This window comes from Aegilops tauschii, chromosome 4 (genome assembly GCF_002575655.3).
Source record: "Aegilops tauschii subsp. strangulata cultivar AL8/78 chromosome 4, Aet v6.0, whole genome shotgun sequence".
NCBI lineage: Eukaryota > Viridiplantae > Streptophyta > Magnoliopsida > Poales > Poaceae > Aegilops > Aegilops tauschii.
Window position 1 is genome coordinate 361360731 of NC_053038.3, and position 144179 is coordinate 361504909.

The 144179-nt window shown below is 45.1% G+C and overlaps 4 protein-coding genes, 1 long non-coding RNA gene and 1 pseudogene across 5 annotated transcripts; 3 read left to right on the forward strand and 3 right to left on the reverse strand.

Annotated features, from left to right (window-relative positions):
* The first annotated feature begins 14526 nt into the window (after nt 1–14526).
* Nucleotides 14527–17317, forward strand: LOC109784481 (uncharacterized). Its single transcript, XR_002237883.3, has 6 exons — nt 14527–14826; nt 14906–15113; nt 15481–15745; nt 15853–16399; nt 16475–16912; nt 16998–17317. It is a non-coding gene; the product is annotated as an uncharacterized lncRNA (long non-coding RNA).
* A 1720-nt stretch (nt 17318–19037) lies between these two features.
* Nucleotides 19038–22314, forward strand: LOC109784480 (guanosine nucleotide diphosphate dissociation inhibitor At5g09550-like). The gene is made up of 13 exons (XM_020343078.3): nt 19038–19327; nt 19505–19567; nt 19698–19781; nt 19868–19975; nt 20065–20237; nt 20357–20468; nt 20775–20855; nt 20934–20996; nt 21096–21197; nt 21289–21413; nt 21579–21789; nt 21863–21937; nt 22069–22314. The coding sequence occupies exons 1-13, from the start codon at nt 19241–19243 to the stop codon at nt 22126–22128; spliced, it is 1344 nt and encodes a 447-aa protein (XP_020198667.1). The 5' UTR covers nt 19038–19240; the 3' UTR covers nt 22129–22314.
* Nucleotides 22315–55427: 33113 nt separating this feature from the next.
* Nucleotides 55428–55994, reverse strand: LOC141021887 (uncharacterized). The gene has a single exon (XM_073497741.1). The coding sequence runs from the start codon at nt 55992–55994 to the stop codon at nt 55428–55430; it is 567 nt and encodes a 188-aa protein (XP_073353842.1).
* A 14582-nt stretch (nt 55995–70576) lies between these two features.
* Nucleotides 70577–74793, reverse strand: LOC141021888 (uncharacterized). The gene is made up of 9 exons (XM_073497742.1): nt 73708–74793; nt 72381–72403; nt 72023–72296; nt 71775–71909; nt 71610–71668; nt 71437–71508; nt 71185–71352; nt 70714–71050; nt 70577–70612 (listed from the first exon to the last, which is right to left on the reverse strand). Exons 1-9 carry the CDS (start codon nt 74791–74793, stop codon nt 70577–70579), a joined length of 2190 nt encoding a protein of 729 aa, XP_073353843.1.
* An 827-nt stretch (nt 74794–75620) lies between these two features.
* On the forward strand, nt 75621–79942 carry LOC109784482 (beta-glucuronosyltransferase GlcAT14B). Its single transcript, XM_020343079.4, has 4 exons — nt 75621–76486; nt 78528–78603; nt 78680–78795; nt 79394–79942. Exons 1-4 carry the CDS (start codon nt 75967–75969, stop codon nt 79906–79908), a joined length of 1227 nt encoding a protein of 408 aa, XP_020198668.1. The 5' UTR covers nt 75621–75966; the 3' UTR covers nt 79909–79942.
* Nucleotides 79943–84668: 4726 nt separating this feature from the next.
* LOC109784483 (heat shock 70 kDa protein 18-like) lies at nt 84669–88107 on the reverse strand (annotated as a pseudogene).
* Nucleotides 88108–144179: the final 56072 nt, after the last annotated feature.

The window sequence follows — 144179 nt, forward strand, 5'->3', positions numbered from 1 at the left end:
CAGAAGTATATTGGATATACATGTGTACTTTACTAGTACTCCTAGCAGCACCAGGGTATTAGATACCGGTTCGGTTGCTAAGTGTTAGTAACTCGAAATAAAAGCTGCGGAATAAACAGAGACTAGCTAAAGGTGAGATGACGATATGTGTTGGAAGTGTTTCCAAGGTTGTTGTGATCAAGCATCGCATGCTCCCTCTACCATCGAGATTTGGTGTTTGCGTTGAGCATGATTGGATTATGTTTATCGCAATACGGTTATTCATTTAAGGAGAATAATGGTTACTCTGTTTATTTGAATAATACCTTCAATGGTCTTGCACCTAAAATGAATCTCGATCGTAGTGATACACATGTTCATGCCAAAAGATATAAGATAGTAATGATAGTACCACATACTTGTGGCACTGCCACTTGAGTCATATAGTTGAGGTTTGGGCTGCCCAAGACACACGAGAACGTCTCTCTTTCGGCGCAGCCCAACCCCTCTCCCTCCTCCTCCTCTCCCGCGGTGCTTGGCGAAGCCCTGCAGGATTGCCACGCTCCTCCATCACCACCACGCCGTCGTGCTGCTGCTGGATGGAGTCTTCCCCAACCTCTCCCTCTCTCCTTGCTGGATCAAGGCGTGGGAGACGTCACCGGGCTGCACATGTGTTGAACGCGGAGGCACCGTTCTTCGGTGCTTAGATCGGAATCAACCGCGATCTGAATCGCTACGAGTACGACTCCTTCATCCGCGTTCTTGCAACGCTTCCGCATCGCGATCTACAAGGGTATGTAGATGCACTCCCCTTCCCCTCGTTGCTAGAGTACTCCATAGATTGATCTTGGTGATGCGTAGAAAATTTTGAATTTCTGCTACGTTCCCCTACATAATGCTCCTCCCGAAGTCTGTTTTTTGCGTGGTGAATGGCGACTAGTGCACTACCTACATGGGAAAGGAAGCATGCAATATCCCTAGAGACTGACGCTCGATGCCCGGTCTATGGGATCAATAATGAGAACACACTCCACGGTTTGTGTCGCTACCCCCATGCAATTGCTCCATGGGATTTACTTGTTAAAGTTTGGCCTTTGCCACCGGTGTCTTAGGTGAAGACTACGGGTTGTGAATGCTGCTACACCTGACTAGTGATCTGCCACAGAACTTGCAATTGCATCTGCTCATGCTTCTATGGAGAAATTGGTTTTCTTGAAATGAAATAATCTGTCGCAAACTTGCACCTCCCATTAATGTTTCCAATCAATCCTTGTGCAACTATGTGCAGTCGATTCTTGCGATGCAGTATGAGCCATCATTTTATCCCATAAAAGGCAAGGTTGTGGTGTCAGAATGTTCAAAAGAAGAAGATATATGTTGATCTGGGTATCACATCATGGAGGTTACCTAAAACTGGTTGGGCTAAGTTAAATTCCAATGGTTCTTCTGTCTCTGGCAGTGGCTTGGCAGGGAGCGGTATGATCCTTCGTGACCGATTAGGAGACATTAGGGCATCTCCAAAGGAGATCCTCAAAACTCATGTATATGTCCGGACTGTGGTGTTCAAACCACATTTGTCAACTTTTCCCAACAAATGGGGACCCCTATATGTCCATGGACTAGTCCACATGTCCGTTTTCGGTATTTTGGCAACAAGCATTGGGAGGGGCGCAATGCAGGAGTCCGAACACCCACTTGACCAATGAAAAGCAACCAAGTGTTCCTCCTCTCTTTTCTCTCTCATCTCCCTCCTCCCAACGACACATCACACACACATATATACATCCAACCAACCATATGCATGGACCCCTCCCTCCTTCCAACCAGACAAATTGGGATTATTTGTGAATAAGCGTTGATTGGCTCCCTCCCACATCATGTTCGCGGACCACGTCTAGACTGGTCTGCGGACATTTGTGGTTTTCGTTTTGGAATTTGCATTGGATATGCCCTTATCTTCCCTTCTTGGAGATGCCTCCGACATTGTTCTGATCTTTGAAGGTTAAGCTATTAGCAATAAAGGAAGGTTTGTCTTTGGCATTGCAATGGAGCCATCCCAATTCATGTTGAGACAAATTGTCTAGAAGCAGTAAATCTCTTGAAGAAGAATGGTACAGATAGATCTCGCTTTGGCTTTATGGTGCATGTATTAGATTACTGTTACTTAGAAACACTTGTATTGCTCATGTTCGATGGAATCAGAATTTGCTTAGTCACTCTTTAGCTAGTTATGGTATAATTAGTTTTTTAGGTGTAACCAGGGATTTTCAATACTCAAACTGTCCAAGATATAAATAATATCAGGAACTCCCCCTAGCCAGACATGACCACCGACGTCAAGAGATGACGCCGCCTTACCTAATCCATGAGCTTCACTATTAGACTCCCTAGGTTCAAAACGAAAAATTGCATCCTCGAACTCCTTCCTCCTATGGTGAATATCCTTCAAAATTGGCGCGTATATAGTTGTTGCACCTCTGCTAATATTTGCATTGACTTTCGGACAGTTAGAGCTGATAACCAAATGTTGAAAATGCAAATCATGGGCGAGAGCTAATGCCTCATTGCATGCATGGGCCTCCAGACTTGCAGGATGCGCCAACCTATCGAAGATGACGACCGACACTCCAAGAAAACATCCTTCTTTATCTTTGCAAATAGCCGCAGCTGCTCCCTTGCCTCCATGGCGGGAAAGCCCCCCATCCACGTTCATCTTCACCTCTAGACCCTTCGGAGCAAGTCATCTGCATGGTCTTCGACATGGAACTGGAGTCCATGTAGCGCGTGCTAAACAACAACACCTCAAAGTCCTATTAATACCTGGTCATGAAGCTCATTGTCGTCAACATACTCTGGAATACATCGTGTTGGATCGTTCTTCTCCTTGCCCACCACTTGTCCACATCGTAATAAGAACGCATGCCAGATCATGTCGTGTCATTGAGTCAAACAGCCAGGAGAGTCAGAGCCGAGCGTCCTCAGCTTGGTTTGATATTGTATGTTTGAGGATTTCTTCATCTCCCAACGCCCACACACAGCGCGGGCCACGACATGCGACATTCAAAGAGTGAATGGTGCCATGTATCTTCTACAACAGAACATATCAAGCATACTAGTGAGGTGGTCATGTTTCTTTTGTACCTAGTCATGCCCGTCAGTAATGATGTGTGAGCCAGACGCCAGATAAAAACATGAACTTTGGACGACACCTTCACCTTCCACAGATTAGTCCAGTCTCTCTTAGCCGCAATGTGATTTGAGTTACTTGGCCGGTGCTCGAGGCAATCTTCTTGCTGGGCCTTAGTCTCTGAGCTCATCCTGTAAGCTGAGAGAACGGAGAATGTGCCCCTTCTATCATAATGCTAGGGCCGAAAACCGTTTTGAAGTCTCGAGATTAATGTAATTCTCAAAACGATATCAATATCCTGTGCGATGAAGTGCTCCGTAATTACTTGCCTGCTCCATGTTATGGTATAATTAGTGGTACAACTGCGGTGGCTTGCTTCCGCCCTGATCACCGGCGGAGCTACGGCAAGGCCGAGTCGGCCATGGCCTGCCCAACATTTTAGAATTTGTATGTTGTTTTTTTACTCCTGAACCTTCCATAGGCCATTTCCTTCTTTTTAGCCCGTCCAACAATGGGCTTCAAGCTCCACTTCTGGCCCTCATGGTATTGTCGAATTATGTAATTCCGAGGTAGACGTATATACACGATATTCCTCACACCCACTCCAAAATAATAATTTTCACACACAAAAAAGAACTAGAAAAAAGAGAGAAGTGACGCCACAAAAATGTATTGTTCGCGTCTACCTGGACTTTTGATGGTCTCTTAAGGCATGGCCAATACATAGTCCGAGGGTGATGCCTCGCGTGCCATGTAGGATCGGATGTCAGGAAAAATAATAATTACTAGGAAAGCGGGATCCTCTGCAGAAGGCGGGTGCTTGGAGAGAAAGAATGTGGTCCGATGTAAAAAACTGAAAAAGTCGCAGAGAAGAGTAGATATGTACTACAGTCTTTATTTTTTATTGTTTAATGAAGCCCATTAATGATAACTTGCATTGAAGAAAAAAATAAATATAGATGCCTAAAACTATTTTTTCTCACCAGGCATATGTATCCATACACCACTATAGTTCATGCCCTTAAAAACTGGACAGCCAGAGATGTGGAGGTCCGTGGCCACATGCCGCGTTGAAGAAATAGACGCATTGCATCTGACATGTGGACGTCACGATACACCAAGCATGTCCATCGCTCACTCGTATCATTGCCTCCCACAGCATTCGTGAGCTATCCCGACGGATCCACTGGCCCGCGGCGCACGGGCAGTATGTCGATGCAACCGCCCATCGTATGTGGCCGCCGATGAGGGGGAAAATGGCCGTTCACGTCACGCTGCGCCCCGAAGCCGCCTGTCCTCCCGCGGGCGGCGAAGAGTCTGTGGGAAGCTCAAGACGCACAGCCCGTCTCGCGGCCGCGCGTGCCTTTTCGCTTCGCCTCCTCCTCGTCGTTATCTCTCTGCCCACGTCCTACGATTTCCACGTGAATTAGCGGCCGGGCTTGGCTGGCGTGAGTGCGTGGGCGACCTTGGGCTTGCGGAGAGACAAAAACGCAAAAGAAGACGGCTCCGCTCCGGGACGCAACCATGAATCCATGATTGATCTATTTTATATTGGGTGATAAGGTCTCGGCTCTCGGGCCAAATCTGGGAGGGCGACTTGTCTCCGAGTCCACGACGCCGGAGGCCGTATCTGAGAGAGGGCGCAAGTGATCAGTTAACGACCTCGTTAACGCTGTATGCTTCGTCATATATGTGGCCGGGGGCGGAAAAGTTGGCAGCGAAAGTGGATGATTCAGGTTGCTCACGCGGCAGAATATACTATCGGCGGTGCCGCTACGAACTCGCCAGGAGGCGTCGCGTCGCCTTTTTCTCATTCGATAAAAAGAAAATCAGATTCACTGTTAAAGACATAACAACAAATAGGTTAAATTTTTTCTTTCCTCTCTTGCAAGCCGACTAGGGAAAGGCTTCCTCCCCTGATTTCCGCCGGCAAGCCCATGGATTCGCCTCTCCTCCACTCCGGCTGGTAGATAGGTAGGGTTTTAGTTCTTGCAGGGGCGGCGTTTGGACGGATGGCGGCGTTTCTTCTCCGAGTCAGTCTTCCGAGCTCCGATCCTCTTCAAATTTGTCCGCTGCGATGGATTAGACGGAGATCCGGCGTAGATTTCCTCGGGGCGGCGAGGTTAGGTTCCTCGTCATGCGTTCGCAAAGGTGATATTTGGTGTTAAATTCTTCATATCGATTTAAGAATTCAACAACAATGATTGCGGCTCCGGGACGCTGGTCCTTAGGACGCGTGCACAAAGACTTCCCGGCTGTCATCAACAAGATCAGGCCGACTCCGGTATGGTAGCGGCAACAGCGGCATGTCGGCGGCTCTTTCCGACAGCGGCAATGGTCGTTCGGTGGTCCATAGACTTTGATATATTATTTTTTTATGTTTAAGGTGTTTTGTACTTTCGATGAATCTTTATAATAGATCTGATCTTTAAAAAATAAACAGAGAAAAGTACCCTAAAAAAGCAGAGAAAAGACATCTAGATGCAACAGTAAAGAAACGAGAGGCTAAGACGCAATGTTTTGCCGGTCGCGCCGCATACACCGTTGACAGCAAAACAAGAGAAAGCAAAACCGATCGCAATATATGATTCCACACAAGCGTTCGGCGCCTCAGTGGCCGTCGGAACTATTCTTTATCAGACCGTCAGAACCCAACCTCCGTCTATTCCACTTTTTTGCAACTCGACCCCTGCTTTAGAAGGCTTGACCGCAACTCGGCCGCTGTTGCAAACTGACGCCACTTCGGTGACTCCAGTAGAGCACCTCTGTTGTCGGTCCACTCCCGCTGGCTCTCAAGCATGATCGTACCGGTGGTGGTGATTTACACGCCGACGAGGCCGGCTGGTAGGTCGAGGACAAGGATCGGCACGGGGCACAGATAACCCTGGGAGTGTTGCGTCCTCGTGCAGGAAGAAGAGGACACGACGCTCGCCGGTTGATGGGAGAAAGAGGGTGCCACGGACGACGGTGTGGGAGGGGGAGGAGTTCGGCGCGGCCGGTGAGAGGCTTACCACTTTATTGCAAGTCGATCGTGGCGGCTGACCGGATCAGCGAGGTGGCGGAGCGGGCGGAAGCGATGCAGCCGACGCGGCGAAGGGCGGTGTCGTCGTCGGAGAAGACGAACCTGGCGCTGAACGCGGTCACAAGAGGAGTTGTTTGTTTAGGCCTGTTGCAAAATGACCCCTGTTGCGGCCTTGTTAAAATCAGAAATGTTATTTGGCGAAAGTTCGCCATAGGACCAATCCCCGCAAACACAATGCTCGCTCATCACTTGGGCCGAAGAGGGTTTCATGAACACTTGCGCTCAAAACATCCACTATCAGGGATGGAGCCGGGATTCTAACATAGGAGGGGGGGGAGGGGGCAAGGTTTTCCGTGTTGTGATTGACTGGAAAAAAATTGTGCAGAGATGGTTGTGGCTTAGGTTATTGACAGATTTCATCAAGAGAAGAAAACATGTTTTGACTCTGAACTATTAAATTTTTACTAAAAGTTGCCATAAAAGAAATACAAAGGGTAATTCACATGCTAATGAACTAAATCTTTCTGCTGCTGGAAGGGATAAACAATGCAAAATCTTATCTCACGGGTCAGGACTTAGCAATATTTCCTAATAACAATTTTATGTATACAGTTTGTGTTGTTCCAATCCTTTAGTTCCAAAGGTACAGATTAATCTAATCATAAAATATAAGCCAAGAACGAAGAGAAACGAGAGTAACATAGTCTTACTTGCCTCATCGCCGATCATGCTAGCTGTGCGGCCGGCCGGCCTGCCGTGCATCCCCAGAAGCTTTGGATCGCCTTGCCCCCTCCGACCGTCTAGATCTTGATTTAGGAATTGCACAGCGCTGAATACGGAACTGCCCTAGACGGCGGCTATACCTTAGCGATAGCATCGGACGCAAGTAAAAGGAAAGAAAACGAATGCTGCTTGATTTGCCATGTCCATTTTTATTATGGGATAATTAATTTGGTGCCCTTAGTTATGTCCCACTCGGCAGGTTTACCCCTAGTTTCCGAAAACACTTGTTCCTGCCCAAACCACTTTGCTCCACTTATTCTTTTGCCCTTTGACTGTTTGACCATCACTTTGAAAACTTCATAAAAAATTCATACTAACCCAGAAAAATTCAAATAAGATATCAAAATGTTCACAAAAGTATCACCTATATGTGCATGTCATTTGCATTCAAGAAAAAAGTGTCGGCCAGTCCCCATCTCAGTTTTAGCTCATATGATCTTAGCATGAACAGTAAAATCTAAAAAAATCAAAAAATTCTAAATATTTTTGGTGGCAAACTTTGAACAATGTTTTGAGTGCTTGCCAAGTTTCATAAGGGAATGGCATTCGTGGAAGTCGTGGTAAAAAAACGAAATTTTGGAGCATTGATTTTTATTTTTATTTTTGCCACGACTTCCATGAATTTCATTCTCTTATGAAACTTGGCAAGCACTCAAAACATTGGTCAAAGTTTGCCACCAATTTTTTTAGAATTTTGTAGATTTTACTGTTCATGCTAAGATCATATGAGCTAAAACTAAGATGGGACTGGCCAACACTTTTTCCATGAATGCAAATGACATGCACATATAGGTGATGATTTTCTGAACATTTTGATATCTTATTTGAATTTTTCTGAATTAGTATGAATTTTTTATGAAGTTTTCAAAGTGATGGTCAAACGGTCAAAGGGCAAAAGCATAAGAGGAGCAAAGTGGTTTGGGCAGGAACAAGTGTTTTCAGAAACTAGGGGTAAACCTGCCGAGTGTGACCCAACTAGGGGCATAAAATCAATTATCCCTTTTATTATAGGTAGCATGGCAATCTTTTAAATTTAAAACATGATATATTTTTTCCAATACATGGCATTTTTTGTTTCTCACATGGCATTTTTATTACGAAGAACAAGTCAATTAATAATTAATAACATGGTATTTTTATTAATAAGAGGATGATAGTTTTATTAGTAAGAGCATGTCATTTTAATAATTAATAACATGGCATTTTTATTAATAAGACGATGGCAATTTTATTATTAAGAGCATGACATTTTAATAATTAATAACATGATATTTTTACTCATAAGATGATGGCATTTTAATAGTCAATGACATGTCATTCTTATTTTTGAGATGATGGCACTTTTATTATTAATAGCATGGCATTTTAATAGTCAATAACATGAAATTTTTAATTTTAAGAGGATATCATTTTTATTATTAAGAGGATGAAATTTTTATTATTAGTAGAATGGAATTTTTATTTGTTATCGCATGGCAATCTTTTCTTTTTTTTGACCATGGAAACTTCTATGTGTGATATTTTTACGTTTTGGAAACAACAATATAAAATCTAATTTGGGCTTATCCAAATAAAACATTTTCTATCTATGTGGGATGGAATTTTTTAAAGTTTAGCATGGTAATTTTGTTTATTCTATATCACACGCCCTTCTTTTTGTTTTTGAGAATGCTCATTGTTGGGAAACATATGTAGTAGAATCCACGGATTGCAAGCGTGCAGTTCTCATGATTTGGCAGCGCTTCGCTGTCTAGAGCTAATAACCGCCGGGGAATTAGAGGGAGAATATTAAAACCACACCGAGTTCTAATTACGAGCGTTAGATCTAGCTCTATTGGATGAACTAGAACTAGAGGAGGCTCGAAAACTCGTGTCTCTCAAAGGCCACATACTCAAGTATATACAGGTTGGAGGAGAGGAGAGGGGTGCCACATTGGGGGGGAGGTCTACCCCCTTGCGCCGGCCATAGGAGGGGGAGTCCCCCTCCAATTCGGCCTCCCCTTCCTTCTCCAAGAAGAAAAGGGGGTGTGACCTCCTATTGGGCCCATGTGGCCACATATCATTTCCACTACTTGGTCTTTTAAGACCCGTTGATATTTAATTAAATATAAAAGCCTTCTACCTATTATTAGAGCCTTTCATTATTAATTTAACATCTATAAAAACATTTTCAACTTATATATATCATTGATAGGTATTACCCGGTAAACTCCGAAACCCTTCTCGTGACCCCGAAACGCTTCCGGTTCCCCCCAAAATTATTTTGAATATTAATGAAACTATTTCATAAATATTTCCTCATAAATCTTACTCCAATAATACTCAGTAGATCATGATTACCTTAAGGTTGTGACCCTGTAGGTTCGGCAAAACATAGACATGACAAAACCCCTTTCGTTTAATGACCGATAGCGGAACCATGGGCATCCATATCGATCCCTGTGAATGCACGAATGACATTCGAGTGAAGCTTTGGTTATCATGTGCTATTACCTTTGCTTCGCAATACTTTACTAAACCTGAGGTGAGATATATTGGTATCGTTTTGAGTCATTCTCATGCTCACTATATCGGTCTCCTTGTTACCGGTTTTGTTCTTCTTTCTCATTGACATGTTTTGACATCCCCGTGGCCTAGTCACCTACGTCTGGCTAGGCGATGATGGATCTCATCACACCGAGAGGGCCCTAAGAATGTCTCTCCATCGCCGGAGAAGCAAATCCCACTCAGCGATCTAGCCTCTTGTCAAACTTTCCGATGAACCTGTAAGTTGTCGATATAATCACCATGTTAGAGATGACATTTGAGCAACCCCAAAATCCATCGTATGGTAAGAAGAGACTACAATACTCCCATGGTCTAAGGAACTAAATCACATGTCAACTATCTGTGTTATAGCAATTGACTTGTGACAATAATATCTCAAAGTATAACAAACAAGTTTGGGTTGATTCAACATGATCTTTCTTCCAACATCATATTCTCAAAGTTGTTTTAGGACTATCGTTACTCTTAACGGTATCTTAAGATCCGGAAAACATGATCACCAACAACACTTGAGCTAGTCTTAGAGGCTAGACTAGGAATCATATTTTGTCGTTTATCATTCCACACGTGCATATGAGTTTTCCACCGAGTCACACATTCCATGATCATAACAGCTATAACATAGAATATAAACTCTTAATTATAAACATGGAAATATGATAATACCATATTATTGCCTCTAGGGCATTCCAACAGACTCCCGCTTGCACCAGAGTCAATAATCTAGTTACGTAGCTTCTTTAACACCTATGGCTATCCGGTGTTGCTCATGTTTTGCTTGTGGTAGAGGCTTCGCCATCCTATCTGACATTCAAATCTGTGTGAATCTTGAGTACTTCCACAAATCCCTTATCGACATACTACCGGATACTGCGATACTTGCATTCGATATGCCTGGTCTTTATGCGGGATCTTGGTTACTTTGCTTGAGCAACGACATCACTATTATCACAATAGAGTGTCATTGGGTTTATCACACTTGGGACCACACCAACTTCTTCAAGAGACTTCTTGATCCAGACTGCCTCCTTCGAAGCTTCTGAAGCTGTAATATAATATGTTTCGGCGGTAGAATCCGCAACAGTGTTCTGCTTGAAACTCTTCCAAACCACTGTCCCACCATGGAGGGTGAAAACATAGCCCGATTGAGATTTATAGTCATCTATATCAGCCATGAAGCCAACATCAGTGTAACCATTTACAACGAGCTCTTCATCTCCTCCATAGACAAGGAGCATGTCCTTTTTCCTCCTAAGGTGCTTAAGAATATTTTTAATAGCTTCTCAGTGAGCCACTCCAGGTTCACTTTGGTACCTGCTACTAAGACTTAGCGCATAAGAGACAACTTGTCTTGTAAATATCATAGCATACATGATGCACTAAATTTTTTTGCTCTATTTTGTGAGGCTTCACTTGTGTCACCCCGGCGACGTTTTTCGGCCGTCACCCCCACCATCACCGAAGCTTCCAGGGTGTTCTTTATTTCCCCTTTTGCTTTTTATTTTTAATCTACTTTTCTAGTTTTCATTTTATCATCTTTTTTTTTAAAAAATGTGTTTTTTTAATTCCCCAACATATTTTTGAAATTTTTTAATTCATATTTTTTTCTCTAATTTATGAATATATTTAAAATTGGCAAACAATTTTGAAATTCACGGTAGTTTAAAATTTTGCAATCATTTTTCAAATTTATGAACCTTTATCAAAACCGTCGAAAATAGAGAAAATTCTCAAACTCGTGAACATCTTTAAATTTATGAAGATTTTTTAATTTGTGAAGATATTTTTGATCGAAGAATGTTGTTTACAAATTCATATAAATTTTTAAATCCACTATAGATTTTCATATTTGTGAATATTTATAAAATTAATATTTAAGCAACCAAAAGAAATCAAAAGAAAATAATAGGTGTGCCCTCATTTGCTAGTGGCTACTTGCAAAAGAAAATAATAGGTGTGCCCTCATTTGCTAGTGGCTGCTTGCACTCGCTGGGCCAAGCCTATGTAGGGTAGCGTGTGACTGACGCGAGCTTAGAGCTCGGTACGTTACATAACTACTCCACAAGGGATATACAGTATCTCGCTTACTGCTGGATGTATCCTCGTCTTGCCTCTCGCACATGGTGCGCGCACGCCCTAGTGGGCCGGCCATTCTGTGATGGTTTTCATTGGCTTTCTTTCAGTTTTCTTTCTTTTTTTGTATTCTTTGTTTTGTTTTTTCTTTCCTGAATACTTTATTGAATTTACCTAAATTACTCATACAACACTTTCTGTATATAGTTTGGACATTTTTTATATGCACGTTAAATATTCTCCAAATGCACGTTGAATAATTTCCCAAATACATGTTGCACATTTCGTAAAATTGATACAACCGGTTGTAAGTGTACCGATTACAATGACGACACACAAGCTAATGGTCGGGATCAAGTTGTTGCTGCACCATTAGAAATCACAATGGGCGATGCACATGTTTTAACCTGTCTACGGCAGAAATACGAAGACGTCGATGAGCTAGTCGCCGTTACGTCCAGGCATGCAACATCGTGCAATGATCAGAACAAGTTGAGATAAACAACGATTACATTGGTCAATCAGGAAAGTACACACAAGCAAACTAGAGGGGCAAGCCTGGAGCTGACCAGATGCATCATTGGCTTCATGCTAAAACAAACTAGTACTTGCACGTATAGTACAAAGGTTTGTTTTTATCTTTTGGAGAAAAGAGACCAGCCAAGGATTGATGGATATGCATGCAGGTTACGTACGTTGGTCAGAGATAAAACAACAAATATATTTGTTGATTTCTTTGCACGATTCTCCAGAACAAGGGTTCGAATTATTTTCTTATTTCGTCCACGCAAGGAGAAGGGTCTACCCTTTGACAAACCAATCATGAAGATACGTGACTGTTTAAACTTATGTGATATTGGATGGGGTCCACCAACAGAGCAGTTAGATGTCTACGCACAAGTTCAAAAGAGTCCAGATCAATCTTTTGTAAGGATTATATTGCTAGAATATAAAGCATATAATCTTTTAGTATATTTAAATATGACGTCCGATCCAGGTTTCCTTTCTTTGTTTTCCGTGAGTTTTAGTCAGGGAACTTGCTTTCCAAGTCAGGTTAGATGGTCCGGCTGCTATATAAAGCCATAGTGTGTTGCTGTAAAAAGGAGGTTATATTTTATGAATAAACACGATGTGTTTTTAGGGTAAATACCCGTATCGAGTTTTGGGGGAAGTTGTCTAAAAATCCCTAAGTTTTGTGGAAGCTTTAGAAAACCTCTTTGTTGCGATTTCTGCGAGGAAATTGTTTTGTGCGTGAATACCATCGTCGAGATTGGTTTTCTCGTGCTGGACCGTAAGGTTCAATCCCTCTACTTCACGTACATCGCGTGTGCGGGCGAGAGGTTACTACCGCTGAAGGAGGAGTGTCGTGAAAGGTCGGGCCGCAACAACGGATCGGATCTCGCCACGAGGTTCGGTCTTCATCAGGTGGTATTCAGAGCAACAGGTTATTCACGACACTATGGAGAAGATGGCGAGGGCATCGTCATTCAGTAAGTTAAGCTATGGATTTCAGTTGGAGGAGGAAGGCCGCTGGGCCGGGCTTTTTCACACTCGGGTGGTGGTGAGAGAGAGATCATGTGCCATGACGATCGATCACATGAATTTGATCAACGCTGCAAGCATCGAGATGGTGGAGAAGTTGAAGCTATCAATGACACCACATCCACAACCATACTGTTTTCATTGGGGTCATGAAGAGCTCACTGTCACACCCCAAACCAAGGTACCGTTTTTGTTGGGAAATCTTTTTTGCGAGGTTTTGTGCGACGTGATTCCGGTCTCCTTAGTGTCATGCCATCTGTTGTTAGGAGAGCCGTGGTACAAGGAGCACCATGCTACATATGACCATGTTGCAAATATGTATCACGTCAAGCGGGATAAGAAGTTCGACCTTGTGTCCATGGACGAAGATCATTTTATTGCTTGGAGGAAACACCATCTTGAGAAGATAAAAGAGCAGGAAGACAAAAAATAAGGACAAAGATACTGAGATTTCCACATACGTAGTAGTTCAATCAGTGGATGAAAATATTGCAGAAAAGGTGACCCAAAATCGAGGACGGTTTTGTTTCAAAGGGAAGAGGATGATACAACCGGTTGTAAGTGTACCGATTACAATGACGACACACAAGCTAATGGTCGGGATCAAGTTGTTGCTGCACCATTAGAAATCACAGTGGGCGATGCACATGTTTCAACTTGTCTACGGCAGAAATATGAAGACGTCGATGAGCTAGTCGGCGTTACGTCCAGGCATGCAACATCGTGCAATGATCAGAACAAGTTGAGACAAACAACGATTACATTGGTCAATCAGGAAAGTACACACGAGCAAACTAGAGGGGCAAGCCTGGAGCTGACCGTATGCATCATTGGCTTCATGCTAAAACAAACTAGTACTTGCACGTATAGTACAAAGGTTTGTTTTTATCTTTTGAAGGAAAGAGACCAGCCAAGGATTGATAGATATGCATGCAGGTTACGTACGTTGGTTAGAGATAAAACAACAAATATATTTGTTGATTTCTTTGCACGATTCTCCAGAACAAGGGTTCAAATTATTTTCTTATTTCGTCCATGTAAGGAGAAGGGTCTACCCTTTGACAAACCAATCATGAAGATACGTGATTGTTTAAACTTATATGTTATTGGATGGGGTCCACCAACAGAGCAGTTAGATGCCTACGCACAAGTTCAAAAGAGTCCAGGTCAATCTTTTGTAAGGATTATATTGCTAGAATATAAAGCATATAATCTTTTAGTATTATTTAAATATGGCGTCCGATCCAGGTTTTCTTTCTTTGTTTTCCGTGAGTTTTAGTCAGAGAGCTGAAAGGGCGTTCTGGTGCCCGAGCCCAGCTGATCCCGATATCTGTGCCTTCTGTTCCCCGCTCGGGATGGGTGAATAACGAGCTAGCGTGTCAGACGCGAACCGCGGATAATGGGGTGTGAGGCGAAATACGGTACAAAACAGTGCGCGCAAGGTGGGCCCAGAGCGTATGGGCGAGCCGGCGGAGACGCGGCTGTGGCCTGAGCCGTGGGCGTCCGCGGAACACGGCGTTAGTAACCAGGACGTCTCATTTTTTCCTGAGCGAAGGTCCATGGTGGTCCATGACGACCGCCGCTTATTGCGAGCCCCGTGCGTGAGAAATCGTGAATGGAACGGCGATGGTGAGGCGACGCGAGGGTGCGCAGGTGATGTGAGGAAGGGGAGCGGCGACAGGTTGGTCCTCCGCGCATCAACCGACGGGGTGAAGGCCGGCGGGATGGAGATCTTGATGGATCCTGTGGACAAGTGAGTTCCCCTTTCTTGATCCAAGCCTCTACTGGTCATCCAGCCCATCTGCCGTCGATGATTGATGAGTTCGGGACAGGTTTCCGCTGCGAGAGGAGTTCGCCGACAGCCTCGAGCACCCAGATCTGATGGCCCTTGTCGTGCTGCGGCGTGGAGGGCCGGGGCACAAGCGGCCGAGGAGTCGAATGTCGCTTCTGGGTGCGCATAGGCGGTGAGCGTCAACGACGACCGACGCAAGAGGAAAAGGTTCTCCTATAGGAGTACATTCTGCGCAGTCGACTGGGAAGGTAAAATCGGAAGTGCCCGGTTGGACAACATGGTGATTTCCTTGAAATGCAATTTGTAGTTCTGATTTTAGATGGCTTGAACTAGAATGTTACGCATGAAGCTCTCAAGTTTAACGAACAGGTAGGAACTGAATAATTTTGTGAACGAATAACCAATGATTTAGCTGTTTGAGGCATGCACGAGAACCTCAAAAGGAAGCGTGTGCATTTAGGCAAAGTCGGAAAGGATTTTGTGTGGCTCGTAGTAAATGGTCTTAGAGTGAAATGCTTCCGATGTACATAAATATGCAGAAAATGTAAAATAGATAGTGACATGACTATAACGACTGAATGTTACTGAAGTTTTTTGAAACCGGGTTGTTTGCAGGTTGAGGCTCGGTAGCGCCTCACCAGACAGAACCCCATGCGTGTCTAGGATGAGTGCGCTCGAGCAAACAATTAGGAAATTTGCGGAGAAACCATCGAGAAGTCTGATCAAACTTGAGCTGGGACTAAGCTCCGAATCCCTCGGAGAGGCGTACGACTTCTACAACTTGTACTTGTTGGAAGTTGGATTCGGCATAAGATATGGTAAAAGTATGTTGAACGCTGCGAGGATGAAATCAATGCAGGAAATTGTCTGCGGATGCCCGGTGAGAGTCCTGATCCGAACTTCATAAAAATGCCTGCTTCCGTTGGTTTAATATGCTGAAATGTTTGTGGCTGAATGCTTATGTTTTGATTGTCTTTGCATGGGAAGCCTGAAGCAGAGAACAGTTGGACTTGTCAACGTGAGTGCCCGGCACTGATCAGACTCTTGAGGGCTGCAGACAGCCAGACACCACTCAGTGTCTCCTACCATGGGGGGAGAGAGTGCACTGGCAATCGCAGAAGCACATAGATAGAGGTCATCATCTGTAGTTTCTTCGGGTCTATGGAGAAATTACCATTAATGAAGAGGACTTTGGGAAACATATGTGGCAAGATAAGTTGCTAGCAGGCATGCAGATGATGACTTCTGGGAAACGTTGGAGGTTTCCACGGACCCAGATTTCACTTACTGCGTACTTGCTTACAGTCAGATCAAGATCAAGAATTTGATGTGGACTAACGGTAGCAGCAGGATGCCGAACGGATTCTATGATGTGGTCACTTTTGACACCACGTAAGGATGAGTATATGACGTGCCTTTCGGGCTCTTCATGGGTTTTCAGAGTGTGATACTAGCAGTGCTAATGAGAGACGAGCAAGTCGAGAGGTTTGAGTGGGGTTTTGCCGAGTTCCTGGGAATGATGGGGTTTTGACAGGTATTTTAATCAAGAAAACATCAGTTCTCTACATTTTACTGGAGTGAGCTAATGTTCATGTGTTAATCAGTGCAGATCAGAACAGAGCTATGGAGGTGGCTGTAAGTTAAATCTATCCTGAGACTGTGCATCGGTGGTGCAAATGGCACATATTGAAGATATCTAAAGAGTGCTTGGGACCTCTCTACACGAAGAAGAATGAGTTCAGGGCGGAGTTCCACGACGTTGTCAACCACATGCTCACAGTTGTCGAGTTTGAAAATGCCTGGGCTATGTCGCTGAAAATGTACAATCTGAAACAACACCTGTATATGACGCACATTTATGAGATACGAACAAAGTGGGCAAAGCCTTATTTCAAGGGTGTTTTCTGCACAAAAATGGCAATCACATGGTGGACCGAGAGCGCCAATCGTACGCAGAAGACCGATGCATATGTTTGTAAGTCAGTACATTGAGGTTGCAATTCGACCGTGAACGGGATGAGAGCTACGAGAAAAAAGAACAATGATTGTAAGTCTCGGTTTTCGTTTCATTGACGAGCATTTCTAGAGTGATGATTGATTTGAGATTGTTCTAACACTTGCCCCCTTTGCAGAGTGGAGTTGAGGCAGACAAACCTTGCGATCCGAACACATACACGCGACCAGTTGGTGGTGTGCAAAAATAGATGTGTCATTTGAGTTAAGTTGTGTAGCTTATGTTCCGTGGATTTTCTGATGTGTTTCAGTGAGCAATGCTCCATGCTTGTTCCTCCAGTGCATGAACTGTGTACCCCTTGTAAACTTAGAGTAAAATATCTTTGAACTGACCGCATACTTGGCTGACTTATGTAGAACTGATGCCAAGATGCAGATGACATGTTTCTGATGAGCTTGCTGTTGCTACCTCTGTAGAATGATCTGTGGCTTTGTTGCATTGATGTTCTTTCATGTCGTGGTGGTCTTGCATGCAGAGAACGAGACACTATGTCACGACCTGATGTGAAAACATGTCTTTCTCCTGTCGCTTAGCACGGTAATGCAATAGTAGGTGGCCATTATTTTTAAGGGCTAGGCAGCCGTTTGGTTATTCGGCGTAAGCTACGGTCTAGCATGGCCCAGGATTAAAAGCAGGGCCGTTTCCTTGTTCTATGGACCCAAACGGGGCTTTCTCCAACTACCATAATAAATGCGATGGCCTGGTTAGTGTTTCTGTGCAAATACACAGGAGATACGAGAGAGAAATACGGGATAGCGCTGCCATCCCGAGGAGAGTCGATGGTAGGGATAGCGAGAGCATCTGAGCTCGGGCTCAGAATCGAATTTTCCTCGGAGAGCTTGCTTTCCAAGTCAGATTAGATGGTCCGGCTGCTATATAAAGCCATAGTGTGTTGCTGTAAAAAGGAGGTTATATTTTATGAATAAACACGATGTGTTTTTAGGGTAAATACCCGTATCGAGTTTTGGGGGAAGCTGTCTAAAAATCCCTAAGTTTTGGGGAAGCTTTAGAAAACCTCTTTGTTGCGATTTCTGCGAGAAAATTGTTTTGTGCATGAGTACCATCGTCGAGATTGGTTTTCTCGTGCTGGACCATAAGGTTCAATCTCTCTACTTCACGTACATCGCGTGTGCGGGCGAGAGGTTACTACCGCTGAAGGAGGAGTGTCGTGAAAGGTCGGGCCGCAACAACGGATCGGATCTCGCCACGACGTTCAAAAGAGTCCAGGTCAATCTTTTGTAAGGATTATATTGCTAGAATATAAAGCATATAATCTTTTAGTATTATTTAAATATGGCGTCCGATCCAGGTTTCCTTTCTTTGTTTTCGTGAGTTTTAGTCAGGGAGCTTGCTTTCCAAGTCAGGTTAGATGGTCCGGTTGCTATATAAAGCCATAGTGTGTTGCTGTAAAAGGGAGGTTATACTTTATGAATTAACACGATGTGTTTTTAGGGTAAATACGCGTATCGAGTTTTGGGGGAAGCTGTCTAAAAATTCCTAAGTTTTGAGGAAGCTTTAGAAAACCTCTTTGTTGCGATTTCTGCGAGGAAATTGTTTTGTGCGTGAGTACCATCGTCGAGATTGGTTTTCTCGTGTTGGACCGTAAGGTTCAATCCCTCTACTTCACGTACATCGCGTGTGCGGGCGAGAGGTTACTACCGCTGAAGGAGGAGTGTCGTGAAGGGTCGGGCCGCAACAACGGATCGGATCTCGCCACGAGGTTTGGTCTTCATAAAAAATGCACATTAAACATTTTTGTAATAAATAATGATTATTTCTCAAAAATTGCATGAACTTTTAAACGTGAAAACGTGTTTATATATGGTTATAAATATTTTTTAAATGCGAAAAACTTTTTCTTAAATGGGCACAGAGCATTTTTTAATATTGGGCGAACATTTCGTAAGATTTTTTTGTAAAGTATCATTTACCTTTTTTAAGACATGTGAACATTTCTTTTGTGTTGTGAACATTTTTTTAACGTCGCAGAGACATTTTTATACGTTATGAAAGTTTTAGAAATATACGATGAAAAGGGAGCGCTGGGCCCAGGCCTTTGGCGTACAATCCGGTGGCCCATGCCACCTCGCGAGAGAGAACGACGGAGAGCCCGGCGCGCCACGCGTCGAGCTCGCCGGGCGCTGCGACCTGCAACCGCGCGCCTCGACGGCATCTCCGCGGGGAGCCGCGACCGATGGATGCGGTGCCTGTGCGAACGCGCGCGCTTGTCGGGCTCCTGCCATATATACGCACGGCGAGCCGGGAAGGGACAGATAACCTGCGAGAGGTGGAGGAGGCTCACCACCGCGAGAGGAAGATCCGGTACCGGTAGATCGGAGAAGAAGGGTTTGTTCGGGGGCGATGGATGAGGAGTACGACGTGATCGTGCTGGGGACGGGGCTCAAGGAGTGCATCCTCAGTGGCATCCTCTCTGTCGATGGCCTCAAGGTGAGCACTGAGTTCCCTTCTGATTTTGCGTATCACCACATGAAAATGTTGCTGGATACATCATCACCAATTGTTCACGAAGGGCGACATTATCTTGAGCTATCATTTCTCTTTTGACAAAGGTACAATGCATAACTCTGAAGCCATTATCTTTCTTTGTACCTTGTGTACGCACAGGTTCTTCACATGGACAGGAATGACTACTACGGTGGAGAATCTACATCCCTGAATCTGGCCAAGGTGCGCTATTAACGCGACCCCTGCAAACACCATATGTATCACAATGTTCTCCAAAATACAAAAAAAGATCTTAAAATTCTCGTGAATCTTCAGTTATGTTGTCTTACGTTTCGTTCCGTTCGCTTGATAGATCTGGAAGAGATTCAAAGGCAGCGACACCACTCCTGACCATCTGGGTGTCAGCAAGGAGTACAATGTCGACATGGTGCCCAAGGTCTGTAGGCGCCTGCAAACCCAAGTTCCTATGTCTTTCCTGTGCTTCTGCTGTTATGCAGTTCACCGTAAAATGTGAGTTTGCAGTTCATGATGGCCAACGGTGCATTGGTCCGTGTCTTGATCCGCACGAGCGTGACAAAGTATCTGAACTTCAAGGCCGTCGATGGCAGCTTCGTCTACAACAACGGGAAGGTATGGATCTGATATTCGACGCGATACTACTGTTAAACATTTATACACCATGTTCTGATTCACATTTTCTTCTTTGGTAATGCTGATAGATCCACAAAGTCCCTGCGACAGATGTTGAAGCCTTGAAATCTAACCTAATGGGCCTGTTTGAAAAGCGCCGCGCTAGGAAGTTCTTCATTTATGTTCAGGACTACGAAGAGGATGACGCGAAATCACACGAAGGCCTAGATCTGCACAAAGTCACGACGAGGGAACTCATCTCGTAAGTTGCTTTGGCTTGTGTTGTATTCTGGTTGCTGCTCAATAATCAAAAAGTAGAAAACCAAGTTGCATTTCGCGACCATTTCCTAATGCAAAGTCGATAATGTTTGCTTGGATCAGCAAATATGGACTGGAGGATGACACAGTTGACTTTATTGGTCATGCATTGGCACTTCACCGGGATGACAACTATCTCGATGAGCCTGCAATTGACACTGTCAAGAGAATGAAGGTACTATATTCCCACCAACTAAACAAAACAAGTCTGTTGGAGTCAGCACCTTAGCCAACTATTTTTTGTTTAAAAAAAGAGAAGATCCTAAGGCGTATTCTTGGAAGACGGATTACAGAAAGGACATATACTGCACATCTTTTTTCCTTGACATATACTGTAAGAGCACAGTTTTCAGCTAAAGATATACAATGGGTGAAACAAATAACATGAAGCCATGACAGATAGTTTGACAATAAATACATTGGGGTTTGCGGAGGAAAAGACAATTAACATCTGATCGCCACATTGGTCTTCTTTCAATAGCTTTATGCGGAATCATTGGCGCGCTTCCAAGGTGGATCACCTTATATCTACCCCTTGTATGGGCTAGGAGAGCTCCCTCAGGTATATGACCACGCCAATTTACCCTGAATTGATAGACATTTCAGCTTCATTCAACTGAAATTGAGAACATTATACTAGGCCTTTGCTCGTCTGAGCGCTGTTTATGGTGGCACATACATGCTCAACAAACCAGAATGCAAGGTAACTGTTTTATCCATTTTCAGACAGTTCACCACTCAACAGTGCTGCAATGCTACTTTCTAAATCTTCAGTCAAAGTTAAATTTGGAACTGTTTGCAGGTTGAGTTCGATGAGAGTGGTAAAGCATTTGGTGTGACATCCGAAGGGGAGACCGCGAAATGCAAGAAGGTTGTTTGTGATCCCTCATACTTGCCTGACAAGGTATATATACATCTGTGGCTCGCAAACCAGTAAATTTCAGATTCAGGCTTGTGGTATTATATGACCTTGAAATCCTTCAAACAATGTACAGGTGAAGAAGGTTGGAAGGGTGGCGCGTGCCATATGCATAATGAAGCATCCAATTCCTGACACCAAAGATTCTCACTCCGTGCAGATTATCCTCCCAAAGAAACAGCTGAAGCGCAAATCAGACATGTAAGTAATATTAAAACGAAAGCAAACCATCGAACCTTAAAACAATCTTAGTTAGATAAGTAGTACTGTTCTTCAGTTGGTTTTAGCTGTTATGATTGCTTTGAAACATGAGCTGTCTTCTTTAGTTAAAGCACAATAGCAGTACCTGACACAATTAGTTTGCAGGTACGTGTTCTGTTGCTCGTACGCTCACAACGTTGCGCCGAAAGGCAAGTTCGTCGCCTTTGTGTCGACTGAAGCTGAGACCGACAAGCCCGAGATCGAGCTGAAACCCGGGATCGACCTGCTCGGCCCAGTGGAGGAGACATTCTTCGACATGTACGATCGATTCGAGCCTGTTAACGCTGCTGAGGAGGACAACTGCTTCTTGACAACTGTAAGTTGAAGCAACCATAGTTTACTCACTCCACAACATTGCAGGATTGTTCTCAATTCGTTGGTTTTTACAGAGCTACGACGCGACCACGCATTTTGAGACAACGGTGAAGGATGTGCTCGCCTTGTACAGCAAGATCACTGGAAAGGTAATTGTGCCTGCTCTTTTTTTTTTCCTTTCTTTCAAAACGTCAATATTTTCATACACAATAATAGAAGATTAAAAGACGAAAGGAAGATCTGAATGGAAAACTCAACAACTTGCTCTGTTACAATGCAGGAACTTGATCTTTCCGTGGATCTGAATGCTGCCAGTGCCGGTGAAAACGATGCCGCTTGAACATCTGTTGCTAGTAGATAATTTCAGTTTTCGTTCTTTCTTTGTCCATCGATTCGTTCGTAGATGGATCGGTTCCATTCGATCCATTTCTTGCTTTTGGGCTTCCATTTGTCCTTCCTGATACAAAGTACAGTACCATGGATTTATATATATCTATATACGTCGAATAATCTCTGCATTTCTTCACTAACGTGAACCTGTGAGTGAGAATTGCATTGTCCATCTATGCTCATTCTAAACAAATCTCTTGTGTTACTACTGCTGAACATCGCGAAAGGATCCGTAAAAAAAACATCGCGGTGACCCCAGGATAAGGGGAAGAAGGGCACGACTCTCGGGCATATAGTAGTGGGGGTCGAGATTTGGACAGAGAGAGTAGATATTCCATTGTCCATCTACCTATTGTCCTGATGACAGTAGGATAAATTAAGTGCACGATGTTGCCGGCCTTCCACGCCTCCAACTTTTTCAATGAGCAGAACCAAAATTAATTCAGCTTAGCGCAGACGCGACAGAGGAAAACGAAGAACGGATTGGGTTTTCAAATAATTCATGCCTGTGGTTGGTGAGACCCTGATAATAATTCAGCATGTTACCCATAGTGGTTAACTAAAACTTGCCTAATAAACTGCTTTATCCAGGCCAGACAGAAAACGGCGTGGGCTCCATACATTGAAGGAAAAGGATCAAAGGTTCAAAGGCTAACGGCCTTTATCATGGTGCTATTAGCAGCAGTACAGCACCGTCATGGACCAAATCATTTCACTTGCCATCCTCAAGCTGCGCACTGGACTGGACTGGAGTAGCGTCTTGAAATGACACCCATACCGTATCATGGTGGATATCCTTTTTCGTTGGAGCCAATCTATTAGGGCCAGAAAAGTGGCGGCAAAAGAAAATGCTGCCTCTTTCCTAGGTTTGGTGAAAAGTAGTGCTTTAAGAAATGTAAACAGATTTCTCAACATTTTTTTTAAACAGTACTGGTTTTGATTATAGTGAGCAGGCACAAGAAGCAAGGAGTTGAATTGTGTAGGAGTAGTAATGAACTAAGAGCACTGCTATGTAGACGACGAATTTACACAAGACAAGTCACCGACACCATTGGATATCCTTTTTTTTAATATGTGTGGCTTTAAAGTCGTGTATTGTGCGCAAATCGTGCAGGAAAGATCATGTGCACAGCCATTTCATTGAACTAGTAGTAGTATTGTACTACTACTGTCGTTCACGTGTTGTCGTACTTGTGGTTAATCTATTTTTATTGGAGTACTGCTCGTACTTGTGGTGCATGACCTGGCGAGCTGCCGAGCTTTTTTATTTTTACTGGAGTACTGCTCGTACTTGTGGTGCATGACCTGGCGAGCTGCCGAGCTTTTTTTTTAGCATCAGTACAGACACAAGCGCTCATATATACGCGCATACACTCATTCCTATGAACGCACACACGTACACTCTACCCCTATGAGCACCTTCGAGAGACTGAGCCGGCATATCATCTTGAGATTTACGAAGCCATCATAGGCGCCTCGTCGTCGACGGGAACGTCTCCTCCCACTGAAAGCGCATCGCCGGAAATTCTGAAATAAATCCAGAAATAATGCGAGCACCAGGATTTGAACCCTGGTGGGTTGGGGACACCACTGTCCACCTAACCATCTCAACCACAGGTTGATTCGCGAGCGAGCTGCCGAGCTGGAGGGTAGTAGTACAACTTTTTTTGCTTGCACGGGACGTATACTGGCTGGAGTAAGCTCGAAATGAACGCCCTAGCCGGTACCCATGAGGCCATGAAGCAAAGCTGCAGGCACCGTAGTCCGTCCGTAGAAGCGAGAAACTTTTGTTTACAGTTTTCCTTCTTGGCGTGGGGCTGGTAGAAGCGAGAAACCGTCCGTCCGTCCGTCCGGATTTTTAACAACCCTTTCACCATCATCATGCTGGTCAGCGGGTACGCGCCGCTGTGCTTCTGGGGGCCATCGGGTTCGCGGTTGTCGTCCACGATGTTGCCCTCGTCTCGGTGGCAGCACCAAGGTGACATGCAACATATGCACCATCGTCGGTTTTGTAGGCTTCTGTCCGCCGCAACGCATACACAGATCGTATCGGGATCCGGAGAGATGCGTAAACATGTGAAATGGGGCAATCCAGACGGACGGCGATTTCGTCCGCTTTTTGTCCGTTTGAATCGACCGCAACGCCCGGCGTCCGCCCTGTTTTTGATATGGGTCGGCAGCGCGCTCAACACACCGACCCATATGTGCCGGCGTGGCCGGCTGGCCAGTCAATATTACATTGATTTGCATCCAAACATATTGTCAAACATAGTTCACCGAATAAAATAGTATAGTTTTATAAGCCGGATACAAATAAAATGTTTCACATAGTTTTGCAAACAAATAAAAGAAGATATTTGCCAACATGAGCCCACATATGCTCAACCAAATCATTTTGTAGTTGCACGTGAGTTTCCCAATCACGCATGTCTTGATGAAATTGGGTGAACTGTTCAAACGTTGCTGTTGAGTATGTATTTTATATTGCACGTGTATTGGAGTTGTGGCCCACCTCCTAATCTTGTATAGTTGAGGTAGAGGCATTCCCTGTATTATATATACGTGCACCAGCACCCCATCAATACAACGTTCATTGTATTGCAAATCTCTCCTCCCACATGGTATCAGTTTTTTAGGTTACTTTCCTCGCTTCTGCTCCGCCGCCGCCGCGCCTCTCCTCGCGCCGCCGCTCCAAGCCGCCGCCGCCCGCGCCGCCGCCGCTCCAAGCCGCCGCCGTCGCGCCTCCTAGTCGCCGCTGCCGCCGCCCTTCTGCCGCCGCCGCACATCTCTGCCGCTGCCGCAGTACCCTCCAAATCACCAAGACTCTGTGCCCGATCCGTGCCGCTAGCGCCCGATCGATCCCGCTGCTACTTACTAGCTTTATCGATCCGGCCGTGCCTGTACTTGCTAGTTTATCCATCCAGCAGTGTGCTTGTGTGCTTGCTAGCTCTACGTGCTTGTATATTTGTTAGCCGCCGCTGCCTTTCCTTGCCCTAGCGGCCGCCGCACCACCTAGCCGCCGCTGCTATGGCCCCCACTAGCTTCTCCATCTCCGGCGTCTCCAACCCATTCGTCGGCCCTACACCACCGGCGTTGTTCTACCAGCCGCCGCCCTACCTGCAGCAGCAGCCGCAGCGTCCGGCCCCACCCACGCCCTCGCGGTCAGCCGGGCAAAACCCGTGGACGGGAGTGCCATTACCCTCGTGGTCGGCCGCCGCCGCAGTTTTCCACAGCGCCGATCCTGTGGCCATGGACTCACTTGTGTCCACCTACTTCGGCGCCTCCAACCCGGCCTACGGTGCTCCGCTCGCTCAGCCACCTCTCAGTGGCTACGGCGCGCCCGCTCAGGTGCCACCCTATGGAGGCCAGCCGTCGCCGCCGGTTCCTGCACCGTGGGACCCTGCCCTTCCGGCCGCCCTACACTCGGCGCCGTCGCCGAGTAACTACGGAGGTGGAGGCAACTGGTACATGGACTCGGGTGCTACTGCGCACATGACAGCTCATCCCGGTAACCTATCCTTTTTCACTCCAGTTAACACTCCCACTCGTATCACCGTTGGCAACGGTTCTTCTTTACCTATCACACATGTCGGTAGCACTAGTTTTCCTTCTAGTTCCACACCTATCACTATGTCTAACGTCCTTGTTTCACCTGACTTAGTCACTAGTTTAGTCTCCGTTTGTCGTCTTACTCGTGAGAATCCTCTTACTGTTGAATTCGACGGTGTTGGGTTTTCTGTGAAGGACGCCCGTACTCGGATGGTGCTTCACCGATGTGATAGCCCTGATGAGCTTTATCCCGTGCACGCCGGCGCCTCCGCTTCCACACCCGCCGCTCTCGCCGCCGGTGTCGACCTTTGGCATGCTCGCTTGGGCCACCCCAACCCCGCCGTTTTGCGTCAGATTCTTAGGAGTTTTTCTTTCTCATGTAATAAGCTCGACGAGCATACTTGTGAGGCTTGTCATTTGGGCAAACACGTGCGTCTTCCCTTTAGTGCATCTACTTCAATTTCCACTTTTCCATTTCAGTTGCTTCATAGTGATGTTTGGACGTCTCCCGTTGCGAGTAACACGGGCTATCTATACTATTTGGTGATTTTAGATGATTATTCTCATTATGTGTGGACTTTTCCTCTTCGTCGTAAATCCGATGCTTTAGCCACACTCACCGCCTTTTATTCCTATGTCACCACCCAGTTCGGTCGCCCCATACTCGCCCTCCAAACTGATAACGGAAAAGAGTTTGACAACGTCGCTCTTCGCACACTTCTCGCCTCTCACGGCACCATCTTCCGTCTGACTTGCCCCTACACTTCACAGCAGAATGGCCGCGCCGAGCGCATTCTCCGCACTCTTAATGACTGCGTTCGCACGTTACTCTTTCACTCTAACGTGCCCACTCGGTTTTGGCCCGATGCTCTCGCCACCGCCACTATCTTAGTTAACATTCGTCCGCGTCGTCCTCGGTGGAACTACGCACCTCACCACCTTCTCTTCGGTACACCACCATTGTATGATGGTCTTCGCATTTTTGGGTGTCTCTGTTATCCCAGCACCGCGTCCACCACGCCACACAAGCTCGCACCACGTTCCGTCCCATGCATCTTCCTTGGCTACCCTCCTAACACCAAAGGTTAGCGGTGCTATGATCATGTCACTCATCGTGTGTACACCTCGAGGCACGTGTATTTTGTCGACACGGTGTTCCCTTTTTTTCAGGTTCCTCCGGCTTCGGCCCCTTCGGCGCCAGCCCCCGCGTACCCCTCTTGGAGCGATGCGCGGCGGCCCCCGGAGCCCCCCCGGCACGGCGCGTACTGCCACCACCACCCGGTTTTTTGACTCCCTCCCCAGAGGTCGAGTTTGACCGGGCACTTGGATTCCCGTCTCCCTCCTACGAGGTTGAGCCGGTGGGTACTCCGCCCGCCACCCCGGCTGGCGCCGCCACTCCGGCGACGGGCTCGACATCCTCCTCGCCCGTCGCCCCCTCGGTCGCCGGCTCGGCTGGCACCGCTGCAGCCGCGGCCCCTGTCGCCGCCGTGGGCCCCGCTGCCATTGGCGCCCCTGTCGTGGCTGCGGCCCCTGACACCGCCGCGGCCCCCGCCGCCATCGCCGGCCCTGCTACCCCGCCTCTTGGCATGACTACCCGTGCCCGAGCAGGAGTGCTTCAGCCGAGCACGCGCTACTCCTCCGACGAGTATGTGTGCGCCGCCTCGACGTCGACACCATCACCCGTTCCCACATCCGCTCGCGCTGCCCTTCAGGATCCCCATTGGCTAGCTGCGATGCAGGAGGAGTTCGATGCCTTACAACGCAACCGCACATGGCAGCTTGTTCCGCGACCCCCTCGTGCCAATGTCATCACTGGCAAGTGGGTGTTTCGCCACAAGACTCGCCCGGACGGTTCTCTCGAGCGCTACAAGGCTGGGTGGGTGGTTCGTGGATTTCGGCAGCGCGCGGGCGTGGACTTCACCGACACCTTCGCCCCGGTTGTTAAACCGAGCACGATTCGCGCCGTGCTCCAGCTGGCGGTCTCGCGCGCCTGGCCTGTGCACCAGTTGGATGTCTCCAACGCCTTCTTGCACGGTCATCTTGCCGAGCAGGTGTACTGTGAGCAGCCCACTGTCTTCATCGATGCCGAGCACCCAGACTTCGTGTGCTTGCTCTCCCGTTCTCTTTACGGGTTGAAGCAGGCGCCTCGGGCTTGGTACCAGCGTATCGCAGCCTTCCTGCAGTCTCTGGGATTTCGGTCCACTCGCTCTGATGCTTCACTTTTCGTGTATCATCAGGGAGCTGACACTGCATATCTGCTGCTGACATCATCCTCATGGCGTCCGCCCCTGATCTCCTTCAGCGGCTGACTGCTCGTCTTCGTGATGAGTTCGCCCTCAAGGACTTGGGGCCCCTGCACTACTTCCTCGGCATCGAGGTGGTCCGACGGCCTGATGGCTTCTTTCTGCATCAGCAGAAGTACGCCCACGAGCTCCTGGAGCGTGCCGGTATGCTTAACTGTAAGCCGGCGCCCACCCCCGTCGACACGAAGGCGAAGGTCTCTGCTCTGGAGGGGTCTCTCGCGTCCGATGGAGCGTTCTATCGCTCCATCGTCGGTGCTTTACAGTACTTGACGTTGACCCGACCCGACCTGCAGTACGCTGTCCAGCTGGTGTGCCTCCACATGCACGCTCCGCGTGACTCTCACTGGACCTTGGTGAAGCGTATTCTCCATTATATATGCGGCAGCATGTCCTTGGGACTCACCCTGACGGCCTCCGCCTCCACCGACCTTGTGGCCTACTCGGATGCCGACTGGGCTGGCTGCCCTGACACTCGACGCTCTATGTCAGGCTACTGCGTCTACCTTGGGCCCTCGTTGATCTCTTGGTCATCGAAGCGGCAGCCCACGGTCTCCCGCTCCAGCGCCGAGGCAGAGTATCGCGCCGTGGCTAATGCCGTAGCCGAATGCTCTTGGATACGTCAGCTGCTCCAGGAGTTGCTTTGTGATGTTCACAAGGCCACTCTTGTCTACTGCGATAACGTCAGCACGGTCTACCTCTTCGCCAACCCGGTGCACCATAGACGCACGAAGCATATTGAACTCGATATTCACTTTGTGCGCGAGCTTGTTGCCCTTGGTCGTGTTCGGGTTCTTCACGTGCCGACGACGCAACAGTTTGCTGATGTGATGACTAAGGGATTGCCTACTCCCGTCTTTGAGGAGTTTCGGTCCAGTCTCTGTGTCTCTGGCGACGCTTCGACTGCGGGGGGGGGGGGGGGGGGGGTGTGTTGAGTATGTATTTTGTATTGCACGTGTATTGGAGTTGTGGCCCACCTCCTAGTCTTGTATAGTTGAGGTAGAGGCCTTCCCTGTATTATATATACGTGCACCAGCACCCCATCAATACAACGTTCATTGTATTGCAAATCTCTCCTTCCACAGTTGCTGCTATTCCATGCTCAGGCACAACATTCTCACACTAAAACTGAAACCCTTAATCGTACAGACGTTCCGGGCGCTCGTCTTCTACGATCATATTGTGCATGATCACACAAGCAGTCATCACCTCCCACAGTTTCTACGTGCTCCAGGTATTAGCAGGATACCGAACGATGCCCCATCGAGATTGCAAAACACCAAAGGCATGCTCGACATCCTTCCTAGCACTCTCTTGCTCTTGGGCAAATCTTTTCCTCTTCTCTCCGACAGGGTTGGGTATTGTCTTGACAATAGTGGTCCACTGAGAATAGATACCGTCACCCAGGTAGTATCCTTTGTCGCAGTTGTGGCCGTTGACAGTAAGGTTCACCGGTGGGCTGTTGCCTTCGGCAAGCCTAGCAAACACCGGCGAGCGCTGAAGCACGTTGATATCATTGTGTGATCCAGCCATGCCAAAGAAAGAGTGCCAGATCCAGAGATCTTGAGACGCCACGGTCTCTAGTATGACAGTGCAAGCCCTGACATGTCCCTTATACTGCCCTTGCCAAGCAGAAGGACAGTTCTTCCACTCAGTGCATGCAGTCTATGCTGCCAAGCATCCCTGGGAAGCCCCTTCTGGCATTCATCGCCAACAAACGGGTTGTATCTTCAGCTGTCGGCTCTCTCAAGTACTCAGGGCCAAACACAGCAATAACAGCCTTGCAGAACTTATACACGGACTCTAGGCATGTAGACTCACTCATACGGACGTACTCGTCAATGAGATCACCGGGCACTCCGTATGCAAGCATTCGTATGGCGGCAGTGCATTTCTGATAAGAGGAGAAACCGATCTTGCCGACGGCATCCTCTTTGCACTCGAAATAGTCATCATAGCCGACCACCCCCTCTCTAATACGGTTGAAAAGATGCCTACTCATACGAAAACGGCGGCGAAATTTTTGATGTTTGAACAACGGGTTTGTTGTATCAAAGTAGTCCTTCCAAAGAAGGAAATGCCCGCTCTCTCGGTCGCGATTCAATGCCGGAAGGTGGCCCGGAATGGAGCCACGGAACAACGGCCGCTGGCTGTTGAGGTGGTGATGGACCAACACGGCAGCCAATATCTCCTCCTCGTCGTCGGACGACGAATCGTCGGAGTCACAAAGGAAATTGTGGAAAAAGAACTCATCGGCGGAGTCCATTTTTGTACCTTGGCAAACTGTCGAACAGTTTGCGGGCGTCGATGAAGGAGACGGCCGGCGAGGGGAGTCGCGGCGCGCATGGACCAGCTAGCTGCCCTACCGGCGTCCTACGAGTGGGTCGGCGTCCGACGAGCATGTCGGTCGGATCTGACCGGGGCGGCTTCTTGGTCGCGGGCGGCTGTGCGGTGGGGGGAGCGGCGGTGGGAAGTAGCTTTCTCTCCGGCGGCAAGACGACGGTGGCGGGCGACGGGGGAGTGGGCGGTGTTGCTGGGCGGATGTGGAGGCGGCGGCAGCTGGCAGAGTCGCCGGCAAAAATGGGCGGCGGCGTTGGCGACGAAGGAGGCAGGCGGGGGTTTCTGTTGGCTGGGGGATGAGGGGGGACGCCAATGTGCCACCGACCAGCGGGCCGGGGGAAAGGAGAAGGTGAGCGTGCGCGCGTCCGTCATGTGTCCGCGCCGACGCAAATCCGGCTCAAAAAATGGGCCGGGAATGGGTCGCCCGCGGACGAAAAGCGAACACGCGTCCGTTTGGGTCGGCGCGTTGGGCCGCCTTTTGTGTCCGCGCCAACCCAAACGGACGGCGGCGGACGAAATGGGTCGCCCCATTGGAGTTTCTCTAAGTGCGGCCCATCGTTAAGAAATAATAGTACTACTCTAACATTTCTCTTCGTGCAATTCAAACGTGCCCTGACAGCATTTAGACCATGGTACACGACCAGACTCCTGTGTCGTTCTTTTGCCCGCGCGGCGTCGGTGGCAGCAGGGCCCATTCCCCCCTCTCGCGAGGCGCTCGGGTGGCGCAGGGCTGCTCAGCCAAGCGGAGGCGTGAAGAGGCGCCATCGTCCTGACAGTGGCAAGGGGCGCGGGGCGCGCAGGGACGGCGTGGTGAGCGCGGTGACCATCGGCCGCGCGGATCCGGTGCCACGACCAAGGGGGGCGCGAGGCCGCGACAGTGTCATGTGGGCGCGGGCGCGCAGGTCCGGCAGGGGCGGCGCAGGGCCGCCACGGTTATGTGAGGGCGCGGGGCGCGCAGATCTGGCAGGGGCGGTGTGGTGCGCGGTGGCCATCTGCCACGCGGATCTGGGGCCATGACCCGCGCTCGTTGTGGCGCAGATGCGGCATGGCGCGTAGGTTCAGGCGCTCTGGTCGGGGCGCCGGCGTGGCACCGATGCGTCAGGGCCCGCATCTTGGGCCGCCGGCTAGGGGCGGACTCCCTCGGCCTCTCTGCACCAAGGTCCGCGTGGGGTGGCAACTTCCTGCGACGTGGCATCTCACTCATCCTGATGCTGCGATGTGACTGTCAGATTGAAGACTGCACGATTTGGTTGCCAGGATGGTGGTTATGTGGAGTTGCAGCGAGAGAAGGTGGGTTGCCGGATTGACTGTCGACCAGAGGATGTTGAGGGCCGGGTGAAAACTCGTTTTGGCCATGGCCGGAGCCTGTGACAGCGGCGGCGTGGACGTCGTAACCTTCTTGAAGGCGTCGACGGGAGCTCTCTCTTCCTCTGCGAGGGACAGCTCCGGGGGAAACCCCAGACCCAGAGGGTCGGTCGTTGGCGGCGCCTTGATGTTGTTCCCCTCTTGAGGGCATCGACTTTGGAGTTTAATCCGGTTAGAGGGACCAGTGGATGTGTTGGGAGGTTGGGTGGTGGAAGGCGTTGCTATGGCGTTGAGACTTCTGAGGCAATGATGATGGGGCAAGTGAATTTGGAGGCATTTGCAGTGGTTGTGGTAGTCGGCTCTTCTCTGGCGTGTTCGTGTGATTACCTCGGCTTGTTTGTTGTGATGAAGTCGGAGCTGCGGCGGCGGGGCCCTGTGGCAACGATGATAGGCAACAGGTGGTCCGTTCGGTGGTCTTTCACGGCGCCATCCTTGTTTAGTTCCCTTCGGATCTCTCCTTCAGAGTTGGAGATGCGTTGCCCTCGACGTGGGTGGTTGAGTTCTGGCACGGGTCTTCATGTGTTTCTGCACGGCCTCTGCGGTGAGGGTTGGGTCGGCGTCCGTCCATGATACGTCTCCAACGTATCTATAATTTTTATTGTTCTATGCTGTTTTATTATCAATCTAGGATGTTTTATAATCATTTTATAGTCATTTTATATCATTTTTTGGTACTAACCTATTGACATAGTGCCAAGTGCCAGTTGCAGTTTTTTCCATGTTTTTTACATCGCAGGAAATCAATATCAAACGGAGGCCAAATGCCACGAAACTCCACGATGATTTTTTATGGGCTAGAAGGAAGGCGATGAGCCCTGGTTGCACCTGGGGGTGCCCTGAGGGGGGCGCAACCTGATACGTCTCCAACGTATGTATAATTCATGAAGTATTCATGCTATTATATTATCTGTTTTGGATGTTTAATGGGCTTTATTAAACACTTTTATATTATTTTTGGGACTAACCTATTAACCCAGAGCCCAGTGCCAGTTTCTGTTTTTTCCCTTATTTCAGTGTTTCGCAGAAAAGGAATATCAAACGGAGTCCAAACGGAATGAAACCTTCGGGAGCATGATTTTTGGAACGAACATGATCCAGGAGACTTGGAGTTGAAGTCAAGGAAGCTTCGAGGTGGCCACGAGGCAGGGAGGCGCGCCTGCCCCTCCTGTGGGCGCCCCACCCTTGTGGGCCCCTCGTGGCTCCCCTTACCGACTTCTTTCGCCTATATATATCCATATACCCTAAAAACATCGGGGAACAGAATAGATCGGGAGTTCCGCCGCCGCAAGCCTCTGTAGCCACCAAAAACCAATCGGGACCCTGTTCCGGCACCCTGCCAGAGGGGGGATCCCTCACCGGTGGCCATCTTCATCATCCCGGCGCCCTCCATGACGAGGAGGGAGTAGTTCACCCTCGGGGCTGAGGGTATGTACCAGTAGCTATGTGTTTGATCTCTCTCTCTCTCTCTCGTGTTCTTGAGGTGATACGATCTTGATGTATCGCGAGCTTTGCTATTATAGTTGGACCTTATGATGTTTCTCCCCCTCTACTCTCTTGTAATGGATTGAGTTTTCCCTTTGAAGTTATCTTATCAGATTGAGTCTTTAAGGATTTGAGAACACTTAATGTATGTCTTGCATGTGCTTCTCTGTGGTGACAATGGGATATCACGTGATCTACTTGATGTATGTTTTGGTGATCAACTTGCGGGTTCCGTGACCTCGTGAACTTATGCATAGGGGTTGGAACGCGTTTTCGTCTTGACTCTTCGGTAGAAACTTTGGGGCACTCTTTGAAGTTCTTTGTGTTGGTTGAATAGATGAATCTGAGATTGTGTGATGCATATCGTATAATCATACCCACGGATACTTGAGGTGACATTGGAGTATCTAGGTGACATTAGGGTTTTGGTTGATTTGTGTCTTAAGGTGTTATTCTAGTACGAACTCTATGATAGATCGATCCGAAAGAATAACTTTGAGGTGGTTTCGTACCCTACAATAATCTCTTCGTTTGTTCTCCGCTATTAGTGACTTTGGAGTGACTCTTTGTTGCATGTTGAGGGATAGTTATCTGACCCAATTATGTTATTATTGTTGAGAGAACTTGTACTAGTGAAAGTATGAACCCTAGGCCTTGTTTCCTAGCATTGCAATACCGTTTGTGCTCACTTTTATCATTAGTTACCTTGCTGTTTTTATATTTTCAGATTATAAAAACCTATATCTACCATCCATATTGCACTTGTATCACCATCTCTTCGCCGAACTAGTGCACCTATACAATTTACCATTGTATTGGGTGTGTTGGGGACACAAGAGACTCTTTGTTATTTGGTTGCAGGGTTGTTTGAGAGAGACCATCTTCATCCTACGCCTCCCACGGATTGATAAACCTTAGGTCATCCATTTGAGGGAAATTTGCTACTGTCCTACAAACCTCTACACTTGGAGGCTCAACAACGTCTACAAGAAGAAGGTTGTGTAGTAGACATCAATCTCTTTTCTGGCCCCGTTGCCGGGGAGGTGAGTGCTTGAAGGTATATCTTTAGATCGTGCAATCGAATCTTTTAGTTTCTTGTTTTATCACTAGTTTAGTCTGTAAAAGAAAACTACAAAAAAAAATGGAATTAAGGTTACCTCATTTGCTTCATCTTTTTAATGTCTTTCGTGAAAATGATGGGAAGGAAAATTGTGCTCAAGTACTAGAAGAAGAATTGCATAGAATGCTTGGCATAAAATATGTGAATGATGAGCATGATTGCAATATTGTTAGTATGAATTCTTTGAATACCCATGATGCTAATGATATGCAAAGCCACAAGCTTGGGGATGCTATGTTTGATGAAGATGATATGTTTAGTCCCCCAAGTTTTGATGTGCAAATTTATTATGATGAAAGCATCGCACCTATCTATGATGATTATTGTGATGACACGTATGCTATAAAGAATAAAGATAACCATGAAACTTGTCATCATGATTTTAATTTTCAATTGGATTATGCTTCACATGATAGTTATTTTGTTGAGTTTGCTCCCACTACTATTGATGAGAATAAATTTGCTTATGTGGAGAGTAGTAAAATTTCTATGCAAGTAGATCATGAAAAGAATGCTTTATGTGCTGGTTATATGGTTGAATTCATTCATGATGCTACTGAAAATTATTATGAGAGAGGATCATATGCTTCTACATATTGCAATAATATCAAGTTTCCTCTCTATGTGTTGAAAATCTCGAAGATTTGCTTGTTTTACCTTCCTATGCTAGTTGATTATTGTTCCCATAAATTGTTTGCTCACAAAATCCCTATGCATAGGAAGTGGGTTAGACTTAAGTTTGCTAGTCATATTCTTCATGATGCTCTCTTTATGTTTCAATTCCTATCTTTTATGTGAGCATCATTGAAATCATCATGCCTAGCTAGGGGCGTTAAAACTTTAGCGCTTGTTGGGAGGCAACCCAATTTTGTTTTTCTTTCTTTCTTTTTGGTTCTGTTTAGTAATAAATATTTGATCTAGCCTCTGGTTAGATGTGTTTTTATGTTTTAATTAGTGTTTGTGCCAAGTAAAACCTATAGGATCTTCTTGGATGATAGTTATTTGATCTTGCTGAAAAAATCAGAAACTTTCTGCTCACGAATACAATTGTTAAAAATCACCAGAAAGTGATAAAATACTGATTCCAGTTGAAGTAGATCAATAATCAAATTATCTAGGTCATCCTAGTTTGGCAGATTTTTCTGAGTTCCAGAAGTTTGCGTTTGATACATATTACTACAGACTGTTCTGTTTTTGACAGATTCTGTTTTCTATGTGTTGTTTGCTTTTTTTGATGAATCTATGAGTAGTATCGGAGGGTATGAACCATAGAGAAGTTGGAATACAGTATATATTACACCAATATGAATTTAGAATGAGTTCACAACAGTACCTAAGTGGTGATTTATTTTCTTATACTAACGGAGCTTACGAGTTTTCTGTTGAGTTTTGTGTTGTGAAGTTTTCAAGTTTTGGGTAAAGATTCGATGGACTATGGAATAAGGAGTGGTAAGAGCCTAAGCTTGGGTATTCCCAAGGCACCCCAAGGTAATATTCAAGGACAACCAAGAGCCTAAGCTTGGGGATGCCCCGGATGGCATCCCCTCTTTCGTCTTCGTTCATCGGTAACTTTACTTGGAGCTATATTTTTATTCACCACATGATATGTGTTTTGCTTGGAGCGTCATTTTATTTTGTTAGTATTTGCTTGATGTTATTTATAATAATGTTTTGCATCTCTATTTTCAATAAAAATGTCAAGGATAGCCTTTACCATGCTTATTTTGCAAGTATACATGTTGCTGTTTCAAAACAGGAAGTTTATCGCTGTTGCAAAAATTCCCTAAAAAAGCCAGAATATGATAAAATGTTGAAACTTTTTGCATATTGAGCTCTGATAAATTTTCTACAGTGTGGTAGAATTTCATAATGTTTGGAGTTAGGGAAGTACTGATACTCTTGCATTCTTTACAGACTGTACTGTTTTGGCAGATTGTTGTTATGTTTGCATTGTTTGCATATGTTTGCTTGTTTAATGATTCTATTTGAGGATAGGAGTATTGAATATGCAGAGGCATTTAGTATGCAATGTTGAATAATAATTTTAGTGATTTGTTACAGTAGAAAATGATAAGGTTTTTGCATTGGTTTATACTAACTTATCTCACGAGTTCTTGTTGAGTTTGGTGTGAATGAAGCTTTCGAGATTTAGGAAACCATGATATGAGAGGAGTTAAGGAGACACAAGATCTCAAGCTTGGGGATGCCCAAGGCACCCCAAGATAGTATTTCAAGAAGTCTCAAGCATCTAAGGTTGGGGATGCCCTGGTTGGCATCCCACCTTTCTTCTTCGACAACTATCGGTTAGTATCGGTTGATCCTAAGTTTTTGCTTCTTCACGTGATGTTTTCTATTCTTAGAATGTCATTTTATTTTGTTTTGCTTGCTGTTTGAATAAAAAACCAAGATCTGAAATTCTTAAATGAGAGAGAGTCTTCACATAGCTACATAATTATTTAACTATTCATTGATCTTCACTTATATCTTTTTGGAGTAGTTTGTCATTTACTCGTGTGCTTCACTTATATCCTATGAGTAAATAGTTGAATGATTTGAATATCATAAATCTGAAATTATATATTTTTCATATGCTTATCCCATGGGGAGTAATGACTTCACATATAAGAAGTAGAGGTGGTAAATTTATTGAAGGTTAGCAAACATTGTATTTGTCACTTGAACAATTCATGAAAGAATATTGAAGGAAGAGAGATTTCACATATTAATATACTATCTTGGACATCTTCTATGATTGTGAGCCCCATTAATTATTTTCAAACCTGAGCAAATTAGTTGAAGTTGGACAAGGAAGACAACATAATGAGTTATGCTTGGGTATATTTGTATAGAAGTTATATTGTTATGGATCCTCTAACATGTGGTGCTTGCTATTTAGAATCCTTTGCTAGCCAAAATATCTGTACTAAGTGGGAATACTGCTTGTGCATCCAAATTCCTTGAACCAAGTTTCTTCCATGAGTGTCCACCATATCTACCTATATGCGGTATTTACCTGCCGTTCCAAGTAAATTTGCATGTGCCAAACTCTAAACCTTCAAATAATAATTTGTTTCGTATGCCCGAATCGCTCTAGCGACTAGGGGCTGTCAGTATCTTCCATGCTAGGTGGGTTATTCTCACGATGAGTGGACTCCGCTCATCATTCACGAGAATATGGCTGGTAACTGGGATGCCCAGTCCTATGATCAAAATATCAAAAACAAATTTGCAAATAATTTAAACAAACTCCCCTAGGACTGTTGAAAGTTGGACGGCACCCGTTGTTTCGGATAAGCCGTGGAGTGTGAATGTTGGTGGAGGGGGAGTAAAAACTTTACCTTTCTGCGTGGGAACCGCCTATAATGTATCTAGTATGGAAGATATTGGGAACTCTTGGTTGTTATGTTGACAATGAAAGCATACCTCTCAAAATTATTTTCATCTCTGTTTTAGCTTCGAGCTCTGGCACCTCTGCAAATCCCTGCTTCCCTCTGCGAAGGGTCTATCTTTTACTTTTATGCAAGAGTCGGTAGTATTCCTTCTCATTCCAACCTACTCTTTAGTTGGCAAGCATCATGTGATGGAAATATCTAAGAATATATGGCCATTCAAATATATTTGATCATGAATTATTATTGTTGACAATTATCTATATGATAAATAAGTTGGGAGGCGAAACATTAAGCCCCTATCTTTCTCTGTGTTCGATGGATGCTATTTGTTCTAAAAATATGCTTTGAGTGGTAGCAATCATGGAAGAATATATGATAGTTGAGTATGTGGGATTTGCTAAATCAAAGCTCTTACATAGACCCTTCCTGAAAATAAGATGAATTGCAATGGTTTGATGACTGAGAACATAGTTTGTTAGTTTTCAAGAAAGTTTATGATCTATGCTTTAACATGTGAATAGCTTGTTACTTGATCATGAAAAGTTCTATGAGTTGAGATACTGTTATTGTTGGAAATATGCCCTAGAGGCAATAATAAATTGGTTATTATTATATTTCCTTGTTCATGATAATCGTTTATTATCCATGCTAGAATTGTATTGATAGGAAACTCAGATACATGTGTGGATACATAGACAACACCATGTCCCTAGTAAGCCTCTAGTTGACTAGCTCATTGATCAATAGATGGTTACAGTTTCCTGACCATGGACATTGGATGTCGTTGATAACGGGATCACATCATTAGGAGAATGATGTGATGGACAAGACCCAATCCTAAGCCTAGCACAAGATCATGTAGTTCGTTTGCTAAGAGCTTTTCTAATGTCAAGTATCATTTCCTTAGACCATGAGATTGTGCAACTCCCGGATACCGTAGGAATGCTTTGGGTGTACCAAACGTCACCACGTAACTGGGTGGCTATAAAGGTGCACTACAGGTATCTCCGAAAGTGTCTGTTGGGTTGGCACGAATCGAGACTGGGATTTGTCACTCCGTGTAAACGGAGAGGTATCTCTGGGCCCACTCGGTATGACATCATCATAATGTGCACAATGTGACCAAGGAGTTGATCACGGGATGATGTGTTATGGAACGAGTAAAGAGACTTGCCGGTAACGATATTGAACAAGGTATCGGGATACCGACGATCGAATCTCGGGCAAGTAACATACCGGTTGACAAAGGGAATTGAATACGGCATTGATTGAATCCTCGACATCGTGGTTCATCCGATGAGATCATCGAGGAGCATGTGGGAGCCAACATGGGTATCCAGATCCCGCTGTTGGTTATTGACCGGAGAGTCGTCTCGGTCATGTCTGCATGTCTCCCGAACCCGTAGGGTCTACACACTTAAGGTTCAGTGACGCTAGGGTTATAGAGATATTAGTATGCGGTAACCCGAAAGTTGTTCGGAGTCCCGGATGAGATCCCGGACATCACGAGGAGTTCCAGAATGGTCCGGAGGTAAAGATTTATATATGGGAAGTCTTATTTTGGTCGCCGGAAAAGTTTCGCACTTTATCGGTATTGTACCGGGAGTGCCCAAAGGGGTCCGGGGGTCCACCAAGGGGGTCTACCAGCCCCGGGGGGGCACATGGGCTGTAGGGGGTGCGCCTTGGCCTATATGGGCCAAGGGCACCAGCCCCAAGAGGCCCATGCGCCAAGAGATAAGGAAAAAGGGAGAGTCCTAAAGGGGGAAGGCACCTCTGAGGTGCCTTGGGGAGGAAGGACTCCTCCCTAGCCGCACCCTTCCTTGGAGGAAGGGCCAAGGCTGCCCCCCCTCTCCCTTGGCCCTATATATAGTGGGGGGAAGGGAGGGCAGCAATAAACAAGCCCTGGCGCCTCCTTCTCCCTCCCGTGACACCTCTTCCTCCCCGCTTGCGCTTGGCGAAGCTCTGCCGGGATCCCGCTACTTCCACCACCACGCCGTCGTGCTGCTGGATCTCCATCAACCTCTCCTCCCCCTTGCTGGATCAAGAAGGAGGAGACGTCGCTGCTCCGTACGTGTGTTGAACGCGGAGGTGCCGTCCGTTCGGCGCTAGGATCATCGGTGATTTGGATCACGACGAGTACGACTCGATCAACCCCGTTCTCTTGAACGCTTCCGCTCGCGATCTACAAGGGTATGTAGATGCACTCCCCTTCCCCTCGTTGCTAGATTACTCCATAGATTGATCTTGGTGATGCGTAGAAAATTTTGAATTTCTGCTACGTTCCCTAATAGTGGCATCATGAGCTAGGTCTATGCGTAGTTTCTATGCACGAGTAGAACACAAAGTAGTTGTGGGCGTAGATGTTGCCAATTCTTCTTGCCGCTACTAGTCTTATCTTGTTTCGGCGGCATTGTGGGATGAAGCGGCCCGGACCGACCTTACACGTACGCTTACGTGAGACAGGTTCCACCGACTGACATGCACTAGTTGCATAAGGTGGCTAGCGGGTGTCTGTCTCTCCCACTTTAGTCGGAACGGATTCGATGAAAAGGGTCCTTATGAAGGGTAAATAGAAATTGGCATATCACGTTGTGGTTTTACGTAGGTAAGAAACGTTCTTGCTAGAAACCTATACAAGCCACGTAAAAACTTGCAACAACAATTAGAGGACGTCTAACTTGTTTTTGCGGCATGTGCTATGTGATGTGATATGGCCAGAAGATGTGATGAATGATATATGTGATGTATGAGATTGATCATATTCTTGTAATAGCAATCACGACTTGCATGTCGATGAGTATGACAACCGGCAGGAGCCATAGGAGTTGTCTTTGTTTTTTGTATGACCTGCGTGTCATTGAATAACGCCATGTAAATTACTTTACTTTATTGCTAAGCGCGTTAGCCATAGAAGTAGAAGTAATCGTTGGCGTGACAACTTCATGAAGACACAATGATGGAGATCATGATGATGGAGATCATGGTGTCATGCCGGTGACAAAGATGATCATGGTGCCCCGAAGATGGAGATCAAAGGAGCAAAATGATATTGACCATATCATGTCACTATTTGATTGCATGTGATGTTTATCATGTTATGCATCTTATTTGCTTAGAACGACGGTAGTAAGTAAGATGATCCCTCACTAAAATTTCAAGAGACGTGTCCCCCCTAACTGTGCACCGTTGCGAAGGTTCGTTGTTTCGAAGCACCACGTGATGATCGGGTGTGATAGATTCTAACGTTCGAATACAACGGGTGTTGACGAGCCTAGCATGTACAGACATGGCCTCGGAACACATGCGAAACACTTAGGTTGACTTGACGAGCCTAGCATGTACAGACATGGCCTCGGAACACAAGAGACCGAAAGGTCGAACATGAGTCGTATAGTAGATACGATCAACATGGAGATGTTCACCGATGATGACTAGTCCGTCTCACGTGATGATCGGACACGGCCTAGTTTGACTCGGATCATGTATCACTTAGATGACTAGAGAGATGTCTATCTGAGTGCGAGTTCATAATCATATGAACTTCATTATCATGAACATAGTCAAAAAGGTCTTTGCAAATTATGTCATAGCTTACGCTTTAGTTCTACTGGTTAAGATATGTTCCTAGAGAAAATTTAGTTGAAAGTTGATAGTAGCAATTATGCGGGCTGGGTCCGTAAACTGAGTATTGTCCTCATTGCTGCACAGAAGGCTTATGTCCTTAATGCACCGCTCGGTGTGCTGAACCTCAGCGTCGTCTGTAGATGTTACGAAACATCTGACATACATGTTTTGATGACTACATGATAGTTCAGTGCGTAATGCTAACGGTTTAGAATTGTGGCACCAAAGACGTTTTTGAAACGTCGCAGAACATGTGAGATGTTCCAAAGGCTGAAATTGGGATTTCAGACTAATGCCCTCGTCAAGAGGTATGAGACCTCTGACAAGTTTCTTAAGCCTGCAGACTAAGGGAGAAAAGCTCAATCGTTGAGCGTGTGCTCAGATTGTCTAAGTGCCACAATCGCTAGAATCGAGTGGGAGTTAATCTTCCAGATGAGATAGTGATGGTTCTCCATAGTCACTGCCACCAAGCTAGTAGAGCTTCGTGATGAACTATAACATATCAGGGATAGATATGATGATCCTTGAGCTATTCGCGATGTTTGACACCGCGAAAGTAGAAATCAAGAAGGAGCATCAATTGTTGATGGTTAGTAAAACCACTAGTTTCTAGAAGGGCAAGGGAAAAAGGGATACTTCATGAAACAGCAAGTCATTTGCTGCTCTAGTGAAGAATCCCAAGGTTGAACCCAAACCCGAGACTAAGTGCTTCTGTAATGAGGGGAACGGTCACTGAAGCCGAACTACCCTAGATACTTGGTAGATGAGAAGGCAGACAAGGTTGACAGAAGTATATTGGATATACATTATATGAATGTGTGCTTTACTAGTACTCCGAGCAGCACCAGGGTATTAGATACCGGTTCGGTTGCTAAGTGTTAGTAACTCGAAATAAAAGCTGCGGAATAAATGGAGACTGGCTAAAAGTGAGATGACGATATGTGTTGGAAGTGTTTCCAAGGTTGATGTGATCAAGCATCACATGCTCCCTCTACCATCGAGATTTGGTGTTTGCATTGAGCATGATTGGATTATGTTTATCGCAATACGGTTATTCATTTAAGGAGAATAATGGTTACTCTGTTTATTTGAATAATATCTTCAATGGTCTTGCACCTAAAATGAATCTCGATCGTAGTGATACACATGTTCATGCCAAAAGTAATGATAGTACCACATACTTGTGGCACTGCTATTTGAGTCATATTGGGATAAAACGCATGAAGAAGCTCCATGTAGATGGATCTTTGGACTCACTCGTTTTTGAAAAGATTGAGACATGCAAACCATGTCTATTGGTATATATGCATGAAGAAACTCCATGCAGATGGATCGTTTGGACTCACTTGATTTTGAATCACTTGAGACATGCAAATCATACCACATGGGCAAGATGACTGTAAGGCCTCGTTTTCAGTAAGATGGAACAAGAGAGCAACTTATTGGAAGTAATACATTTTGATGTATGCAGTCCAATGAGTGCTGAGGCATGCAGTGGATATCGTTATGTTCTTACTTCACAGATGATTTGAGTAGATGCTGAGTGTATTTACTTGATGAAACACAAGTCTGAATTATTGAAAGGTTCAAGTAATTTCAGAGTGAAGTTGAAGATCGTCGTGACAAGAGGATAAAATGTCTGTGATATGATCATAGAGATGAGTATCTGAGTTACGAGTTTGGCACACAATTAAGACATTGTGGAAAGTGTTTCACAATTAATACCGCCTGGAACACCATAGTGTGATGGTGTGTCCGAACATCATAACTGCACCCTATTGGATATGGTGCATGCCATGATGTCTCTTATCGAATTACCACTATCGTTTATGGGTTAGGCATTAGAGACAACCGCATTCACTTTAAATAGGGCACCACGCAATTCCGTTGAGACGACACCGTTTAGAGAAACCTGGGTTGTCGTTTCTTAAAAGTTTGGGGCTGCAATGCTTATGTGAAAAAGTTTCAGGCTGATAAGCTCGAACCCAAAGCGGATAAATGCATCTTCATAGAAAACCCAAAACAGTTGGGTATACCTCCTATTTCACATCTGGAAGCAAAAGTAATTGCTTCTAGAAACGGGTCCTTTCTCGAGGAAAAGTTTCTCTCGAAAGAATTGAGTGGGAGGATGGTGGAGACTTGATAAGGTTATTGAACCATCACTTCAACTAGTGTGTAGCATGGCACAGGAAGTTGTTCCTGTGGCACCTACACGAATTGAAGTGGAAGCTTATGATGGTGATCATGAAACTTCGGATCAAGTCACTACCAAACCGCGTAGGACGACGAGGATGCGTAATACTTCAGAGTAGTACGTGATCCTGTCTTGGAAGTCATGTTGTTGGACAACGATGAACCTATGAGCTATGGAGAAGCGATGGTGGGCCCATATTCCGACAAATGGTTAGAAACCATGAAATCCGAGATAAATGGATCTTTGAGAAGAAGACGGATGTGGACGGTAATGTTACCGTCTATGAAGCTTGACTTGTGGCAAAGAGTATTTTCACAAGTTCAAGGAGTTGACTACGATGAGATTTTTTCATCCGTAGCGATGCTTAAGTTCGTCGGAATCATGTTAGCATTAGCTGCATTTATGAAATCTGGCAGATGGATGTCAAAACAAGTTTCCTTACCAGCTTTCGTAAGGAAAGGTTGTATGTGATACAATCAGAAAGGGTTTGTCCATCCTAAGGATGCTAAAAGGTATGCTAGCTCCAGCGATCCTTCCATGGATTAGAGCAAGCATCTCGGAGTCAGAATATACGCTTTGATGGAGTGATCAAAGTTTTTGGGTTTATACAAAGTTTGTTAGAAACTTGTATTTACAATAAAGTGAGTGGGAGCGCTACAACATTTCTGATAAGTATATGTGAATGACATATTGTTGATCCGAAATGATGTAAAATTTCTGGAAAGCATAAAGGGTTGTTTGAAAGGAGTTTTTTCAAAGGAAGACCTGGATAAAGCTGCTTACATATTGGGCATCAAGATCTATAGAGATAGATCAAGATGCCTGATGATACTTTCAAAGAACGCACACCTTGACATGATTTTGAAAGAGTTCAGAATAGATCAGCAAAGAAGGAGTTCTTGGCTGTGTTACAAGGTGTGAGTATTGAGTAAGACTCAAGACCTGACCACAGCAGAAGAGAGAGAAAGGACGAAGGTCGTCCCCTATGCTTTAGACGTAGGCTCTACAGTATGCTATGTTGTGTACCGCACATGAAGTGTGCCTTGCCATGAGTTGGTCAAGGGGTGCAATAGTGATCCGGGAATGGATCACATGACAGCGATCGAAATTATCCTTAGTATCCAGTGGACTAAGGATTTTCTCGATTATGGAGGTGAAAAGGAGTTCGTCGTAAAGGGTTACGTCGATGCGAACTTTGACACTAATCCGGATGACTCTGAGTAGTAAACCGGATTCGTATAGTAGAGCAATTATTTGAAATGGCTCCAAATAGCGCGTGGTAGCATCCACAAGATGACATAGATATTCGTAAAGCACACACGGATCTGAAAGGTTCAGACCCGTTGACTTAATAACCTCTCTCACAAGCATAACATGATCAAACCAGAACTCATTGAGTGTTAATCACATAGTGATGTGAACTAGATTGTTGACTCTAGTAAACTCTTTGGATGTTGGTCACATGGTGATGTGACCTATGAGTGTTAATCACATGGTGATGTGGACTAGATTATTGACTCTAGTGCAAGTGGCAGACTGTTGGAAATATGCCCTAGAGGCAATAATAAATTGGTTATTATTATATTTCCTTTTTCATGATAATCGTTTATTATCCATGCTAGAATTGTATTGATAGGAAACTCAGATACATGTGTGGATACATAGACAACACCATGTCCCTAGTAAGCCTCTAGTTGACTAGCTCGTTGATCAATAGATGGTTACAGTTTCCTGACCATGGACATTGGATGTCGTTGATAACGGGATCACATCATTAGGAGAATGATGTGATGGACAAGACCCAATCCTAAGCCTAGCACAAGATCATGTAGTTCGTTTGCTAAGAGCTTTTCTAATGTCAAGTATCATTTCCTTAGACCATGAGATTGTGCAACTCCCGGATACCGTAGGAATGCTTTGGGTGTACCAAACGTCACAACGTAACTGGGTGGCTATAAAGGTGCACTACAGGTATCTCCGAAAGTGTCTGTTGGGTTGGCACGAATCGAGACTGGGATTTGTCACTCCGTGTAAACGGAGAGGTATCTCTGGGCCCACTCGGTATGACATCATCATAATGTGCACAATGTGACCAAGGAGTTGATCACGGGATGATGTGTTACGGAACGAGTAAAGAGACTTGCCGGTAACGAGATTGAACAAGGTATCGGGATACCGACGATCGAATCTCGGGCAAGTAACATACCGGTTGACAAAGGGAATTGAATACGGCATTGATTGAATCCTCGACATCGTGGTTCATCCGATGAGATCATCGAGGAGCATGTGGGAGCCAACATGGGTATCCAGATCCCGCTGTTGGTTATTGACCGGAGAGTCGTCTCGGTCATGTCTGCATGTCTCCCGAACCCGTAGGGTCTACACACTTAAGGTTCGGTGACGCTAGGGTTATAGAGATATTCGTATGCGGTAACCCGAAAGTTGTTCGGAGTCCCGGATGAGATCCCGGACGTCACGAGGAGTTCCGGAATGGTCCGGAGGTAAAGATTTATATATGGGAAGTCTTATTTTGGTCACCGGAAAAGTTTCGCACTTTATCGGTATTGTACCGGGAGTGCCGAAAGGGGTCCGGGGGTCCACCAGCCCCGGGGGGCCACATGGGCTGTAGGGGGTGCGCCTTGGCCTATATGGGCCAAGGGCACCAGCCCCAAGAGGCCCATGCGCCAAGAGATAAGGAAAAAGGGAGAGTCCTAAAGGGGGAAGGCACCTCCGAGGTGCCTTGGGGAGGAAGGACTCCTCCCTGGCCGCACCCTTCCTTGGAGGAAGGGCCAAGGCTGCGCCCCCCCTCTCCCTTGGCCCTATATATAGTGGGGGGAAGGGAGGGCAGCAATAAACAAGCCCTGGCGCCTCCCTCTCCCTCCCGTGACACCTCTTCCTCCCCGCTTGCGCTTGGCGAAGCCCTGTCGGGATCCCGCTATTTCCACCACCATGCCGTCGTGCTGCTGGATCTCCATCAACCTCTCCTCCCCCCTTGCTGGATCAAGAAGGAGGAGACGTCGCTGCTCCGTACGTGTGTTGAATGCGGAGGTGCCGTCCGTTCGGCGCTAGGATCATCGGTGATTTGGATCACGACGAGTACGACTCGATCAACCCCGTTCTCTTGAAGGCTTCCGCTCGCGATCTACAAGGGTATGTAGATGCACTCCCCTTCCCCTCGTTGCTAGATTACTCCATAGATTGATCTTGGTGATGCGTAGAAAATTTTGAATTTCTGCTACGTTCCCCAACAGTTATGACATATAATAATGCTAGAAAAGGTGATTGAAATTATCATTGATCAAACTTGTGCACCTGCTAGCATTCACACTTCATAAATTATTTCTTTTATCATGTACCTACTCGAGGACGAGCAGGAATTAAGCTTGGGGATGCTGATACATCTCCAACGTATCTATAATTCATGAAGTAATCATGCTATTATATTATCTGTTTTGGATGTTTAATGGGCAAACACTTTTATATTATTTTTGGGACTAACCTATTAACCCAGAGCCCAGTGCCAGTTTTTGTTTTTTCCCTTGTTTCAGTGTTTCGCAGAAAAGGAATATCAAACGGAGTCCAAACGGATGAAACCTTCAGGAGCGTGATTTTTGGAACGAACGTGATCCAGGAGACTTGGAGTTGAAGTCAAGGAAGCTTTGAGGTGGCCACGAGGTAGGGAGGCGCGCCTGCCCCCCTGGGCGCGCCCCCACCCTTGTGGGCCCCTCATGGCTCCCCTTACCGACTTCTTTCGCCTATATATATCCATATACCCTAAAAACATCGGGGAACAAAATAGATCGGGAGTTCTGCCGCCACAAGCCTCTGTAGCCACCAAAAACCAATCGGGACCCTGTTCCGGCACCCTGCCGGAGGGGGGTTCCCTCACCGGTGGCCATCTTCATCATCCCGGTGCTCTCCATGACGAGGAGGGAGTAGTTCACCCTCGGGGCTGAGGGTATGTACCAGTAGCTATGTGTTTGATCTCTCTCTCTCTCTCTCGTGTTCTTGAGGTGATACGATCTTGATGTATCGCGATCTTTGCTATTATAGTTGGATCTTATGATGTTTCTCCCCCTCTACTCTCTTGTAATGGATTGAGTTTTCCCTTTGAAGTTATCTTATCGGATTGAGTCTTTAAGGATTTGAGAACACTTAATGTATGTCTTGCATGTGCTTATCTGTGGTGACAATGGGATATCACGTGATCTACTTGATGTATGTTTTGGTGATCAACTTGCGGGTTCCGTGACCTCGTGAACTTATGCATAGGGGTTGGCACGCATTTTCGTCTTGACTCTCCGTTAGAAACTTTGGGGCACTCTTTGAAGTACTTTGTGTTGGTTGAATAGATGAATCCGAGTTTGTGTGATGCATATCATATAATCATACCCACGGATACTTGAGGTGACATTGGAGTTTCTAGGTGAATTAGGGTTTTGGTTGATTTGTGTCTTAAGGTGTTATTCTAGTACTAACTCTATGATAGATCGATCTGAAAGAATAACTTTGAGGTGGTTTCGTACCCTACAATAATCTCTTCGTTTGTTCTCCGCTATTAGTGACTTTGGAGTGACTCTTTGTTGCATGTTGAGGGATAGTTATCTGACCCAATTATGTTATTATTGTTGAGAGAACTTGCACTAGTGAAAGTATGAACCCTAGGCCTTGTTTCCTAGCATTGCAATACCATTTGTGCTCACTTTTATCATTAGTTACCTTGCTGTTTTTATATTTTCAGATTATAAAAACCTATATCTACCATCCATATTGCACTTGTATCACCATCTCTTCGCCGAACTAGTGCACCTATACAATTTACCATTGTATTGGGTGTGCTGGGGACACAAGAGACTCTTTGTTATTTGGTTGCAGGGTTGTTTGAGAGAGACCATCTTCATCCTAAGCCTCCCACGGATTGATAAACCTTAGGTCATCCACTTGAGGGAAATTTGCTACTGTCCTACAAACCTCTACACTTGGAGGCCCAACAACGTCTACAAGAAGAAGGTTGTGTAGTAGACATCACAACCCACCAGGGCGCGCCAGGAGGCCCAGGCGCGCCCTGGTGGGTTGTGCCCACCTCGGGTGCCCCCGGACCGCCTCTTTGCTCTATAAATACCCCAAAAATCCACAAACCCTAGGGGACTCGACGAAATATTAATCCAGCCGCCGCAGAGTCCAGAACCACCAGATCCAATCTGGACACCATCACGGAGGGGTTCACCACTTCCATTGGTGCCTCTCCAATGATGCGTGCGTAGTTCTTTGTAGACCTTCGGGTCCATAGTTAGTAGCTAGATGGCTTTCTCTCTCTTTCTCTCGCTGAATTCTCAATACAATGGTCTCTTGGAGATCCATATGATGTAACTCTTTTTGCGGTGTGTTTGTTGGGATCTGATGAACTTCGAGTTTATGATCAGTTATATCTTTTTATATCCATGAATGTTATTTGAGTTTCTTTGATCTCTTATATGCATGATCTCTTATAGCCTCGTATTTATTCTTTGATATTTGGGTTTTGTTTGGCCAACTTGATCTATTTATCTTGCAATGGGAAGAGGTGCCCGGTAGTGCGTTCGATCTTACGGTGCTTGTTCCCAGTGACAGAAAGGGAACCAACATGTATGTATCGTTGCTACTAATGATAAAAAGACGAGATCTATATCTACCGCCATATAGATAAACGGATCTTGTCTATATCATGTCATCATTCTTATTGCATTACTCCGTTTTTCCATGAACTTAATACACTAGATGCATGATGGATAGCGGTCGATGTGTGGAGTAATAGTAGTAGATGCAGGCAGGAGTCGGTCTACTAATCTTGGACGTGATGCCTATGTAATGATCATTGCCTGGATATCGTCATGATTATTTGGAGTTCTATCAATTGCCCAACAGTAATTTGTTTACCCACCGTTTGCTATTTTTCTCGAGAGAAGCCACTAGTCAAACCTACGGCCCCCCGGGTCTTCTTTCTCATATATTTGGCTTGCGATTTATTTTTCCTTGCGTTTTTATTCAGATCTATTAAACTAAAAATACAAAAATATCTTGCTGCCCTTTATTTTATTTGCGATCTATTATTTCAATCTATTATCATTTTTCCCGTCTTCGTGCCTTCTGGCGCCGTTACCCGAAAGGGATTGACAACCCCTTTAACACGTCGGGTTGCGAGTGGCTGTTATTTGTGTGTAGGGGCTGTTTACGTTCTGTTGCTTGGTTCTCCTACTGGTTCGATACCTTGGTTTCATTAATGAGGGAAATACTTACCGTTGCTGTGCTACATCATCCTCTCCTCTTGGGGGAAACACCGATGTAGTCTTCGCAAACATCATCAAGGGAAACATTTCCTTTATTTACTTCTAGAAGGACTCGAAGTGAGACCAGAGAGAGAAGAGTTTTCCCGCAAACCATAGTAATTTCTGGCACCGTTGCCGGGGAGGATCTTCAACATAACCAGGTTCCTAATCACAAATCTCATCTCCTCGTAATTTACATTATTTGCCATTTGCCTCTCGTTTTCCTCACCCCCACTTCACAAAAATTTGCCGCTTTATTCGCCTCTCTTTTTCCGTTCGCCGTTTTCTTGCCGGATCTGTTTTTGAGTGCGATCTTGTTGTCTAGTCATCATGACTCAAGAGAACACAAAATTCTGTGATTTATCAAATACCAACAACAATGATTTTATTGGCACTCCGCTTGCTCCTCCCGCCACTAGTGAGGAGACTTGTGATATTAATACTGCTTTGCTGAATCTTGTTATGAAAGACCAATTTTCCGATATTCCTAATGAGGATGCCACATCACATCTTAATACCTTCGTGGAATTATGCGATATGCAAAAGAAAAAATATGTGGACAATGATGTGGTCAAAATGAAACTATTTCTGTTCTATTTGCGTGATTCTGCAAAATTTTGGTTCTCTTCATCGCCTCACAATAGTATCGATTCTTGGAACAAGTGCAAAGATGCTTTTATCACCAAGTATTTTCTGCCCGCAAAAATTATTTCCCTTAGAACCCAGATCATGAATTTCAAGCAACTTTGAACATGAACATGTTGCACAATCTTGGGAAAGGATGAAAATGATGCTAAGGAACTGCCCAACTCATGGGTTGGATCTTTGGATGATCATACAAAATTTTTGTGTGGGGTTGAACTTTTTTTCTCGTAATCTTTTAGATTCTGCCACGGGTGGAACTTTTATAGAAATTACTTTGGGTGAAGCCACCAAATTTCTTGATAATATCATGGCAAATTATTCACAATGGCATACCGAAAGAGCGCCTACTAGTAAAAAAGTTAATTCGGTTGAAGAAATTTCTTCTTTGAGTGATAAAGTTGATACTCTTATGAAATTGGTTGCTAGTAAAAGTGCTCCTATTGATTTTAATGATATTCCTTTGTCTACTTTGATTGAGCAAAATAGTGATGCCATTGATGTGAATTTTATCTCTCGCAATAATTTCAACAACAATGTTTATAGAGGTAATTTTAATCCTAGGCCTTTTCCTAGTAATTCCTCTAATAATTATGGTAATTCCTATGGAAATCAATCTTCAATAATAATAGGAATACCTCTGATATTGAGAATAATATTAAAGAATTTATCAACACGCAAAAAGTTTTCAACACTTCCATAGAAGAAAAGTTGAATAAGATTGATGATTTGTCTAGAAGTGTTGATAGAATTGCTCATGATGTGGAAAATCTCAAGATGAAATTTTTTGTGCCTAAAGTTGATGAATCAATTAAAGCTCTTTATGTTTCTATGGATGAAAGTAAGAAAAGAACTGCTATGCTTAGAGCTAAAAGAGAATTTTTAGAGAGAGCTTTTTCTAGTGATTATTCTTGCAAAAATGATGAAGATCTTAAAATGATTGGTGTTTCTTCTATTGATTCCTTGTTTAGTAAAATTAAGAATGATGAAAAAGGGACTGGAGAAGAGTCAACTTTAGGTAGAAGGCGTCCCAATACTTCGGAGGGTGAAAATCTTGTTGAGAAAATTGATGAAAGTGGGTTTGGAGAGGTCAAAACTTTAGATAGTGATGCACCCACTATTTTGGATTACAAAGACTTTAATTATGATAGTTGCTCTTTGATTGATTGTATTTCTTTGTTGCAATCCATGCTAAATTCACCCCATGCTTATGAACAAAACAAAGCTTTTACTAAACATATTGTTGATGCTATGATGAAAGCTTTGGAAGAAAAGTTGGAATTAGAAGTTTCAATTCCTAGAAAATTGTATGATGAGTGGGAACCTACTACCAAAGTCAAGATTAATAATTATGAATGTTTTTCTTTGTGTGACTTGGGTGCTAGTGTTTCTACAATTCCGAAATCTCTATGTGATGTGCTTGGTCTTACCAATCTTGAAGAATGTTCCTTGAATTTGCACTTGGCGGATTTTACTATTAAAAAGACTATGGGAAGAATTAATGATGTTATTATTCTTGCAAATAGGAATTATGTGCCCATAGATTTTATTGTTCTTGATATTGATTGCAATCCGTCTTGTCCAATTATTTTTGGTAGACCGTTTTACGCACTATCGGTGCCGTGATTGATATGAAAGAAGGCAATATTAAGTTCCAATTTCCTTTGAGGAAAGGTATGGAACACTTTCCTAGAACAAAAATCAGGCCACCTTATGAATCAATCATGAGGCATCTTATGGATCTCGAACCAAAGACGACAAAACTTAGATCCTTGCTTTATGCCTAGCTAAGGGCGTAAAACTATAGCGCTTGTTGGGAGGCAACCCAATGAATAAAATTTATTTTTGCTTTTTGCTTTATGTTCTTGTGTGTTTACACAATTATGCTACTGGTATGATTGTGTTTTTTGTGTTTTAATTAGTGTTTGTGCCAAGTAAAGCCTATAGGATCTTCTGGGATGATAGTTGTTTGATTTTGCTGAAAAAGACAGAAACTTTGCGCTCACGAAAATAATTTCCATAAATCACAGAAAAGAGCTTTTGCCCTGATTCTTTTTACAGAAGATTAATATACAAATTACCCTGGTCGTCCTATTTTGGTAGAATTTTTGGAGTTCCAGAAGTATTCGCCAAAGTTTTTTTTCTCGAATACGCACGAGTGTGCGTATTATATTATAAAGAAGGGGGGGCAGAGAGCCCAAATCCACCAATGATGTTACAAATTTAGTACATCATCCGAGCCAAGCTCCTACATCCGCGTGGAAACAAGAAAACCGTATGACTACTCGCCTAGCACCCACCTCAATAGTTCCGCAGCAACTTCCGCCCAGTCACCCTTAAGCAGGCCGGCTCTGAACCAAGCCATTCCCTCCTCCACGATCCTCATGATGAGCCCAGCTAATGAGGGAGAGGCTCCATCAAATACATGGCATTTCGATGCTTCTAGATTTCCCATAGGACCAAAGTGATGTTGACGCGTATGCTCTTCGGCTTATCTGCGCACCAAACAGCCAGAGTGTCGTGCCATGTAGGTGTCCATGCAGGCTTGCCTATTGTGGTGCATATAGTTCTCCAGAGTGTCTGAGTAAAGACGCAAGTTAGCACAATGTGATTCAAGGTTTCTTCTTCTTGGTCGAAGAAAGGGCAAGTATCATTGTGGGGCAGCCCTCGCCGAGCCAGCTGATCCGCTGTCCAACACCTATTCTTCATGGCAAGCCATAGGAAGAAGCGGTAGCGCAGCGGCGCTCTGGACTTCCACGTAAACTGCGACGTAGCTGACACCTCTCTGCCAGCGAACTTCGCTGCATAGGCAGACCGGGCAGAGTACCTGCCTCCGGGTTCCCAACACCAGGACACCACATCCTGCACGTCGTCCTGCAGTGTAACCTCCTGAACTCTCGGCCACAGGTTCAGGTACTGCCAAAGGGCCTGCGGGCCTAAATCTGGCTTGATATCGGATGCCCAGACTCCAGTAGTGATGGCCTCTTTAAGGGTTCTCGTTCTTCTTTTGAGCGGGGGGACTGCCGCATAAATCAGCGGTGCAAATTCTGCAATGCGATATCCATCCATCCAGCGATCTTCCCAGAAGAGAGTCAGGCCTCTGTCTCCTTCTGTTATCTTAGTTGCAGCATTGCAGAGTGCGGTCGAATCCTTGGGTACTTTGATGTCAAACTCGCTCCATGGTCTGTTTTGATCCACTCTCTGCAGCCAAGGCCATCTGGCTTGCAAAGCGACATTGAGCCAAGCCAGGTCAGGGATGCCTAGCCCGCCCGCCCACTTGGGCGTACAGACTGTAGTCCAGGCCACCGAGCAGTTTCCCCCATTAGCTTCCTTTTTGCCACACCACAAGAACCCACGTATAATCTTATTTATGGCATGAATTGTCTTCATTGGTAGTGCCAGCGCAAGCATCGCATGGATGGGAACCGAGCAGAGAACTGAAAGTATGAGGATGAGCCAGCCGCTCTTCGGCAAAGTAGCAGCTTTCCAGTTCGGCAGGTACTAAGAAATGCGTTCCACCATGCTGTGCAGCTGGGCAGCAGAAGGCTTTCTGAGGCAAAGCGGCATTCCCAGGTAGCGGCATGGGAAAGAGCCAAGCTCACAGCCTAGGGTGGCCGCGGCCAGAGCCTTCTCTTCATCGGAGCAACGTATTGGGATTGTCGTCGTCTTACTGAAGTTGACCTGCAGGCCGGATGCCATCACAAACAGGCGCAGTATGAGGGAGCAAGCATGGAGATCGATGCCCACTGGCTTGAGGAAGACGATTGTGTCATCTGTGAAAAAAGACACCCGCTGCTTGAGACCATGGCTGGCAAGTGGTGTCAAAACCTCCATCTCCGTGTCCAGCCGAAACAGATGGTGGAGCGGCTCCATCATAAGGATAAACAGCATGGGGGATAGGGGTCCGCCTTGTCGCAGGCCCTTGCAACTGAAGATTGGTGCCCCAGGCACTCCGTTGACCAAGATGCGAGTGGAGGAGGTAGCAAGGAGTCCCACGATCCAGCTCAGCCACCGACTGCCAAAACCCATTGTTTGAAGAACCTCGATCAGAAAAGACCACTATACCGTGTCGAACGCCTTCGAAATGTCCAGCTTTAGCAGGATTGCAGGTTGACGGAGCGCGTGAAGCCGTCTAGCGGTGCTCTGAACCATCATGAAGTTGTCGTGCAGCGCTCTCCCTTTGACAAACGCACTTTGATGAATGCCAACCAAGTGCGGCAGCTCTAGCGCAAGGCGCCACGCCAAAACTTTGTCAAAAATCTTCGCCAGTCCGTGCATGAGGCTCACGGGTCTAAAATCACGCAGCTCATCCGCGCCATCTTTCTTTGGTAGGAGCGTGACCAAGGCTTTGTTGATCGCTGCAAAACCTCTCAGATCTCCACGGTAGAATGAAGAGAAAGCCTTCATAATGTCTCCCTTGATGATGGACCAACAAGCTGCGTAGAATCTTCCAGTGAAGCCATCCGGGCCGGGGGTCTTGTCCAGGGCATGGAGTTAATGGTTCGGAGGATCTCCTCCTCCGAGAAGGGCTCTTCGAGCGTGCTCAAATCCTGAGTGGGCATACTGATGGCATCCAGGTGAAGACCGTGCTCGCGTGGCGAGGTCGTGCCCAGAAGTCTGTCATAGAAGCCGTCCACGGCATAAGCAATCTCCTCTTGCCCAAAAAGGACCTGGACATTGTGGCGCAAGGTCATGAGAGCATTCTTCCTCTGGCAATGTCGCGCGTGTTGATGAAAAAACCGAGTATTGGCGTCCCCATCCTTCAGATGCAATAGCCTCGACTTCTGCCTTGCGATTGTCCGCTCAAGGGAGGAGAGGCCAAGAAGTTTCCTTTTCAGCGTGCGTCTAAGGGCCAGCTCGCCCTCGCAAGGTGTCCGCGATTCCATGGCCACATCCAGCCTTAGGATGACCTCAAGTGCAATGGCAATTTGAAGCCTCACGTTCCCGATCCACTTGGAATCCACGTTTGCACACGGCGCGCGATGACTCTGAGCTTGTTATTGAGCACCGTAAAAGGGTTGCCATCCGACGGGCAGGACTGCCATGCCTCCTGAACCGTTTGCATGAAGCCAGGAGCTTTGGTCCAAAAGGACTCGAATTTGAATCTCTTCCCAAAGGAGAAGTCCGCATGGAGGTCCAAAAGCAGAGGACAATGGTCTGATACCGCCGATCTGAGCGTCGTGAGAAAGCAAGATGGGTATAGATCTTCCCAAGAATTCGTGGCAAAGATGTGATCAATCTTCTCCAAGGTAGCCCTAGCTCGCTCATTAGACCACGTGTACCTCCTTCCGTTGAGGTAGATCTCTTTGAGTTCCAATCTGTTCAAGCGCGAGCGAAAGCGCGAGATCATTCTCCAGTTGATCAAGGTGTTATTCTTATCCTCCGGGTTCACAAACAAGTTGAAATCCCCGACCAGGAGCCACGGCCCTGACTGTAACTCACGAACTTCAGCTAGCTCACACATGAACTCTATCTTATCCGCCTTGAGGTTAGGGCCATACATGCCCGTGATCCACCAAGAATCCGCTCTGAAGGGAGAGACGACCGCCGAGATTGTGTTTTTGGAGAGATGAGGATGGGAGAGAGTGACAACCAGGGGATCCCATGCTAGAAGGATCCCTCCACATGTGCCCGAGGCCGGCAAGTAGTAAAACTCCTTAAGTTTATTTCCCAAACATTGTGAGACGATGCTCAAAGTTATCACTTCCATCTTAGTCTCTTGGAGGCAGACCAGGCTCGGATCCACCGCTGCAATGGCCTGGTACACGGTACTACGCCTCGCAGGGCTGTTTAGTCCACGTACGTTCCACACAATCAACTTGAGCGGTTGTGAAGCCATGAGAAAAGCCCACGAAAGTCAGATTACTACAGACTATTTTGTTTTGACAGATTCTGTTTTCTTTGTGTTGTGTGCTTATTTTGATGGCTCTATGGTTTTCTTTGATGAGTTTTTGCCATAGAAAAGTTGGAATACAGTAGATATAATACAAAAACAAAATATGAATTGGTTTGATACAACACTTATAGTAGTGATTTATTTTTCTTACACTAACGGATCTCACGAAGGTTTTGTTGAGTTTTGTGTGATTGAAGTTTTCAAGTTTTGGGTTATCTTACGATGGATGAAGGAAGGATGTAAGATCCTAAGCTTGGGGATGCCCCGACATCCCAAGCTATTATCCAAGAATGAGCAACCAACTCAGCTTGGGGATGCCCCCTAGTGGCATCCCCGCTTTCTTCCAACAACTATCGGTATTTTACTCGAGGCTATATTTTTATTCGTCACATGATATGTGTTTTGCTTGGAGCGTCTTATATGATATGTGTCTTTGCTTGTTTTATTTTGTGTTTTAAGTCATCAATCCTTGCTGGACACACCTATTTGAGAGAGCCAAAATTATATCATGACCTGTTAGAATTGCTCTCTATGTCTCACTTAAATCTTTTATGAGCTAGGACTTGCTCTAGTGCTTCACTTATATCTTTTTGAGCACGGTGTGCTTAGTATTTTTGAAGAAACGCTCTCTTGATTCACTTAGATTTATTTGAGAGTTAGTAAAATTTCAAAGAAATTCTCTCTTGCTTCACTTAAATTATTTTGAGAGAAAGAAAATTTGTTATGCTCATGATCTTCACTTATATTTGTTTGAGCTTATGAAAAGCAACACATGAAAATTAGTCCCAAAGTGATAGATATCCAAGAATAAAGAAAAGAAAATGTCATGAAGATCATTGTACAAAATAAACTTGATTCTTAGTAATAGTTTTGAGATATGATGATGTGATATGTGAGTTATGTTGATGAGTAACTGTGCTCTAGTAAGAATATTGGTGTTAAGGTTTGTGATTCCCTATGCATGCACAAAAGTCAATAATCATGCAATGAAAATTATATCCTACTTGTGGTGCATTATTTGGTGTTAGTTATGCTTAATGCTTGCTTATGAGATTATTCGTTTCTTGGTTGGTCGCTTCTCAATCTTTTTGCTAGCCCTCATTTTGCACCAAGTATGATCTCTACTTGTGCATCCAAAATCCTTTAAACTAGTTTTGCCACATGAGTCCACTATATCTACCTATTTGCGGTATTCTTTTGCCGTTCTAAGCAAATTTGCATGTGTTATCTCTAATTTTCAAAATAAACTTCTCTTTTGTGTGTTTGTTTCGCTCGCGAAACGGTAATGGGTGGCTAATATTTTCCATGCTAGATGTGTTATTCTCACGATGAGTGTTTATTCACTTGTCATTGCATGAGAGTAAGGCAAATGTTTTAGGGATGCCCAGTCCCGAAATGCAAAAAAATATTTACTTTATGTTGTCAAATAATAAATTGCTTGAAAAGTGTTGGTATGAAGGGCACCCGTGGATACGGCTAGCCATGGAAAGTGAAAGAATGGTGGAAAAAGGAATAAACTTTATTTTCTGTTTGGGAACCGCCTATGGCATATCTAGCATGGAAAGTGTTTGTAGCTCTGAGTCGTTTTCGTTGGTGGGATGGATACACCTCCCAAAAATTTTTGATCTCTAATTTTTTTCGCTTTGAGCTCTGGCACCTCTACAAATCCCTACTTCCCTCTGTGAAGGGCCTTTCTTTTACCTTATGCAATTTTTATTTTTATTTGAATTTGAGTCTCCATCTTCTCTTATAAAAGCACCAACTAGGAGGCAATATGATCGTGCTCAAGTATTGGGTGTAGTTAATATTCGAGTGTGTTTCATGAATGGATCAATGTTTGAGCATGATGGGCTAGGGATAACTTATTTTAGCGTTGATATTTTGAAAAACATGGTTGCTTGTTGATATGCTTGAGTATCTAAATTATTATGTCAAAACTAGACTATTGCTTTGAATCACATAAAAGTCCAAATGTCTATGCTATAAAGAAGAGAATATGATATGACTTGATGAACAGCACTCCACATCAAAAATTCTGTTTTTATCACTTACCTACTCGAGGACGAGTAGGAGTTAAGCTTGGGGATGCTGATATGTCTCCAACGTATCTATAACTTTTTATTGTTCCATGCTGTTTTATTATCAATCTTGGATGTTTTATAATCATTTTATAGTCATTTTATATCATTTTTTGGTACTAACCTATTGACATAGTGCCAAGTGCCAGTTGTTGTTTTTTCCATGTTTTTTACATCATAGGAAATCAATATCAAACGGAGCCCAAATGCCACGAAACTCCACGATGATTTTTTATGGGCCAGAAGAAAGGCAATGGGCCCTGGTTGCACCTGCGGGGTGCCCCGAGGGGGGCACAACCCACCAGGACACGCCAGGAGGCCCAGGCGCGCCCCGGTGGGTTGTGCCCACCTCGGGTGCCCCCCGGACCGCCTCTTTGCTCTATAAATACCCCAAAAATCCACAAACCCTAGGGGAGTCGATGAAATATTCATCCAGCCACCGCAGAGTGCAGAACCACCAGATCCAATCTAGACACTATCACGGAGGGGTTCACCACTTCCATTGGTGCCTCTCCGATGATGCGTGAGTAGTTCTTTGTAGACCTTCGGGTCCGTAGTTAGTAGCTAGATGGCTTTGTCTCTCTCACTGAATTCTCAATACAATGGTCTCTTGGAGATCCATATGATGTAACTCTTTTTGCGGTGTGTTTGTTGGGATCTGATGAACTTCGAGCTTATGATCAGTTATATCTTTTTATATCCATTAAAGTTATTTGAGTTTCTTTGATCTCTTACACGCATGATCTCTTATAGACTCGTATTTCTTCTATGATATTTGGGTTTTGTTTGGCCAACTTGATCTATTTATCTTGCAATGGGAAGAGGTGCCCGGTAGTGGGTTCGATCTTACGGTGCTTGATCCCAGTGACAGAAAGGGAACCGACACGTATGTATCGTTGCTACTAAGGATAAAAAGACGAGATCTATATCTACCGCCATATAGATAAACGGATTTTTTCTACATCATGTCATCGTTCTTATTGCATTACTCCGTTTTTCCATGAACTTAATACACTAGATGCATGCTGGATAGCGGTCGATGTGTTGAGTAATAGTAGTAGATGCAGGCAGGAGTCGGTCTACTAATCTTGGACGTGATGCCTATGTAATGATCATTGCCTGGATATCGTCATGATTATTTGAAGTTCTATCAATTGCCCAACAGTAATTTGTTTACCCACCGTTTGCTATTTTTCTCGAGAGAAGCCACTAGTGAAACCTACGGCCCCCGGGTCTTCTTTCTCATATATTTGCCTTGTGATCTATTTTTCCTTTGCGTTTTTATTCAGATGTATTGAACTAAAAATACAAAAATATCTTGCTGCACTTTATTTTATTTGCGATCTATTATTTCAATCTATTATAATTTTTCCCGTCTTCGTGCCTTCTGGCGCCGTTACCCGAAAAGGATTGACAACCCATTTAACACCTCGGGTTGCGAGCGGCTGTTATTTGTGTGCAGGGGCTGTTTACGTTGTGTTCCTTGGTTCTCCTACTGGTTCGATACCTTGGTTTCATTACTGAGGGAAATACTTACCGTTGTTGTGCTACATCATCCTCTCCTCTTGGGAGAAACACCGACGTAGTCCAAGCAAACATCATCAGTCCACAGCAAAGTCCGAGTCGCTTGCTCGGAGATCAGGGATGGCGATGACGCCTGTTTGGGGAGAAGTGATGACGATGATGCTTGTGTGCTAGCTCGATGAGTCACTCTTTGTATAGGGTTGTGTGGGCTATTTGTATGTGCCGCTCAACTGTTTGTGACGGTTTTCGCCCGGTTTTCCGTTAATTAACAGGGCAACTTGTTGGGGAACGCAGTATTTTAAAAAAAATTCCTACGACACGCAAGATCTATCTAGGAGATGCATAGCAACGAGAGGGGAGAGTGTGTCCACGTACCCTCGTAGACCGAAAGCGGAAGCGTTTAGTAATGCGGTTGATGTAGTCGAACTTCTTCGCGATCCAACCGATCCAAGTACCGAACGTACGACACCTCCGCGTTCAGCACACGTTCAGCTCGATGACGTCCCTCGCGCTCTTGATCCAGTTGAGGACGAGGGTGAGTTCCGCCAGCACGACGGCGTGGCGACGGTGATGATGATGTTACCGGCGCAGGCCTTCGTCTAAGCACTACGACGATATGATCGAAGTGTGTAACTGTGGAGGGGGGCACCGCACACGGCTAAAAGATCAACTTGTGTGTCTTTGGGGTGCCCCCTGCCCACTTATATAAAGAAGGGGGAAGAGGAGGCTGGCCTAGGAGGGGCGCGCCTATAGGGGGAGCCCAACTAGGATCCCCAATCCTAGTTGGAGTCCCCTTCCTTTTCCAAGAGGGGAGAGAGGGAAGGAGTAGGAGAGGGAGAAGGAAAGAGGGGGGCGCCGCCCCCTCCCTAGTACAATTCAGACCAGCCCATGGGGGGCGTGCGGCCTCCCCTTGTGGCCCTTCTCTCCTTTCCACTAAGGCCCATGAAGGCCCAATACTTCCCCCGGTGAATTCCCGTAACTCTCCGGTACTCCGAAAAATACCCGAACCACTCAGAACCTTTCCGATGTCCGAATATAGCCTTCCAATATATCGATTTTTACGTCTTGACCATTTCGAGACTCCTTGTCATGTCCGTGATCTCATCCGAGACTCCGAGCAATCTTCGGTACATCAAATCACATGACTCATAATACAAATCGTCATCAAACGTTAAGCGTGCGGACCCTACGGTTCAAGAACTATGTAGACATGACCGAGACACATCTCCGGTCAATAACCAATAGCGGAACCTGGATGCTCATATTGGCTCCTACATATTATACGAAGATCTTTATCGGTCAAACCACATAACAACATACATTGTTCCTTTTGTCATTGGTATGTTACTTGCCCGAGATTCGATTGTCGGTATCACCATATCTAGTTCAATCTCGTTGCCGGCCAATCTCTTTACTCGTTCCGTAATGCATCATCCCGGAACTAACTCATTAGTCACATTGCTTGCAAGGCTTATTGTGATGTGCATTACCGAGAGGGCCCAGAGATACCTCTCCGACAATCGGAGTGACAAATCCTAATCTCGATCTATGCCAACTCAACAAACACCATCGGAGACACCTGTAGAGCATCTTTATAATCACCCAGTTACGTTGTGACGTTTGATAGCACACTAAGTGTTCCTCCAGTATTCGAGAGTTGCATAATCTCATAGTCAGAGGAACATGTATAAGTCATGAAGAAAGCAATAGCAATAAACTAAACGATCATAGTGCTAAGCTAACGGATGGGTCTTGTCCATCACATCATTCTCTAATGATGTGATCACGTTCATCAAATGACAACACATGCCTATGGCTAGGAAACATAACCATGTTTGATAAACAAGCTAGTCAAGTAGAGGCATACTAGGGACACTCTGTTTGTCTATGTATTCACACATGTACTAAGTTTTCGGTTAATACAATTCTAGCATGAATAATAAACATTTATCATGATACAAGGAAATATAAATAACAACTTTATTATTGCCTCTAGGGCATATTTCCTTCGGTCTCCCACTTGCACTAGAGTCAATAATCTAGTTCACATCGCCATGTGATTTAACACCAATAGTTCACATCACCATGTGATTTGTTCACATCGCCATGTGACTAATACCCAAAGGGTTTTACTAGAGTCAATAATCTAGTTCACATCGCTATGTGATTAACACCCAAAGAGTACTAAGGTGTGATCATGTTTTGCTTGTGAGAGAAGCTTAGTCAATGGGTTTGTCACATTCAGAGCCGTATGTATTTTTGCAAATTTTCTATGTCTACAATGCTCTGCATGGAGCTACTATAGCTAATTGCTCCCACTTTCAATATGTATCCAGATTGAGACTCAGAGTCATCCGGATCGGAGTAAAAGCTTGCATCGGCGTAACTATTTACGACGAACTCTTTATCACCTCCATAACCGAGAAATATCTCCTTAGTCATTTAAGGATAATTTTGACCGCTGTCAAGTGATCCACTCCAGGATCAATATCATACCCCCTTACAAAACTCATGGCAAGGTACACTAAAGGTTTTGTACACAGCATAGCATACTTTATAGAACCTATGGCTGAGGCATAGGGAATGACTTTTCATTCTCTTTCTATTTTCAGCCGTGGTCGGGTTTTGAGTCTTTACTCAACTTCACACCTTACAACTCAGGCAAGAACTCCTTCTTTGACTGATCCATTTTGAACTCCTTCAAAATCTTATCAAGGTATGTACTCATCCAAAGTCTTATCAAGCGTCTTGATCTATCTTTATAGATCTTGATGCCCAATATGTAAGTAGCTTCACTGAGGTCTTTCATTGAAAAACTCCTTTCAAACACTCCTTTATGCTTTCCAGAAAATTCTACATTATTTCCGGTCAACAATATGTCATTCACATATACTTATCAGAAATGTTGTAGTGATCCCACTCACTTTCTTGTAAATATAGGCTTCACCGCAAGTCTGTATAAAACTATATGCTTTGATCAACTTATCAAAGCGTATATTCCAACTCCGAGATGCTTGCACCAGTCCATAGATGGATCGCTGGGGCTTGCATACTTGGCTAGCACCTTTAGGATTGACAAAACCTTCTTGTTGTATCATATACAACTCTTCTTTAAGAAATCCATTAAGGAATGCAGTTTTGACATCCATTTGCCAGATTTCATAAAATGTGGCAATTGCTAACATGATTCGGACAGACTTAAGCATCGCTATGAGTGAGAAAATCTCATCGTAGTCAACACCTTGAACTTGTCGAAAACCTTTTGCGACAATTCGATCTTTGTAGATAGTAACACTACTATCAGCGTCCGTCTTCCTCTTGAAGATCCATTTATTCTCAATGGCTCACCGATCATCAGGCAAGTCAATCAAAGTCCATACTTTGTTCTCATACATGGATCCCATCTCAGATTTCATAGCCTCAAGCCATTTCGTGGAATCTGGGCTCATCATCGCTTCCTCATAGTTCGTAGGTTCGTCATGGTCTAGTAACATGACTTTCAGAACAGGATTACCGTACCACTCTGGTGCGGACCGTACTCTGGTTGACCTACGAGGTTCGGTAGTAACTTGATCTGAAGTTTCATGATCATCATCATTAGCTTCCTCACTAATTGGTGTAGGAATCACTGGAACTGATTTCTGTGATGAACTACTTTCCAATTCGGGAGAAGGTACAATTACCTCATCAAGTTCTACTTTCCTCCCACTCACTTCTTTCGAGAGAAACTCCTTCTCTAGAAAGGATCCATTCTTAGCAACGAATATCTTGCCTTCGGATCTGTGATAGAAGGTGTACCCAACAGTTTCTTTTTGGTATCCTATGAAGACGCGCTTCTCCGATTTGGGTTTGAGCTTATCAGGCTAAAACTTTTTCACATAAGCATTGCAACCCCAAACTTTAAGAAACGACAACTTGGGTTTCTTGCCAAACCACAGTCCATATGGTGTCGTCTCAACGGATTTAGATGGTGCCCTATTTAATGTGAATGCAGCTGCCTCTAATGCATAGCCCCAAAACGATAGTGGTAAATTGGTAAGAGATATCATAGATCGCACTATATCTAATAAAGTACGGTCACGACGTTCGGATACACCATTACGCTGTGGTGGTCCGGGTGGCGTGAGTTGCGAAACTATTCCACATTGTTTCAAATGAAGACCAAACTTGTAACTCAAATATTCGCCTCCACGATCAGATCGTAGAAACTTTATTTTCTTGTTACGATGATTTTCCACTTCACTCTAAAATTCTTTGAACTTTTCAAATGTTTCAGACTTATGTTTCATTAAGTATATATACCCATATCTGCTCAAATCATCTGTGAAGGCTAGAAAATAACGATACCCGCCGCGAGCCTCAACACTCATCGGACTGCATACATCAGTATGTATTATTTCCAATAAGTCAGTGGCTCGCTCCATTGTTCCTAAGAATGGAGTTTTAGTCATCTTGCCCATGAGGCATGGTTCGCAAGTATCAAGTGATTCCAAAAGCCCATCAGCATGGAGTTTCTTCAAGCGCTTTACACCAATATGACCTAAACGGCAGTGCCACAAATAAGTTGCACTATCATTATTAACTTTGCATCTTTTGGCTTCAATATTATGAATATGTGTATCACTACAATCGAGATTCAATAAACCATTTATATTGGGTGTATGACCATAGAAGGTATTATTCATGTAAACAGAACAACTCTGACTTAAATGAGTAACCGTATTGCAATAAACATGATCCAATCATATTCATGCTCAACGCAAACACCAAATAACATTTATTTAGGTTCAACACTAATCCCGAAGGTAGAGGGAGTATGCGATGGTGATCTTATCAACCTTGGAATCTCTTCCAACACACATCGCCACTTTGCCCTCAACTAGTCTCTGTTCATTTTGTAATTCCTGTTTCAAGTTACTAATATTAGCAACTGAACCGGTATCAAATACCCTGGGTTTACTATGAACACTAGTAAAGTACACGTCGATAACATGTATATCAAATATACCTTTGTTCACTTTGCCATCCTTCTTATCCGCCAAGTATTTGGGGTATTTCCGCTTCCAGTGACCATTCCCTTTGCAGTAGTAGCACTCAGTTTCAGGCTTAGGTCTAGCTTTGGGTTTCTTCACGGGAGTGGCAACTTGCTTGCCATTGTTTCTTGAAGTTCCCTTTCTTTTCTTTTGCCCTTTTTCTTGAAACTAGTGGTCTTGTTAACCATCAAAACTTGATGCTCTTTCTTGATTTCTACCTTCGCCGATTTTAGCATCGCGAAGAGCTCAGGAATCGTTTTCGTCATCCCTTGCATATTATAGTTCATCACGAAGTTCTAGTAACTTGGTGATAGTGACTAGAGAACTCTGTCATCACTATCTTATCTGGAAGATTAACTCCCACTTGATTCAAGCGATTGTAGTACTCAGACATTCTGAGCACATGCTCACTGGTTGAGCTATTCTCCTCCATCTTGTAGGCAAAGTATTTGTCAGAGGTCTCATACCTCTCGACTCGGGCATGAGTCTGAAATACCAATTTCAGCTCTTGGAACATCTTACATGCTCCGTGTCGTTCAAAACGTTTTTGAAGTCCCGGTTCTAAGCCGTAAAGCATGGTGCACTAAACTATCAATTAGTCATCATACCAAACTTGTCAAACGTTCATAACGTCTGCATCTGCTCCTGCAATAGGTCCATCACCTAGCGGTGCATCAAGGACATAATTCTTCTGTGCAACAATGAGGATAATCCTCATATTACGAACCTAGTCCGCATCATTGCTACTATCAACTTTCAACTTAGTTTTCTCTAGGAACACATCAAAAATAAACGGGGAAGCTATACGCGAGCTTATTGATCTACAACATAGATATGCAAATACTATCAGGACTAAGTTCTTGATAAATTAAAGTTTAATTAATCATATTACTTAAGAACTCCCACTTAGATAGACATCCCTCTAATCATATAAGTGATCATGTGATCCATATCAACTAAACCATGTCCGATCATCACGTGAGATGGAGTAGTTTTCAATGGTGAACATCACTATGTTGATCATATCTACTATATGATTCATGCTCGATCTTTCGATCTCAATGTTCCGAGGCCATACCTGCATATGCTAGGCTCGTCAAGTTTAACTCGAGTATTCCGTGTGTGCAAAACTGGCTTGCACCCGTTGTATGTGAACGTAGAGCTTATCACACCCGATCATCACGTGGTGTCTCAGCACGAAGAACTGTAGCAACGGTGCATACTCAGGGAGAACACTTATACCTTGAAATTTTAGTAAGGGATCATCTCATAATGCTACCGTCGTACTAAGCAAAATAAGATGCATAAAAGATAAACATCACATGCAATCAAAATATGTGACATGATATGGCCATCATCATCTTGTGCATTTGATCTCCATCTCCAAAGTACCGTCATGATCTCCATCGTCACCAGCATGACACCATGATCTCCATCATCTTGATCTTTATCAACGTGTTGTCACATGGTCATCTCGCCAACTATTGCTTTTGCAACTATTGCTATCGTATAGCGATAAAGTAAAGCAATTATATGGCGCTTGCATCTTATGCAATAAAGAGACAACCATAAGGCTCCTGCCAGTTGCCGATAACTTTAACAAAACATGATCATATCATACAACAATTTATATCTCATCACGTCTTGACCATATCACATCACAACATGCCCTACAAAAACAAGTTAGACGTCCTCTACTTTGTTGTTGCAAGTTTTACGTGGCTGCTATGGGCTTCTAGCAAGAACCGTTCTTACCTACGCATCAAAACCACAATGATTTTTCGTCAAGTGTGTTGTTTTAACCTTCAACAAGGACCGAGCGTAGTCAAACTCGATTCAACTAAAGTTGGAGAACCACCTGTGTGCGAAGCACGGCGGTAGAACCAGTCTCATGAACGCGGTCATGTAATGTCGGTCTGGGCTGCTTCATCCAACAATACCGCCGAATCAAAGTATGACATGTTGGTAAGAAGTATGACTATTATCGTCCACAACTCTTTGTGATCTACTCATGCATATAACATCTACGCATAGACCTGGCTCTGATACCACTATTGGGGAACGCAATATTTTCAAAATAATTCTATGATCACGCAAGATCTATCTAGGAGATGCATAGCAACGAGAGGGGAGAGTGTGTCCACGTACCCTCATAGACCGAAAGCGGAAGCGTTTAGTTGCACGGTTGATGTAGTCGAACTTCTTCGCAATCTAACCGATCCAAGTACCGAACGTACGGCACCTCCGCGCTCAGCACACGTTCAGCTCGATGACGTCCCTCGTACACTTGATCCAGTTGAGGACGAGGGTGAGTTCCGTCAGCACGACAGCGTGGCGACGGTAATGATGATGTTATCGGCGCAGGGCTTCGTCTAAGCACTACGGCGATATGATCGAGGTGTGTAACTGTGGAGGGGGCACCGCACACGGCTAAAAGATCAACTTGTGTGTCTTTGGGGTGCCCCCCTGCCCACGTATATAAAGGAGGGGGGAAGAGGAGGCCGACCTAGGAGGGGCGCGCCTATAGGGGGAGTCCAACTAGGATTCGCAATCCTAGTTGGAGTCCCCTTCCTTTTCCAAGAGGGGAGAGAGGGAAGGAGTAGGAGAGGGAGAAGGAAAGAGGGGGCGCCGCCCCCTCCCTAGTACAATTCGGACCAGCCCATGGGGGGGCGCGCGGCCTCCCCTTGTGGCCCTTCTCTCCTTTCCACTAAGGCCCATGAAGGCCCAATACTTCCCCCGGCGAATTCCCGCAACTCTCCGGTACTCCGAAAAATACCTGAACCACTCAGAACCTTTCCGATGTCTGAATATAGCCTTACAATATATCGATTCTTACCTCTCGACCATTTCGAGACTCCTTGTCATGTCCGTGATCTCATCTGGGACTCCGAACAAACTTCGGTACATCAAATCACATAATTCATAATACAAATCGTCATCGAACGTTAAGCGTGCAGACCCTACGGGTTCAAGAACTATGTAGACATGACCGAGACACATCTCCGGTCAATATCGAATAGCGGAACCTGGATGCTCATATTGGCTCCTACATATTATACGAAGATCTTTATCGGTCAAACCGCATAACAACATACGTTGTTCTCTTTGTCATTGGTATGTTACTTGCCCGAGATTCGATCATCGGTATCACCATACCTAGTTCAATCTCGTTGCCGGCCAATCTCTTTACTCGTTCCGTAATGCATCATCCCGCAACTAACTCATTAGTCACATTGCTTGTAAGGCTTATTGTGATGTGCATTACCGAGAGGGCCCAGAGATACCTCTCCGACAATCGGAGTGACAAATCATAATCTCGATCTATGCCAACTCAACAAACACCATCGGAGACACCTGTACAGCATCTTTATAATCACCCAGTTACGTTGTGACGTTTGATAGCACACTAAGTGTTCCTCCGGTATTCGGGAGTTGCATAATCTCATAGTCAGAGGAACATGTATAAGTCATGAAGAAAGCAATAGCAATAAACTAAACGATCATAGTGCTAAGCTAACGGATGGGTCTTGTCCATCACATCATTATCTAATGATGTGATCCCGTTCATCAAATGACAACACATGTCTATGGCTAGGAAACATAACTATCTTTGATAAACAAGCTAGTCAAGTAGAGGCATACTAGAGACACTCTGTTTGTCTATGTATTCACACATGTACTAAGTTTCCGGTTAATACAATTCTAGCATGAATAATAAACATTTATTATGATATAAGGAAATATAAATAACAACTTTATTATTGCCTCTAGGGCATATTTCTTCACAACCCTCTTATGCTTAATTAATGAATGAGGCAAATTTTTACTTTCATTTCGAAAAAAACATGCCCTGACGAAAATCAACTCTACGGGCATCGAACTGCATGTCGTACGTACTTAGAGGCTTTCTTCCCTCATACGCATAGGGGTAGGATACACAATTTTTGGTCACGACCTTTGTCCTTGCAAACAAAGGAAAGAATTACCAAGTTTCGGTAATTACTCCCTACGTCCCTATCATTGTGTGGGGTTTATCAAGAACAGGGAGATACTCCTCCGTTCACATTCTTATAAGACCATAATGCCAAGGCTCATTCGCTATCCTCCATAACACAATCAACATTGACATCTCCCCACAAAAAAAACATTGACATCAATTATTTTATAAAATTTAGAAGTCAAAAAATAACAGATACATACATGCCACTAAGACATGAACTTAATATGTAAATATATATGATAAATTGTATGCTATCTGGATGGCTGACCACGCAGAATGCACAAACACACACAAAAGAAAGAGGAGTCAGATTATCTCATCGTGAGTACAAAAGGTACACTTATTTCTTCCTTGCCAATTGCGACAGACGAGGTTGTCTTTGGTCACTATAATTCCCCTCTAAAGATATCACATGATGATTTAAATTTTTAGTGAAATCCCCAACTTCCAAATTTTCTTGTTATTATCCATTGAGACCTCTAATTAGTGAGCGCATGGTACATACAGTCAACTGTGAAGGATCAGATGTAGTGAGGTTCCAGTAAAATACATCTCGCCCTTATTATTTCTAGTGTTAGTTGTACTACCATGTTTGAAGATAAATAGATTAGAAGTTTTTCGGAAAAAAAACACATCTCGCCCTCGTGTCAGGTTAAGTGAAATCAATCGGGATAAAAGATTTTGCATGACATAAGACGGAGGCCTATCAAATCCCGTGTGAAAAAAATGTCCAGCGAGGATGAAATGAGCACCTGCGCAAGAGTATCATTCTTATCATGAACAACACGGTACAAAGTTGGATATTGTTTTCGGAGGTTGGCATTGCCTAGCCAGATATCCTTCCAGAAACGAATCTTCTGTGCGATTGCGGTAAACGTCTTGCCAATCCAGGCTGACGTGCTGCGTGTTAAATAGAGGGGTTGCGAGCCCTAATACGCGTACAAGTTGTTGGAGAGATTACATCTTGGGAGAGAAGAATACAAGAGATAAAACAAGATAAAGAGTACATGAATATCATGTATAACTACTCCTCCTTCGGTGGTGATCCTCCTTGCCGTACACGACATCATGTCACGCATATTGTGTTTAACACCCTCCCTTAATCACAACTTCATCAAGTTGAGATTATACTTGAAGACTTCAAAACTTTTTGTGGGAAGAGCTTTGGTGAAACCATCCGCAACTTGGTCTTGGGAGTGAATAAACTGAATGTCTAAAAGTTTGTTTGCAACTCTCTCACGGACAAAGTGAAAATCTATATCAATATGTTTAGTTCTAGCATGAAAAACTGGATTTGCTGATAAATAGGTAGCACCTAGATTATCACACCATAGACATGGAGCTTTAGTGTTTTTCATACCTAGTTCCTTCAAAATTGACTGCACCCATATGATCTCTGCGGTTGCATTGGCCAACGCTTTATATTCTGCTTCTGTGCTAGATCTAGAAACTGTGGCTTGCTTCCTTGCACTCCAAGATATCAAATTAGGTCCAAAGAACACTCCAAAACCACCAGTTGAGCGTCTGTCATCTAAGCACCCTGCCCAGTCTGAGTCAGAGAAGGCACTGATAAGTGTGGAGGATGACTTGCTAAAGTTCAGACCAATGCTCAATGTATTTTTCACATATCTCACTATGCATTTTGCAGCAGTCAAGTGAACTGTGGTACGTGCATGAAGGAATTGGCATACTTTGTTAACAGCAAATGAGATGTCTGGTCGTGTCAATATCAGGTACTGAAGAGCACCTACCAAGCTTCTGTACTTTGTACTATTTTCTGAGTCCAGAAGTTCCCCTTCAGCAAGAGATAATTTTTCTGTGCTAGATAAAGGAGTGGGTGCAGGCTTACAACTTTGCAGACCAGCCTTTTTCACTAAGTCTGTTGCATACTTTTCTTGAGAGAGATGAAGACCATCCTTGTGCTGCTTAACCTCAATACCAAGAAAGTAGTGTAGATCTCCTAGATCTTTGAGAGCAAATTCTGCACTTAAATCCTTCAATAGTGCTATTATTGCTTCATCAGATGAGCTTGCACAATTATATCATCAACATAAATGAGAACAAATATGGATATTTTTGACTTGTTATAAATGAATAATGAAGTGTCAGACTTTGAAGGAATAAAACCAAGTGATTGCATCTTTTTACTGAGGCGAGAATACCACGCTCTTGGAGCCTGTTTCAGTCCATACAAGGCCTTGTCAAGTTTGCACACATGAAGTGGTGCCTGTGCATTTACAAACCCAGGAGGTTGTTTCATGTAAACCTCTTCTTCCAGAACACCATGGAGGAACGCGTTCTGAACGTCTAGCTCTCGTAGACTCCATCCCCTAGACACAGCAATGGACAAGACAAGGCGTATGGTAGCTGCTTTGACAACTGGACTAAACGTGTCCTCATAGTCAATACCATACCTTTGTTTAAAACCCTTTGCAACGAGTCTAGCTTTGTAACGGTCAATAGTTCCATCAGCTTTTCTTTTTATCCTAAAGACCCACTTACAGTCAATAAGATTTTTACCTTGTCTTGGAGGAACCAAGTGCCATGTTTTATTTTTCCTTAGTGCCACAATTTCATCATGCATTGCCTTTCTCCAATGTGCATCACCAAGAGCCTCTTCAAGAGTATTGGGTTCTCCTGGTTCACCTGTTGAACAGATCATCCCATATTTTGTAATATGTTTATAATCAATGGGTTTAATTAAACCTTGTTGTAGCCGTGTGCGACGTGGAGTAGTAGCAGGAGGCACTACAGAGAACCCCGACGCAGAGGATCCCACACCTGGATCAGGCTGATCCTCTGCCGATCCCGAGGAGGATCCGAACGCAGCTCCAGAACCGGTGTTGTCGGTACTAGTAGCCGGGTCTGGATCTTCTGTGGTCGCCAGCTGTGATGCACGTGGTGAATCAGCCACATAAAATCTGGGCCGAGCAGCGTCATCATCTCCTCGTGATTGCCTGGGCCCCGCTTCGACAGGATCTGTCCCCGCACTCATCAGACGAGTCGCAGCCCGCCGCTTGTAAACAAGCTGTTGGGCCTGAGGCTGCGCGCGGTCCAGACCAGCGCCGGCCCGCCATCTGTCCGGCGGCTGTTGGCGCGCGTGAGGAGAGTCCCCACGGCCTTCCAGGACCCGCCGCGTGGCTGGCGCGGGTGGCTCGGTGCACCCACCTGCGACTGTCGCAGCTGCACGCGCGCCTGCGCCTGTCGGGTCTGGTGCAGCAGATCCGCGGCGGAGCTCCGATCCCGAGGCAGATTCGCTGCGCGGCGGCAGCACCTGCCCAGATCCCGAGGGGGATTTGTTGCTCAGGCCAGGGCACATGAAATATGGAGCCGCTGCACTGTTTTCTTCACCATTTACTGCGATTTTTTCACCGCTGTTTTCTGCATCATCACAAGGCTCATAAAGGCTATCAGTAGGGTTAGTCAACATATGATCATCACAATTAGTAATGCCCCCTTGATCATAGCCAGAGAGATGGGATGGTAAAAGCAAGATTTCCTTGCGTAGGAGAGCACCGACATTAGGATGTAGGTCCGCAAAGGGAATCTTGGTCTCATCAAACACGACATCCCGTGAGATGTAGACCCGTCCGGTGGAGATGTCAAGACACTTGACACCTTTGTGCTGAGCACTATAGCCAAGAAAAGCACATTGCTTTGATCTAAACATTAGTTTGCGATTATTGTACGGGCGAGATTTGGCCAACAAGCACAACCAAAGACACGGAGAGATGTGTAGTCTGGTTTGACATGGAGAAGGCGTTCCATAGGTGTTTCATTATTGATGACACGACTAGGTAGCATGTTGATGATGTGGACAGCTGGAAGAAACGCCTTGTCCCGGAATTTGAGGGGCATGTAAGCTCCTGCTAGAAGGGCCAAACCGACCTCAACTATGTGCCTATGCTTGCGTTCGGCCGACCCGTTTTGTTGGTGAGCGTGTGGGCATGATACATGGTGAGATATGCCTATGTTTTGGAAGAAGGAATTGAGTTTCTCGTATTCCCCTCCCCAATCGGATTGGACAACTATAATTTTGCTGTCAAACTTCCTTTCAACGAGTGCTTGGAAGTTCTTAAAAACTTGAAACATGTCGGACCTTTTCTTAAGATAGATCCAGGAGAACTTGCTATAGTCATCAATAAAACTGACATAGTAAGTGTGTCTGCCAACAGAGGAGGGAGCAAGGCCCCACACATCAGAAAAGATCAATTGCAAAGGTTTAGTGGAGACAGTAGTAGATATAGGATATGGTAACTGATGACTTTTAGCACACTGACATGAATCACAAATAGTTTCAATATTTCGCTCGCCAACAAATGGGAGCTTATTTTTCCTAAGTAGCTTTTCAACTAAAGAAAAAGAGGCATGTCCTAAACGATCGTGCCATCGTGTGGATGAAAGCTTGATAGCACCACAAGCTTGTTTATTGAATCTTCTAAACTCCGGAATCAACAGGTAGAGCCCTCGAACACATCTACCTCGATATAGCACTTTCTTCGTTGCCCGATCCTTAATAAAAAAGAAATAAGGATGAAACTCGAGAAAAACATGATTGTCAATAGCAATTCTATGAACAGATAGAAGATTTTTGTGGGCACTAGGAACATGCAAGATTCTTTTGAGATGTATTTTGCGTTTAGGGGTATTAAAAATTGAATGACCAATGTGACGTATGCCCATACCTTCACCACTGGCCATGTGGATTGATCTTTTCCACGATACTTCTCCTTCATGGTGACCTTCTCAAGCTCGTTGGTGATGTGGTTGGTGGCTCCGCTATCGACATACCAATTTGTGTCGACCCCGTAGGAACCATCGGCAGCGGCAACAACTTTTTCTTCGTCTTGTGAGGAATCACCATCATCATCTTTGTAGCGGTACCAACAGTCCCTCGCCGTGTGGCCGGGCTTGCCACAAATTTGGCAGCAAGGCAAGTCCGGACGCGATCTGTTGGAGCCGCCACCACGGCGCCCTTTTGAGCTGCCAGAGCGTCCGCCACCGCGAGTGTTGTTGGAGTAACCGCCGCCACCGGACCTCCCCTTGCCACGAGAGGAGGATCGAGAGCGAGAGCCGCCACCGCGGCCTCTGGAGATAGAGTTGGCCGAGGACTTGAAGCCGTCGCCGGAGCCGTGAAACTGCGCCATGCGCTGATCAAAATTGCTACGCATAGCGAAGAGCTCATCAAGGGTTACCGGAGTGACGCGGGCGTCCAAAGCGGAGACGAGGGGCTGATAGTCTTGGTCCACCCCGTGGATGATGTAGGATATGAGCTCGTCGTCTTGGATTGGTTTTCCCGCCGCGGCGAGCTCATCAGCAAGCCCCTTCATGGCGGCAAAGAAGGAGGACACCGATTGGTTGCTCTTCTGCGCGTTGATCAGCGCCGTGCGAATGTTGTTGACGCGGCTGAGTGACTGCGATGAGAACATGCTCGCCAGCGCCACCCAGAGTTCGCGCGCCGTGGTGATCGCAGTCACCGTGACGAGCACCTCCTTGGATAGGTGTTGGAGTAGATATCCAAGGACCTGCTGATCCTCCTTCACCCAGAGCGGATGGAGAGGATTCGGCCCCTCGGTTTCTTTCCCAGCGGCATCTTTGGTGATGTGGGTTTTGGCCGGCTCGGTCGACGTGCCGTCGACGTAGTGGTAGACGCCGGCGCCCTGCAGCTGCGGCGTGATCTGGGTCCGCCACAGGATGTAGTTGGTGCGGGAGAGTTTCTTCGTGACTCCTCCGCTGAGGGTTAGCTGGAAGGAGGAGGTGGAGGAAGACATGCTGCGCACTTTGGTGAAGATGGGTAGCTAGGGTTTTGGGAAGAAGATTGCTTTGTATACCATGTGCGATTGCGGTAAACGTCTTGCCGATCCAGGCTGACGTGCTGCGTGTTAAATAGAGGGGTTGCGAGCCCTAATACGCGTACAGGTTGTTGGAGAGATTACATCTTGGGAGAGAAGAATACAAGAGATAAAACAAGATAAAGAGTACATGAATATCCTGTATAACTCCTCCTCCTTCGGTGCTGATCCTCCTTGCCGTACATGCCATCATGTCACGCATATTGTGTTTAACATCTTCGACCCGTCATTTTACCGTGAAGCAAAGCGGAAAGGATCCATTAGACGGTTTGTCAAACGACATCCTCAGTGAGTAATTTGAACTTTTTTTTCACGAATACGTAAAGGTTGTGTATCTTTTCATTGATAGAAGAAGAGAAGTAGCATTGGGATTACAAACCGCTTACACGGCCATGTGCGTAAGAGGCATGATAGGGAGCAACCATTTACTAAGTAAAACATCAAACCTGTAGGTCATAAATGTTAAGGTCACCTTGATCTTTCGGTTTTCCAAACAACGGTTCATGAAATTTCATGCGTATACCATTTTCAATTATTTTGGTTATTATGGCTGTGTGTACATTTTTTTAAGATTATTTAGAAGTGCAGAAAATGCATTAAAATGAAGGGTTCCATGGAGCCTCATCCACAATCGAAGATGCACTTTCCGGGGTCATTTCATACTACTGATCTTGTCGTTCAGGGTTAATCTTGTAATCTTGGCCTCGCCTCGGCATCATAAATGTCGTCGCATCGCTACAAGAGCAGAAGCTCCGCGCGTCAGTCGATACAATACTCAGGGCACGGCGCACGCCGCGTCGTACCGTACGCACCCGACCCGGCTCCCGAGTTGCTTGCACGAAACGGTGCGGCCTCGCCATCTCCACCTCGCAGTCACACCAGCTCAGCACTCAGCAGCAGCTTCTGCTCCGCTCGCCTCCCTCCACCTCCACCTCCACCAGCAGCCAGCGACCGAGCCCCCCGTCCGGTTCTATTCTCTACTCACCGATAGGTGCCCCGTCCGTGCGCCTCGACGCCGCCGGCGAGCGACCGAATGCCGGGGCTCTAGCCCTCCCCATCGCCTAAGGCGCCTCCGACGACGGGCGGGCGGCCATGAGGAAGCACCTGCCGCAGGCGAGCCGCCACAGGTGGATGCGCTCGCTGCTGCTCGCGCTCCCGATCCTCTCGCTCCCGATCCTCTACGCCGCGCTCGGGCCGGCGCGCACGCAGCAGCCGCCCTCCCCGCCGCGGCTCGGGGGCAGGCAGCAGCAGCAGCAGCCGCCCCCGCCGCCGCCCAGGCTGGCGTACCTCATCTCGGGCGGCCCCGGCGACGGCCCGCGGATCCGCCGGCTCCTGTGGGCGCTCTACCACCCCTGGAACTACTACCTCGTCGGGGTCTCGGGGGTGGAGGAGCGCGCGGATCTCGAGGCCTTCGTGCGCGGCGAGGAGGCGCCGCGGAGGTACGGCAACGTCCGGGTCGCGGCGGCGGGGGAGTGGCCCGTGGTCTCGCGCCGGGGCCCCACCGAGCTAGCCGCCACGCTGCACGGTGCCGCCCTGCTGCTCAGGGAGTTCGACGGGTGGAGCTGGTTCATCAATCTCAGCGCCTCCGACTACCCGCTCATGCCCCAAGATGGTAATTTCAGCTCCTTTCTGGATGGATTGCCCCCGATTAGCTTGCAATTTTAAGCGTGCCTTTGCTTGTTAATTTTAGAGTATCTAGTACACGTGTAGCTACCAAAACTACAGATTGTGCGCCTTAGTGCTAGCTTGCTGTAGCTTCTCTTCATTTAGGAGCTTTGGATTATGGACTTCTTTGTGTCACCTATCCGTTTCACCAAGCTTTGAGTAGTTCTCTACCGTTTGATATCTAGTTCTTCAAGTGGTAGTTGCCCTTATGCTGCTGCTCTGTAAGGTTTTCATTTGCTAGAACTCCTTACAGCCAGTATTTCTGTTATGTTTTAAAATAGCGCTATTTTGCCCTTTGGTGTAGTCCAGTATTGCTAAAAGATAAGTTCAGGCTGAGTTTAGATTCATTACCATGTAAAACACACTGGCGATCCAGTTACATCTTGTCATTTTTCTGGAAACTTGGTGTGTCTCCGTAACTCTGCAACGACACTCAAACTGCACCAAGTAAATCAGTTGATAAATAACTTCAGAAGTGGGCCGTGGCAATTTTCGTTTCCCCATTCAGTTCCACTCCATCTTCTATTTAAGTTTTCACAGTTTCCTAAACATCCCCCTCATAGACCTCCTAAGGCCTTGTTCGGTTAATCCTCCTCTCAAGGGGATTGGAGAGGATTGGAGGGGATTTTGGCTTGTATGGGATTTAATCCACCTCGATCCCTGCCAATCCCCTTCAAATCCACCTCAAACCGAACAAAGCCTAAAAGGGATGTGTCATTGGCCGTTGGCAAAGCTATCTTTGTAACAGTACCATTTAAGATTTCCCTTTTTTCTCCATACATCAATTCAAGAATTAACTGTCACCCTGTCGAGTTTATGTTGTTGAAATGGATAGTAAAACAGTCCTGCACTCCTGCCCTACCATAGTGATATCCTTTGTCTTATTGTTCATGGTTGTCATCATAGATTTCCACATTCACCAAAAGAAAATCTTTCTAAGTTCATCATATATGTTAATTCAGCTGTTGCCATTGTCTCAATTAAATTGCAATAAATACTGCAGCATTGGTGTTCCTTTCGTCGAAAATATTGCAGTATTGGTTTCCTTTTCGTAGAAAATACTGCAATAAGTACTAAGGATTTAATGAGTTAGGTTATTGGGCTAGACATTATTGGTGCTCCTTTCACAGAAAATGTTGTGCTGTCTCAAAAAAGTAGTGAACTTCATCATTTTGTGTAAATTCTACGGGATGTTACATCAACTCGAGTGGTGGTGCTGTATGTCTATTTATAATATCATTTTGATTTTAAGGAATGAGTGTCAGAGCAAAGAGCCAAATATAGCTTGTGCGTCTGGCCTCATTTACACTTCTTGATCTTATGTTAGGATTTTACGTACAATCGTACACTAGGAAGGTCAACCCAGCTGCAAGACAGGAAGTAGATGCAGCAGTTTAGGACATGAAGCGTATCTTTTAGTAATTGGCTAATTGCTAAGGTTTCTATGAGTAAAAAGAGTTATGTTAGGAAAGGACAGGTCTCATGGTTTGAATTAGATAGGCCACGAGGATTGAGTTAGGCGTGGGTCTCCTATATAAAGGACTGGCGACTGCTATGTACTCGTGGAAGCCAAGCAAACGATAAGGGGTATTTTCCTAGCTATCTTCTACTCCCTCTTTTCACAAATATAAGATGTTCTAACCTTTTTCTAAATCAGGTGTATATAGACACGTTTTAGTGTGTTTGTTCACTCATTTCAGTCCGTATGTAGTCCATATTGAAATATCCTAAACATCTTACATTTGTGAGCGGAGGGAGTATCTTTCTGCCCTAGTTATCAATACAGCACCAGCCACGGCGCATGTCTACTTGCCGGTTTTTGGCTCAAGAGCTCCCGGAGCTTTATCACTTGAGTTCTCAATTTTTACCTGGTTGTTACAGCAAATTACTGACGTAGACCTATATGTTGATCACATTTATGGATTGCAGTGCTGTACCAAAATAGTTGGTGTCACTTCTGAAACTAACATAGTTCTTGGCCTTGACAGACCTCCTTCATATCTTCTCATATCTTCCAAGAGATCTGAACTTTATCGACCACACAAGCAATATTGGTTGGAAGGAGTAAGGATATTTATTTCTGTGTGTTTCTTAGTGATCTGATATGTTCTTTATCATGATTCATTGGTTGCATCTGCAGGCATCAAAGGGCTAGACCAATCATCGTGGATCCAGCATTGCAGATCTCAAACAAAACTGAGGTTCTGACAACAAAGGAGAAAAGAAGCATGCCTTCAGCTTTCAAAATATTTGTAGGTATTGTCTCATGCTTGTTTTGTACTTGACACGGTCGAAATATTCTGCACTAATTCAGAATAACACTTTGCTGTTGCCTATCACCTTCTATTTCTGTTAAGAATAATCTCTTGAGTGCAATACTGATAGATTCCCATACATTACTGTAGAATAAATTACGTAGTATATCGCTGTAGAACAATGGCATTACTATAGTCATAATAACATGTTTTTTTCCCTAAAAGAAAACGCAAATTTTGTGTCTCCTTTGCATTGATGGAAAAAGAGAGCTTGTCTACAAGCCCAGAGAAGGGCCACACCCGGGAGTTACAACACAACACCCCTAAGTTGGAAGAAGTGCTGCTAGACCCACTGCCCCTGCTTTCGCCCACAGTCGGGCCTCAGCCCTGATAGTGTCAAGCAGGCTAGCAATGTGAGGCTGCGGGCCATCGAAGATGACCGAATTTTGTGTTATCTGGGAAATTTTCCTTGATGAAGCCGCTATTCTCTTGAAGATGAAACTGACACGTGCCTATGTTGACTGCCAACAGCCAAATGCTACTCTTTGTTATCGTGTAATTTTTGAGCTCTAACCGATGACCTTATTCTCCCGATGCAGGTTCGTCGTGGGTAATATTGAGCCGATCATTCCTGGAGTTCTGCATATTGGGATGGGACAACCTTCCTCGCACGCTGCTCATGTACTTCACCAATTTCCTGTCGTCCTCGGAGGGATACTTCCACACGGTGATCTGCAACTCAAAGTACTACCAGAACACCACCATCAACAATGATCTCCGTTTCATGGCGTGGGACAACCCCCCTCGGACGCACCCTCTCAACCTGACAGCCGAGTACTTCGACGCAATGGCGAACAGCGGGCTGCCATTTGCGCACTCTTTCACGCGTGACGATCCGGTCCTGGATATGATTGACACTGAGCTGTTGAGGCGAGCGCCCGACCGCTTCACACCAGGTGGATGGTGCCTGGGTAGCCCGGTGGGTGGCAAAGACCCCTGTGCCTTTTTCGGAAGGTCGTTTGTTCTCAGGCCGATTAAAGGTTCGGGGAAGCTAGAGAAGTTGTTGTTGAAACTTTTGGAACCTGACAACTTCAGGCCTAAACAGTGTATATAACGCTCCTGTTACATTTAGCCAGTTTTTTTTAGTATTTTGGTAGCGTGCGCTGTGCGGGGGCAAAAGTGTTCCTGAGGTGGTTTGTTCTCATTGCTGTGGCGGTAGGCACAGTTACACGGCGTGCTTCTGTATACTTGCAACTGGAAGCTCGAAGAGTGACTGAAATCATACATGTACACACTACACACTTCATGTCCCATCTCTTCATGGATGTGAATATACAAATTACAGAAATCCATAATCCAAATATTTGTTTTGGAAAAGGAGGATGATCCCCGGCCTCTGCATCAGAGTGATGCAGCCATAATCCAAAGGAAATAGAATCTGTTTATTAACATTTGCTTCCGTAGGGTTTCTTTTCTTTAGCCTTAAACTCTGAAAATGTTGTTTCAACTACTATAAATTGCTGTTAGCATGTACTCCCTCTGTCCCATAAGATGTTATTACAACTGATGTACTCATGTATTGGTTGTAATAACATCTTATATATTATGGGCTTGACAGTATGGTTGTTCTTCAATTCACTGTGAGTCTTGAATCCACTAAAATTCGTAAATTACTATGAGCTTGAGGAACTGACCACTTGTAATCATAAAAGGTAAGGGTCTCCATTGATGTTTTCACTCATCATATATGACTGAGGCCGGGATCACATGCTACCCCTCCTCTCGCTACCCACGTAGCCGAGAGAATGGGCCACCATCGCTGATCCGCTGCTCGTCGCATAGCCAAGCGCACAATGTCTCCACCCAGTGTTGCCGCCCTGACATCCAAGATGGACCCACCACCGCCACCGAAACAACAGGCTGTCTGAGAATCAAACACCAAGACAGACAACGTCAGAGCGGAACCGTCGTCGGTCAAGACCGAACATTCCGATGCCGACCCACATGCAGGGAGCCCCACCTCAACCAGGGGCGCGAATCATTAGGGTCAATCAACATCATCACTGGGGCAGCCCTAGAAGACGGGCCACCAGAGTCGTTGCCTCCACGGACAGATCCGGTCTATCCCTCGAGCCCCACCACAGCCTAACCCTAGATCCAACACCACCGGGCACTAGAAACCCTACATGCAAGGTGCGTCGCAGGAGCGGTGGCGGTTTTTTACCATAAGCTACTAACAATGGTAGCTATATCGACATGGGGTGTGTCTTCGAGTACCAGAGAGGCCGTGGTCCATGGACCATATTGGTGACACAAATGCTGGGGCTGTAGTACCATCTTTCATCTTTCAAAAAAGGAATTTAAATATTAAACAATGAATTTTTTGTGAATATTCATGAGACACGTGTCTACAGTTCCAGGAAATTTCAAGTATAAATTCAAAATACACATTTTTAGGAACCAGGCTACCCCTTTTCTGTTTAATTTCTTAACAGAAATACATTGTGATACAGGAGGTGGGAAAGAAAGAGTAGCGAGTTTGGGGCAACCGTCAGGAAACCCACTGCTCATGCCTACAATCAAGATATGAACAATGGGGTGAAAACCTGACACCACCCTCCATCACAAAGCTACAACCTAGACCAGCAAACAACCACAGTCTCAAAATATGACGCATAACACCGTGCAATAAAGCTCGTCCAAAAAGGAAATCCTGCCAATCCAACAGACCAAAACAACTAGAAGGCGATGCAGGCTACAACTAACATCCCAGCAGAAGCCCTGGGATCTGCTATTAATGCTATCAACCACTCTCCAAACAACAGGAGTCCTGGTCCGGACGGCTTCACAAACGAATTCTTCAAGGCCTTTCACTCCAATATTAGAGAGGACCTGCAATTCTTTTTCTCACAGCTGTACCATCATCAGGTTGATCTTGCTGGGATCAACACAGCTTACATCTCCCTCCTGCCTAAGAAAGAAACTCCGCTTGAGTTGCGCGACTATCGGCCCATTTCTATCGTGCACGGCGTGCCTAAGCTTGGCACTAGAGTTCTGGCAAGGAGGCTTCAACACCGCATACCTGAGTTGATCCACTCACTCCAGTCTAGCTTCGCCAAAGGCCGGTCAATCGTTGAAAATTTTGCCATGGCTGCAGACATGGTACAAACTGCTCACAGGAGGAAGCTACCTATGGTGGTCCTTAAGCTAGATTTTCATAAGGCCTTTGACACAGCTAGCAGGTCTGCTCTGTTTAGTACTATGGAGGCTCGAGGTTTCCCGCAAAGGTGGATCACCTGGGTTCATGATTTTCTGACCATGACAACTTTTCGGGTTATGGTTAACGGGGAGCTTGGCGACCCCATTCTTGCCAAAAGGGGGCTGCGGCAGGGGGGTTCCATATCTCCGTACCTCTTCATCTAGGTTGCTGATGTTCTACAAAGACTTTGTTGTTCCCAGTTTGAATCTGGTAATTTAGTTCATCCTCTGGGCGCGGATCGCATGTTTCCAGTTCTACAGTATGCGGATGACACCTTAATTCTCTTCCAAGGAAATACCCAGCAAGCTACAATTATCAAGCAGATTCTAGTGGCCTTCTCTGCCTTCTCCGGACTACAGATTAATTACCACAAGAGCACACTCATTCCTATTTGCATTGACATGGACACTACGAAGGAAATTGCTGCTTTGTTTGGATGCCCAGTTTCGTCCTTTCCATGCTCATATTTGGGGCTTCCACTTTCTCTTCACAAGATCAAGCACGGTCTGCTTCTGCCAGTCATTCACAGAGTTGACAGACGACTATCTGGTTGGCTCGCTGCTTTTCTGTCCTGGGGGGGGGGGGGGTCGCCTCACTTTGATCAATTCAGTACTGGCCAGCATCCCAAGTTACTACATGACTTGCTTTCCATGGCCCAAGGAGTCTATTGCAAAACTCGAAAGTTTGCTCCGTGCCTTCTTTTGGCAAGGCAAGAACTCTGTCAGGGGTGGTCAATGTTTGGTTGCATGGGATTATGTTTCCATGCCTAGAGACGCCGGTGGGCTGGGAGTTCGGAACCTCACAGCACACAATCATGCGCTGCTATGCAAATTCACTGCCAGGGTTTTACAGAGCTCCGATGTCCCCTGCTATCAGTGGTTCGCCCATCAATACTGCTCTACTCGCATTCCACACAGCTCAGCCAACAGAGACACCGCTATTTGGAAGGGCTTCAAGGACTGCATCTCCTTGGCCACAGCCTCGACTTCTTGCTCCCTTGGTGAAGGCCAGATGATCTCGTTTTGGCATGACAAGTGGCTAGGGGTTGGCCGTCTTCGTTTCGTCTTGCCAGTTCTATACTCCTTTGCAAGGGACAACAGTTGTACTGTCGCCTCTCAGTTTGCTAATGGCCGCTGGGATGTTCAGTTGCACCCTAACCTCTCAACAACTGCGGTTCAGGAGCTGCATCGTCTCAACTATCTTCTGCTGAATGTACTGCCCACTATGGCGCACCCGGACCTCCGTCGAACTGCCATCTGCAACCGAGAGGTCAGTACAGCGTATATCTATGGGTTGCTGAATTTCAGAGGTATGTCTTGTCCGTTCGCGCATTGGATCTGGGATCCTATCATCCCTCTCAAAGATCGGATTTTTCTATGGCTTGCTTTTTGGAGGCGACTCAACACACGGGACAATATGACAAAGAAGAGATGGTTTTCTGTTGCCTCTCATCCTGGGTGCGATATCTGCCCGGCCACTGAATCTATCAGTCATATAATTCTGCGATGTGCACCGGCTGATGCAGTTTGGAGCAAGTTGAATATGGCCAGTCATGCCTCCCGCTCCCCGGACATCATGGAGTTTGTGCAACAACTACATCTCCGCTGGCCTTCTGCCAGGAAAGTGCATGTTCTTTTTGCTGCATGTGCTGTCACACTATGGCACGCGAGAAATGACAGGGTTTTTCATCTCAACCGCTGGTCACCTTCCTACACCAGACAATATGCTGTCCAACTTTTATCCCTTTGGATGAATAGGGCTATGCGCACAAGGGACAAGGAGTCTATAGCTTTCTGGGTGCATCAACTTAGTTCCTAGCATAGATACTTAACAGATGCCATGTAATCCCTTCTCACCCCCCCCCCCCCCCCCCCCCCCCGTTTTTCTTTTCTTTTCATAGGCAACTTATGGCCTCTGCACCATGGTGCGTAACATAAGTTTCATGTAATTGACCTCTTCGGTCATTAGGCTGTGGCCTGTTTTGAAATGCATAAGGTAGAATGATCTACCTTTTATTTCAAAAAAAAAAACTAACATCCCAGCAAATCTACGGCTTCACTCCTCGCGGGTATCAGCTCCGGGCAAAGGAGGGCCGCACAACATCATATGAGAATCGTTCTCCTTCACAGCTCCGCACCGCGCTTGACAGCGAAGAATGCAGCCAAGACCATCAACTAGCATCTTCAGAGGCTTGGGCGAAACAAGTTCCACTAGTTCCAGTGATGATACTGAAACAGCTGTTTGTTTTTCATTTTATTGTCTTGATCTCTAGACATCAATAATTTTATTTCAAGTAGCTTTGCTAAACGGGCAGTGATCTTTACAGATTACACGATGGTGAAGTTTGAAACAATCTTAATGTCATACCTGTAAAGGTGTAAGCGAAATAGATATGGTTTTCTTCTCGTGATATAACCAAGCAGAAGTGTAGCAGCTGGATATCTTACTTCATTCTCTCTGCAACAAAATGTACAGCAGTAAATGGGATTACACGCTTCAGTGTGAATGTTATCGACGAACAAGCTCCACCAATGTTCTGGCCATACGTATGATTTCTTGTACCACCGGCTTTGAGTTGCTGTTCGATTTGGTTTTACATGATGAATTCCAGCCTGTTCCTGAATATTTCCATCTTTGATGAGCTTACACTCAACAATGTGCATTTTACAAAACATATACGTAGATATCCAACCAATATGTATAATGACCCAACTGGACCATGGTTACGAGATCACATGAAGCAAATTATGCGACAAGCATATGCCCATTCCAGAAGTTGCAGAGAAGTACCGTTAGTAACTACTCTAAGCATCCATGGTAGCAAAGGGAGTGCATTGAAAGCCTTACGAGCCTTTGCTCTCGTTCTTTATTTGCTTCCTGTCTTCGGACTTGTGCTTCTCGGCATCCTTCACCATGCGTTTCTTCTTCACCACGCACTCGAACTCCTCCTTGCTCAACCAACCTTCCTCGTTTTCCTTCTTTACTTGCTTCTTGTCCTCGGACTTGTACTTCTCAGCATCCTGCAACAAGCGCTTCTTCTTTACCATGCCCTCGATCTCCTTCTTGCTCAGCCAACCCTCGCCATTTTCCTTCTTTATTTGTTTCTTGTCCTTGTCATTTTCCATCTTTATTCTCTTTATTTGTTTCTTGTCCTCGGACTTGTACTTCCCAGCATCCCGCATCATGCGATTTATCTCCTCCTTCCTCAGCCCACCCTTGTCGATGGTGACGCTGCTCTTGTTTCCAGTCGTCAGGTCCTCCGCCGACACCCTCATGATACCGTTCGCTTCGACTTCATATGTCACTTTGAGTCATGCCATGCCCTTAAGCTCTGGGGGAATACCAGAGACCGTGACCTGTCCCAGGAGGTTGTTGTCCTTGGTAAACGCCCCTTCACCCTCGTACACCGGGAAGGTCACGCTGGTCTGGTAGTCGTATATGGTTGTGTAAGGCCCATCTCTCTTAACGGGGATGGTGGTGTTCCTGGGTATCAGCACGCTCATGATACCAGGGTCACCCATGATACCCCTTACTATCTCTACCCCGAGCGAGAGTGGTGTGACGTCAAGAAGGATCAAGTCCTGCACCTTCTGGTTGCCCTCGCCGCTGAGGGTGGCAGCCTGTACAGCAGCGCCAATGGCGACAGCCTCGTCAGGGTTCATGCTCTTGCATAATTTCTTCCCGTTGAAGAAATCATTAAGCAGCTGCTGAATCTTGGGGATCCTGGTGGAGCCTCCCAAAAGCACGACATCGTGGATTTGAGGCTTCTCCACCTTGGCATCGCTGAGGCACTTCTCGACGTGCTCAATGCACTTGCGAAAGAGGCCCATGTTGAGCTCCTCAAACCGGGCACGAGTGATGGGCCCATAGAAGTCAATGCCGTCGTGGAGCGAGTCAATCTCAATTTTGGCCTGCACTGTGGAAGTTAGCATCCTCTTTGCCCTCTCGCAAGCCATCCTCAGCCGCATGAGCGCCCTCGGGTTGCTTCTTATGTCACTCTTGTGTCTCCTAAAAATATCCTGCACGAAGTGCTGCACCATCTGGCTGTTAAGGTCCTCCCCACCAAGGTGGGTGTCACCAGCAGTGGCCTTGACCGTAAAGATTCCCTTGTCAATATTGATAACCGAGATATCCAAGGTACCGCCGCCAAGATCAAATATGAGCACCGTCTTCACTTCACTGCTGCTGGACGTCCTGTCAAGACCATAAGCGATGACTGCAGCTGAGGGCTCGTTGATGATGCGCATGACGTTGAGGCCAGCAATGGTGCCGGCGTCAAGGGTGGCCTGGCGCTGGGAGTCATTGAAGTAGACCGGGACGGTGATGACGGCGTTCTTCACCGCCGTGCCTAGGTAGGCCTCGGCCACCTCACGCATCTTCATCAGCAACATGGAGGAGATCTCTCCAGCAACGAACAGCTTCTCCAACCCCCTGTACTGCACCACGATCATCGGCCGGTCACCAGGACCTTGAATGACTTTGAAAGGCCATAGCTTGATATCACTTTGTACGGATGTGTCACTGAATCGCTGGCCAATAAGTCGCTTTGCGTCTGAAGAAAATAGGAGTGGTTAATTTCATGAATAAATATCACAAGGATGATCTTACAGAACTAGTACAAACTCATTCTCGAAAAAAAAGAACTAGCACAAATTTAGGTATCAGTTGCATCACAAAGAACACATTTTAAGTCCAATTCGCAGAACTATAGATTTGCGAACTATCATTAAACTACAGCTGTGCAATGCATTTCCATGAAACAGGATCCTATATGTCATACTCGATGTTTTTTTTTTGATACTCTAAAATTGGTTCTTATAGTTTTACGGAATTTGCATCGAGCTTTCAAAACCACTCATTCCGATGAGAATTCGGATAAGCAAAAGTAATAAGCCATTCAATATTTGCTCGTCAAAAACCTGCCATCTTTCCTGGATATATTCATATCATAATATAGAAGTTAAAAAAAATCCTATAATATTATGCAGTGAGATAAATAATTTATTAGTTTTCAGTGACACTACATAATTTTAAGATAGTATAACTGGGCACCCTAGGAGCTCCCTCACGTTATCAGCTTCCGGAGCTGTCCAATTTTACGTTATGGCTGTCCCTGGCCGTTGGATGCATAGTAGAATTTTTTCTGAACGCTCCCGTCCCCGCAGCTTCTTGAGGGTAGCTGCTCCCGTAACTTTTTCTGACTGTACTTAACAGTTGATGAGATAATCCTTTCATCACAAACAATGAAAAGGGCAAGGCAAAAAGGGAAAGGACGGAGGGATCTGAACGGCGGACTAGGCTCAGAGAAGATGGCGGGGATCTGATCAAGCTCAGAGCATCTTGGGGACTCTACTGCGGTCTATACATGTAACACCGTGGCACAATCCCATGGACCTGAGAAACCTAAGGAGTATAGAACAGCAGATCGAAGTATTGCCAATAATTCAAGCACACTAGTAGACTGAGATCAGGTGACCAGCACATGGTTTTGCCTTTACAGAAGCTTTTAGCATGCACTAGCTAGCACGAAGATAGCTCTGGACGTCCCTCCGCTTTAGCCGGCGGCGTGTAGACATATGACCGACCATCTTGAGGGCACCAAGTCCATATATGTAACACAAGCACACAAGGCCGGTTGTAGGCCAATTGAACTGGTGGAGGATCAGATCAGCGTGAGGAGTTCTTAGTTCTTACCGAATACGGTGTTGACGGAGTTCATTGCGGCCTGGTTCATGGCCGAGTCGCCGATGAGACGGCAGGTGTCGGTGAAGGCAACGCAGGACGGCGTGGTGAGGTTGCCCTGGTCGTTGGGGATGACCTCGACACGGTTGTGCGACGGCCGCCACACGGCCACGCAGGAGTAGGTCGTCCCGAGGTCGATGCCGATCGCCGGCCCGTCGTCCTTCGCGCCCGCCATCTCCGCGCAACAGAGGCGTACGGAAAAGGAAGATTGAAGTAGGGCGTGGCCTGAATTTAGGAAGCCGAAGGATTTAGAATAAGCAGGAGTATTTTTTTCCGGTTTTACTATTTCAAATCTAGTGGATGTGAAATAGTTATCTCACATATAACTCCCTAGCCATTGAATATAGTATGCTAAGATTCATGTCTTTTGTATTGTCGTGTTTCTTGTTTGTTGTGGCCAAGCAACTTTGATAATTTTTTGTTTCGTGGGCTGTTCCGTGTTGCCAGAGTATATGCCTCTTTTTTATCCCCATCGATTCGTGTATTAGCCGTTGGGTTGTATCTCGTATTTTAATTTTTGTTGCATTTTTTGAGTGGTTCGTGTGGCAGTGAGCCAATAACTAGTTGTGGGGAAACTGTCATTTGCGTTTTGTGTCTTCTACCGTTTTTGAATGTGTATTTTCCTCTTGTTTTCTATCACTTTTGAATGTGTCTTTCCTCTTGTTTTTTTGTTGATTTTTCCTTTCCTTTTCTCTTTTCTTTTCTAAATTCATTATTTTAAATTTTAAATTTTAAATTTTTCCTTTCCATTTCCTTTTCTTATTTATTTATTTATTTATTTATTTTTCCTTCTTTACTTATTTGTTTTAAATTTATGAAATTGTTTTAAACCGATTTAGCAATGTCTCATCTAAGTTCTTGACCATTTGACCTGTTCACTTTAAATGTTGTGTAAATCTTAATTGCGAGTTGTTTTGTCCCATGTCTGGTCGTATGTTCTATCTTCACTTGTCAGCTCGTTCACACGTGCATGTTTTGTTGGGCCATTTTTGTGTGCAATCCGAGGGGCCCTTTTTTAGGCTGTGTTTTATAAGTTGAAGATACGAGCTGGTTGTTGTCTCCTCCTTTTCATTCGCCACTGTTTATCTCTTATTCCCCTTTGTCTTGAGTAGAACCGACACGAACAGGAAGGAGAGTTGACTGGGGGTCTGGTCTTTGTCCTCACAACAAAGATGATGGTAGTCAATGATGATGCGATGAGTGATGTCGGATCCATCTTTCCCTTTTCCCTATTTTCATCTACGAATTTTATAATTTTTGTGATTTTCATTCAGTAACCTTTTCTTATCCTAGTTGCAACTCCACCTCTCACATGCAATTGGACCACATTTTGTATCTTATTTGCAAGTCCATCCCTCGATACACAACTTAGTCCGGTCCATTTTTTTGTCCTAGTTGTAAGTGCACCATCTCGATATGCAACTCGGATCCGATCCTTTTGTCCTAGTTGCAACACCATCCCGACATGCAATTGTGGGCCAGTCTTTTTTTGTTGTTGTCCTAGTCGCAAGTCCACCCTCAACATGTAACCTTTTTTGGGGTGGGGGTGGGTACCATTTTTGTCCCAATTGCAACTCCACCCCCAACATGCAATTGGGGTCCGCCTTTTTTTGTTCTAGTTTCAAGTCCACCCTCGATATGCAACTGGGGACCCGACCAATTTTATTCCAGTTGCAACTCCACCCTCGATACGCGACTGGCCCCATTTTGTCCCAATTGCAATGCAACCCTTTATACGCAACTAGGCACCCAACCACTTTCGTCCCAATTGCAACTCCACCCTCGATATGTAGTTGGGGCCTGTCTATTTTGTCCTAGTTGCAACTCCACCCTTGATACGCAACTGGGTGTCCGATCAATTTTGCTCCAGTTACAACTCCACCCTCGATACCCAACTTGGGGTGGTGATCAATTTTTGTCCGAGTTTAAACTCCACCCTCGACACGCAACTGGGCCCCAACCCTTTTTTTGTCATAGTTATAACTCCACCCTTGGCACGCAACTGGGCCTGACCCATTTTTCGTCCTAAATGCGTCACCCATGTTTTTGTCCCGGTTGCAAGTCCACACCTCGACACGCAACTGGGCTTGCCCGACCCTCAACATGCAGTTGAGGCCCGTATTTTTTGTGCTAGTTGCAACTCCACCCTCCATACGCAACTGGGCCCGTCCGACCCTTCTTGGTCCCAATCACAACTCCACCATTGACATGCAATTGAGGCCCAACCAATTTTGTCCCATTTTTAACTCCATCCTTGAGACGCAACTGAGGACCCGATACACTTTTATCCCAGTTGCAACTCCACCCTTGATATGCAACTAGGGCCCGACCCATTTTTTGTCCCAGTTGCAACTCCATCCTTAATATGCAACTAGGGCCCGACCAATTTTTGTCCCAGTTGCAAGTGTAGCCTCGACACACAACTGGGTCCAACCCATTTTTTGTCCTAACTGCAAGTCCATCCTCAACATGCAACTGGGTTAGGCCCCTTTTTGTTCCAGTTGCAAGTCCACCCTCAACACGCAACTGGGTTACAACCATTTTTTTGTCCTAGTTGCAAGTCCACCATCAACACGCAGCTGAGCTAGACCCTTTTTTTGTCCCAGTTGCAAGTCCACCATCAACACACGACTAAGGGAGAAGGTAATCATTTTGTCACAGTCCAACTCTACCCCCGACATGCAACTAGGCCTGTCTTTTTTGTCCTAGTTGTAGGTCCTCCCTCTACACACAAGTACAAGTGTTGCGATCCGACTACACCTGCATGTTCCCCAATGCGACTGCAATTGGTGGAGAGAGGGGAATTGTTGGCTAGTTGCATGTTCACAATTTTTTTACAATGTTTATAATTTTTTATCAATAAACATTTTTTATAAACTTTCCGACAACTAATTTGGCAATTATCTACATATAATTTGACAGCATGTTAAACTTTCCAACAAGTAAATACTTCATTTTTCGGGTGAAATTTGTATAAGTAAATGTTGGGAAACGTAGCATGTAATTTCAAAAAAATTCCTACGCTCACGCAAGATCTATCTAGGAGATGCATAGCAACAAGAGGGGGAGAGTGTGTCCACGTACCCTCGTAGACCGAAAGCGGAAGCGTTTGACAACGCGGTTGATGTAGTCGAACTTCTTCTCGTTCCGACCAATCAAGCACCGAACGTACGACACCTCCGAGTTCTGCACACGTTCAACGCGATGACGTCCCTCGACCTCTTGATCCAGCAAGGTCGATGAAGTAGATGAGTTCCGTCAACACGACGGCGTGGTGATGGTGATGTGATCTGCGCAGGGCTTCGCCTAAGCACTACAAATATATGATCGGAGGCGTAAACTATGGAGGGGGGCGCCGCACACGGCTAGGAATAGATGTTGTGTGTTCTAGTGGTGCCTCCCTGATAACCCACAAGTATAGGGGATCGCAACCGTTTTCGAGGGTAGAGTATTCAACCCAAATTTATTGATTCGACACAAGGTGAGCCAAAGAATATTCTCAAGTATTAGCAGTTGAGTTGTCAATTCAACCACACCTGGATAACTTAATATCTGTGGCAAGGTATTTAGTAGCAAAGTAGTATGGAAGTAACGGTATTGGTGGCAAAAGTAACAGTAGCAGTTTTGTAGTAATTGTAACAGCGACAACGGAAAAGTAACTAAGCAAAGATCAATATGTGAAAAGCTCGTAGGCATTGGATCAGTGATGGAGAATTATGTCGGATGCGATTCCTCATGCAACAGTTATAACATAGGGTGACACAGAACTAGCATCAGTTCATCAATGTAACGTAGGCATGTATTCCGAATATAGTCATACGTGCTTATGGAAAAGAACTTGCATGACATCTTTTGTCCTACCCTCCCGTGGTAGCGGGGTCCTATTGGAAACTAAGGGTTATTAAGGCCTCCTTTTAATAAAGTACCGGACCAAAGCATTAACACTTAGTGAATACACGAACTCCTCAAACTACGGTCATCACCGGGAGTGGTCCCGATTATTGTCACTTCAGGGTTACCGGATCATAACACATAGTAGGTGACTAATGACTTGCAAGATAGGATCAAGAACTCACATATATTCATGAAAACATAATAGGTTCAGATCTGAAATCATGGCACTCGGGCCCTAGTGACAAGCATTAAGCATAGCAAAGTCATAGCAACATCAATCTCAGAACATAATGGATACTAGGGATCAAACCCTAACAAAACTAACTCAATTACATGGTAAATCTCATCCAACCCATCACCGTCCAGCAAGCCTAAGATGGAATTACTCACGCACGGCGGTGAGCATCATGAAATTGGTGATGGAGGAAGGTTGATGATGACGACAGCGACGGATTCCCCTATTCGGAGCCCCAAACGGACTCCAGATCAGCCCTCCCGAGAGAGATTAGGGCTTGGCGGCGGCTCCATATCATAAAACACGATGAATCATTCTCTCTGATTTTTTTCTCCCTAAACATGAATATATAGAGTTGGAGTTGAGGTCGGTGGAGCACCAGGGGCCCACGAGGCAGGGGGCGCGCCCCCACCCTCGTGGACAGGGTGTGGGCCCCCTGGTCTTGATTCTTTCGCCAATATTTTTTATATATTCCAAAAATATTCTCCGTGAAGTTTCAGGTCATTCCGAGAACTTTTATTTCTGCACAAAAATAACACCATGGCAATTCTGCTGAAAACAGCGTCAGTCCGGGTTAGTTCCATTCAAATCATGCAAGTTAGAGTCCAAAACAAGGGCAAAAGTGTTTGGAAAAGTAGATACGATGGAGACGTATCAACTCCCCCAAGCTTAAACCTTTGCTTGTCCTCAAGCAATCCAGTTGATAAACTGAAAGTGATAAAGAAAAACTTTTACAAACTCTGTTTGCTCTTGTTGTTGTAAATATGTAAAGCCAGCATTCAAGTTTTCAGCAAAGATTATGAACTAACCATATTCACAATAACATTTAGGTCTCATATTTACTCATATCAATGGCATAATCAACTAGGGAGCAATAATAATAAATCTCGGATGACAACACTTTCTCAAAACAATAATAATATGATATAACAAGATGGCATCTCGCTAGCCCTTTCTGAGACCGCAAAACATAAATGCAGAGCACCTCTGAAGATCAAGGACTTACTAAACATTGTAATTCATGGTAAAAGAGATCTAGCCATAGTCATACTCAATATAAATTAATAGTAATGGATGCAAATGACAGCGGTGCTCTCCAACAGGTGCTTTTTAATAAGAGGAGGATGACTCAACATAAAAGTAAACAGATAGGCCCTTCGCAGAGGGAAGCAGGGATTTGTAGAGGTGCCAGAGCTCGATTTTGAAATAGAGATAAATAATATTTTGAGCGGCATACTTTCATTGTCAACATAACAACCGAGAGATCTCGATATCTTCCATGATACACACATTATAGGCGGTTCCCAAGCAGAATGGTAAAGTTTATACTCCCCCACCACCAACAAGCATCAATCCATGGCTTGCCTGAAACAACGGTGCCTCCAACTAACAACAGTACTAGGGGAGTTTTGTTTGCAGTTATTTTGATTTGGTTAGAGCATGGGACTGGGCATCCCGGTGACCAGCCATTTTCTCATGAGTGAGGAGCGGAGTCCACTCCTCTTGAGAATAACCCGCCTAGCATGGAAGATACAGATAGCCCTAGTTGATACATGAGCTATTCGAGCATACAAAACAGAATTTCATTTGAAGGTTTAGAGTTTTGCACATACAAATTTACTTGGAACGGCTGGTAGATACCGCATAAAGGAAGGTACGGTGGACTCATATGGAATAACTTTGGGGTTTATGGAAGTGGATGCACAAGCAGTATTCCCGCTTAGTACAAGTGAAGGCTAGAAAGAGACTGGGAAGCGACCAACTAGAGAGCGACAACAGTCATGAACATGCATTAAAATTAATCAACATTGAGTGCAAGCATGAGTAGGATATAATCCACCATGAACATAAATATCGTGGAGGCTATGTTGAGTTTGTTTCAACTACATGCGTGAACATGTGCCAAGTCAAGCCACTTGAATCATTCAAAGAAGGATACCACCCTATCGTACCACATCACAACCATTTTAGTAGCATGTTGGCAAGCAAGGTAAACCATTATAAACTCCTAGCTAATTAAACATGGCATAAGCAACTATAATCTCTAATTGTCATTGCAAACATGTTTCATTCATAATAGGCTGAATTAGGAACGATGAACTAATCATATTTACAAAAACAAGAGAGGTCGAGTTCATACCAGCTTCTCTCATCTCAATCAGTCCATCATATATCATCATTATTGCCTTTCACTTACACGACCGAATGATGTGGATAATAATAATAGTGCACGTGCATTGGACTAAGCTGGAATCCGCAAGCATTTAATTCAAGGGAGAAGACAAGGGAATATGGGTTCATAGTTAGATAAACAACAATGCATATAAGAGCCACTTCAACATTTTAATTATGGTCTTCTCCTCTCGACCCCCAAAGAAAAGAAAGGAAATAAAACTATTTACACGGGAAAGCTCCCAACAAGTAAAAGAAGAACAAGAAATCTTTTTGGGTTTTCTTTTAATTATTACTACTACGGGCATGGAAAGTAAACTAGCTAAAAGCTACAACTATTTCTTTTTTTGGTTTTCTTAAGGTTTTTCAAACATACAAGAAGAAAGCGAGAAAAAGGAAAATAAACTAGCATGGATAGTACAATGAAAAAGTATGAGCACCGACAACTGGCATGAGTGTGTGAACATGATGTAATGTCGGTGAGAAATGCGTACTCCCCTAAGCTTAGGCTTTTGTCCTAAGTTGGTCTATGCCCATGGATGGCCTGGCGAATATCCGAAGTTGTAACTAGGATCGTACTGAGATGTAGCAGCTACTGCCTCAAGAGCTGCAGCTTGGAGGCGGGCTGCCTCCGTCCTCCTCTCATACTCGTTCGCCTCCTCCCTGGTTATAACATATCTCCCTTTTTCCTGGAAGTCAAAGAAAGCAGGAGCAGGGAGAGCAACATGGATAGTGCGGCATCTCTCAAAGATTAGTCGGTATTGGAGGAACTGTTCATTCCTCTCAACAAACTGATGACGAACCATAGCATTATAATCTAAATAAGCAGGAGGCAATTCCATATCATTTTCATGTATGGGTATCTCAAGATAATTAGCTACACGGGTTGCATAAATTCCACCAAACAAATCTCCACTAATACTGTTATGATGCACCCTTCGTGCAACAATAGCCTCCAAGTTGTATTGTTTATCTCCTAATACAACACTCTTGAGAACACTAAGATCAGGAACACACATGTGACATGCCTCGTCCTTGCCATTAATGCATCTACCTATAAAGAGAGCAAAATAATGTATAGCAGGAAAATGAATGCTCCCTATGGTAGCTTGTGTTATTTCTCTAGATTCCCCCACAGTGATACTAGCAAGAAAATCTTTAAACTCAGATTTGCGAGGTTCACTAACATTACCCCACTGCGGGAGTTTACAAGCAGTATTAAAATCTTCTAAGTCCATGGTATAAGATTTATCATAAAGATCAAATAGGACAGTGTGAGAATTGCGTGAGGATGTAAATTTGAACCTTCTCACAAAGGAATCAGTTAGGTGATAATATTGGGGGCACTTATCTAACATGAAGCCTTCGAGTTCAGCATTACGCACGTATGCATCAAATTCCTCCTTAATTCCTGCTTGGACCATAAAATCTTCTGACGGCCATTCACAAGGCCGCACTTGAGCTTCTCTTGGTAGTTCATAGTCCGGCTCACATATCGCGGGCCTGGGTCCTTGATTCTTTGAGGAACCACCTTGGTACATTTTCCTAAACATATTTCTTCCTCTGGAAAATTTCTGAAATTTTTAGTAACTCAAAATAAAAGTGAACCAAACTCAACAAAATTGATAGCAACTACTCCCACAAGTGCCTAGAGACTATATCATGCATTAGAACTACTTGGGACCAACTAAATTTGACATGCAAGCTCAAGAACAGGGTCACCTAAGCAGAAAAAATTTGCAATGAATAAAGCACTAGAAGAAAAACTAATTGGACCATTGGAGGAGTCACATACCGAAGCACAATCCCCCAAAGCAGTTTTGTGAGGGAAGCTTTGAGCAAGGAGATCGAAAATGGCAGCAAGATGAGCTAGAACTCGTGCTTGAGCTGGTGGGTGATTTTTTTTCTGGAGGAAGGAGTGTGTGGGTGCTGGAATAAGTGGAGGAGGGCACGAGGGGCCCACGAGGCAGGGGGGCGCCCAGGGGGGTAGGGCGTGCCCTGCACCCTCGTGGCCAGGTGGTTGCCCCCTCTGGTGTGTTCTCAGTGCCAGATATTCTTAAATATTCTAGAAAAAGTCATATTTCATTTTCGGGGTATTTGGAGAACTTTTATTTTCGGGGTATTTTTTTATTGCAAGGATAATTCAGAAAACAGACAGAAAATACTATTTTGCTTTATTTAATGTAAATAACAGAAAGTAAAAGGAGGGTACAGAAGGTTGTGCTTTCTAACTCCATCCATCTCATGCTCGTCAAAAGGAATCCACTAACAAGGTTGATCAAGTCTTGTTAATGAACTCATTCCGAATCGCATGAAACCGGAGAATTTTCGAATAGCACTAGGTTACCTCAACGGGGATATGCACGTCCCCAACAATAAGAATATCATATTTCTTTTTGATAGTAGGAAGAGGAAATTCAAAACCTCCAATAATAATCGATGGAATTTTTCCAATAGAATTGATACTGTGGACTTGAGGTTGTTTCCTCGGAAAGTGTACCGTGTGCTCATTACCATTAACATGAAAAGTGACATTGCCTTTGTTGCAATCAATAACAGCCCCTGCAGTATTCAAAAAGGTTCTACCAAGGATAATCAACATACTATCGTCCTCGGGAATATCAAGAATAACAAAGTCCGTTAAGATAGTAACGTTTGCAACCACAACAGGCACATCCTCACAAATACCGACAGGTATAGCGGTTGATTTATCGGCCATTTGCAAAGATATTTTAGTAGGTGTCAACTTATTCAAATCAAGTCTACGATATAAAGAGAGGGGCATAACACTAACACCGGCTCCAAGGTCACATAAAGCAGTTTTAACATAGTTTCTTTTAATGGAGCATGGTATAGTTGGTACTCCTGGATCTCCAAGTTTCTTAGGTATTCCACCTTTAAAAGTATAAGCATGGTGGAAATTTCAGCTTCCGGTATCTTTTTTTATTTGTAACAATATCTTTCATATACTTAGCATAAGGATTCATTTTAAGCATATCAGTCAAACGCATATGCAAAATGTGACGCCCCCGATTTGACCGTACACTAATCATGCACGCAAATGTGTACGATCAAGATCAGGGACTCACGGGAAGATATCACAACACAACTCTAAAACAAAAATAAGTCATACAAGCATTATAATACAAGCCAGGGGCCTCGAGGGCTCGAATACAAGTGCTCGATCACAGACGAGTCAGCGGAAGCAACAATATCTGAGTACAGACATAAGTTAAACAAGTTTACCTTAAGAAGGCTAGCACAAAGTAGCAACGATCGAAAAGGCAAGGCCTCCTGCCTGGGACCTCCTAACTACTCCTCGAAGCCGAACTCCTTGTAGCATCATCCTCGGGATCTCTAGCTCCTGGACTCCAGCATCTGGTTGCGACAATCAGGTATAGAAAGGGGAAAAGAGGGAGAAAAGCAACCGTGAGTACTCATCCAAAGTACTCGCAAGCAAGGAGCTACACTACATATGCATGGGTATATGTGTAAAGGGGCATATCAATGGACTGAACTGCAGAATGCCAGAATAAGAGGGGGATAGCTAGTCCTGTCGAAGACTACGCTTCTGGCCATCTCCATCTTGCAGCATGTAGGAGAGAGTAGATTGAAGTCCTCCAAGTAGCATCGCATGGCATAATCCTACCCGGCGATCCCCTCCTCGTCGCCCTGTTAGAGAGCGATCACCGGGTTATATCTGGCACTTGGAAGGGTGTATTTTATTCAGTATCCAGTTCTAGTTGTCATAAGGTCAAGGTACAACTCCGGGTCGTCCTTTTACCGAGGGACACGGCTATTCAAATAGATAAACTTCCCTGCAGGGGTGCACCACATAACCCAACACGCTCGATCCCATTTGGCCGGACACACTTTTCTGGGTCATGCCCGGCCTCGTAAGATCAACGCGTCACAGCCCCACCTAAGCACAACAGAGCGGTCAACACGCCGGTCTAATCCTAAGCGCGCAGGGGTCTGGGCCCATCGCCCTATGCACACCTGCACGTTGCGTACGCGGCCGGAAGCAGACCTAGCCTAGTGGCGTTCCAGTCCAATCCGGCGCGCGCCACTCAGTCGCTGACGTCAAGAAGGCTTCGGCTGATACCACGACGCCGGGATACCCATAACTACTCCCGCGTAGATGGTTAGTGCGTATAGACCAAATGGCCAGACTCAGATCAAATACCAAGATCTCGTTAAGCGTGTTATTTATCCGCGAACGCCGACCAGGGCCAGGCCCACCTCTCTCCTAGGTGGTCTCAACCTGCCCTGTCGCTCCGCCATAAAGTAACAGTCGGGGGCCGTCAGGAACCCAGGCCCACCTCTACCGGGGTGGAGCCACCTGTCCTTTCAGCCCCCCTCATCAGAATCACTTGCGGGTACTCCTCGAGCCGACCCTACTTTAGTCACCACATGTGTCATGTATAAATGTATATAGTATATACCCGTGATCACCTCCCAAAGTGATCACGGCCCAGTAGTATAGCATGGCAGACGGACAAGAGTGTAGGGCCACTGATGGAACACTAGCATCCTATACTAAGCAGTAGGATAGCAGGTAAGGGTAACAACTGTAGCAACAATGACAGGCTATGCATCAGGATAGGATTAACGGAAAGCAGTAACATGCTACACTACTCTAATGCAAGCAGTATAGAGAAGAATAGGCGATATCTGGTGATCAAGGGGGGGGGCTTGCCTGGTTGCTCAGACAAGAAGGAGGGGTCATCGGTGACGTAGTCGACCACAGGGGCATCAACATCGTCACGGGGTCTACCGAAGAGAAGAGGGGGGAGAAACAGTAAATACATAGCAAGCAAGTGCATAACAAGACAACAGGCAGAGCTAGACGTGTTCTAACGCGGTATGAGGTGATACCAGTGAAGGGGGGAAACATCCGGGAAAATATCCCCGGTGTTTCACGTTTTCGGACAGACGAACCGGAGGTGAAATGTTGCAGGTTCAATAGGTTAGGGATGTGTGGTGGACGAACGGGCTGCGTATCCGGATTCGTCTCGTCGTTCTGAGCAACTTTCATGTACAAAGTATTTCCATCCGGTTTACGGATTATTTTATATGATTTTCTAAAGATTTAATCATTTTCTGAATTTAATTAATTATTTAATTTAATTCGAAATTTGGATTTATGACATCAGCATGATGGCATGCTGACATCAGCAGTCAACAGGGGTTGACTAAGTCAAACTGATATGTGGGTCCAGTGGGACCCACCTGTCATTCACTGTTTAGGTTAATTAGGGTTTAGCTAATTAATTACTGTTTAATTAAATTAAAAAGGATTAATTAACTTAATTTATTTAGTTAATTAATTAAAATTATTTTTATTTATTTATTAATTAATTTATTCTTATTCTTATTATTATTATTAATGTATTTATTATTTTTACTATTATTATTTTATTTATTAATTAATTTATTCTTATTATTAATTTATTTATTAATTGTTATTATTATTATTATTATTATTATTATTCGTTCTGGGGCTGGGCCCCGTTTGGCAGTGGCCCAGAGGGCACTGGCCCAGTGGTCATTGGCCCATAGGCCAAGGTGGTTCGGGCGCAACGGGCGCCGGGCGTCGGGCGTCCGCCCGAACGGGACTGGCGAGGGGGCGCGGCGGACGAAGGCCGTCGGGGCGCGCCGAGGCGAGGCTCGCCGGCCGGCCGCGGCAGGCGGAGGCGGGGGCGAGCGACGGCGTGCGGCGGCTTGGCCGGAGCAGAGCCGCAGCAGGGGACGGGCAGAGGCGGCCACGCGCGGCCACGGGCGCGTACGGGGGCGAGGGTGCAGGGCGAAGCCAGAGGCCAACGCCGGTGGGAGGCAACGGCGGCGCGGTGCGCGGCCAGGCGCGGCGGGGGCGCGTCTGGGCGCGCCGGAGCGCGAGCGGGGCGGCGGTGACCGAGAGGAGAGGGGGCAGGCGACGGAGGCCGGTGGCCTCACCGTGGGTATGCAGGGTCACGGCAGTGGGGTCGAGGGGGATGGCGGGGACGGCGGCGTAGGGGAGGCAGTCCGGCGGGGGAGAGCGCTCCGGCGAGGCGGCGGCGGGGCGACGAGAGCGGGGTCCGCGACGACGATGTATGGAGCCAGATGCGGGGCGGCGATGGGGCGGTCCGGCGGAGGAGCTTCAGCCGACCTGCGGTGGGTGGCGATGGTCGTCGAGGGCGGCAGGGGCTAGCGGCGGGCGTGGTGGTTCGTCCCCATCCCGATCCAGATCGGGATCGAGAGGGGGAGACGAGGGAGTGAGAGGGGAGACGAGTGGGGGAAGTGGGGGGTTACGGCTAGGGTTTACTGGTGGGGGGCCTAGTAGGCCAGGGCGCGCGCGCGGGGGGGGGGGGGGGGGGGGGGGTGGGGGGCGGCAGGCCGCTCGGCCACACGGCCAACTGGGCCAAGGCCCAGTCAGGGGGGTGGGGCAGTTGTTTTTCTTTTCCTTTTTTGTTTGTTTTAGTTTTAGTTCTTTTTCCTTTTCTGTTTTATTTTAGTTACACTTTATTCTTAGTTCAGTAAAATATGACAATAGCTCCAAATTAGTGTGCCAAAACAACCCACTACCCTAAAAAGTTTTACCTCAAGATAAAATAGTTTATGATTTTATAAAATATCAAAGGCATTTATTTAATAGTTTTACCTACTGTTTTAATCATTTAAGTGCATTTAAACTTTTTATAAAAATGTTGTTTCTTCACCATAACTACCTACGCAATATTTGTCACGATCCGAACATTTTAGTTTTAACATATGAAAACTTTTGTTGTTTGCTTTTATTTAAATTTTGAATTTGTTTCGGTTCTGAACCATCGTGAGTTTATCAATAGTAACGGGGTGACGTGGCATCGTTAACGAGGGATTACTGTAGCTTAATTATCCGGGCGTCACACAAAAAGATAGGTCTAATCATTTCAGCAAAGCGCTCAAAATCCTCCTCATCCTTTTTCTTGGATGGTTTAGGAGGAAAAGGCATGGGTTTCTGAACCGATGGTTCTCTTTCTGTACTGTGCTTCCTAGCAACGAACTCTCTCTTATCATAACGTTGATTCTTTGATTGTGGGTTATCAAGATCAACAGCAGGTTCAATTTCTACATCATTGTTATTGCTAGGTTGAGCATCAACATGAACATCATCATTAACATTATCACTAGGTTCATGTTCATTACCAGATTGTGTTTCAGCAACAAAATAGAAATATCATTGGGATTTTCAGGTGTGTCAACAACAGGTTCACTAGAAGCATGCAAAGTCCTATAGTTTTTCTTTTTCTTCCTCTTAGAAGGACTAGGTGCATCAACATTAGTTCTCTGAGAATCTTGATCAATTCTCTTAGGGTGACCCTCAGGATACAAAGGTTCCTTAGTCATTTTACCCCCTCTAGTCATAACTCTAACAGCATTATCATTTTTATTATTATTTAATTCATTGAGCAAATTATTTTGAGCTTTAAGCACTTGCTCTACTTGAGTGGTAACCATAGAAGCATGTTTACTAATAAGTTTAAGTTCACCTTTAACTCTAGACATATAATCACTCAAGTGTTCAATCATATAAGCATTACGTTTCAATTGTCTACCAACATAAGCATTGAAGTTTCTTGTTTAACAATAAAATTATCAAACTCATCTAAGCATTGGCTTGCAAACTTAGTAGATGGGATTTCAGCTTATATATAGAGAGAATTTACCTTTACTACCTGTGTCGGGTTATCAAGACCATGTATTTCTTCAATAGGTGGTAAATTCTTAACATCTTCAGCTTTAATACCCTTTCCTTTCATAGATTTCTTTGCCTCTTGCATATCTTCGGGACTGAGAACTAAAATACCCCTTTTCTTCGGAGTTGGCTTAGGAGTTGGTTCAGGAAGTGTCCAATTATTTTCATTAGTCAACATATTATTCAATAGCAATCCAGCTTGATCAACTGTTCTTTCCCTTAAAACACAACCAGCACAACTATCCAGGTGGTCTGTGGAAGCATCGGTTAGTCCATTATAAAAGATATCAAGTATTTCATTTTTCTTAAGAGGATGATCAGGCAAAGCATTAAGTAATTGGAGAAGCCTCCCCCAAGCTTGTGGGAGACTCTCTTCTTCAATTTGCACAAAATTATATATTTCCCTTAAAGCAACTTGTTTCTTATGAGCGGGGAAATATTTAGCAGAGAAGTAATAAATCATATCCTGGGGACTACGCACACAACCAGGATCAAGAGAATTAAACCATGTTTTAGCATCACCCTTTAATGAGAACAGAAATAATTTAAGGATATAGTAGTAGCGAGTTTTCTCATCCTTAGTGAATAGGGTGGCTATATCATTTAATTTAGTAAGATGTGCCACAACAGTTTTAGATTCATAACCATGAAAAGGATCAGATTCAACCAAAGTAATTATCTCAGGATCTACAGAGAAATCATAATCCTTATCGGAAATACAGATAGGTGAAGTAGCAAAATCAGGGTCATATTTCATTCTAGCATTCAAAGATTTTTCTTTCAGCTTAGCTAATAATTTCTTAAGATCATATCTATCATTGCAAGCAAGAAAATCTCTAGCAGTTTCTTCATCCATAACATAACCTTCAGGCACAACAGGCAATTCATATCTAGGGGGAGAATCTTCATCATCACTTTCATCAATATTATCAGTTTCAATAATTTCATTCTCTCTAACCCTAGCAAGTTGTTCATCAAGAAATTCACCTAATGGCACAGTAGTATCAAGCATAGAAGTAGTTTCATCATATGTATCATGCATAGCAGAAGTGGCATCATCAATAACATGCGACATTTCAGAATTAATAGCAGAAGCAGGTTTAGGTGTCGCAAGTTTACTCAAAACAGAAGGAGAATCAAGTGCAGAGCTAGATGGCAGTTCCTTACCTTCCCTCGTAGTTAAGGGATAAATTTTGGTTTTCTCGTCTTTCAAGTTCCTCATAGTGATCAGCAGATATAAATCCCAAGTGACTCAAAGAATAGAGCTATGCTCCCCGGCAACGGCGCCAGAATATAGTCTTGATAACCCACAAGTATAGGGGATCGCAACCGTTTTCGAGGGTAGAGTATTCAACCCAAATTTATTGATTCGACACAAGGGGAGCCAAAGAATATTCTCAAGTAGCAGTTTGCGACACCCAAAATTTTTAATGGGATTTTTCAAATTTTTATATTTATTTGAGGAGGGTATTTAAAATTTTCTTTTAAAGAACCCACCCTCTCAAAAACTTTCTTTTATGGCAAGTGTTTTATTTGGATTCACCCAAGGCTTGATCTTGGTCTTGGAGGTTTTTCCTTTTTATTTGGACTCAAAACCAAATGCCTTTCACTTGGGAAATCTCTTTTGAAAAATATATTTTAAATAGCCCTATGGCATTTTGAAGTGATCTTCTCCTCTTCTCAAATATTCCTCTTGCCATGACCTAAGTGGAAATCCACTGCCATAACCCTTTCCCCATCTTTGGATCATGATACACATCAAATCTAGCAAGTTGAACCTCTCCATATAATTTTTTTCCCATTTATTTCTTATCAAAAACAATTTCTGCCTTCTATCTTGATCCTTGGAGGTTTACAAAGGAGCCACCCTTTCTGCTTTGAGTTTTGTCTCCAAACCAATTTCCCTAGCTAGTCCTTTGAACCCTCAACCAAGATCCATGAAGATCCACTGGTCTCCAGTTCAAATATTTCAAACTACACTTACTGCAAGTTTGGACCAGATTTGCCAAATTTGATGAAATTCATTCAAATTCTTCTCCTAAAAATCTGAGAAAAATCTGGCAGCCTCTGGGTGCATTGAGAGGTCACCTCACCAAGTCCCAGCTCCAGGAAAATTTTTCTGCTTGCCAAATCATTTCATCGAACACCTGCTGGACACTGTTGCTATCATGTTCAGTCAAGTTCAGTTAACAGTGTCTGAAACTATAGTCGTTTCTTCAGTGTCCGTTGTCGATCTCGCCAGTGCCCCGGCGTCGCCTTGCTCCCCGTCCCCTCCCCCTTGTTCCTGCGCCGCACGATCCCCTGGAGCCTTGCGGACGTCGGCGACGAGCAGGAGGAGGTGCGCCGCCCCGTGACCGATGGCAGCGGCGGCTTTGCGGCCGCCAGAGAGGGGCGCAGTGTAGACGGCGCCACCCAGCGCCGCCCAAGCCACCGGAGGCCGCCGCGTGGCCACCCACTCCCCAGTGCGCGCTGCCACCCTCGTCGTGAACCGCTAGGCGCGGAGCGCGCTCTCTGCCGCCGCCGTGCCCGTACGGCCACCCCGTCGAGGACCGGCGCCATTACGCCAAGACCGACCAAGATTAGCGTGGGAACGGCACCAGTACACCTCACTGATGCTGCCTGGCCACTTAAGCTCCCTGCCAAGACACTGCCTCGCCGTAATTGCTCGCCGGAGCGATCCCGTTCACGGCCACCCCCTCGATCCGCCTATAAATAGAGGCCCCGAGCTCCAACTCGAACCCACACCACCTCTGCACTCCACTTAGACCACGCCAAGCCACTGGAAGAGCCCCGAGGGAGCTTTCTTCCCCGACTCCAGCCGCCGCGACCCGCCACGGGATCCAGCTCGATTCGCTCCCGTGCATGCACCTCCACCCTTCGACTCTTGCCAGTAGCTTCCCTATGCATCCACTCTCCTGACCCGCGCTTCAATTCGGAGTTTGCAGCACCCACCGGAGTTCTCCACCATCACCCGAGCCGCCGTCCGCCGGAGAAAGTGTCGCCATCGACGTGGTGCTCTCCGCCGGTCGAGTCCACCACCCACCGACGCGGAAGGACACGCTGAAGCTCTTGGTACACTCCGATCTCCCTGCCTCGCCGTGGTTCGACGCCGGCGACCACCGCAGTCTTCGGGCGCCAGCGAACTTTTTAAACCTGACATGTGGACCCCCCCTGTCAGCCTCTATTCTCTTCTCCCTCGAAACGTTTTCTGTTGGCGCCTTCGGGAAAATACGTTTTCACTTTGAGCTGGCGCATTTCTTTCCGAAGCGTTTTCTGTTTTCTCAGTTAAGTCCCTCGATCTTTTCTGTTTCATCACAGATTAGTCCCTGGACTAAAACCCTTATAACTTTTTAATAAAAAGTGATTTTTGAGTGATTCTTTTTCTGACAGTCTTATATTTTCGTCTAGTTTTTTATAGTATTTATTTGGAAAAAATTTGGGACAACTTTTATTCACGCGATGATTTTCACTTTAGTATACGTTTTCGCTATACCGTAGGTTCCGGAAGAGGTGACGGAGCCGCGAATTTCGCCGAGCTAGACTCCGACTTCTCCGAACCAGGCAAGCATGTTTGAACCTTTGATATGACGAGTGTTTTGCATGTTTGCTTGAATGGTTTGTGCATGGCATATGAGTATCGGTGAGCATCTCGTTGCATGTAAGGCAATTATCCGTGTGATCCAAAGTTACCGTGATCTCTGATGAGAGATGGCCTAGTCATGTGGTGACATGAAAGGCAGTAAGGTGGTATTGTTGTAGCATGCCAGCCTTACGATATCCGATAAACTCCGACGTTAACGTGGACTGAGTCACGTTATCGTTCTTCCCCTTTCCGTGCCGCCACATGTTTTCTGCCAAGAATACGGTTTAGTAAGTTGGTAACCTCTTTCCGTGTACACACCAAATAGAGGGGCCGGGATGAGGGTTCCATGGCCCTGGATTAAAGCCAGTCATCCGGTCAGGGGGCATGGGTGTTTCCGGTTGGGACCGAGAGGGGGGCACCCCTTAGAGCGCGCGTATATAAATTTGATCCCATGCTACGCGAGGTTGTAGCCTCCCCGTCTCAAGGTTTTTCTTGAACGTTGCTGCGGGTGATTCCTGGCTTTGGAATGTTGAATGGGTGTGTACTGGTTAGATGTGTTTCTTCCAAAACACCGTAAACGGAACTAGTCCCCGTGACTACTGAAATCCGTTGGCTGTGGTTAAAGTACAAACTCTGCAGAGTCAAATCCTTCCGAGTCATCGTATCTATGGTCAAGGACCATGGCCAGTATACCCATATCTATGTCAATCCTCGTGGTAAATCCCCGGTGAACAAACTTGAGTGGTAAACTTGGTTGAACGTTATTCCTGTGGATGGACTAACCCCTATTGTTATCTCATACCTGATTATTCCCTTGATATGATTTAAATTCTTGAGCTACTGAGATATTAAGTTATGATAGCCCTTTATGTGATGTCGCTCAGACGTCCGACTGTGGCACTCTTGCTATTTACTTTTGATATAAGCCCTTTATGTGATGTCGCTCAGACGTCCGACTGTGGCATGCACTGTTATTTATTCTTTCAATATAAGCCCTTTATGTGATGTCGCTCAGACGTCCGACTGTGGCACTCTTGTTATTTACTTTTGATATAAGCCCTTTATGTGATGTCGCTCAGACGTCCGACTGTGGCACGCACTATCTTTTATATTCTATTATAAGCCCTTTATGTGGTGTCGCCTTGACGCCCGACTGCGGCATTGTCATTCTTGTATTTTCCTCTCGAGGAGTCATTCAGACACTCATTTGGCCCTCAGTATTTATTTTGGGATTTCGGGAGGACTACCGCCCGACTTCTCTTTATTCTTCCCATGCATGATCATTCCGTTGTCTGAGTGCACTTGTCATTCTGTTCATATGCATCATGTTTACATTTGTTATATCTTATGTCCGAACTGTCTTGCGAGTACTTTCATAGTACTCACCTGGCTTGTTGATTTGGCCAGATGTTGACGAAGGCGATCTCATGGATGAAGAGTTTGATAGTGAGTCCGACGCCTAGAGGAATCCCAGTTAGTCTCGTGCGATCCTGGATTTTGGTCACTTGTATCATATACGCTTCCGCCACCCGCAATAAGTCTCCTCGAGCCTCACTTCGATGCTCGAAGAGCTGTTAGTTGTCAGGAGTCATATCACCCACTTCGTTGTGATATATCCACCACCGCTTTTGTCGTGAGTCAGTAGAATTGCCACCCTATCCGCCTTTATGTATTATTGGCGTGTTTGTAATAAATTGTTGAGCAGTCTCCGCTCAACTTTGTATTATATTCAGTACTCCTGGTATTTTTCTTCTGTGATCAAGATTTTGTCTACCAGTAAGAAGGAATTCTTCTCTACTGGTCCGTAAAAGGGATCGGTCTCTCAATAAATATTTTATTGGAAAACCGGTCGTGACAAGCTTGGTACTAGAGCCAGGCTGACTGTAGGAAGCCACTAGGTGCACTCGCTAATCGGTTATTAGCGTCTTTTGTGCTTTTTCAGCATTTTGCAATTGTAGCTAATTTTTCTGTTGGTCATCGTAAATTTATGACATGACTACTCAGAATTTTTGCCTACTTTTGTAGATGGCTGGCAGCAACTGCGAGACTCGGGTGTTCACTAACGTGCCCGAGGGGTTTGTCAAACTCCTCGTCTCCATCACCAAGCTCGCAATCGGGCCAGCGACTCGTCCGGAGTTCACGCTTTAGCAGGACAAGCTCAGCGACGACGTGTCTATGCACCAGGCCATGGTGCAATTCAAGGGAGGACGTTCTGCGTCTCGCCACTTCCGTTTTGTGGGAAGGGCCATGCCTACGGAGAGGCATGCCATGCAGATGGCTGCCCGTGAGGCGATAGCTCGCCTTCGGGACATTCTTCCTATGATGAGGACTCGTCGCTACCGCTACCTCCCATGCCATGTGCCATATGCTTGTCACTATGCATTCGCCTGCCATAGGGGAGAGCGAGATGAAGCCATCGAGATGGTTGTGGAGTATCTCAAGGCTCTGGAGGAGTCTTTCGACAACCTCGTGGACGATCTTGTGGCTGCCCGCATGGACCTAGTTCGGGGCGGTCCTGCCAGCAGGAAGGAGCTTCTCCACACGGCACCGCCTCTGACATTCGTCTCATCCTCAGCATCTTATGCACCGGCCATTTTGGCCACTGCTCGCCGTCTGCCTACCACTGAGGAGTTCGACCGAGTCATCGCTCCTACCCCAGTCAGAGCTGCACCGCCTGCCGCACCCGCACTGCCGCCCGTCGCTCCCGCACCATCACCTCAGCACAGTGCTACGCGCCTGGAGCCTGCTAGAGAGGAGGTGGAGGTTGAGTCTCCTGTACCGCTGGGTCTTACCCTCGGCAAGGGGAAGGACATCGTCACCATCTCCGACTGAGGGCGCCGAGTAGCCGTGCGTCGTGTTTGCTTGTATGATATGTTTTATGTGTTTAAGCTTGTAGTAGTTGTGTACGCTGCTTTTCGGAGAGCTGTGCTAGCTTTAATAACATGTCAGGAATGTGTACGCACATCCTAAGTGCTGTATCGTATGTTTGCGTTTCGCGTGTAAGATTTGTGTTTAAGCAGTCATTTCTCCGAGCGAAATCGTTTATGTTTTCTTGAAAAATCTTGAGGTCTTTGAAATTTTTGCCTTTGCAAGATTTTCCGGGTGCCACACAGTTCTTCTCATGAATTTTTGCTAAATAATACCCCAGAGTGGAAAATGTCTCGTCCGTGGACTCGTTCCACGCCCAATCAGCTAGAAGAAGTTTATGGGACACAGACCAGCAACAACTTCACTCAGGGATAGTCTAGTCAATAGGACAGCGAAGCGTCCTTATCGCAAGTATGCCGCCTTTTCGAACAAAGCCAGCAACAGCACCAAGAGATGATGAATCACGTCATCAATATGGGAAACCACCGTGAGCCCTATCAACCACACTCAAAGTTGTCTGAATTACAGAAGACTCGCCCTCCAACTTTTGCTCATACCGATAGGCCACTTGAAGCCGATGATTGGCTTCGTGATATCGAAAGGAAGCTAATTATTGCGCAGTGTTCAAATCATGAGAAGGTGCTTTATGCACCCCACTACCTTACTGGAGCAGCTGCAGCATGGTGGGAAAACTTCCTACACATGCACCCCAGTGAACACAACATCACCTGGGAGGAGTTCAAGGAAGGCTTCCGTGGGGCACACATCCACAGGAGCATCATAAAAATCAAGAAGAGAGAATTTGATGACCTCAAGCAGAGAGGCATGTCAGTGACAGAATACAACGGTCAGTTTACCCAGCTATCTCGCTACGCCTACGACGAGCATATGACTGAGAACAAGAGGATGGAGAAATTCTTGGACAGCCTGGCACCGGCTCTAAGATGCCAACTGGTTGTACACACTTTCCCGGATTTTAAAACTCTGGTTGACAAGGCCATTACCTTGGAGAATGAGCGTCGCAGCCTGGAGGATATCCGTAAGCGAAAGAGGGACAAGACGACTCTTGCTCGCAACAACCGAAGCAGGACTGAGGTCCCGAGGACTGAAGCAAGGAAATCCACGACTATTGATCTAAGGCAAACCAGGCAGTTTCATTCAAGGGACAAGGACTTCACGTACCGTCCAGGGGTCACTTGCTACGCTTGTGGTGAAGAGGGGCACTATGCCAAACAGTGCCCAAAGCCGAGGAACGCGGCCCCCAAGCCAAACAATGGTGGGAACAATCCAGCCCCCAAGCGCAACAATTTCAACCCCAGCAACAACCACAGGAAGGGTCACCTGAACCATGTGACCAGGGAAGAAGCGCAGAATGCCCCAGACATCGTGCTCGGTACGTTCCCTGTCAACACAGTACCTGCCACGGTTTTGTTTGATTCTGGAGCTTCCCATTCGTTCGTTTTGAAGAATTTTGTTTTGTGACATGGTTTTCCGATACTTCCCTTGGAAAAATCTATGATCATCAAGTCCCCCGGGAATAAGCAGATCGCTCAGAGTTATTGCAAAGGAGTAATCATTGAGTTCGAAGGACTAAAGTTCCAAGCTAATCTCATCGTGTTGGAAAATAAAGGACTGGATGTCATCCTAGGGATGGACTGGTTGACCACCAATAAAGGATTTATTGACTGTTTCAATCGGACCGTGATTCTCACTCACCATCACGGCAAGACGATTAAGGTTACAGCTCAAGAAAGACCACGGTCACGGCAACCAAAATTGAACAAAGTGGACATTTCAGAACTGAGAAAAGTTCCAGTGGTGTGCGAGTTTCCAGACGTATTCCCTGAAGAACTACCAGGCATGCCACCAGACCGAGAGATAGAGTTCTGCATTGAACTAGCACCCGGCACCGCTCCCATCTATAAGAAACCTTATAGAATGGCACCCTCAGAATTGGTAGAGTTGAAGAAGCAGATAAAGGAATTATTGGACAAAGGTTTTATTCGGGCCAGCTCCTCGCCATGGGGTTCGCCAGTATTATTCGCCAAGAAAAAGGATGGGACACTGAGATTGTGTATAGACTATCGAGCTCTCAATATGGTCACCATCAAAAACAAATATCCGATGCCACGGATAAATGATTTGTTTGACCAGCTCGCACAAGCCAAGGTGTTCTCAAAAATTGATTTGAGATCGGGATATCACCAATTGAAAGTACGGACAGAAGATATCCCTAAGACAGCATTTACCTCCAGATACGGATTATATGAGTTCACCGTGATGCCTTTTGGACTAACGAACGCCCCCGCCTATTTTGTCCACCTCATGAACAAAGTGTTTATGAAATTCATGGACAAATTTGTAGTGGTGTTCATTGACGATATTCTGGTTTACTCAAGGACACCAGAAGAGCATGCTGAGCATCTCAGAATTGTTTTGGGAGAATTAAGGAAACATCAGTTGTACGCCAAATTTAGCAAGTGTGAATTTTGGCTAAGGCAAGTTGGTTTCCTAGGCCATATATTAACCCAAGAAGGCGTGGCCGTAGATCCAGAAAAGGTCAAAGCCATACTTGACTGGAAGCCACCAGCCAACGTGACAGATGTGCGGAGTTTCCTTGGAATGGCCGGATATTACAGAAGATTTATAGAAGGATTCTCCACTGTGGCAAAACCAATGACACAGTTGCTCAAGAAAGACAAGAAATTTGTATGGACGGAAGCATGCGAGGAAAGCTTCCAAGAACTCAAGAAGAAACTAACGACCGCACCGGTCTTAACTGTGCCAGACATACACAAGAATTTTGAAGTATATTGTGACGCATCTCGGAAAGGCCTCGGATGTGTGCTGATGCAGGATGGCAAAGTTGTCGCGTATGCTTCCAGGCAACTACGGAAGCATGAGGAAAATTATCCAACTCATGACTTGGAGCTAGCCGCAGTCATTCATGCACTCAAAGAGTGGAGGCACTTTCTGCTGGGAAATCGTTGTGAAATATATACGGACCATAAGAGCCTTAAATATATTTTCACGCAGCCAGAGCTAAATTTACGCCAACGACGCTGGTTGGAATTGGTCAAGGACTATGATGTCGGCATTCACTACCATCCAGGAAAAGCAAATGTAGTGGCAGATGCCCTTAGTCGGAACCCCAGCCCGGGCAACGACAGCCCACAAAACTTGAGGCCTGAGTTTCAGCAGGAGTACGTTAAACTCAACATGGTGTTGGTCTCTGAAGGCACCGTATCGAATCTGGAGATACATCCCACCCTAGTGGAACAAATTAAGGAGGCTCAGCAAGGGCACCCCGGCATCGAAGGAATAAAGAGGAAAATGAGCCTTGGCAAGGCTTCAGAGTTCGTCACAGACAGTAAAGGAATATTATGGTATGGGGACAGACTTTGCGTCCCGAACATTGAGGAACTCAAGTAACAAATCCTAACCGAGAGCCACACCGCTCCATACTCGATCCACCCTGGAGGAACCAAAATGTACAAAGACATTCAGGAAAGATTTTGGTGGCACGGTATGAAAAGGGATATAGCCACATTTATTGCTTGTTGCGATTCATGGCAATGCATCAAAGCCGAGCATCAAAAGCCAGCAGGGCTACTCCAGCCAAACAGGATACCTGAGTGGAAGTGGGATGAGATTGGGATGGATTTCATCGTCGGACTACCTCGATCTCAACGCGGAAATGATGCCATATGGGTCATAACAGATAGGCTAACCAAGGTAGCCCACTTCATTCCCGTAAAGACGACCTACTCCACACAAAGGCTAGCCAAGCTTTATCTCTCCCGTATAGTCTGTCTGCATGGAGTCCCAAAGACTATAATATCCGACCGAGGCACTCAATTTGTCTCTAAATTTTGGGATCACTTACAACAAGCTCTGGGCATGCAACTAGCATTCAGTACAGCGTACCACCCTCAGACTGATGGACAAACGGAACGCGTAAACCAAATCTTAGAGGACATGCTGAGAGCCTGTGTGCTCACCTATGGATCCAGTTGGGAAGAAAGTTTGCCATATGCCGAGTTTGCTTACAACAACAGTTACCAAGCCAGCTTACAAATGGCACCCTTTGAAGCATTATACGGACGGAGGTGTCGTACCCCACTGAATTGGTCAGAAACAGGTGACAGTCGTATCTTCGGCCTAGACATGCTCAAGGAGGCCGAGGAGAAGGTTAAACAAATCAGGGACAGACTCAAGACAGCCCAAAGCCGGCAGAAGAGCTATTACGATCAGAAACATCGTGAGGTCAGCTTTGAACCCGGTGATTTCGTGTACCTGCGAGTGTCTCCTATGAGGGGTCTGCAACGGTTCAAAATTAAAGGGAAGCTAGCCCCGAGATTTATTGGACCATTCTGTGTGATTTCGCAAAGAGGCACAGTAGCCTACCAACTATACCTACCCAAGGAGCTGTCAGACGTCCATGACGTATTCCACGTCTCGCAATTGAGAAAATGTATGAGTAACCCGGAAAAGCATGTGTCTCATGAAAGCATTGATGTGCAACCAGATCTCACCTACAGAGAACGGCCAGTAAAGATATTGGAAGAGTCTGAACGGAGGACCCGACAGAAAACAACTAAATTTTTCAAAGTTCAGTGGAGCAACCACACCGAGGATGAAGCTACATGGGAAAGGGAAGATTTTCTTCAGGCAGAGTACCCATATCTATTTGAGGATCAGCAGAAATCTCAAGGACGAGATTTTTCCTAAGGGGGTAGGTGTTGTGACACCCAAAATTTTTAATGGGATTTTTCAAATTTTTATATTTATTTGAGGAGGGTATTTAAAATTTTCTTTTAAAGAACCCACCCTCTCAAAAACTTTCTTTTATGGCAAGTGTTTTATTTGGATTCACCCAAGGCTTGATCTTGGTCTTGGAGGTTTTTCCTTTTTATTTGGACTCAAAACCAAATGCCTTTCACTTGGGAAATCTCTTTTGAAAAAAATATTTTAAATAGCCCTATGGCATTTTGAAGTGATCTTCTCCTCTTCTCAAATATTCCTCTTGCCATGACCTAAGTGGAAATCCACTGCCATAACCCTTTCCCCATCTTTGGATCATGATACACATCAAATCTAGCAAGTTGAACCTCTCCATATAATTTTTTTCCCATTTATTTCTTATCAAAAACAATTTCTGCCTTCTATCTTGATCCTTGGAGGTTTACAAAGGAGCCACCCTTTCTGCTTTGAGTTTTGTCTCCAAACCAATTTCCCTAGCTAGTCCTTTGAACCCTCAACCAAGATCCATGAAGATCCACTGGTCTCCAGTTCAAATATTTCAAACTACACTTACTGCAAGTTTGGACCAGATTTGCCAAATTTGATGAAATTCATTCAAATTCTTCTCCTAAAAATCTGAGAAAAATCAGGCAGCCTCTGGGTGCATTGAGAGGTCACCTCACCAAGTCCCAGCTCCAGGAAAATTTTTCTGCTTGCCAAATCATTTCATCGAACACCTACTGGACACTGTTGCTATCATGTTCAGTCAAGTTCAGTTAACAGTGTCTGAAACTACAGTCGTTTCTTCAGTGTCCGTTGTCGATCTCGCCAGTGCCCCGGCGTCGCCTTGCTCCCCGTCCCCTCCCCCTTGTTCCTGCGCCGCACGATCCCCTGGAGCCTTGCGGACGTCGGCGACGAGCAGGAGGAGGTGCACCGCCCCGTGACCGACGGCAGCGGTGGCTTTGCGGCCGCCAGAGAGGGGCGTAGCGTAGACGGCGCCACCCAGCGCCGCCCAAGCCACCGGAGGCCGCCGCGTGGCCACCTACTCCCCAGTGCGCGCTGCCACCCTCGTCGTGAACCGCTAGGCGCAGAGCGCGCTCTCTGCCGCCGCCGTGCCCGTACGGCCACCCCGTCGAGGACCGGCGCCATTACGCCAAGACCGACCAAGATTAGCGGGGGAACGGCACCAGTACACCTCACTGATGCTGCCTGGCCACTTAAGCTCCCTGCCAAGACACTGCCTCGCCGTAATTGCTCGTCGGAGCGATCCCGTTCACGGCCACCCCCTCGATCCGCCTATAAATAGAGGCCCCGAGCTCCAACTCGAACCCACACCACCTCTGCACTCCACCTAGACCACGCCAAGCCACTGGAAGAGCCCCGAGGGAGCTTTCTTCCCCGACTCTGGCCGCCGCGACCCGCCACGGGATCCAGCTCGATTCGCTCCCGTGCGTGCACCTCCACCCTTCAACTCTTGCCAGTAGCTTCCCTATGCATCCACTCTCCTGACCCGCGCTTCAATTCGGAGTTTGCAGCACCCACCGGAGTTCTCCACCATCACCCGAGCCGCCGTCCGCCGGAGAAAGTGTCGCCGTCGACGTGGTGCTCTCCACCGGTCGAGTCCACCACCCACCGACGCGGAAGGACACGCTGTAGCTCTTGGTACACTTCGATCTCCCTACCTCGCCGTGGTTCGACGCCGGCGACCACCGCAGTCTTCGGGCGCCGGCGAACTTTTTAAACCTGATATGTGGACCCCCCCTGTCAGCCTCTATTCTCTTCTCCCTCGAAACGTTTTCTGTTGGCGCCTTCGGGCAAATACGTTTTCCCTTTGAGCTGGCGCGTTTCTTTCCGAAGCGTTTTCTGTTTTCTCAGTTAAGTCCCTAGATCTTTTCTGTTTCATCACAGATTAGTCCCTGGACTAAAACCCTTATACCTTTTTAATAAAAAGTGATTTTTGAGTGATTCTTTTTCTGGCAGTCTTATATTTTTGTCTAGTTTTTTATAGTATTTATTTGGAAAAAATTTGGGACAACTTTTATTCACGCGATGATTTTCACGTTAGTATACGTTTTCGCTATACCGTAGGTTCCGGAAGAGGTGACGGAGCCGCGAACTTCGCTGAGCTAGACTCCGACTTCTCCGAACCAGGCAAGCATGTTTGAACCTTTGATATGACGGGTGTTTTGCATGTTTGCTTGAATGGTTTGTGCATGGCATATGAGTATCGGTGAGCATCTCGTTGCATGTAAGGCAATTATCCGTGTGATCCAAAGTTACTGTGATCTCTGATGAGAGATGGCCTAGTCATGTGGTGACATGAAAGGCAGTAAGGTGGTATTGTTGTAGCATGCCAGCCTTACGATATCCGATAAACTCCGACGTTAACGTGGACTGAGTCACGTTATCGTTCTTCCCCTTTCCGTGCCGCCACATGTTTTCTGCCAAGAATACGGTTTAGTAAGTTGGTAACCTCTTTCCGTTTACACACCAAATAGAGGGGCCGGGATGAGGGTTCCATGGCCCCGGATTAAAGCCAGTCATCCGGTCAGGGGGCATGGGTGTTTCCGGTTGGGACCGAGAGGGGGCACCCCTTAGAGCGCGCGTATATAAATTTGATCCCATGCTACGCGAGGTTGTAGCCTCCCCGTCTCAAGGTTTTTCTTGAACGTTGCCGAGGGTGATTCCTGGCTTCGGAATGTTGAATGGGTGTGTACTGGTTAGATGTGTTTCTTCCAAAACACCGTAAACGGAACTAGTCCCCGTGACTACTGAAATCCGTTGGCTGTGGTTAAGTACAAACTCTGCAGAGTCAAATCCTTCCGAGCCATCGTATCTATGGTCAAGGACCATGGCCAGTATACCCATATCTATGTCAATCCTCGTGGTAAATCCCCGGTGAACAAACTTGAGTGGTAAACTTGGTTGAACGTTATTCCTGTGGATGGACTAACCCCTATTGTTATCTCATACCTGATTATTCCCTTGATATGATTTAAATTCTTGAGCTACTAAGATATTAAGTTATGATAGCCCTTTATGTGATGTCGCTCAGACGTCCGACTGTGGCACTCTTGTTATTTACTTTTGATATAAGCCCTTTATGTGATGTCGCTCAGACGTCCGACTGTGGCATGCACTGTTATTTATTCTTTCAATATAAGCCCTTTATGTGATGTCGCTCAGACGTCCGACTGTGGCACTCTTGTTATTTACTTTTGATATAAGCCCTTTATGTGATGTTGCTCAGACGTCCGACTGGCACGCACTGTCTTTTATATTCTATTATAAGCCCTTTATGTGGTGTCGCCTTGACGCCCGACTGCGGCATTGTCATTCTTGTATTTTCCTCTCGAGGAGTCATTCAGACACTCGTTTGGCCCTCAGTATTTATTTTGGGATTTCGGGAGGACTACCACCCGACTTCTCTTTATTCTTCCCGTGCATGATCATTCCGTTGTCTGAGTGCACTTGTCATTCTGTTCATATGCATCATGTTTACATTTGTTATATCTTATGTCCGAACTGTCTTGCGAGTACTTTCATAGTACTCACCTGGCTTGTTGATTTGGCCAGATGTTGACGAAGGCGATCTCATGGATGAAGAGTTTGATAGTGAGTCCGACGCCTAGAGGAATCCCAGTCAGTCTCGTGCGATCCTGGATTTTGGTCACTTGTATCATATACGCTTCCGCCACCCGCAATAAGTCTCCTCGAGCCTCACTTCGATGCTCGAAGAGCTGTTAGTTGTCAGGAGTCATATCACCCACTTCGTTGTGATATATCCACCACCGCTTTTATCGTGAGTCAGTAGAATTGCCACCCTATCCGCCTTTATGTATTATTGGCGTGTTTGTAATAAATTGTTGAGCAGTCTCCGCTCAAATTTGTATTATATTCAGTACTCCTGGTATTTTTCTTCTGTGATCAAGATTTTGTCTACCAGTAAGAAGGAATTCTTCTCTACTGGTCCGTAAAAGGGATCGGTCTCTCAATAAATATTTTATTGGAAAACCGGTCGTGACACAGTTGAGTTATCAATTCAACCACACCTGGATAACTTAATATCTGGGGCAAAGTATTTAGTAGCAAAGTAGTATGGAAGTAATGGTAACGGTGGCAAAAGTAACAGTAGCAGTTTTGTAGTAATTGTAACAGTGGCAACGGAAAAGTAACTAAGGAAAGATCAATATGTGAAAAGCTCGTAGGCATTGGATCACTGATGGAGAATTATGTCGGATGCGATTCCTCATGCAACAGTTATAACATAGGGTGACACAGAACTACCATCAGTTCATCAATGTAACGTAGGCATGTATTCCGAATATAGTCATACGTGCTTATGGAAAAGAACTTGCATGACATATTTTGTCCTACCCTTCCGTGGCAGCGGGGTCCTATTAGAAACTAAGGGATATTAAGGCCTCCTTTTAATAGAGTACCGGACCAAAGCATTAACACTTAGTGAATACACAAACTCCTCAAACTATAGTCATCACCGGGAGTGGTCCCGATTATTGTCACTTCGGGGTTACCGGATCATAACACATAGTAGGTGACTAATGACTTGCAAGATAGGATCAAGAACTCACATATATTCATGAAAACATAGTAGGTTCAGATCTGAAAACATGGCACTCGGGCCCTAGTGACAAGCATTAAGCATAGCAAAGTCATAGCAACATCAATCTCAGAACATAATGGATACTAGGGATCAAACCCTAACAAAACTAACTCAATTACATGGTAAATCTCATCCAACCCATCACCGTCCAGCAAGCCTACAATGGAATTACTCACGCATGGCGGTGAGCATCATGAAATTGGTGATGGAGGAAGGTTGATGATGACGACGGCGACGGATTCCCCTCTCCGGAGCCCCGAACGGACTCCAGATCAGCCTTCCCGAGAGAGATTAGGGCTTGGCGGCGGCTCCGTATCGTAAAATGCTATGAATCCTTCTCTCTGATTTTTTTCTTCCCAAACGTGAATATATAGAGTTGGAGTTGAGGTCGGTGGAGCACCAGGGGGCCCACGAGGCAGGGGGCGCGCCCAGGGGGGTAGGCGTGCCCCCACCCTCGTGGACAGGGTGTGGGCCCCCTGGTCTTGATTCTTTCGTCAGTATTTTTTATATATTCCAAAAATATTCTCCGTGAAGTTTCAGGTCATTCCGAGAACTTTTATTTCTGCACAAAAATAACACCATGGCAATCCTGCTGAAAAGAGCATCAGTCCGGGTTAGTTCCATTCAAATCATGCAAGTTAGAGTCCAAAACAAGGGCAAAAGTGTTTGGAAAAGTAGATACGATGGAGACGTATCACTCCCCCACATATATATAGGTTGGAGGGGAGGAGAGGCAGCCAAGGGGGCACCCCAAGTAGGAGGAATCCTACTTCGGGTCCTTCTCAATTCGGCCTCCCCCCTTTCCATGTATGCATGAAGGGGAAGGAAAGAGGGGGGTGAGGGAAGGAAGTGGGAATCCTAATTCACACTTTCCTTTCCCTTCTCCCCTTTCCTTCTCCTCCTATAGCCTTATAGGGAGCACCAGCCCCTTGTGGGCTGGTGTGTTCCTTCACAAGGCCCATATGGCCCATAGGATTGCGGGGGGTACCCGAAACACCTTCTAGTGACCCGATAAGTACCCGATACCCTCCGGAACACTTCCGGTGTCCGAATACCATCGTACTATATATCAATCTTTACCTCTTGACCATTTCGAGACTCCTCGTCATGTCCATGATCTCATCCAGAACTCCGAACAACATTCGGTCACCAAATCATATAACTCATATAATACTATCACTGTTACGAGTCGGTGCTATACAAACGGTTTTTAACCCCTTTCCGCGACGATATTTGGAACCGTCGCCAAGTGAGTGTGGGCGATAGGGGGGTCCTTCCCACATGACCCAGAAATCGTCGGGGATAGGCCCTCCTGGGACATTGGCTGGGGCCGTGTGCGATCGGGCGAGGCATCAAAACCCAATCATTTCCATTCGTATGTACAAATCCCAGAAAAACATTTCCGTTCGTATGTACATCCCACACAGTCAATCCAGGGAAAATGTTTCCGTTCGTATGTATATCACACATAGTCAATCCAAGGAATACGTTTCCGTTCTTATGTACATCCCACACAGTCAATCCAGGGAAAACGTTTCCGTTCGTATGTACATCCCACACAATTTTATGTGTAGGATCGTGTGTGATAAGCATACAATCACACACATTCGCTTTTCCCAAACCGTATGCGATAACTAATTAAGAATATTAGCTAATCGTCATACGAGTGTCGGACAGGATTACAAAATGTCGGACCGTCGTAACATCGTCGTACACGACAACTATCGCACACGCTTTCTATGGTGCAATGTTTATGATGCATACTTCATCAGAAATAGTTCATGGTTGCGAATCGTGTACGATAAGACAACTAACACAAACATTTAGTTTGCCCGCACCGTTTGTGATATGGTCTGACATCGCACACGCTTTGCAAACGGCAACCGTGTGCATGCTTGCACACATTTCCTCTCTGTGAACCGTCTCGGATTATGGTGTATATCGCAAACGTTTGTGTTTTACCAACTGTGTGTGCCGTAATGACCTGGAGAGCATAATTTCACCATAATTTAATTACTGCTATTTCAAATTGTACCGGATTTGAATTTGAATGTATGCTACAGCTTTATTCATATCCATCAGGTTCATACAACCAATGTATTATTCGATTCATAGGTACATATGTTCAAGAATTACATAAGAACTAAATAAAGAATGATGAACCACAGTTGTATACTTGTACTATTAAAGACGGTAAAGAAAGAGGCAAAATACATTTTGGTTGCTGAACAAGGTGAAGCGGAATGCCCATATTGTGCCCTCCTCCATCCAGAAGGCACGCACGACTCTAGTCCAACCTCTTGTGATGTCCGACCGCCCATCCTTCACGGTCTTCATGAAAACATCTAGATAATCATCGTGTTCTGGTAGAAATACTTTAACCTTTGCATGCCCACCAATCATGTTGTTTGAGAGGTAATCTTGAGTAAACTGCTTTGGCAACCACTGCAAAGGAAAAAAGATTCAGACATTGTCATCTAACACAACTCATTATGGGCAGTAAAAAGAAGGCTACAAAGTTCTTACTTACCATCCTGCAGTCCGCTGTTGTCTTGGATAAAGTGTAAACAAATAGTTTAATTGCCATCTTTGGACCCATTTTACTAACAATCTTTATCAGCTTCCTCACTTGATGCTGGTTCATCGATATCTCATTGCCCCATACGCAGAAAGGGTCGAAGCGCGGATCTTTACCAATGACATATGTACCTAAAAGCACTAAGTTAATATTAGAAGCTAAACAGCAATTGCACAATGATGTAGTACAACACCTTTTATAATATCTTATAACATCCAATATACTCACATATTAGATGAATTAACATCTTATATTATGGGCGAGAAGGAGTTTAGTGCATTCTTACAAATTATCGGCTGATTAACTGCTGCTGTATCCATGGGTTACAGTTAGTTTGAGCTAGTTCGAGCTCAAATAGCCCTAAAGTATATCTAAACATGAGGGCTAGTTTGAGCTAGTTGCATCTATAACCCACCCAAAAAACTATCCAACCCAAGAGGTGCTAATTGGAGCTAGTTCTCCTAGTGCAATTATTGTCAATCTAACCCTGCCATCCAAACAACTCTTTGGATGGAGTTAGTTCAGGTTTAGTCATGAGCTAGAAACTAACTCTAACCTCTAGCTAAGTTGAGTATCCAAACATGGCTGTGTTGTTGTTGTTGTTGTTGTTGTTGCTGCTGCTCTTCTACGTATACCTAGACATCATCAGAACATTAATGTAACACTCTTCCTTGTTGCTATGTAGCCTAGGATTGCATATTTAGACATTAAGTACAGTGCATGTTGCTATGTAGCCTCAGATATATTACATATGGCCCTAGTTAACCTAATTATAAATGGATTGCAGATATATTTAATTAAAAGTTTGATTCACCGATTAATCCCTTATCAGCCCCCTGCCTATATGGTACCAGCTACCGATATCCTGAATAGTGAGCATATATAAGCCATGGGATGAAAGTAACCTCGATGGAAAACAGCAGTCGTTCCCAAAATTGTTCAGTGTAGGTACATCGAGAAGCATGTTAAGCACAACAGGCTAAACATCAACCAAAATTATCCATGGCAGACAAAATAATCTCCAAAAGATAGCTTCACTGTGCAGGTTTAAGCACACTAGTAAAGCAAAACAAGTGGAAAGGTGTGTTAACTTCAACAGGCCTAACATTTAACAACAAGCAAACATAGTCATTCAAACTGGTATTGTGCCGGTCTAAGTACACTGGTTATTGTTAAATAGAAATGGAAAGGCATGTTAACTACAAGATGCAGCAACCAAATGTAGCCATTCATAATGGTATTGTTGAAAATGGTAGTAATGAAATTGAACTGCACAGTTCATACTTGCACATATAGAACATCACGTTGTGAATAACTGGAATAAACAAGGCATACTACGAACAACCAAACATAGCATTTGAAACTGGACATATGCTAACTACAAACATCCAAACAATCAAAAAACTTTAGAAGAGGCATATGCTAGCTATAACAGGCTTAACAGCAAGCAAATATATGCATTCCTATCGGTATGTTTAAAACTGGATTTATGAAATGTACTGCACAGTAAATAATTGCACATATAGAGCATCACATTGTGAACAACTGAAATAAACAAGGCATACTGCAAACAACCAGATATAGCAATTAACTACAAAAGGGACTCGACAAAACAAATCATGGGTTTCCCCCTGTGAAGAGGCACGACAAAACAAATCATGGGTTTCCTCACTTTTCAGAGATGGGCTCGTTCCTGTGGGAAGAGCACGGACCCTGGATGCGCTCCATGTTGTTGCAGATGGGCTCCTTCCCCTTGGAAGAGCACGGCTGTAGGGTGCCCTCCCTGATGTCACAAACGGGCGCTTTCCCCTTGGAAGAGCAGATGGGCTCTTTCCCCTTGGAAGAGCCGGAGAGGGTGCCCTCCTCGTGGTCGCCGTCGATGAGGTCTGACTTGGAAGCTGTGGATCCCAAGCCAGCGTCGCAGAACGTGTCCTTCAGAAATGACAAAAGGTGCTCGATAGCGATGTAGGATAGCAAATTGTTGATAGCGAGCCAGAGGAGATCAGCGGCGGGGCCATGGATGAGATCGATGGCGGTTGAACCCGAGGGGTTGGGGGTGGGCCACTTAACCTGTGACATAGCCTGCCTCAAGACTTCACTATCGATGACCTCGATATCGTAGCCGGGGGACGAGACATGCTTGCATACTCTAGCCCGCTGCTTGAGTGCCTGCCGCGGGTAATGGTCGTCAGCTTCCTCAGTGACGTCCGGCGAAGAGACCGCGATACACCTCTTTTGGGCCAGTCGCTCCTCGAGCTCCACGGGAAGCGTAGCCGGGCTTAGGCTGCGACACTCTGGAGTGGGGGATTGATACGTCTCCAACGTATCTACTTTTTCTCATGCCTTTCCTCTTGTTTTGGACTCTAATTTGCATGACTTGAATGAAACTAACCCCGGACTGACGATGTTTTCAGCATAACTACCATGGTGTTGTTTTTGTGCAGAAATAAAAGTTCTCGGAATGGAACGAAACTTTGCGAGGATTTTTTATATCAATAAAGAGAATTTCTGGAGCCAAGACCTGCCGGAGAGGGGCACCTGGGTGGGCACAACCCACCAGGGCGCGCCCCCTCTCCTGGCGCGCCCAGGCGGGTTGTACCCACCTGGTGGCCCCGCAGACCTCAACCCTAACACTATAAATTCCTATTTTCGGAGGAAAAAATCAGGGAGAAAGAATTATCTCGATCCACGAGACGGAGCTGCCGCCAAGCCCTGTTCTTCCTCGGGAGGGCAGATATGGAGTCCATTTGGGGCTCCGGAGAGGGGGACCTTTGTTCTTCATCATCACCAACCCATCTCCATCGCCAATTCCATGATGCTCCCCACCGGGAGTGAGTAATTCCATCGTAGGCTCGCTGGTCGGTGAGGAGTTGGATGAGATTCATCATGTAATTGAGTTAGTTTTGTTAGGGCTTGATCCCTAGTATCCACTATGTTACTAGATTGATGTTGCTATGACTTTGCCATGCTTAATGCTTGTCACTTTGGGCCCGGGTGCCATGAACTAAGATCTAAACCGTTTATGAATTCATCATTATATCCATGTTTTAGATCCGATCTTGCAAGTTATAGTCACCTATTACGTATTATGATCCGACAACCCCGGAGTGACAACAACCGGGCCCGCTCTCGGTGATGACCGTAGTTTAAGGAGTTCATGTATTCACTATGTGTTAATGCTTTGTTCCGGTTCTCTATTAAAAGGAGGCCTTAATATACCTTAGTTCCCAATATGGACCCCGCTACCACGGGAGGGTAGGACAAAAGATGTCATGCAAGTTCTTTTAATAAAGCATGTATGACTATTTACGGAATACATGCCTACATTATATCGATGAACTGGAGGTAGTGCCGTATCGCCCTAGGTTATAACGGTCTCATGATGAATATCATCCAACAAGTCACCGATCCAATGCCTACGAATTTGTCCTATATTGTTTCTGCTAAGTTACTACTGCTATCATCACTGTTACACTTGCTACAAAATTACTGCTATCATTGTTACTGTTTCCGTTGCTCCTGTCACTACTATCAAAACTATCAAACTACTTTGCTACTGATTACTTGCTGCAGATAATTAATCTCCAGGTGTGGTTGAATTGACAACTCAGCTGCTAATACCTTCAAATATACTTTGGCTCCCCTTGTGTCGAATCTATAAATTTGGGTTGAATACTCTACCCTCGAAAACTGTTGCGATCCCCTATACTTGTGGGCTATCAAGACCTTTTTCTGGCGCCGTTGCCGGGGAGCATAGCAATATTTGTTGAGTCACTTGGGATTATTATCAATTTATCACTATGAAGAATCTAAAGGATCCAAAGACTAAGATATTTCCCTCAAAGACGAGGGGAGGTAAGGAACTGCCATCCAGTTCTGCTTTAGATTCACCTTCTGTTTTGAGTAAACTTGCAACACCACCACATGCTATCAATTCTAATATGTCGCAAGTTATTGATGATGCTACTTCTACTATGAATGATTCTTATGATGATGCTAGTACCTTGCTTGCTAATGATGATGTGCCACTTGGTGAATTTCTTGATGAACAAATTGCTAGAGTAATACAACATGATGTTGTTGGATCTGACGATGAGCTTGAAACTGAAAGTCCCGAAACACCTGCTAGAACTAGCCTTCCTAGATATGAATTGCCTAAGGTACCGGAAGGTTATGTTATGAATGAGGGGACAACTAGAGATATTTTTACTTGTAAGGATAGATATGATCTAGAGAAATTACTATGCAAGTATAAAGAAAAATCTCCGAATGCTAGAATGAAATGTGATCCTAAGTTTGCTACTTCACCTATCTTTATGATGATAAGGATTATGAATTCTCTGTCGACCCAGAGTTAATTACTTTGGTTGAATCTGATCCTTTCCATGGTTATGAAACTGAAACTGTTGTGGCACATCTTACTAAGTTGAATGATATAACTTTATTATGATATAACTTTACTTATGATGAGAAAATCCGCTATTACTTTATTCTCAAATTATTTCCTTTCTCATTAAAGGGTGATGCTAAAGCTTGGTACAATACTCTTGCTCCTGGTTGTGTGCGTAGTCCCCAGGATATGATTTATTACTTCTCTGAAAAATATTTTCCTGCTCATAAGAAACAAGCTGCCTTACAGGAAATATTTAACTTTGTGCAAACTAAAGAAGAGAGTCTCCCACAAGCTTGGGGAAGGCTTTGCCAGTTACTTAATGCTTTGCATGATTATCCTCTTAAGAAAAATGAAATACTTGATATCTTCTATAATGGACTAACCGATGCTTCTAGGGACTTCCTAGATAGTTGTGCTGGTTGTGTTTTTAGGGAATGAACTGTTGGACAAGCTGAAGAATTATTGAATAACATATTGAAAATTATGATGATTGGATTATTCCTGAACCACCGGCTAAACCCACTCCGAAGAAGAGGGGTATATTATATCTCAGTCCTGAAGCTTTGCAAGAGGCAAAGAAATCTATGAAGGAAAAATGTATTAAAGCTGAGGATGTTAAAAATTTACCTCCTATTGAAGAAATACATGGGCTTAATACACCACCGCTGCCTAAGGTGGTTGAGGTAAATTCCCTTATGAAGTTCAATGATAATGATAATCCTCACAATATGCATCCTAGCCAATGCCTTTATGAGTATGAAAACTATATTAGAAAACAAGATCACTTCAATGCAAATGTTATGAAACAATTGAAATATAATTCTGATATGATTGCTCGCTTCAGTGACTTGTTATTTAGAATATCAAATGATGTTAGAGGTGTTGGAAAACATGCTTCTATGGTTCAACTCAGTTAGAACAAGTTGCTAAATCACAAAGAGAATTTCTTGATGAAATGAATCATAATATGCATGACTTTGCTGTTAGAGTTGCAACTAGAGGAGGTAAAATGACCCAGGAACCACTTTATCCCGAGAAACACACAAAAAGAATTGAAAAAGATTCACAAAGAGCTAACACTAGTGCACCTAGTCCTTCTAGAAAGACAAAGAAAAATGATAGGACTTTGCACATTTCTAGTGAACCCGAAATAGAAAAACCTCCTGATAATGATAATGAAACTTCTATCTCAGATGCTGAAACTCAATCTAGTAATGAACACTCACCTAGTGATAATGAAAAATATAATGATGAGGTTAATGAAGACACTCAACCAAATAATGAAAAAGAACCAGATAATGATGTTGAGATAGAACCACCTGTTGATCTTGATAACCCACAACCTAAGAATAAAAGATATGACAAAAGAGACTTTGTTGCTAGAAAACACGGTAAAGAAAGAGAACCGTGGGTTCAAAAACCTATGCCTTTTTCACCCAAGTCAACTAAAAAGAAAGATGATGAAGAATTTGAACGCTTTGCTGAAATGCTGAGGCCAGTCTTTTTACATACTTGCTTGACTGATATCTTGAAAATGCTTCCTTATGCAAAGTATATGAAAGACATCATCACAAATAAAAGAAAAATACCGAAAGCTGAAATCTCCACTATGCTTGCTAATTATACTTTCAAAGATGGAGTACCTAAAAAATTGGAGATCCGGGAATACCAACTATACCTTGCTCTATCAAAAAGAATTATGTGAAAATTGCTTTGTGCGATTTAGGAGCTGGTGTTAGTGTTATGCCTTTCTATTTATATAAAAGACTTGACTTGAATAGGCTCACACCTACTGAAATATCTTTGCAAATGACTAACAAATCAACTGCCATACCTATCGGTATCTGTGAGGATGTGCCCGTTGTTGTTGCTAATGTTACTATTTTGACTGACTTTGTTATATTTGAGATGCCCGAGGACGACAACATGTCGATTATCCTTGGTAGACCCTTCTTGAATACTGTAGGGGCTGTTATTGATTGCAATAAAAGCAAGGTCACCTTTCATATCAATGCTAATGAGCATACCGTGCACTTTCCGAAGAAACAATTCCAAGTGAATGGTATTAATGTTATTGAAAAATCTCCGACAATCACTATTGGAAGTTTTCAAATACCTCTACCTACTGTCAAAAAGAAATATGAAATGCGTATTGTTGGGGACATCCATATCCCCATTGAGGTAACTTAGTGATTTACGAAAGTTCTTCGGTTTCATGCTAATCGAAAGTGGTTGTTAGGTTGATCAACCTTATTAATGAATCATTTTTGAGCAGTATGAAGTTGATGAATTTAGTAAGCACTACCTTCCGTCCTTACTTTTTATTCCCTGTTTTTATAAAATGCCATGTTTTGCCTGTTTTCTGAATTTCCCATGCAATAAAAAATGACCCAAAAATAAAAGTTCTCAGAATGCCCTGAAAATTGAACATGATTTTTTTTTGAATATTTATGAATTTTTGGTGGAAATAATACCAGAGGGAGGTGCACCAGGTGGGCACAACCCACCTGGGCGCGCCAGGACCCCCAAGCGCGCCCTGGTGGGTTGTGGTCCCCACGTGGGCCCCCTCACTTATCTCTTTAGCCCACATCACCACCTACCTCCAGAAGAAAATCTCCATTGCTTTCTCTCCTGTGTTCTTGAGCTCAAACCCGCGGATTTCGATCTCTTTGCTCGAAGCTTCGTTTCTGAAACTGTTTCAGGGGATTGTTGCTTGAAAATTGTACACGGACATGAATATCTTCGGGAAGTTTGGCTCTAAGAAGAACTCCAAGGGAGTCATTGGGGAGTCTTCTGACAGTGATCTCCACCCTCGGAGGTTGGCGGAGGTACGGCCGTGCGAATGGCCGCACACCCCGTTCTTGCAAGAGGCTAGAATTCTTGAGGAGTTCACGCAATATATTGCCAATGCCGGCCTCACTGACTTCATCGCAGATGAGTGTGACCAGCACCAAATCCTCACAAACATCTTTGTTCAGAGCTTTACTTTCTTGCCAAGAAATAATCCTCCTGAAGTGAGCTTTGATTTATATGCTGAAAACCATCAGATACCACTTACTGAATTTTGTGACATATGCATGATTCCTTCTGATGGGAGCTTGGCTGAGCCTAGGCCGGCTGGGTTTGAGGATTTTTATCGCACTCTGACAGTGGGGAATGAGAGAGGAGTGTCATGCATCAGTGCCGCTGGCTTACATTATCCTGTTGTTCGTTACTTTGCACTTTTTATTACCAAATGCTTGCTTGCTAGGGAGAAGGTGGGTGCACTTAGTTCACCAGACCTTGCTGTTTTACGCCTTGCACTGGAGGGCGACAACATGCATCGCTTGGGAGCTATCGTGGCTCATCGCCTGCATCTTAATAAATCCCAGGGTAAAATACATGGAGGGATTTTTGCCACTCATTTGGCAGCCCATTTCGAGGTTGCGATACGCCCTCATGATTACCCTCTGACTAAGGTTTACCTAGACCGGGCAGCCATGGAACACCATCATTTTGTTGCACATGATCGTCCTGATATTGCCATTCCTTATAACCTGGTCTATAGCGTTAAAACTCGTGATGTTATTCCATTGCCTGCGCCCGCTTTGTTTGATTCTGCTGCCAGGGGCGGATACCGGATTATGCCTGCAGACATCATCGCCTACTGGAACGCTCACGCTGCTGCAGAGGCTGCGGAGGAGCCTCAGCAATGGGATGAGTGGATGCCTGCTCCTCAGGATCCCTACTACCCTCCAGGCTACTGATCAATTTCCAACCTAGGCCAAAAGCCTAAGCTTGGGGGAGTACGTGTTCTCACCGACATTATATTCATGTCTACATATCATTCTATTTGTCGGTGTTCACACTTTTTCATTGTATTATCCATGCCTAGATTTATTTTCTTGCTTTCTTCTAGTGTGTTTGAAAAACTTTAGAAAAACCAAAAAATTAGTTGTAGTAATTTACTTTCTATGCATGCTTAGTAGTAGTATTAAAAAGAAAACCCAAAAAGATTTCCTTGTTCTTCTTTTGCTTGTTGGGAGCTTTCCTACTATTTCTCTTTTTTGCTTTTCCCTTTAATTTGCTCGTTCAAGAAAACCAAAAAAACTCCAAAAATATTTCAGTGTGTTTCTCTGAATTTCTTTTCTTTTTATTCGAGTCTTACCAAGGAGAAGATGATACGTCTCCAACGTATCTATAATTTATGAAGTATTCATGCTATTATATTTTCTGTTTTGGATGTTTATGGGCTTTATTTTACACTCTTATATTATTTTTGGGACTAACCTATTAACCCAGAGCCCAGTGCCAGTTCCTGTTTTTTCCCTTGTTTCAGTGTTTCGCAGAAAAGGAATATCAAACGGAGTCCAAACGGAATGAAACCTTTGGGAGAGTTATTTTTGGAATGGAAGCAATCTAGGGGACTTGGAGTACACGTCAGGGAAGCAACGGGGAAGGCATGAGGCAGGGGGCGCGCCCTCCACCCTCGTGGGCCCCTCGTGGCTCCCCTGACCGACTTCTTTCGCCTATATATATCAATATACCCTAAAACCATCGGGGAACAGAATAGATCGGGAGTTCCGCCGCCGCAAGCCTCTGTAGCCACCAAAAACCAATCGGGACCCTATTCCGGCACCCTGCCGGAGGGGGGGATCCCTCACCGGTGGCCATCTTCATCATCTCGGTGCTCTCCATGATGAGGAGGGAGTAGTTCACCCTCGGGGCTGAGGGTATGTACCAGTAGCTGTAAGTGCATCTAGTGCCCCTTAGTGATTTTGGTGTATTGAAGACTTATAGGTTAAGGGACTAATGTGTTTATGAGTGTACACAAGTCTATAAGTCTATGAGGAGTTTGATATTTACAGAGAAAGTCGACCCCTAAAAATGAAGTTCTTCGACTGAAGACTTTGGTATTTCTGAAGACTTTCGAAGACTTTGAAAGTGAAGAAATTGGTGTGACCTTGAAGACTTGGTATTCATTTGAGGAACATGAAGCATGAAGAATTTTGTTTTTGTAGTTTCATTTTCTTTTTCTTGAGTCATAGGAAACACCGTACTATTAAAGGGGGTCGAGGAAATACTAAGGAAAAATTTCCATGTGATGCTCAACTCAAAATCCTACACCTACCAATCCCTTCGAGTGAAGCCATTGGAAATCTCATACAGTTCAGTCATATTCTTCAGTGACAGAGACGAAGTTATTATGGTCTCTGAGGAATTTGTTCTGACTGAGGAGTTAGGAATTTGCCAGTGCAGATTGCCTGCACAGTGAGGAACATGATAGCCCTGAGGAATTTGATACTCAAATTTCCGACCGTTGTTGTGCTACGCGCCAGCTGTCCCAAAATATCTACCCACCTAACGGTCATATCATTGAAGGGCATTTATGTCTTATCATGTCGGGCTGCTCCCTAGGCTATAAATAGCCGCCCCCTACAACCACTAGCTGGTTGGCTGCTCCGAGAGAAACTGACACTTGTCATTTGAGAGCATCCCATCCTCCGAGGACTTTGAGCGAAAATCATCAAGTGAGGAAAACCCCAAACCCAAACACCTACAAACCCAAAGTGATTGAGCATCACTGAAGAGATTGATCCTGCGTGGATCCGACGCTTGTTACCTTTGAAGACTGTGCTTCTTCCAGACGATTAGGCGTCATGGTCTAGAGCATCCAAGAGGAAATTGTGGATCGCCGAGTGACCGAGTTTGTGAAGGTTTGGAAGTCACCTGAAGACTTACCACGAGTGCTTGGGCGAGGTCTGTGTGACCTTAGCTCAAGGAGAATACGGTGAGGACTGTGTGTCCGGGACTGGGTGTCCTCAGGTTTAAATACCTAGCCGCTCCAACCAGACGTACAACTGAGACAACAGTTGGAACTGGTCTACCAAATCATTGTCTTCACCAAGCCAACTGGTTCTATTTCCTCAACTCTTTCATTTCCTCATTACTGTGTTGTATGCTTGTTCATATCTGTGTTTGAAGACTTTGACTGAATACTTTCTCAATTTCCTCAGTTCAATTTCTTCAGTCTGTTTGTCTTCATCCTGTGCTATCCTGTGTTTACGCTTTCTGTACTCAGTGCTTGTCTTCATTTCATCATGATGACTATGGTTGTGTTATGCTATGCATACTTTTGAGTACTTATTCCGCTGCAAGTAGTTCTTCGCTAAGGAATTTCCTCACCCACAAATTCCTCAGTGAAGAATTCATAAAAATTGCCTATTCACCCCCCTCTAGTCGATATAACGCACTTTCAATTGGTATCAGAGCAAGGTACTCCCTTGTTCTGTGTGATTTTGGTTTAACCGCCTGGAGTTTTAGTTATGTCGACCGCAGGTATGATCAAGGTCTCTACTGGGTGTCCTACCTTCGATGGGACGGACTACCCCTACTGGAAGAATAAGATGCGAATGCATCTTGAGGCAATTGATAACGATCTCTGGTATGTGGTGGAAAAGGGTGTTCCCTCTGTCTCACCCTCACTAAACGCTGCCGATGTGAAGAAATTCAAGCAACTCTATTCTCAAGCGAAGAATAACATATGTGGCCATCTGAGCAAAGGACAGTATGGAAGAGTGAGTGCTTTGGAAACTGCTAAGCTTATCTGGGATAGGCTGCCCAAAGTAAATGAAGGAGTCTCAACACAGCGTGACTCTCAAGTTGATGTTCTTCGCAATCTCTTCAACCGCTTCAAAAGACTCGACAATAAAAATGTTCAACAAACCTTCGATCGCCTCACTGACATCTCAAATGAGCTTCAAGCACTTGGTGCCACTGACATCACCGACCACGAGGTGGTGAAGAAACTGCTGAGATCGCTTGTCTCCTCATTTGATACTCTGGCATTGATGATACAAGAGCATGCTGATTACAAGTCACTTGATCCCGCTGATATCCTCGAGAGGCTAAATACTCATGAGTTCCAGCTTGCTGAAAAGAGAGATCTCTATGGTTCGAGCTATGGCAGATCACGTGCGCTGAAGGCCAAGGCAGTTTCTGAGTCTAAAGATGAAGACTCTGAAAGCAGCCTTGGTGATCCTGAAGAACTGAGCCATGATCTTGCACTGCTCGTGAAGAAATTCCAGAAGTTCTCAAGACGTGGTCGCTTTGGAAGACCCTCAAGGAGCAATGATTCCTCATCCAGTGACTACAAGAAGATGCTTTGTCACAAATGCAAGAAACCAGGACACTACATTCAAGACTCTCCTCGGTGGGAAAAGGAATCAAAGAAGAAGAAATACAAGGATTATAGTTCTGATGATGCGAAGAAAAAGAAGAAATCCTCAAAATCTTCATCATCAAAATCCTCAAAGTCTTCATCTCACAAGAAAGCTCCAAAAAGGCTCGGGCATTCATTGGCAAGGAAATGGACTCTCAGGCTGAATCTAAAGAAAATGAGGAAGAGGAGGCATCTGAGGATTCTGAATCCGGTGTGGCTAGCCTAGCCCTCGCTACTGCATTCGTCAGCAAGTCTATCTTCAACACTGAAGAAAATGATCTCACCAACAAGGCTGATGAAGGCAATGATGACTACGCTCCCACCTATTGCTTCATGGCAAAGGGTGCCAAGGTACTCAAATATTCCTCCTCTGAATCAAGTGAGAATGAATCTGATGAAAACCTTAAGCCCAGCTATTCTAAACTTGCTAAGATTGCTGTGAAACAACAAAGGGCTCTTGAAAAGGTTCAAAACATGCTAGACAAAAGTGATGATATGTTGGGTGAAGAAATGGATCGCACTAAAACCTTAACTGAAAATCTTCAGAGACTTCAGACTAGGTATGACAACCTTCAAGGTCATCATAACACTCTCTTGTCTGATCATGAGAAGCTTTCTTATGAATTTCTTCAAAGAAAGCAAGATCTTGAGAAGCTAAGAGTGAGTTATGAAGATCTTCAGAAGGAGCGCGATTCATTACTTGCTCAACAAATCAGCGCTGCTCAGGAAGAATTTGTTCCTCCATGTTTGAAATGCATTGAACGTGAATCTGCTAATTCTTCACCTGAATGTTCAAATGCTTCTAATGCTACAAATTCCTCAACTGTCTCTGCTATCATTAATTCCTCATCTGAGGACATTGCTAGTATCACTGATGATGCAGGGCTGAAGGAATTGTACATGACAGGCATGTACAAAAGCCTCAAAGGGCATCAGACTCTTTGTGATGTGCTTAAAAAGCAGATCCTCAACAGGAATCCTAGGAAAGAGGGTATTGCCTTTGAGAGGAAACTCAATGCTGATGGTACATATTGTAAGCCTGAGCAGTACCCCAAAACCTCATGGGTTGCTGCAAAGGGACCTCCAGTTGATCCATCTAACTTATCTAGCTTTACATGTGAATCTCCTCATTCTTCTGATGAGTCATTTGACTCCAACTATAAATTGTTCAAAAATCAGAATGGTGAAGTATTTGCTAGATATGTTGGCACTAACTGCAGGAACGGTTCCCCTATGAAGAAAATCTGGGTTCCCAAAAAGTGCCTTGAAAGTCTTCAGGTGAATGTCCTCATGACACCACCTGTGAAGATTAGGAACCCCAGATCAAATTCTTCATATGGACCAAATTCTTCATATAGATCCAAGTACTCATATGGACCAAATTCCTCACATGGATCATATTCCTCAAGAGGATCAAAGTCCTCATATGAACATCATCGTGCTAACAACTCTGTTTCGCAGGGAAGAGCCAAGGGCTATGAATATGAGCATTATTCTTCTAATCATTATGTTCATAAGTCCTCAAAGAATTTCTCTGCTTATTCATATGCTTACCCTAACTTCTCTTGTGTGAAACGAAATGGATTGGCTTCTATGCCACCTTTCTCATATGGAGCTCGCAGAGTGATCAACTCTTTGCCACCCCTTCAGATGTGGGTGGTGAAGAAAAAGAACTAATCTCTTCTGCAGGGTCAGGTCTCTAGGCGTGCTCAAACGTCTGAAGAATTTGCTGGAGACCTGAAGAGTGCCTGAAAGGACGCAGGCTAATCACGAAGAAATGAACTTTCATTTCTCACGTCCTCATACTGATTTATCTGTTCTATTGCTTGATGAAATTGATCTGATGAATTGTGATGTCATATTCTTCACTGATGAAGTATATGAAGTTCGTAAGCTGCACTAATTCATCTGCAGGATGATCAACCCAAAGCCACTGAGTGGGTCCTCGATAGTGGATGTACAAATCACATGACTGGTGACAAGAATCTATTGATTGATGCTCCCTTATCACCATCGCATCTGAAGCATATCATCTTCGCTGACAAAGGCAAAAGTCAGGTATTGGGTCTAGGTAAGGTTGCAATCACAAAGGATCGACACATGGACAAAGTCATGCTTGTCGAGTCCTTAGGATACAACCTCATGTATGTCTCAATGCTTTGTGATCTTGATATGGTAGTTGTCTTTGGCAAGTATCGTTGTGTTGTGGTTATGGAAGCTGACAATTCCAAAGTCTTCGAAGGCTTTAGGAGAGGAGACTTGTATATTGTTGATTTCTCTACAGGACCGCAACTAGCCGTGTGCCTACTTGCAAAAGCTTCAGAAGGGTGGCTATGGCATTGACGACTTGGTCATGCAGGCATGAGGAATCTGCACACGCTTGCAAAGAAGAAGCATGTCATTGGCATTGAGAATGTCAAATTCCTCAAGGATCACTTGTGTGGAGCTTGTGAAGCTGGAAAGATGACCAAGGCTAAGCATCCAGCGAAGACTATCATGACCACTACTCGACCATTCAAATTGCTTCACATGGACCTCTTTGGTCCTAACCATTACTCAGCTGTCACAAATGACGCATCTCTCTATGGTCTTGTTATTGTTGATGATTACTCTCGTTACACATGGGTACACATTGTTACTTACAAACATGAAGTGCAGGAAGTCTTCAAACGATTTTCCTTGAGGGCTTCAACCAACTTTGGTGTGAAGATCAAGCACATCAGAAGTGACAATGGAACTGAGTTCAAGAATTCTGGTCTTGATGACTATCTTGATGAACTTGGTATTACTCATGAGTTATCTGCTCCTTATACTCCTCAGCAGAATGGCGTCGTGGAGTGCAAGAACAGAACTCTTGTTGAGATGGCTCGCACTATGCTTGATGAGTACAAGACGCCTCGTCACTTCTGGATTGAGGCAATTTATACTGCGTGCCACATCATCAACAGGGTATATCTTCACAAATTCTTCAAGAAGACTGCCTATGAACTCCTCACTGACAAGAAACCCAATGTGAGTTATTTCAAAGTCTTCGGTGCTAAATGTTGGATTAGAGATCCTCATCACAATGCTAAATTTGCACCGAAAGCACATGAAGGTTTTATGCTTGGTTATGGAAAGGACTCGCACACCTACAGAGTCTTCAACACCGTTCTTCACAAGGTTGTTGAAACTGTAGATGTGCGGTTCGATGAAACTAATGGCTCGCAAAGAGAGCACCTACCCTCTGTGATAGATGAACCGGCACCTAAGGAAACTATCAAGTTCAAGGCTACTGAGGATGTCATTCCTACCGAAGAATCTGCTGAAGAATTCATTCCAGAACATGAAGAACGTCGAGCTAATGCACCTGAAGAAATTGCTGAAGAAAATGCTGATCAAATTCCTCGATGACAACCTACTCATCCTCGCGTTGCAAAAGAAGTGCAAGTTGAGAAGATCATCGATGACATTGAAGCACCAGGTCCTCTCACACGCTCAAAAGCTTCACATTTATCTAACTTTTGTGGGCACTATGCTTTTGTCTCTATCTCAGAGCCTGCTAAGGTAGATGAAGCATTTCTGGAGCCTGAGTGGATTCAGGACATGCAAGAAGAATTACATCAGTTCAAGCTCAACAACGTTTGGGAACTGGTCAATCGTCCAGATCCTCGCAAACACAATATCATTGGCACAAAGTGGGTCTACCGCAACAAGCAATATGAAAACGGCCTTGTGGTGAGGAATAAGGCACGGCTAGTAGCTCAAGGCTACACACAGGTTGAAGGAATTGATTTCGATGAAACTTTTGCACCTATTGCTACACTTGAAGCTATTCGCATATTACTTGCTTATGCTAACCATCATGATATCACTTTATATCAAATGGATGTGAAAAGTGCATTCCTCAATGGTAAGCTTGAGGAAGAAGTATATGTTGCTCAACCCCCAGGTTTTGAAGATCCTAAGCATCCTGACAAAGTCTTCAGACTAAATAAGGCCCTCTATGGCCTCAAGCAGGCCCCTCGGGCGTGGTATGATACTTTGAAGGAATTCCTCATGAAGAAAGGCTTCAAACCCGGTTCACTAGACCCTACTCTTTTCACTAAATCATATGATGATGAATTGTTTGTATGCCAAATATATGTTGATGATATCATCTTTGGCTGTACTGACCAACGTTATAGTGATGAATTTGCCTATATGATGAGTGAAGAATATCAAATGTCTATGATGGGAGAGTTGAAATTCTTCTTAGGTCTTCAAATTCGTCAACAGCGCAATGGCATATTCATATCTCAGGAGAAATACCTCAAGGATGTACTGAGGAAATTCGGCATGCAAGACTGCAAAGGCGTCAAAATTCCGATGCCCACAAATGGCCATATGTGCACTGATGAAAATGGTATTGACTTTGATCAAAAGGTATACCGCTCCATGATTGGTTCTTTATTGTATTTATGTGCATCTAGGCCAGATATTATGCTTAGTGTTTGCATGTGTGCCCGATTTCAAGCTACACCGAAGGAATCACACCATAAGGCTGTGAAACATATTCTTCGATATCTAGCTCACACACCAACACTAGGATTATGGTACCCCAAGGGCTCGGCTTTTGATCTCGTTGGATATTCTGACTCTGACTATGCTGGTGATCGTGTGGATCGCAAGTCAACATCTGGTACATGTCATTTCCTCGGGTGATCATTGGTCTGTTGGTCCTCGAAGAAGCAGAACGGCGTATCACTGTCTACTGCTGAAGCTGAGTACATTGCTGCTGGTTCTTGCTGTGCTCAATTGCTGTGGATGAAGCAAACTCTCAAGTACTACGGCGTCAACGTGAAGAATGTGCCTCTCTTCTGTGACAATGAGAGTGCCATCAAGATTGCTCACAACGCAGTTCAGCACTCGAAGACAAAGCACATTCAGATTCGTCATCATTTTCTTCGCGGTCATGTGTTGAAGGGCGACATTTCTATTGAGCATGTGAAGACTAAAGAACAGCTAGCCGATATCTTCACAAAGCCCTTGGATGAGAAGAGATTTAGCAAGTTGCGGTGTGAGCTAAATATCTTAGAATCTTCGAATGTTCTTTGAAAAGGACACTCATCCTAACACTTACGCAAAATTGATGACTTAGATGTGCAACACATGAAGAAACGTTTTTCTTCAATCAATGAAGAATAACACTCTAAGTGTGAAGAAATTAATGAAGAATTTGATTCTCAGAACCCTACGACAATTGTACGAGGTGTCTAAAATCATCATTCTTATACGGTGGGTCACGCCACCACAAAAGTTGAAAATCTTCAATTTGAGTTTTTTCCTCAGTTTTTGAAATTCCTCAGTTGTTCATATTCTTCAACTTTGGAAAATCTTCACTGTTTCCGTCGTTTTTCTTCATTGGTTATATAAATATATAAGTTTATGTCCTCTACAGCATTCACTTATGGCTAATTCTTCAAGTTCGTTTTTCTGCTAAGTGAATGTGATCGGACCCTTCCCCCTCTATGCTATACTCAACCCAATCTATTCAAAAATTCTTCATGTGCGTTCTATTTGAAACTCATTCAAAATCTTCACTGTGTCCTTGTCAGCTGAAGAATTTGCGAACGGAACTTTTAACTTATCTTATCCAAATTTTCGGCTTTGCCTCTCAAACCGTTCTGCTTCCCACGATATACTTATCTATTCACCCACGATCTAACACGATCTCCACTTTTCAGTACGTGGGTGACACATGTCAAGCGAATGAGAAGGGTCAGGGGCACGTTCGTCCAATTTCTTCAGGCGAACCATTTTTCACCGTGGCTATAAATACCCCGTCTCCCCTTCCTCACTTCTTTTACTCCGCTCGACCTCTCTCCAGCTCGAGCTTCTCAAACCCTAGCGCCGCCGCTACATCATCGTCGCCGGTCAGGAAGAGCTTCACTGCCTCGACCTCGTCGCCACCGTACTCACGCCGGCCGTGGAAATCTTCACTCCGCCTCCGCCGTAGCCATCTTCCTCCGCCAAGTTAGGGCGTGGAAGATCTACACAGATGAGCTTCACCTCTCCACATCCCAGTTCGCCGTGTTCTTCGTTCAGGGTAATTAAAAGTTACTTTTACTGCCCTTTTTGATTCAAATGACTTCTACAAAATCTTCAAAGGTGTTTATTCCTCAAATTTTTCACACACTGAACACCTCACTTGTCATCTGTTCTTGATTCGTTTCTCTAAGCATCATTTTTTTCAAGACTCCTCAATTGTGTGGATCTTCGATCTATACAACTCTGGAACCTAAGACAAAGAACGCTTAGTGAAATTCTTCAATACTCATCTGGTCAAATTCCTCAAACTTTTTCTTTTTGAAAAACCTTCTGAGAACGCATATGACCTCTCCAAATTCCTCGCAACTATACTCTGTTCACAGGTACTCATGTCCGCTGCTGAATCACTAGGTTCTCATCAACTTAACTCATTTGCAGCGTTCCTTGAAGAAAAGTTGCATACTTCTTCAGAGAGTTCAATTGTTCAAATTCTTCAACCGAAGAAAATGGCTGATGGAAAGAAGCCACAGAAAGGAGGAAAGAGGCCTGAGGTCAATACTGCCTTTGAAATCCCTGAGGATATTTATGATGGGTACTGCACACCCCCTGAGGAAGATAAAAATCAGCGCAAGGTGCGCATTCAGAGGATAGAAAGGAGATGGGCAAAAGAGTGGAGGGAGTACAGGTATGTGACTCCAAAATATATGAAGAAATTCGATGTTACTCCTCCATGCTCAAGACCTCCATTGGCACCTGGCCAAGAGGCAGATCCCACTAGCATCAAGCGCGGTGAGGATTTTCCTGAAGAATGGGTCAACCGCCAGGCCAAGTTGACCAAATAGGCAAAAGATGCAGTGAAGAAATTCAACGAAGATTCCATTGCTGCTGTTGCTGAGGCCTCTGTAAGGCCGAAGAAATCCCTGGCAAAGAAGCCTGCGCACAAGCCAAGTGCCTCTTCTTCAATGCCCTCACGGCCAATTTCCTCAGCTCAGCCCTCACGGCCAATTCCTCAAGCCGCTCCTGCTCCTCCAAAGTCCTCAGCTGCTCCGACAAAATCCTCAGCACCTATGCATCTCGCCATGTGCCAAAGGACTACATGCATCTCTATTGCCTCAGGAGCTTCAGCTAGTTCCTCAGCTGCACCAAACTCTTCAACAGGACCCTCTCTGCTGAAGACTAAGACCACTGCTGGATGAGGCTCTCGCCCAAGTCCTCATAAGAAGCAGGTCATCTTCCAAGTATTGTCTGAAGAAGACGAAGCTGATGATGAAGAACTTGCTGAAATCATCAGAGATAGGCAAGTCAGGGCCGCTAGAGCCAAGGGCATAGATGTGCCACTGCTTTTGGATCCAAAGTTGATCCTCGACTATATTGATCTCTGGCACAAGGACCCAAACACTCCTATGCCTGATTTCAAGTTGACACCTGGCCAAAGTCACATGCTGACCCATTTCATCAATGAAGAAAAATGGAAATATGAGAAGGCCAGGCAGCTCAAGAAAGCACAGTACAGGAAGGAGAAGTTCCTGAAGAACAACGTTGTCACTATGACAACTGATGAACTTGTAAAGCTCCAGTCTGAAATCAAAGTCTCAGCAATGATTTCAACGCTTACTATGCTGATTGGAAAGGAGCCAAGGTCAGGTTCGTCAATCTGACGAAGACATTCACTTCAAGTGCCGCTGCCCCTGTGCATATTGAAGTCACTCCGGCTGAAGCATCTGCTCAGACAACTGAAGAACATGCCAGCACCGCTGATGACAATCAGGCTGCTGAAGACAATGTGAGTTCCAAGGCTGATGACTGCATTCCAGCCACTGAAGAAATTCCCAGGGCACCCACTAGTGGTGCGCCTGAAGAAAATGAAGAGGTCAGGGCAACTGCATCAGTTGTGCCTGAAGAAACTGAACCAAATTCCTCTACTCCTCCTGCGCCTACTCCAACTCCAATCCTTCCATCTGCATCAGATGTGAAGAAGACCAAGGCTGCAGAGCGTGCAGTTGTGAAGAAAAGGAAAGCATCAACTCCTTCAGATTCTTCAGCACCGAAGAAGATGAAGAAATTGACAAGCTCTTTTGCAAACCCGATTGATGTTGTTCCGATCTCAACCATGCCATCAAAGGACCTTGTTCCTTTTGATGAAGAATATGTGATCCCTAGCAGATCTGATGAATAAACTCCTTCTACTGCTACGTCAGAGCAGATGGATGAATAAATTGAAGTGGATGAAATCCCTTCAACCCCAGTTGTTTCCTTGCCCATGCCTCAGTTTACTGTTGAAGAGGCCGGCATTGAAGAAATTGAAGATGAAGATGTGGACATTGGCTGTACCACACCAGTGATGAATGATGACTTTTGGGAAAGTCAGCACCCCAATTCTCCACTCTTCACTCCACTGCAGCAAATTCCTCAGTCCCCAGCCACTACAGTTCAATTGGGATCTGATGAAGCTCATGAAGACATTCCAGCCGCTAGTGCTGAAGAAAATGAAAATGAAGAATTCAAGAACCAGGCTGCCACTGAAGAGGAACCAGAAATTCCTCAGCCTGAAGAACCTGAGATTGCGATTCCTGATGTTGTGATGCAACTCACTGACACTCCTCTGCCCAAGCCAAAGGATCCATTCTCCAGGAAGCAAAAATTCAAGACTGATGCCTTCTTTGGCGAGCATGTATTCTTCACTGATTACAACCCTTATGACTCTGCTCGCATAAGGAAGAGGCGTTTCTGGACTGCCAGCCAGGCAAATTTCTATTCCTCAGTGCTGTTCAACAAAGACAAAGTCTTCGATCATGAGCACATTCCTCACGTGGATATGGAATCTCTGCCATGCTTCGAGCCAGTCCTCAGTGTTCTTCAGACGCTGGATTGTTAAATTTCTGCACTGACATCTGTGATTGGAATGAAGAACTTATTCTTCAATTTTATGCAACGTTGCACATCACCGACAACTCTGAAGATGTGAATTCATGGGTGCTCGACTGGATGTCTGAAAACACTCACTACAAAGCACCAGCTACTGAATTGCTTCGTGCTTTGCCTCTCAGTCCGCCCCTTGAAGGTGCTTGTTGCGTCTACAATGAACCTGAGCTTACCGATCACTACATGCAAGTGCTGATGAAGCCTTTGAAGCCAGGTTAGGCCCCAAGAACAAAATTCCTTGTGAAGGAATTGTTGTATGTGCCTCGGACTGTCTATCGCATTTTGACGAAGACATTGAGTCCTATCAAGGGCCACGACTCAAATGAAGAAGAAGTCATTGGCATCATGAAGAATCTACTTTTCAATATCATTCATGGCGTTCCCGTCAACTTCCATGATTTCTTCATGAGGACTCTGGCCAATGTGGCAATGTCACCATTTGAGTTGAAGCCTTATGCACCATGGATTATGAGATTCATTAGAACAAGGTCTTCACTCAACTACAAAGCTGATACACTGAACCATTGCAGCTACTTGCCCCCGATCGAAGTCCTCAAACGGACATTTTCCTCAGCTGATGAAAAGGGCAAGGCTACTGCTGTAATTGATGAAGGCATTCGTCCATTGGATGGACAATTTCGCAAGGCTGCATCCTACTCCACCAATGATGACTCTGCCACCCATGACTCTGCCGCCAATGCACCCAAGCAAAATCCTCAAGGCACATCACCCAGGGTGATGACTGACCGTGAGCTTCTCCTCAGTCTTCACCACAAGGTTGATCGCAATCATAAATGGGTCAAGCGTCAGTTTGGTTCAATTCTTCACAACATGACTGCTACCCATAATGCAGTGAAGAAAAACCAGTACTACCTTCATGAAACCCTCAACCGCACCTGGGCTGTTCTATCTCAAGTCTATAGTGAAGAAGATCTGAAGAAAATGGGTCTCAAGGAAGATCTTGACTGGGCTGCACCTCCTCCGAAGAAGTACAAGAAGGTCAAGGTTCCTTCCTTGGTGGCCAGCTCCTATTCTTCATCACGTGACACTGATGAACATGAAGATTTGGACGACACTGCGGCAGGCCCTACATCAACAAACGACCCCAACAATGCTGGCGCTCCTTCATCACCTTGATATTCTTCAGGGGTCGTTAGTCCTCATTTTCGACCCTTTTGGTCATTCGATGACAAAGGGGGAGAAATTTGAGTTAGTCTTCAATTGCGTCTATCTTATATGGGCATTTTTTTCTCAAGTTACAACTCTCCTTCTTCTGATGACTTTGTTGGATTGAGTTGTAAACTTAAACTCTATGGTGACCTGATACTTTTGCTGTTTCTTCTGCATGCTTATTCCTCGTTAATGTTATTGCACGCATGCTGAATTACATCAGTCATCATATTTCATCATGCATTTCAAATTCTTCATATACTATGTCAAATGCGTGTATGAATTAGAAGATATAGGGGGAGATCTCCATGATTCAACTCTTCAAGTGTGCATTGCTTCAAAAGCAAATTCCTCACTATGCACATCTTCAGGGGGAGTTCTTCTATATCTTGCAATCAAATTCCTCAATATCAGTATTTACACTTCATATGTTTATCCCCGTTGAAAACTTAACCTATATTGTCATCAATCACCAAAAAGGGGAGATTGTAAGTGCATCTAGTGCCCCTTAGTGATTTTGGTGTATTGAAGACTTATAGGTTAAGGGACTAATGTGTTTATGAGTGTACACAGGTCTATAAGTCTATGAGGAGTTTGATATTTACAGATAAAGTCGACCCCTAAAAATGAAGTTCTTCGACTGAAGACTTTGGTATTTCTGAAGACTTTGAAAGTGAAGAAATTGGTTGACCTTGAAGACTTGGTATTCATTTGAGGAACATGAAGCATGAAGACTTTTGTTTTCGTAGTTTCATTTTCTTTTTCTTGAGTCATAGGAAACACCGTACTGTTAAAGGGGGTCGAGGAAATACTAAGGAAAAATTTCCATGTGATGCTCAACTCAAAATCCTACACCTACCAATCCCTTCGAGTGAAGCCATTGGAAATCTCATACAGTTCAGTCATTGTGACACCCCCGATTCGACCGTACACTAATCATGCACGCAAATGTGTACGATCAAGATCAGGGACTCACGGGAAGATATCACAACACAACTCTAAAACATAAATAAGTCATACAAGCATCATAATACAAGCCAGGGGCCTCGAGGGCTCGAATACAAGTGCTCGATCATAGACGAGTCAGCGGAAGCAACAATATCTGAGTACAGACATAAGTTAAACAAGTTTGCCTTAAGAAGGCTAGCACAAACTGGGATACAAATCGAAAGAGGTGCAGGCCTCCTGCCTGGGATCCTCCTAACTACTCCTGGTCGTCGTCAGCGGGCTGCACGTAGTAGTAGGCTCCTCCAGTGCCGTAGGAGTCGTTGTGGACGGTGGCGTCTGGCTCCTGGACTCCAGCATCTGCTTGCGACAACCAGGTAGAGAGGAAAGGGGGAAAAGAGGGAGAGAAGCAACCGTGAGTACTCATCCAAAGTACTCGCAAGCGAGGAGCTACACTACATATGCATGGGTATATGTGTAAAGGGCCATATCAGTGGACTGAACTGCAGAATGCCAGAATAAGAGGGGGATAGCTAATCATGTCGAAGACTACGCTTCTGGCAGCCTCCATCTTGCAGCATGTAGAAGAGAGTAGATTGAAGTCCTCCAAGTAGCATCGCATAGCATAATCCTACCCGGCGATCCCCTCCTCGTCGCCCTGTTAGAGAGCGATCACCGGGTTGTATCTGGCACTTGGACGGGTGTGTTTTATTAAGTATCCGGTTCTAGTTGTCATAAGGTCAAGGTACAACTCCGGGTCGTCCTTTTACCGAGGGACACGGCTATTCGAATAGATAAACTTCCCTGCAGGGGTGCACCACATAACCCAACACGCTCGATCCCATTTGGCCGGACACACTTTCCTGGGTCATGCCCGGCCTCGGAAGATCAACACGTCGCAGCCCCACCTAGGCACAACAGAGAGGTCAGCACGCCGGTCTAAATCCTATGGAGCAGGGGTCTGGGCCCATCGCCCATTGCACACCTGCACGTTGCGAACGCGGCCGGAAGCAGACCTAGCCTAGCAGGCGTTCCAGTCCAATCCGGCGCGCGCCACTCAGTCGCTGACGTCAAGAAGGCTTCGGCTGATACCACGACGTCGAGTGCCCATAACTGTTCCCGCGTAGTTGGTTAGTGTGTATGGACCAAATGGCCAGACTCAGATCAAATACCAAGAACTCGTTAAGCGTGTTAAGTATTCGCGAACGCCGACCAGGGCCAGGCCCACCTCTCTCCTAGGTGGTCTCAACCTGCCCTGTCGCTCCTCCACAAGTAACAGTCGGGGGCCGTCAGGAACCCAGGCCCACCTCTACCGGGATGGAACCACCTG

Excerpts from the sequence above, each read along its gene's own strand:
- LOC141021888 (XM_073497742.1), bottom strand. The coding sequence starts at position 74,793 with ATGTCTTCCTCCACCTCCTCCTTCCAGCTAACCCTCAGCGGAGGAGTC. Across the intron at positions 71,051-71,184 it reads AAACAGGCTCCAAGAGCGTG|CTCATCTGATGAAGCAATAA; the intron begins GTATTCTCGCCT and ends TAATTGTGCAAG. Across the intron at positions 70,613-70,713 it reads TCTCATTTGCTGTTAACAAA|CAAGTCATCCTCCACACTTA; the intron begins GTATGCCAATTC and ends TCTGAACTTTAG.
- LOC109784480 (XM_020343078.3), top strand. The coding sequence starts at position 19,241 with ATGGATGAGGAGTACGACGTGATCGTGCTGGGGACGGGGCTCAAGGAG. Across the intron at positions 21,790-21,862 it reads ACAACTGCTTCTTGACAACT|AGCTACGACGCGACCACGCA; the intron begins GTAAGTTGAAGC and ends TGGTTTTTACAG. Across the intron at positions 21,938-22,068 it reads ACAGCAAGATCACTGGAAAG|GAACTTGATCTTTCCGTGGA; the intron begins GTAATTGTGCCT and ends GTTACAATGCAG.
- LOC141021887 (XM_073497741.1), bottom strand. The coding sequence starts at position 55,994 with ATGTATGGCCCTAACCTCAAGGCGGATAAGATAGAGTTCATGTGTGAG.
- LOC109784482 (XM_020343079.4), top strand. The coding sequence starts at position 75,967 with ATGAGGAAGCACCTGCCGCAGGCGAGCCGCCACAGGTGGATGCGCTCG. Across the intron at positions 76,487-78,527 it reads CCCGCTCATGCCCCAAGATG|ACCTCCTTCATATCTTCTCA; the intron begins GTAATTTCAGCT and ends TGGCCTTGACAG. Across the intron at positions 78,604-78,679 it reads AGCAATATTGGTTGGAAGGA|GCATCAAAGGGCTAGACCAA; the intron begins GTAAGGATATTT and ends TTGCATCTGCAG.